Source organism: Periplaneta americana, chromosome 4 (assembly GCF_040183065.1).
Source record: "Periplaneta americana isolate PAMFEO1 chromosome 4, P.americana_PAMFEO1_priV1, whole genome shotgun sequence".
Classification (NCBI taxonomy): Eukaryota; Metazoa; Arthropoda; class Insecta; order Blattodea; family Blattidae; genus Periplaneta; species Periplaneta americana.
The window spans coordinates 138,391,665-138,535,843 of NC_091120.1; the positions used below are offsets into that span (position 1 = coordinate 138,391,665).

The 144,179-nt window shown below is 35.2% G+C and overlaps 1 protein-coding gene across 1 annotated transcript; it reads right to left on the bottom strand.

Moving 5' to 3' along the window:
* Positions 1-32,631: 32,631 nt before the first annotated feature.
* Delta (neurogenic locus protein delta) lies at positions 32,632-115,617 on the bottom strand. The gene is made up of 8 exons (XM_069824010.1): positions 115,356-115,617; positions 108,065-108,370; positions 87,943-88,006; positions 70,541-70,792; positions 56,812-56,872; positions 39,261-39,561; positions 35,838-37,216; positions 32,632-34,192 (listed from the first exon to the last, which is right to left on the bottom strand). Exons 1-8 carry the CDS (start codon positions 115,422-115,424, stop codon positions 34,048-34,050), a joined length of 2,577 nt encoding a protein of 858 aa, XP_069680111.1. The 5' UTR covers positions 115,425-115,617; the 3' UTR covers positions 32,632-34,047.
* Between the last annotated feature and the right edge of the window lie 28,562 nt (positions 115,618-144,179).

Genomic DNA, 144,179 nt, shown 5'->3' on the forward strand with positions numbered 1-144,179 from the left:
GAAAAGATCAACATTTATCTACCAACAGTTGATTACTTCAAAGCAAAATACCAGCTTGAAAACATTGAGGTGATTGGTCTTCTTATTGGAGCTCGTGGTGTGATTCCCAAGTTCTTTGAAAGCTTCAGGAAGAGTTTTGAACTACCACAGACACTTACTACTGACATCATAACTTCAGTTTTGAGACGCTCTTGCCAAATTCTGAGTCATCATATTCACTCTGTTTATTTTCTTTTTCTTCACTTTATAATTCATATAGGCTATGTTTATTTTAATTTTCTGTCAACAAATTTATGTAAACATTTAACATTGTAAAATTCATGTAGGAGAGTATACTGAGTCCTTCTGGGCTACCTCCAATGGGAGGCAGTTAACAATTTAAATTTTAAAAAATAAGAAAATGTTTGTATTTATGTAAGAAATGCTGAAATCTAGATCCCATATTTTACATATTTCATTGAAATTTGAACACATTTTTAACACTGGTGAATTTTGATGTGCTGAAGTGTTTGGTTTTTTATAATATAACAATTGACGACTTCTTAAATGTGATGTTCTAGCGTTAATCTGTATTTGTGTTAATATTTCGCTATTATCCAGTAAACCGTTGAATATTTTATAGGAAAAGTTGCTCAGCAAGTAATCTACGGCTTCCAAGAGACATTAAATTAAATTCAGCAAGTAGATTGTTGTACGAAATTTTGTTATGGAGGGCCAAATAATGATATTTTCTAAAATACAGATATCTTGAGCATGTTTTTTAATTTTTTCATTTTGATTACTATACTATTTGCAAATGGGGTATTATTTACAGCAAAACCATTGTGACTGTGACTTATAATATATAAGTGGGCCATTACTTTTTTCTGGTACTGTAGGCTACATGTATTCATTTAAAGAATCAAAGTACTTTAAAAAAATTAAATTATGTTTTATTTAACGACGCTTGCAACAGCCGAGGGTATATCAACGTTACCGGTGTACCGGAATTTTGTCCCGCAGAAGTTCCTTTACATGCCAATAAATCTACTGACATGAGCCTGTCGCATTCAAGCACACTTAAATGCCATCGACCTGGGCCGGAAACGAACCCGCAACCTTGGGCGCAGAAGGCCAGCACTATACCGACTGCACCACTCAGGCCGATTTCAAAGTATTTTTGTTTCTTTCATTATCTTCCGAGTTGTACCATTTAACAGACCTCTACCGATTCTTATGTTATTGTAATTGGTGCACTGAAATAGTGTTCTTTTTTACTCTCTCTCTCTTTCTTCACAACTGTATTTAATAAATTTGTTGCGACGAATTCCTCAGCTCGCCACGCTCCATTACTCTATTTAGTGTCCAGAGTCTCCTCGACTGAGACGGTTTGATCTCAGCTTTTTTACACTCACATGTAGCAGTTTTCATTACTAATGGTTCTGTGTTTTGTCGGTTGGTTTTTACATCTATATCGTCACCCGTGTTATCGGAATTAATCAACTGAGACTTTGCAAAGGAGCGAAGATTTATTAAGAAACCACAGGTGCTAAAGAGAATGAATAAACAGTCTAAGTTTTTACCTCGGTCTTTCTTTTGTGTCTTCATTATAGAGTACCGCTTTCGCTTGTTCCCACTGATACACTCTTTCTTATAACAGTATACAAACTAAACCAGTCTTCGTTAGGATTTAAAATTTCAGTTCGTACTTCTGTGTCTATATTCTAGTACAGTATTTTTGCTAAGAGAAGAGGCTAGTAGGTTATTTTACGACGCTTTATCAACATCTGAGGTTATTTAGCGTCTGAATGAGATGAAGGTGATAATGCCGGTGAAATGAGTCCGGGGTCCAACACCGAAAGTTACCCAGCATTTGCTCATATTGGCTAAGAGAAGATCTATATTTTGAAATAATTGAAAAGCTGAAACCAGCTAAGAGATATTACTTATTGATTTAGCTAATGTATATGACAACGTACTATGAAATAAATTATTGAATACTTCGATAAAGTCCAACATCAATACAAACTCAAAACAATGTAATCATTATTCAGGTTGAACAATGAGTGTGAAATATTAGCTACTAGTAACTTCTTAAATTTTAATTTTACAAAAACAGATAAGTTTTATAAAAAAAAACTGTTGGAGATAAACCATATAATATAATACCACAGTCTAGTATATACAGTCATGAAGCTTGAGTTGTGAGGGTGCTAGGAACAATAGACTGTGCAGGTACTATTTCGCATTATCTGTAATGAGGCGATATTAGCGATCCTAGTGGTAAGCAATTATCTACCGATGGATATTTACTACATATTAAGCTTCGTGAATGTATATACTAGACTGTGATAATACCATGTTTGAAAAAAGTTATTCAGGCATACAGAGTGTGACAGTAAACTTTATTTTTTTTAAATGACACCCTATATTAAAATTTACATATTCCGAATATCCATTACATTTTATATATGAATGTGTAGAAATTTTATCTATTCACCGGTTTTTTATGTCTTAGCCATTTATTAAGCATGTTTCGTGAACTTCAAACTTGAAATAAGTATGTAAAATCATGTTGAATAGCCCATAAAAGTAAACAAAACATTATGACTAACCAAACTTTACCACAGGTGCTAAAATGAGAACGATTCATAGCCAAACAATGTCCTAGTCTATCACGAAAACAGTCCATTGTAGATATAAGATAATAATAATAATAATAATAATAATAATAATAATAATAATAATAATAATAATAATAACAATAAAAATAATAATAATAATAATAATAATAATAATAATAATAATAATAATATTGTATTGCTAGAACAAAGATACATATTGCTTTTTTACATAAAAACACTTTAGCACCTCAGAAAGAGTATTTTACATACTCGTGCTCAGGGGACATTCCACATAATGTTAAGACATTTTATTAACTAACAGAGTAAAAAGTAAAGGAAAAAAAAAAGAAAAGAAAACAGAAGAAGAAAACACAGATAACACATTAACTAAACTTTAAATTTTCTCTCTAATCAGCAATTATTTAATTGATGATTTTTAAATAAGGAATATTAGCAAATTGTATGTTTGTGAATTTAGATATTATATTGTTATAAAGCCTTGGACCGAAGTTGCCACTATGATTATATGCTACAGTTGTGGTATATTTAGGTTCTGTGAAGCATATGTTGTTTGAACTTTTGGTTATATATTTATATGAATATAAATTAAATACATTTCGGTTTTTTGTACGAAATTCAATAGGACATTATTATAAATTTTATGGAAGTCAGATACTTTAAATTCTGAATACAATAGTTCTGAAGGATAATCAAGAGGTTTATTAAGACATTAGTATTATTTTTTTTCTGTAGCAGAGTTATTGGCATGAGGGAGGCACTAAAAGATACAATCCCATCCTATAATACCATATTGTAATATAGATGAAACAGATCAGTCATCTAACTCAGAGAAAGAAAATGGATTGTTTCCCTGATAGACTGGTACATTGTTTCGCTGTCAATGGTTCTCGTTTTGAGCATCTGTTGTAAAGTTCGGTTAGTGATAATGTTTTGTTTAGTTTTATGCCCCATTGAACATGATTTTACTTACTTATTTGTCTCAACTTTGAAGTCCATGTTAAATAAATAGTTAAAAGAAAATGAGTGAATGAGTAAAATTTCTACACATCCATACGTAAAATTTAATGGAGATTCGGAATAAGTAAATTTTACCTATAGGGTGCCGTTTAAAAAATGAAGTTTACTGTTACACCCTGTATGTCTGAATACTTTTTATTTTCGAATAGGTCCTACTAGTATCATATTGTATTGTTATCTCCAACAGCTTATGTATAAAACTTTTTTTTGTTGTAAAATTAACATTTTATACGTTATTCACAATATTCCATACTTATTGTTCACTTTGTGATCTTTTTTATTTTTTTATTTTATTGGGTTATTTTACGACGCTGTATCAACATCTAGGTCATTTAGCGTCTGATTAGTATGAAGGTGATAATGCCGGTGAAATGAGTCCGGGTTCCAGCACCGAAAGTTACCCAGCATTTGCTCGTATTGGGTTGAGGGAAAACCCCGGAAAAAACCTCAACCAGGTAACTTGCCCCAACCGGGATTCGAACCCGGGCCACCTGGTTTCGCAGCCAGACGCGCTGACCGTTACTCCACAGATGTGGACCTTTGTGATCTATTGCGAAAATAAATAGATAGTGTCATCAAAATGACACAATTTCTCATTATACATTCAGATCTTTATAAGAACACAGATATAAAAACTGACAATGATATGAGGTTAGGAAAGAAAACAATAAAAAAAATCAATAAGTTAAACAGCTACGTTCCTTATCGTCAGCAGTAAGACCAGGTGAATTACCTGCTACTTATTTATATGACATTATGCAATCCTGCACATTCACAATTTCTTAAACCCAGTAAAATGCAAAAGAGAGTACTGTTTCGGTCACAGTAGAACAGGGAATTGTGATGCGTAGGTATTAAAGTTGATTTCAGGTCATACATTATGTTACATAATGCTCTTCTTAACACAAAAAATTTTTGCTTTAATGTACAAATCGAATAATTATTTTACACGTCTCATTTCTCTTTATTTTTTGCAATTTTTAATTTCGGATCCCAGTGGTCAACCTCTCTTGAGGACGGATGATTTTAAATAAATCTTAGTAGTGTTGAAAATTCGAAATATTTCACAGCCAGCGTGTTGAGATTTACTGCAAAACTTGGGGCAAGGATTATAAAATTGTTAAGCTTTCAACACTAGTACCTTAAATACTTATAAATAAATAAACGTAACGCATTATATTCGCCTCTGATTGAGATTCTGGCTGATATGTACATTATTATCAGACAGTACATCTCACTTGACGATGTGTGTCAGAGGAAGAACAAATTATTGTTTGTATGCATCTGAAATCTGATTAGTGTAATATGTAGCTAATCGGCGATGTATGCAATGGGAGGGGAAAGGAATTAGCCACCTTACCCCATTATCTTACGGACTAGTTGCCTCATAAGTAGGGTGCCTTGTTGGTATCACTTGTGAGGTTCAGATCTGTCTTCGAACAGTTGACTAAACAACAACAATACATTATATAGCTCTGATTGAGGTTCTAGCTGATATTTACATCTATTTTCAGGCAGTACATCTCACTTGGCGATATGTATCAGAGGAAGAACAACTGTTTGTATACATCTGAAGTCTGATTATGAAATATGTTGTTAGTCAGCGATTTATAAAATGGAGGGGAAAAGGAACTGGTCAACCTACCCCATTATTTCCTGGCTTAGTTGCCTCATGAGTAATGCTTTATTGGTGCCATTTATGAGGTTCAAACTTGTCTTCGGGCAGTTGATTAAACAACAGTAAGTTATTAATTTGTTGAACTGGTGATAACTATCTTTAGTAACGAAATAAAACCGAAAGTTGGCCTATTTGGAATTACCCACCCTGAATGTATAGAAATATCATTCCTAATCTTGCGTTGAAATCTCCTAGAAACTGATATCGCAATTTCGTGGGCATTCCATAAAATACAGGATTGTATAAAACTCAATAGTAAGGGATAAGCGAATCACTCTGTGTAAGCGATCTATTACAAAAATAAATAAACAGTGACATTAAAATGACAATTGCTCATACTTAGGCCTACATTCAGAGCTTTTATAGAAACACAAAAATAGCAATTACAATGGAATGAGGGTCAGAAAGATAACAGAAAAAGAGGAATAGGTACGTTAATACTATTTTGTATATAGTGGCGAAACTACAAAGCAGTGGAAAAATTCTTGTATGGGAGAAATATTATTAAATAAATAGTTCGTGAAAATTTTGTGTTTGCTAATAATCAAGTTATTTTTAAAGAAACGGAAGATGGATTAGAGAGAGAAATTAATTAAATAACCTGAAATATATGAGGATATTAAATTTAATTATTTCAACTACTAAAACAAAGATCATAATATAATCTGTGTGCGTGGTAAGTGGAGGTTGTAGAAATGCTAGATGTGGTCTACATTAAGCCTAAATGTTAAAAAGAAATAGCAGTGAAACGTGTATTATTGTAGCTTCAAATAAAATTATTATAATGTAACTTACCCTTTTTAATACGCTGATTCTAAAAGTAAACAAATAGGTGAGGTTCAACTTTATACCGTCATTTATTAGGACGTGGCACAAGAGTTCTAAAACATAAATATTTACCTTTCAGAGACATTCGTTTTGTTGGCTTCATAAAAAATGAATTAAAACATTATTTTTATTATTATTATTATTTATTTAATCTGACAGGATTAAGGCCATAAGACCTTCTCTTCCATCCTACCAGATACTACACACAAATACAAAAAAGAAATGCAAACACTGATGAAAATAATACAAATTAAATTAAAGCCCTATAGAAGGTCAACAGGGTCAAAAGAACACTATAGAGCTCTCATGGAGCTAATACAAGAAAAAAAAGAAAGAAAAACAGAGATAGCAATGATGATAGTGATAAATAATAATAATAATAATAATAATAATAATAATAATAATAATAATAATAAATACATTACATATCAATTGTCAATTTTACAACAGCATAGTTACAATATTTATTATATGTCATGGGTTAAGCCGAAGTTGCGCAACCTGACAGGTGTGCAACAAGTAATTCCATGAACTAGAATGTGATTCTTTAATTTAAATTTGAATTTTGTTATTGTCCGACGTTCTCTGACATAGTCAGGGAGAGAATTCCAGAGGCGTGGAAACGATATGCTGAAAGATGATGAGTAGAAGGATGTTCTGTGCAGATGAATAGAGAGAAGGTACACGTTCCGGGTTCGAGGTAGTGAAAGGTAAACAAAACGAGATACTAGGTAAGAGGGTGTGGAAGTGTGAATGATTTTAAATAGTAATAAGAGGGAGTTGAAGAATCTTCTTTCTTTAAGTGAATTCCAAGACAACAATTTTAGTGACGGTGTTACATGACCGAATTTTCTAATGTTACGAACGAAACGAACACAGATATTGTGAACACGCTGTAGTCTGTGAGCAAGATCAGTATTTAGATTCGTGAATAGAGAATCGCAATAATCGAAGTGGGGCGTCACTAAGTTTGGATCAGGTTCTTTTTAAGGCTGAGAGGTGAAACGTTGGTTAAGTGTCTGAGGGAATAAATTACGGAAAAAGTTTCCTTACATATGTAGGTCACTTGAATTTGAAAATTTAAATTTGAATCTAAATATACTCCTAAATTTGTTACTATCTTATTACATGTAATTGTGGTATTATTTATTTTGTATTTGATACAGTGGCTAAATCTATTTAGTTTTATGCTCGTTAGTGGCCCATTATCATGGCTTGTGATCTGTCTGGATTTAGTCCGAGTCCAAATTTTTGCGCGCATTGAGCTACAGATGCTAGATCTTCATTAATTGTGATCACAGAGTCATTGATTGTACAAGTTCTGGAGTGACTGTAAAGTTATAAGTCATCAGTGTTTAGAATATTTTAAGATCTTTGTTACGTCATTTATGTAAAGCGTAAAAAGTAATAGCCCAAGAACCGAACCCCGAGGGATTTTAAGCTCGATATGGTTTTCCTGTACGCACCAGTAATAGATATCAATTAAACTTAAATTAAATCCATTTTAGTTCCCAGATCATGCTTCATCAGCTATGATTTCTACTTATTAATATATTACCTGTTACTGAATCATTGTCTCATTGAGTTTTTACTTCTCCCAAATATCATTTAATTTAATTCTTTCTTAATTTTAAGCAGAGAATCGTTTAACAGCGACACAACATTCGTTTCATTCAGTCCAACAAGATGTAGCAATTCCTCTGCACGAAGATGACAGTCGGAATTCTCTCTCGTACCATAAATCAGATAATATGAATTCTGAAATTGAAATTGCTGTCGCAGCTCCATGCCACTTCAAAGTAAAATAATTAACAAGCCATATTTCATTTCTGTACGAAGTAAAAGTGAGGGGATGATTATTGTTTATGCTGGAAATGCCATTACATTTTACAATTTACTCGTATATTGCACATAGCACATGTTTTATTTATTAAGAAAATAAATGTTAGCACATATAAATGTGACAGTAAATGAAGGTTTTAGAATTAATAGTTTGTAAAAACAATATGACTTTAAATATAAAACAACGATGCTTTTATCTCTGTTTGTTGATGGTATTTTCAACAGATATTTTTTATTGTTCTTTATACTTTCACGCCAGCTACACAATTTTATTCATAAAATCACAAAAAAAAAAAATATATATATATATATACAGGGTGTTAAAAAAAGTATCCAATATTTTAGGAGGTGCTAGTATGCATCAAAACATGAAAATAATGTCTAATAAACATGGGTCCTACAACACATACTTTCTGAGATCTGAACACTTGTTCATAGGAGGTGACGTCCATTCATGGCAATGCATTCCTCTGCCCTTCAGGGTAAGGAATCACGCACTCTTTGAAATTTGTTTTAATACGTTAATAAGAAAGTCCTGATAACGATCCCCAGTTAATCACTGTGGCAGCACGTATGGCCCTATTAATCTATCACCAAGAACGCCTGCCCATAAGATGATTGAGAATCGATGCTGATGCCTTGTTTCTTCAACTGTATGGGGATTTTCATTAGCCTACACATGCTGATTACCAAAATTCAGAATACCATCTCTGCTGAATCCCGCTCATATCCGCAACCAGACTTTTGTTTTCAGTATTCCTTGCGACGTATCAGTATTCCATGCTAGGGGTGTCAACTACGGTATGATTTTCTGATAGTCTACTGTATTGTAGGGCAGAGAAATGCATTGCCATGAATGGACGTCACATTGAGCACCTCCTATGAACACGTGTTCAGATCTCAGAAAGTAAGTGTTGTAGAACCCATGTTTATTAGTCATTATTTTCTTGTTTTTATTAATACTATCACCTCCTAAAATATTGGATACTTTTTTTCACACTCTGTATACAAAACTCTTAAAACCTCTACATATTTTCTTTTGTTGCTGTTTCTCCCAATAGATCCGTTTTATATTAACTCCATAAAATTCTCTCTTTCCGATTTTCTAACGATTTGCAGTGGATTGAACAGCAAATCTTCCTTATGAACATTCTGGTATAGAAATTATGCTCAGTACTGGCTTCCTTCTAGTTGCAGTTTCTGTAAGCAGTAGAGATTTTCGTCGACTCTTACTTTTATAGATTTTATGTGATTTTTTTTTCTAATTTGGTCTCTCAAGGATTAAGACTGATGACCGTTAGCCTACACACTCCAAAGTTATATCTACTGTATCTCCAGGATTAAAAAGTCACACATAAGGATTTCTCACACCAAACTTCTCGCATTGTAAACATAAAAACCTGCATAGGGTTTGTCACAACCACCTTCTAGTCTCAAGTGCAAGCGCGCTGGTCTTCCATCCAGGCGATCCAGGTTCGATCCCGGGCCAGGTCGTTACGAAATTTGTGGACAAATCAGACGTTACAGAGAGTTTCCTCGGTGTACTCCCGTTTTCTCTTACCATTCCACCAATACTCTCCACCTCCAGCTTATTTCATCTCTCACTTGAAAGATTAAAAAAGGCTGGGCTGAAATCTTAGGGATAGTAGGCCTATGGGAAAGGCTTGGGACTCCGGGCCCTGGGGATTATCAGGCTACTGTAAGGATGGAACTTGGCTCTATCAGGAGCTGAGGCTGAGGCCCTCACATAAGCCCGCCATCGGTCCCTATCCTGTGCAAGATTAATCCAGTCTCTGTCATCATTTCCCACCTCCCTCAAATCGATTTTAACATTATTCTCCCATCTCGGCCTCCCCAAAGGTCTTTTTCTCTCCGGCCTCCCAACTAACACTCTAAATGCATTTCTGAATTCGCTCATACGTGCTACATGCCCTGCCCATCTAAAACGTCTAGATTTAATGTTCCTAATTATGTCAGGTGAAGAATACAATGCGTGCAGTTTGCGTTGTGTAACTTTCTTCATTCTCCTGTAACTTCATCCCTTTTAGTCCCAAATTTTTTCCTAAGAACCTTATTCTCAAACACCCTTAATCACTGTTCCTCTCTCAAATCGAAAGTCCAAGTTTCACAACCATACAGAACAACCAGTAATTTATAATTGTTTTATAAATTCTAACTTCTAGATTTTTTGACAGCAGACTAGATGACAAAAGAGTCTCAACCGAATAATAACAGGCATTTCCCACATTCATTCTGCGTTTAATTTCCTCCCGAGTGTCATTTATATTTGTTACTGTTGCTCCAAGATATTTGAATTTTTCCATCTCTTCGAGAAATAAATCTCCAATTTTTATGTTTCCATTTCGTACAATATTCTGGTCACGAGACATAATCATAAGTTATACTATATCTTTCCGGGATTTACTTCCAAACCTATAGCTTTACTTGCTTCAAGTAAAATTTCTGTGTTTTCCCTAATAGTTTGTGCATTTTCTCTTAACATATTCCAATTCCTGTCTGTTACCCTGAACTTTCCTCATGGCAAATTCTAGAACAAAATTAGAAAGCAAAAGTGATAGTGCATCTCCTTGCTTTAGCCCACAGTAAATTGAAAAAAGCATCAACTGCCCTATACGGACTATGCTGTAAGTTTCACTAGGACACATTTTAATTAATCGAACTACTTTCTTGTGAACACCAAATTCAATAAGAATATTATATAAAACTTCTCTTTTAATCGAGTCACATGCCTTTTTGAAATCTATAAGAAACTGATATACTGTACCCTCATACTCCCATTTTTTCTTCATTATCTGTCGAATTAAGTAAAATAATTTTGGATTAAAAAAAAAAGACTACGAATATATGCTCCAACCTGTATAATGTCTAAATGAATGTCAATCTGAGAGACTATATGAGGATCAGAAGGAGGCGGAGGAGGAGGAGGAGGAGGATGATGATGATGATGGTGGTAATTGTGATGTAATAATGATTGTTCGATATATCCATCTCGTTGTTACCAAATAACAGACGTTCCGGAAACGAAACTTCCACGATATGGTGCAAACAGACAAAGGATTCGTACCGAACAGAAGTGATAGTCGGTTTATGGAGATGGCGGGCGCGATAGCAGCGAGAGGCGTTGCTGGGAAATCACGGAGATCGGTTGGAATGTCGCTCCAACCTGCTCGAGGTAAGAGCGCACATATTTGCACAGGACGACTCTCCGCCCGCCCGCCCGCCGTGTGAATCGCTCACATCGCCGAGTTTCGCCATCAGCGCCAATCGGTTCTCATCTCCTCTGTCAACGCGATGCCGATAGTAGGCATTAATACTGCAACAGTCAGCTGATGCATTCTCACCAAAGTATCCCAGTTTCGATTGCCAGCAAATACAAACAGATTTGTAAGAAATTTGTCTCCTGTGGCCAGGTTTTCTCCCGGGCCATTAATCTATCTTACTTCATTCTCGTTTCATTATTGTTCCATTGGCATCTTACAGTTATTAAAATCTTTTAATGATCTGTATCACCAAAAAAAATATGTTAAAAATTGTTTTTACTCATTGCTTGTTTACTTGCCTTTTTCAGACTGCCCTTTCCTTACCTATTCCTTGCCATATTTAACAGTTTTTTGTTATTTCTTGCCTTTCTATTCCAATTGCTCTACAGCGTAACTTTTCTGAAAGACATCTAGGATCTACTAGGTGATCATTTTGTATGTGGAACGTAAACAGAAGCCCTGCAATCTTATGTCGTTACTCTGTGGGAAAGAAAGAAAGAGCGATCGTGCTGCATAGGTGAAGTAACAGCGGCGCGCTATGTATTCGTACAAGCAACTGCCGTTCCAAAAAAAAAAAAAGTTATGTTTTATTTAACGACGCTCGCAACTGCCGAGGTTATATCAGCGTCGCCGGTGTGCCGGAATTTTGTCCCGCAGGAGTTCTTTTACATGCCAGTAAATCTACTGACATGTGTCTGATACATTTAAGCACACTTAAATGCCATCGACCTGGCCCGGGATCGAACTCGCAACCTTGGACATAGAAGGCCAGCGCTATACCAACCAGGCCGACTCCGTTCCATAAACAGGATGGTCGGATAATAAATAGGATGGCAGAAATTTTATTTCCACATTGCTTGTTTATTTCTTTATGTACATCGTCCCCTCTTTCCATGCCTATTCCTTTTCATCTTCATCTATTTCTTTATTATTTCTTTTGTTTCTTTTCCTTTCTACTTAAATTATTTCTTTCTACATTGCAATCATAATTTATTTTGTCTTTTTCTTCCTTTTTCTTCCTTCTTTTACCACTTTCATACTTCCTGCCATTCTCCATTTCTGTCATTCTTGTCTTTTCTTTTATTTTTCCTTTGATCCTACCCCTCTTATTGCTTTCATTTTCTCTTTACATATTTCTTCTTTTATTTAATCCTTAATTTCCTACCCCCTTCCTTTCTTCCATTTTTACTGATCATTCTCCTTAGATCTTTCACTCTTGCCTTTTTTTTCTCTCTATATACCTTTTCTCTTTTTCTTTGAACTTCTAATCAATCTATCTTTCTTGCTTTGTTCTACATTCCATAATTTCTTGCTTTAGTCCAACTTTCTTCCTTTCCTCTTTTTTACTCCATTTTACTTCCTTAATTTTCGTTTCTTTTTCTTTTTTCATCCTTCCTCCTTCCTATATTTTTATCATTTTGTTCATTACATTCATCCGTTAACAATAATAATAATAATAATAATAATAATAATAATAATAATAATAAAATACATGGCTCATATGCGGAGACCAGTACGAAGGAGAAAAATTGGAGAATGCTGGGTTTTCAGTGAAACACCTGCCCTTGGGCAAAGCATAATGAATGAATGAATGAATTAATTAATTAATTAATTAAAATCCGTTGCACTACAGCCCATTGAGGCGAAAGGTCTACAAGTCGAATGCTATGTCCATATGCCTCGGCAGAGGTTAACGATCATCCAATCAGTAAAGTGGTAACGTGTGGTTGGCACAATGATACCCTCCCCCCCCCCAAGTCATTATAGCAGACATTCTAAACCTGTTTTCGTTACTCACTCCTAGCTCTCAAAATTCCCAAAATTCATCACGATGCAGGTTGGGCACCGGTCCCATACAATGGCCAAATTTTCATGAGGAAGTTTCTCGTCCTACGAAGACTGAATAATTCTTCACTCCTCCAAAGCATGAGGCCACACTGCTTCGGTGCGGGACTTTTTCTTCCATTATCTCTTTTCCTTCTTTTCTTAGTGTCCTTTCATTTGTATTTCTTTTTCTGCCTCTCTTTTATATTTTTTTATAAATCTTCCTTTATTTATTTGTTACTTTCATGCTATCTCCTTTTCATTGATTTATTAGTTCAATCACTTTTCCTTTCTTTCTTCTGCCATTCCTTTATATTTTATTTTGTTTCTATAACTCTTCCTTTATTAATTTGTTGCTTTCATGCTTTCTCCTTTTCATTTATTTATTTGTTCAATCATTCTTCATTTATTTATTCTATCACTCCTTTATATTTTATTTTCTTTCTCTAATTCTTCTTTTATTTATTTGTTGCTTTCATGCTATCTCCTTTTGACTGATTTATTGATTAAATCATTCTTTCTTCCTTCGTCTGCCACACCTTTATATTTTCTTTTCTTTTCTTTATTTATTTGTTGCTTTCATGCCATCTCCTTTTAATTTATTTATTGTTTCAATCCATCTTTCTTTTTTTCTTTTTTCTTCTTCTGCCACTCCATATTTTCTTTCATTTCTATAACTCTTCCTTTATTTATTTGTTTTTATTATGCTATCTCCTTTTGACTGATTTATTGATTAAATCATTCTTTGTTTTTTCCTCTGCCACACCTTTATATTTTCTTTTCTTTCCTTTATTTATTTGTTGCTTTCATGCTATCTCCTTTTGATTGATTTATTGGTTCAATCATTCTCCCATTCTTTCTTCTGCCACTCCTTTATATTTTCTTTCCTTTATATAACACTTCCTTTAGATGGGACTAGCGTGGTGGAGGTTGGAAATTTGGAAGCTAAAAAATAGAAGAGGGGCCATTGGAAAAGACATATGTCTTTTATGTAATAAAAAAAGGTGCATTGCATATTCTTGCTATATTGTCCAGAAAGTGAAAGGACAAGACAAATTTTTATTCAGGAAGCATTACTAAAATTAAATGCAGAAATAGCGTATTATAGGAAATTGTATAGAACAGTAAATGAAAGAAAATTGAGGGAACTCGGAAAATTTTTGTATATAGTAAAGAAAAAAGGGAAGGGAAAACTAAAATATAAACATATGTATATAAGAAATATTAACCAAATGGAAATAGTTTTTGTTAATAAATAAATATAATGATTACATGTAGTATAGAATATATAGTATTAGTTATGAATAGTAAAATGTAGTTAAGGGTGGTTTCCTGGAAAACAGAAATGTAACAGAATCACCATTAACAAATGATACATAGATTGTACATGATTTTGATGACAAAAAACACACACATAACACTTCCTTTATTTATTTGTTGCTTTCGTGCCATCTCCTTCTGATTGACTTATTTGTTCAATCATTTTCCCTTTCTTCCTTCTGCCATTCCTTTATATTTTCTTTTATTTCTATAACACTTCCTTTATTTATTTGTTGCTTTCGTGCCATCTCCTTCTGATTGACTTATTTGTTCAATCATTTTCCCTTTCTTCCTTCTGCCATTCCTTTATATTTTCTTTTATTTCTATAACACTTCCTTTATTTGTTGCTTTCATGCCATCTCCTTCTGATTGACTTATTTGTTCAATCATTTTCCCTTTCTTCCTTCTGCCATTCCTTTATATTTTCTTTTATTTCTATAACACTTCCTTTATTTATTTGTTGCTTTCATGCCATCTCCTTCTGATTGACTTATTTGTTCAATCATTTTCCCTTTCTTCCTTCTGCCATTCCTTTATATTTTCTTTTATTTCTATAACTCTTCTTTATTTATTTGTTGCTTTCATGCTTTCTCTTTTGTTTGATTTGTTGATTCAATCATTCTTCCTTTCTTCATTCTGGCTTCTTTCCCTATCATTTGTTTTTCTTTCGTTTATGATTTCCAAATTCATCTGTTAATTCAGTCACCATATACTCCCTTTGCTTATAGACTTCCTTTTCTTCTTCTCTTCAATTTCTCTTTATATCCCCATTATTTATGTGTCTTCTAACCTTTCTCTCTTTCCAGTTTTCTTTTTTTCCTTCGGAGTCGTTGATTCATAATCAACTACATATGCCAGTAACCAGTCATTACAAGGCTGTCCCAACACCGTTATTCCAGTCACATCATCGTCTCTGAATAGACTTCTTAGCATAACAGAAATTTCGCTTCTTTCTTTGCTTTACCTTCCTTTCCTTATTACATATTGAGTGGAGGTTTCATATTTAATTTAACTTCATACATCGCAAAATGGAAATGTGAGACATCCGTGACATGGGTCAACATGGGTTCGGACATATACTAAAACACACATCTCAGCTATAGTGAACAAACATTCATGCTCGAGAAGGATTCTAGCCTTCAACGGTAATGTCAATGATACCTCAAAACAGCATAGGCCTATTATCATTAATTAGTAACAGCTGTATAAATAAAAAGTGACAGGGGATTCATCGAACGCCTATAATTGCGTAAAATGTATTCTGTTCGTGATTGTTATTGTGAGCACGGTTGGGACAATAAGGATGATAGGGATTTGAAATAAATCTTTAATATTTCTTTTAATTTCTGTCTTTATACTCCCCGCATTTAAATACAACAAGATGGAAACTTCTCGTTGACTACCTCATAATCAGTTCCTCATTTCATCAGGACTAGTCTCATTACAAAGCAATTGAGAGTCGAAACGATTCACACATGAATATGATGTCAATGAATTGTTTGAAATTATGTTAGCGGATACATAAGAATTTTTCTTGTTTTGATGCATACTATCACCCCCTAAAATATTGGATACTTTTTTAATACCCTATATACTTACTGAACGTTTCATATCTAGCTATCTTATTGCTCCTCTTATTTATGATTGAGGCGTTCTTTAAATAACAACTTAACATACATTACGTCGTTTTTCTGTTCCAGCATATATTGAATCCTTACTAACAAAACTCCCTCCTAACAAAATATTAATTCCCTTCAACAAACACAGCGACCTTTAGAAACATTTGGATGTCATTCTGCGCAAAGTTTGATGCTTTGTATCTCAAATTCAAGATTTTGTAGTTAAGTTCTAGTTCCAGAGAACGTCTCAGTTTTACATATTAAATTTACATAAATTGAACAGATTTCCTGCCTCACCCATTTTATGTCATATCTTCTAACACTGTATTGTAATTATTTTAGCCAATTAGATTTTACTTTTACTGCGAGCAAAAAGTGTATAAATTTTTCCTCAATATCACCTTTTCCTTTTTCTGTAGGCCTAATGTAACTTAAATACAGTATTTAATTTTCCTAACCAAACTCGTCCCCAAGTACTATCCATACCCAATTTCATATCTGGTTTTTTACTCCTTCAGGGAAGAACTAAGATTGCATTTCTGTCAATGTTATTTTATTAACAATAAACAATAAACAATATTAGCTGCAGATAATATTTCACAACAATTTCTCCAGAATTATATTACATTATAAGCTTACTGTACATATAAGGCAACTACTGTTTCAATCAAACCAGAAATAAACTCTTGAGGATCTTACGCTATCCACATACTGTATAATGGAGATGGGTGTTTAACAGTGGCGGCTGATTGACTGAGGCAAGTGAGGCCGGGCCTCAGTCACTTGGCTTAATTGAAATCAAATTTTGTGTTTTTATATAATGTATTAGTTATTTGAATGAAGCATATATCGCTGTAGAAGCATTTGAAAACTTTGTGATGTATATAGAGCTGTTTTGCAGTAAACTTTGCTCCTGATGCCAGGATCGCTCGTGCCGGGTCTGGCTTGTGATGTATACAGATCTGTTTTGCAGTAAAATTTGTTCCTGAGGCCAGGATCGTTCGTGCCGGGTCTGGTTTCTGCATTTCCTATATTTTCGCGGGCTTTGAGCTTGCGCTTAAAACGTTGTAGCTGAAGCACAATTCGTCTGGCCTCGTGGCCTGGTCAGCTTTCACTCATCACATCCATGGACCGGCCTCAACGGTAAAGTGTGGTGGGAATAGCAATGGTGACTTGTCTTCCTAAATAGACCATAAATAACAAAAATTCCAGCTCTTTGGCAGGCAAAGACTCACACTATTCTCTCCTCTTATGTCTAAGTTTATGACGTAAGCGAGGGTGTTGTACTATTGTACTTCGTAGTACAGTAGTGAATCTGGGCCAATGTTGTTATTTCGGGAAAATATAAACCGAAACAAATGCGAGAAATAATGCTGGTGTAGTTAATTCATTGTTACAATGTCCTTTTTCGAGAAGATATAATATTGAAAGAAAGGAAGTTTTAAATAAAGAGAGAGTCTATCGAAATACCTACGACATCGCTGACAATTTTTCTGACAGATAAGTTAATCTTAAAACGCGACTTTCTATTGCATTCTGATATAGGCAACATAAATGGTTAAGTGGTAATGTGGTGCAAAATAAACTTCTCTGTTGGCCTTGTTTGTTGCTGTCAAGGGAAAAAAATAAAAAGAAAAGAAAGAAAGGGGATTTTCAACACATAATATGGGTTGCTTCATCACACTGAAACAATCACTGAAACTCACAGCATAACAGTATTATTTTGTGAGTGAAATTATTTTTCAATAATGGCAATAATAATAGACTAATAATAATAATAATAATAATACAGTAATAATAATACAGTAATAATGATATTAATAACATAATAATAATAATTAATATCATAAATAAACATTTCCTATCGGAGGCACTTAAACTAGTTGCATCTGGCCTCACCGAGGATTTCTATCACCGGCCGCTACTGGTGTTTAATTTGATATAGATTATAGTCTGTAGATTATTTTCTAAATTTGTAAGGCATGAATCTTGAATAACTGAAACTTCCATAACCGTAATACGTAATGGAGTCAAATACTTAGAGTACTGTCTTATGGAGTTGCAAAATAGGGCAAAGGTTTCCGCTTGCCTCTGCCTAAAGATACTTCAGTCTTAAATTTGTGTTCCAAACCGCAAAAGAAATAGACCTATGTAATTATACTTGGAATTAATTGTACTTTACCTTTGTGTTTGAATTATGGGAAATGAACAGAAATATACTTCTGGCGTTAAAATTCTTCCATGATTTCTTGGCAATTACTAAAAGGATGGGGACTGCAATTATAAAGATTACAAACCCAAGATATCCTTACTGTCGATTGTGTGAAGAAATTAGTGATACGGTTACTTAAAAATATATATTATTTAGCTCTCAGCCGCGAGGTTAATTGTGCTTGCCCTAATTTTGTAATTCAGCGAAGTTGGTGATTTACCACACAGCGTCTCTGAAGGTACTACCCGCCCGATGCATGAGTGACGTCACACAAATTGCTGTTTAGAAATACTGGTGATTTAGTAGAGGATATTTGCATTATTAAGTGAACAGTCTAGTATGAGTTTTAACAGTTACGGCATTATTATGTGTAAGTAATCTAGATACTCTCTCATTGACGTCCAGAAAATCTAAGTTGTGCATTTTCTAGATCGCTGGAACCTATTGTTATAGCGGTGTATTCTTTTGGTTTTATTCACAAAGTCCAGGTTGTGCATTTTCTAGATCGCTGGAACCTACTGTTATAGCGATGTAATCTTTTGGTTTTTGATCTAGAAATTTCAGGTTGTCCATTTTGTAGATCGCTGGAATATATTGTTTTGGTTTCATCCAGAAAGTCCAAGTTCTGCATTTTTTAGTTCGCTGGAACATATTGTTAGGCTGTAGCAGTGTATTCTTTTGGTTTAATCCAGGAAATCCAAGTTGTACATTTTCTAGGTCGCTGGATTATATTGTTATAGCGGTGTATTCTTTTGCTTTGATCCAGAAAGTCCAGGTTGTGCATTTTCTAGATCGCTGGATTATATTGTTATAGCGGTGTATTCTTTTGCTTTAATCCAGGAAATCCAAGTTGTACATTTTCTAGATCGCTGGATTATATTGTTATAGCGGTGTATTCTTTTGCTTTGATCCAGGAAGTCCAGTTTGTGCATTTTCTAGATCGCTGGAACCTATTGTTATAGGCTAGCGGTGTATTCTTTGGTTTGACCTACGAAGTCCAGGTTGTGCATTTTATAGCTCGCTGGAGCCTACTGTTATAGCGGTGTAATCTTTTGGTTTGATCTAGAAATTCCAGGTTGTCCATTTTATAGATCGCTGAAACATATTGTTATAGCGGTGTATTCTTTTGGTTTGATCCAGACAGTCCAGGTTGTGCATTTTATAGATCGCTGGAACGTATTGTTATAGCGGTATAGCGGTATAGCGGTGTAGCGATGTATCCTTTTGCTTTGATTCACAAAGACCAGGTAGTACATTTTATAGATCGTTGAAACGCATTGTTATAGCGGTGTATTCTTTTGCTTTGATCCAGAAAGTCCAGGTTGTGCATTTTTTAGTTCGCTGGAACGTATTGTTAGGCTATAGCAGTGTATTCTTTCGGTATGATGTCTATTTTCGCTATAGCCTGGTTACTTATCAAATTTACGGGCTTTAGAAGATGTGGACGGTATTTAATATAGCCTACCCATTAATCATAAATAGGTCTATCTTAAAATTAAACTTTGTTTAATATTCAATTTAGTATTTTCAAACTACGTGTTATTTGTAATGGAGCGTTCGGACCAAATGATAAAGGCACTACTGTACTACACAATAGTACAGAAACAGCACCGGAACTTTGATCGAAGCCACTTCAATGTGAAAGTAATTTCATTTTAAAACAAAAATAGAATATCGAAATTATGTAGAAGAATAAGGTAAGAAAGGAAGAAAAGAAATAGTTATGAAAAAAATGGAAGTGGGCTAAAAATAAGAAAATAAGTTTTAGAAGAGAAAAGAAACAGAAGTTAATTAATCATTCGTTATGTTATCCATGACAAGAAATTTCTCACACAAAAGTGACGTTAGAGACGCTTTCTGGTAAATCCAAAATCCTGTATTTTGTAATGGATGATATAGAGCTGTGGTTGGAGTGCTAGTATAGACCTACCATTGTGGTTCTGTTGTAGCGTGGTAAGATAAATTCACAGACGAAATTTAATCACTCTGATTAGCTTTAATGCCAATAAGCTTACTTTGAGTTTCATTACAATAACATTTGAAAAGTGCCAGCCGAGTTGGCTCTGTTGTAGCACGTCTGCCTCCAGACTAGCCGCTCGGGGATCAATAGTAGTTTTAATTACAACCCTAGAGCAGTTATTTGTAATATTTCAAAAAACTATCTAGGTTAGTAACTCTGAATTTAGTAAAATCAACTTCCAATAGTGGCAGCCGTTTGCTGCAAGGTTTCTATACGTCGCTGTCAAACAGATGTTAGTCAGGTTCTTTCATCCCATTCCACCAATGTATAAGCACTTATCCGCCAATTTTCCAGAATAATATTAATAGATTGTAGTTGAAAATATGATGAATCTTCGAACCGCTAAGCACAACAAACGGGAGAATAAAACCACTTAAGTAATTAAAAATAATCTCAAAATTGTAGCACACTACCCTAAACCTTTCCAAATATCTTCGTTTCTTATATACCTAATCAATGATTTTCTCTAGCATTTTCACACGAAATCATCGTCTTCATTTAATTTAGGATGATTATTATTATTATTATTATTATTATTATTATTATTATTATTATGTAATTTCATAGAAGACGGGCACCTGGTTGGATATAGTATTACCAACTTAGAGTTAAATGTTAGTGATTTTATTATGTTTGGTGGCATTTGAACTTCATAGTTGGCAGAACGTTTTTGGTAGTTTTCGTCAGCCATGTTGGATTTTGCTCGTCTTCTAGGAAATTAAATTATTATTATTATTATTATTATTATTATTATTATTATTATTATTATTATTATTATTAATTATGTTTATTATTAATTGTCATTATTCAGTTTAATTAGTTACCACTGCCACCTGGTATTTACCCATTTGCAGTGTGAACCATCGTAACTCAAAGGTACCACCATTATATTGTACTATGCGGGAAAGCATTTCTTTCTTTGGTTCAGGGTAAATCTATTTTTGTACTTAATCTACCGAAAAGAATACATTAAGACCAAAAGGCACGAAACTTTTTTTTGTTTCATTTCAAATATTTGTTTTAAAATATAGTTGCCTAATTGTATGGTTACTTTAGTTATGAACAGGTATATATCTTGAATGAAAGGCATTGTTTGCGTTACTTTATTTTGAAGTTATTTTTCACAAGTTTCCTGAAAACCTAATAATTCGGCAACTATAACATTCTTTGGATTAAATGAGCTCTGTTAATATAAATAATACAATTTACTTTATGTTGCTTAACAACATTGCTATCCAATGTTATTAATAACTGCCTTAGAATAACGCTCTCAATTACTAAAGTTAATCACTAGGCTATATATTTGACTTTGCCGTTTGGGCCTCCTTTATTCCTATTTTTATATTTGTGTTGAAAGTATAGGCAACTCAATCCAAACTCCATGTGGGTCAGCACATCCAGGGATTTTGAAAACATCTTATGAAATATATAAATTTAAACACAAATTCCTTCCATAACCGAAACATAGCGCAATATAAACAAAGCGAACAGATGACGCAAATAGGGCGGCGTGCGAAGACCTGACTTATCGACGGATATTGGTTTGCTGTAACGACGAATAAACACACTATTATGCAAAAACGAATATTACCATAAGGGATTCAGTCCTCAATCTCTGTAAACAATGCAGAACTACTTGAAATCTCGCCCCTTTTTGAGAGCAACCGAAATTATATTTGCACAGTAATACAAAAAAATATTGACTCACCGCTACGTTTCAGAGGTTGTGCCAAGTTAGAGTCAGATTCGTCTTCTAAATGCTTGCTGTCTCTGTCACTTTACCCACTGCCGTCTTCTCCAACGTATATGATGAAACTGTCTAATATGTCGGGAAGAACACGGTGTGTTTCGTAGTATTGGTCCACATTTTTTACGCAACTCCACTTATTATGCCTCATCCTTCTGAATAAATTAATTTGTTCCTTTATGGAGCACCCATATTAATGAAATAATGCTACAACTGAATATGAAACGTATTTATGTAACAATTGATACACGAATGGTATAATTTCCTTGTACACCATGCTCTTTACATCAACATTGCAAACTAATACGTTTAATAAAATTCAAGAATCATTGACGACTTAAAGTATTACTCATTTGACAACCAATGGCGAACTTAACTCTGTTACCGGAAGTAAATATGACCCCTCTCAATTTATGTACTTTCAGAAACACTCCTAGTTAAAGTGTTGGTTAAAACATAATATTATAGCATGAATGACTAGCGCTCCTATGTCTTATTCATGGAACTACAATTTATCTGTATACACCAAAGAGTTTGTAATTACAAACACGAATACTGATATGTGGCTCCACTGCACCAAGTTACTGTTTCGGGAACTATAATAGATCTAACTGATAATAGGCCTATATTGTATAATACTGCACGCTATAATTCATTTCTTCAGTTGCATTTTCAAAACGTTTGCGTTTTCTTTATGTAAATTACGGTAAATATAATTATATATTACGTATTAGAATACTTGTGTCTAGAAACTAAATTTTAAATAATCATCATCATCATCATCATCATTTAAAGTTCTATGTAGTCTGACGAGAAATAGTTATTACCTATTTTGGGTGCTCTACCAATGTCAAGAGAGTTTCGGACTCCTAAAAGTCCTTTTCAGCGCTTAAAGGAAGTCAATCTTAGGACGGATATAAAGTCTACTTCCAGCAATATGGCTCCACAGTTGACTCCGGTTGCAGTTTCTGTACCGGAAGTTACATCTAGCCCTCTCTCTAGTGATATTATTTACCTCGATGATGACGCCAAATATAGTGAGGATCACATAAGAACAGTTCCTAAACAACAACTATTGCCGTCTTGTCAGTGTTGCCAACTGTTACCAGATATCACACGACCCTACGTACTAAATGACCTATTTACTTAACGTACTTTATGTTGGAAGGTTATTCTAAATAATTCAATAATTTGTAACATATTTTCGCATCAAACTATACGGGAAAGGGACCAACATGTTAAGTATTTTGTCTGGCAATACGAAATTCATTGGTTTGACTAAACAATCTCACGAGACCTAACCTAAAAATGTATTTTGTTTGACCACATGAAATTATTAGTACTAACTCCGAAAACTTACCTGACTATAGTCTTGAATTATAACCACAACGCAACTCATAAAATAATTATTATGTATTAATATTAATACTGATATTAATTAATTATTAGTATATTCAAATTTCACTAGCTTCCAGTAACCGGCTCAGAGATTTAGTACAATTTTAATTTCATGGAACTCCAGTAATTCTCGAATTTGTCTCAGCTGCCAACATACCAGTTACAAATCACTACCATTTGTAGTATTTGTCAGTATCCAAATTCGAAACGAAGTTGGGAAAAGAAAATTCAACCTGCAAACTATAAAATCACCACAATCCACTAGCATATGTAGTAATGGGGGAAAAATAGTTAGGTTTCACCCTTAGGGTATGAAGTAAGCTGACCCGGACTATACCGTCATTCTTTTTTTAATCATATTGTGATTGAGATGAATGTGCATGTAAAGTATGTACACCTATCGCAAGATTCCTTACTTGCAAAGCTTTGCACCTATCAGTCATGCTACTACATAAGAATATCTGCAAACAAACACAATTACAAGTATATTGACTAAAATAAACGCTAATATTATATTAATGGAGACGTCTACGAAGGACAAATTAGGCTACTGTTAAACATTCAGTTATCTGAACTGTTTTTACCTGTTTATTTAACGACGCTCTATCAACTACTGGATTATTTAGCGTCGATGGAATTGATGACAGCGAAATGGCATTTGGAGAGATGATGTCGAGGATTCGCATAGATTACCTCACATTCGCCTTATGGCTGGAGAAAACCCCTATTCACACATAAGCTATATCAGATTGGCCATTACCATGTTATGAACTGACAACATATAGGAAATAAATATTTTTAGTAACGACCGATAGATGGAAGTACTGCTGCAAGCTATTACTCTATGCAATTCCATCAGGGTTATAACGTGACATCTTCTTCAGTCGCTAGATGGCAGCATATTTGTCCAATGACACGATGTTTAACTGTGAGGTTCTTTTTTTTAATGTTTAATATTGGTCGACCAGCAAACTTGCTATACAGACCACTGTTAAATGATGGAATATCACATGCAGAATATCATGTTGAGGTTGGCTCTAAAGGCTCCTCTAATTAATTTAAATTAATTAATTAAACATTTCTGTGAATTATGTGAACAAAAATATGATGATTTTCTGTGTTAAATTTATGAAGAGTCGTCAGTATCACTAAGAAGGATGTCTTGAGGGAGTTTCCTTTTAAGTCGAGATGGCTGACAAGATCTTGCTCCAATGTTATATGTCACAGCTCCAGGAACACCAGGAAGTTTGTTGAAGAAAGATTTTGACATTGAATGGATGTACTGTTCTAGTGGAAGAATTCCCAATTCTTGATGCAGCTGTTGATTTCTTACAAACCAGGGGGCATTTGTTGCAGTACGCAGGAACTTGTTCTGGAGAACTTGCAGGCGATGCATGTGTGTCTTATTTGATGTCCCCCACACTGGCGCTGCATAAGTTAAAAGAGGTCGTACAAGCGAGGTGTAGAGTAGCATTGAACAATCCAATCCAATTTGTGAACGTCTATTAACCAAAGGGTATAATTTTCGAATTCTAGAAGAGGTTAGTGTAACAATGCGAGTTATATGGGCATTCCATGTAAGTTTCGTGTCTAATAATATTCCCAAATATTTGACAGCTTCTTGACTAGAGAGCCATGTAACTTGTTCATTTAGAAGAACCAAAGGAGATGGATTATGAATAGGCCTTAAAGAGAAGATTTTAGGTTCTGTCTTGGTAATGTTGAGTAGTAATCTCCAGTCAGAGAACCATTTAGACAGCTCCTGTAAGGATGTCTGAAGAGTGCTGATTGCAGTATTTAGGTTACTATGAGAATAAAAGAGAACTGTATCGTCAGCATACATAGCTATGTGTGACGGTTGTAAACATGGAATGTCATATGTGAAGATATTGAAGAGAAGTGATGACAGTATAGGTCCTTGTGGTACTCCGGCTAAAACTGGACGAAGCGTTGATTGTGAGGTTTTGTATTTATGATTCATATTCTGGGCTTTGTACAATATCATAGACTACGCTTCATATAAGTCTTATATCCTCAAAAATTCCAAAACATACTGTGTTGCTGTTTATAGAATTTGTATTAAAGATTATATAATACAATGTATGCATTAGTAAGTTATAGAGGTGCTCGTAATAGCTTCTGAATATGGAAAAAACCTTCATCAAGATGCGAGGGGAAGAAAGGAAATTATAGACCTAAACGTAGATTACAGGCAACACACAGAGACAAGTTGTTATTTTCCCATATTCATATTGGAAATTACAAGGCATAGCAGAAAATAAATGCATAGGAAACCAGATTAAAATATTTATTTGAAACGAAAAAGTAGGTTATCACAGAAAGTAAAGGATAAACCAAGTATAAAGACTAAATACGAAACAAAATAATTAATAACATTATTGACAATATCTCAGAGACAGAAAGTTGAATGCACAATGTAAAGATGCCTGGAATAGTTTTAGACGCAATGTATTTGAAAGGGTCGGATACTGGAAATAGTAATGATGATAATGTGATAACTATGATCGTAATGAATATTATGGCAATGAATGTGTATTGTATGATACAATTTAGATTATGAAAAAAACAACATATTCCAAGACGTATGAACATTTGCGAAACCTAATTGCTTGCATCAAGACTAAATATTTTTTGTGCATATCTTGTGGTATAATAATCTGAGTTGTCTTCGGTGGTCAAGCGGTTATCTGATCTAAGTTTCGCAGGTTCAAACTCTGCCGAGGACGACGAATTTTCAAGGCAGTAAATTATTTAGATTGGCTTCCTCGCGGAGGGAAATAAAGATGAAAGGCTTTTACCGTTTATTTTCCGCACATAAAAGCATCTTATCGCTGATAGAGAGCTCCTGGAAAAATTTAAAGACACTTTCTAGCGCACGTTGAATCTCGAATATCGTTATTCTCTACAATAAAAAGCGTCGCTGAAGATATAACTAATAATAGTAGTATTGTATTAATGATAATAATAAAGTAATAATAATACTGCAGTAATAGTAATAATATGGTACCAAAAGTGTAGTTGCACTATTGTAGTGGTAGCGTAATAATAGTGATCTACTGAAATATGTAAATGTAGTACTGTAGTGCAGTACTGTAAGTAACGGTAGTACTACCTTAGTAATAGTGTAGTAGCACTATTACTGTATTATTAGTACCGTACTAATGATAGTAGACTCCATTAACAGCAGTAGTACTGAGTAGAATAGTACTGCAGTAAGTTTCAATACTGTAGTAAAAGTGTAGTATTACTGTAATAGTAGTGGCGTAGTGTTAATAGTAGTGTAATATTCTGGTAAAAGTATAGTAGTAGTGCAGTAGCAGTAATAGCAGCACTGTAGTAAAAGTAAAGAAACTCTATTATTATTACAATAGTGTAGTAGTACTATGTTAATGGCAGTAGTATTAGTAGTAGTAGCGATAGTGTAGTATTGTAGTCATAGTGGTGGCAGTACTACTGTAGTAAAAGTGTAGAATCACTGTAGTAGTACCGTAGTAATAATAGTACTAATTTAGTGTAGTATTGAAATAATAATAATAATTTTCTTGTAAAAGTATTAGTAGTACCAGTAGTAGTAGTAGTAATATAGTAGTAGTATTGTAGTAAAAGTGTAGTGACTCCATTAGTATATCAGTAGTGTATAATACTGTGTTAATAACAGTAGTAGTAATAGCGGCAGTAGTACTGTATTGAAAGTGTAGAATAACTGTAGTAGTAATGTAGTAATAATAATACTGCTCTAGTAGTGTAGTACTGGAATAATAATAGTAATATACTGATGTGTAGTGTACTCCAGTAATAGTAATTGTAGTAGTAACAGTTCAGTTGTAATAGTAGTACTGTAGTAAAAATATAGTATCACTGTATTAGTTCTATAGTAGTAGTGGTGGTGGTGGTGGTGGTGGTAGTAGTAGTAGTAGTAGTAGTAGTAGGTCTACTATAGTAGTGTAGTACTGCTGTCGTAATAGTAGAAATAGTGTAATAGATCTTCAGTAATAGTAGTAGTGGTAGTAGTAATAGTTCAATTGTAATAGTAGTACTGTAGTAAAAATATAGTATCATTGTAGTAGTAGTAGTAGTAGTAGTAGTAGATCTATGATAGTAATGTAGTACTACCATGGTAATAGTAGTAGTGTAATAGTACTGCAGTAATAGTAGTAGTAGTAACAGTTCAATTGTAATAGTAGTACTGTAGTAAAAATATAGTATCACTGTATTAGTACTGCAGTAGTAGTGGTAATAGCAGTAGTAGGCTACTATAGTAGTGTAGTACTGTAAAATTGTAGCACTATAATAATATTAGCGGTACTGTAGTAAAAATATAGTATCACTGTATTAGTACTGCAGTAGTAGTGGTAATAGCAGTAGTAGGCTACTATAGTAGTGTAGTACTGTAAAATTGTAGCACTATAATAATATTAGTGGTACTGTAGTAAAAATATAGTATCACTGTATTAGTACTGCAGTAGTAGTGGTAATAGCAGTAGTAGGCTACTATAGTAGTGTAGTACTGTAAAATTGTAGCACTATAATAATATTAGCGGTACTGTAGTAAAAATATAGTATCACTGTATTAGTACTGCAGTAGTAGTGGTAATAGCAGTAGTAGGCTACTATAGTAGTGTAGTACTGTAAAATTGTAGCACTATAATAATATTAGCGGTACTGTAGTAAAAATATAGTATCACTGTATTAGTACTACAGTAGTAGTGGTAATAGCAGTAGTAGGCTACTATAGTAGTGTAGTACTGTAAAACTGTAGCACTGTAATAATATTAGTGGTACTGTAGTAAAAATATAGTATCACTGTATTAGTACTACAGTAGTAGTGGTAATAGCAGTAGTAGGCTACTATAGTAGTGTAGTACTGTAAAACTGTAGCACTATAATAATATTAGTGGTACTACAGTAAAAATATAGTATCACTGTATTAGTACTGCAGTAGTAGTGGTAATAGCAGTAGTAGGCTACTATAGTAGTGTAGTACTGTAAAATTGTAGCACTGTAATAATAGTACTGCAATGGTACTGTAGTAAAAATATAGTATCACTGTATTAGTACTGCAGTAGTAGTGGTAATAGCAGTAGTAGGCTACTATAGTAGTGTAGTACTGTAAAATTGTAGCACTGTAATAATATTAGTGGTACTGTAGTAACATTGTAGTATTAAAGCAGTGCAATAATAGTACTGTGGAAATAGTTGTAGTAGCACTGTAGTAATAGTAGTAGGTCCCCACTGTCGTAATAGTGCTGTAGTAGTTCTATAGTATAACAGTGTAGTAGCACTAGAAATACTGTTGCAGTGCAGTGATATGCTATATTAGTAGCAATACTTTAATAGTATAGTCGTGTAGTTGTAGGGCTGTAGTAAGAACAGTGGTAATATTGTTTTAAATGTTTGCAGATTTTTTTAGATAAATAAATATTTTCATATGAAACTTAGCCAATCGACTAAGTAAAGTAATTTTTTCTGACAATTGATATTTTACCTATGGTCTCAAAAATTAAAATTATTTACTTTAGTGTCAATTATCTTCCGTTCTATTAAAATGATCCAACCACTTTGTTCTGTATAGTTTTATTTTAGTCCATTTAACGACGCTGTATCAAGTACTACGTTACTTTTCATCGATAAAATTGGTGAAAGCAAGATTTTATTTGGCGAAATAAGAATATTAGCCATGGGATTACCTGACATTCGTCTTACTGTTGGAAAAACCTCGAAAAAGAATACAAACAGGTGATCGGCACAAGTAGAAGTCGATTGCAGTGCAGTTAGGGATCAGCAGGCGCGCTACCGCCTGATCTACGACGATGGCTTATATTGTTTTATATTCTGTATTAAATTTAATGTTTTTATATACGTGGCTGTCTCTCTGTCAACCTGCATCATTCAAACTTTACGGCAGAACTGAAAGACAAAGTAAAAGCTGAAAAAAATCAGAAGTGCTGCTGTTTAGGAGACTATTGTAATATAATTATCCTATTTGATTATCAGTGAAATCGAATTCTCTGCAACCATCTCAGATTTAATGGACTCCGTATCTACGAGAATACTTGGTAATAGTAGGGTAAAGGTGCCTAATTCCGTGATACCCCTAATCCCGTGATAAAATTTCAATTCACTCCCATGGAGTTGTGGTCTCTGACTTTTAAGTTTTTGAAATACCTAACAGATGCCAGGAGATATCTTCTTTTCAATTCTATTGACTACCCGCCTTTTGAATAGTAACAGTCGACTGCAGAAGCTTTTGTTCAGTGAAAGGTGGCTGACCAGTAAGTTTTTCTTTCTCTCATGAAGAAACATTTTATATTTGAGGTAAGAATTAATATAGCATTATAAAAATGATATATTACTGTAGATTATAGTCAGCTGAATCAATGTGTATGATTATTTAAACATTATGAGACAATAACAATGCTACAGGAGCTTTCCCATTTTCGGATTTATTTTCATATTTCTCCTTCCTGGCTCACTCGAACAATGATGCCAACGCTAAATTGTGAAAATTAATGTCTATGAAAGAAAACAGTACGTGGAAATAATAATAGAAATAAGTTGTAGAAAACATCAATTATAATTATAATAAAATAATAGGGCATATTTAACTTAATTACTGCTGTTGTTAGGAATATAAATAATGATAAATAACTGTGTTATAATTCAATTTATCCAAATTTAATTTTGTATTGAATTTAACTTTCAGTTTATCTTGTTTATAATATATTAATATGTAATATGTATTCCTGTAGTTACAGAAGTATTTTCTATTAAATTTGTCCCTTAGGTCCTTTTTCTATGTTGTAATTTCTTGCTTAATCCATATTAAAACAATATACCATGACTTTAATGTGTTTTTCCAAATCCACGTTTGTTTTCTGAGCAGTTAATGATAATTATTTTAGTGTCACGGAATTAAGAAACCACTATCACGGAATTTGGATCCCTGTCACGGATTTAGGAGCCACTGTATAACTATAAAGAATCATATATTATATACCAAACTTGTGAAGCTGTTGACACAATGTTGTAAAAACTGTAGCTAAACGTCCAAATAACGTCATTTAAGGTGTTATTTGAAAATATTTATTACAATTTTGGCATAAATATAGACTTTATTAAATATTTCATGGAATTAATCAACCTTACCCTACATCTTTCGAATGAGTGATAATCACATTTCATTCAAAGCAGTGGCGCACCAACCTCATGAAAGATGCAAGAGCATCATTCTTGACGAGATGAAAATATCAAATCAATGTGTAAACGAAACAAATATGATATCTCAAACCACATTACGATTATAAATTCGAATCAATTTGAAGTGAATGTCTGTTTGCTTTCGGAAAATAAATCGTTTTATGTTCTTGTGTAGGCTTTCAGCTAAATAAAGATCAAATTACAAATAAAATTGGTTACATTATAATATTTGAGCCAAGGGTTTCTAAATTATTTTCAGTAGTGTGTGTGTGTGTGTGTGTGTGTGTGTGTGTGTGTGTGCGTGCGTGACAGAGAGAGAGAGGAAGACACTGACTTAAAAATATGTCTTAGTGCCAATTATATACTTCTATTGAAAGTTCAACTCTTTTTTTTTTAAGCCACCTTCTTGCGTCCACCAGTAGCATGTGTTGAGGTTCTGTGAAAACCGGTTCTTCTTCTCTTGAACAATTGAAATTACGCACTTCCGCAGATCTGATGTCGTCACTCTTCTTGTTGTCTGGAAGCCGGAGGACCATTTTGATTCGATGTTTATCTCCAAATCTTTTATGAAAGGGTGGTTATTATCTCGTCATAAGCAGCTTTTGAATTAAATGGTTAAAGACAAGAATCTTTTCCGTCAAATTAAGTACCCATGAGTAATATGTAAATGTAGATAGAATAATTTATTTCTTGGCAATTCAGAATATGGTATAGTTTTCCTTTTCTTCAAAGACCTAAGATGCAATGAATATGTAATTATTTAATTCAAGGAGATGAAAGAAAATAACTGTTTCAGGATACAGCTTTTAATTATTTTTTTCTTTTTATTCTTCGTAATTTTTAAATAAATCTAGTTTATAAGCTGATGTTTACTTAACTGTCCGAAGACAGGTCTGAACCTCATAAGTGATACCAACAAGGCACCACTTATGAGGCAACTGGGCCAAGAGATAATGGGATTGGACGGCCAGTTCCTTTCCCTCTCCATCGCATACATTGCCGAGTAACTACATAATTTGTCAACTATAGGAAATAATTTCTGTTGAGAAGAGAAAATATAGATAAAAGGGACTCAATTTCATTTTTATGAAACTTGCAGATTGAATTCCTACTTCCGTTATAAAAAAGGCGACTTAAATTTTAGGTATATTTAATTTACGTGCATTAATAGGTTATTCAACGACGCTAGATTATCTAGTTGTGCTAAAACTCTCACCCATATGATATACAGAATTTTCAACGAATATTTTGATAAAATCTATCATCATCCAATTATTTTGTAGGTCTAGTTAAAAATATTAAGAAAGTATTTCTGAAAACATCATTATTTAATTTTTATACGAATCGTAGTCTATTATTTATCAACAATGCTACTTTCCCTACATCTTGGGATTTTATAGGCATTTTTCGTTTTAAAATATCATATCCCTCTCACTTTTAATCTTCATATAATAGCATCTATATTAAATATCGGATTTCAGGATTTGGTAAGGTAAATGGATAGGTAGATATTTAAATTGGAACCAGGCAAAGCAAGAAAATAATAGAAATTAATCTAAACAATACCAAATTTAAGAAGAAAGAACATAATTTTTCTAAATACATTTTGTTTATTTTCTCAAATTATTTTCTCCAAATTTTTACTATTTCTTTTATCACTGAAGTTACAATTTGTTAATTTTGTGTGCAATGCCTTTTCTTCCTTCTACGTCTTGTCTCCGTAAAAGGGAAATATTTTCTTGTTCTAATAACTTATGAAGAAAATATTTTCCTCCTAAGGACTCATAAAATATATTACTTTTAATGTTAAGAGTACAGGCATGAAAATGAGGGATGTTGTGTTTTATGAAGAAATATAAATAAATATTAATCCAACGAGAAGTAAAAGGAAACAGCAATTTCAAGTCGCTGAGAAGAATTCATTTTTACTATTAACGTGCCGAATTTTAACAACACAACAGACAAGAGTTGAAAATCTTGAGTACGAGGAACAATATCAGAATACTTGAAAAAATAGCCAAACAATGACATTTTATTACTGAAGTCGAACAATCATAATGACAGTTCATTCTTTTATGCTATGTACATATTACACTTTTAACTATAAATATACATTATTTTACAAAAAAAAGTCATTTGACATGTTTTAAAGTCTTTACAATTTTTAACTCGTCCGAGGAAAAAAAAAACAGTAAGTACAAATTACAACAAGTAGAATTATTTGAAGTGTAACAAGTGGTTCTGTGCGCATCAAAAGAACGCAGGTCCCCCTCTGAGAAAGACAGAGGGGGGTTCCTTCAACAACAAACTACTTGCCACTACTCCAAAACCTGGAAAAATGACTTAGCTTTCATAACAACAGGAACATGATAACGTTGTTCAAAAAAATAGTAAACAAACAGTTGTTTAATCCGAACATTTTTGTACCCCCTTTCACAAAATCTATCATGGCAAACACTTCATATCTAATCCATATAAAAACACAGAGCCCCCTCATTCACAAAAATTGCCTTTCATTTATATATATTATATATATATTTCTTTTTTTTTTTTTATTTCAGTCATCAGTCATTTACGAAACTGGAATACCGACAAAAAACACTGCATCAAAAAACCATCTTGTCCAGTATTTAGATTACATTCTGACTTAGTTTCATTTCGAATAGATCACAAAATTACGTACGTACAACCACGCGCACACAAATATTAATCAGATATTATTTAACATTATTAAATTCACCATTTGGATAGACTTACGGATTCTTCCGGTTTATTTTTATAAATTATTGTTATTACTTTTTTTTTTTCAGTTCTGAAACTATTGCTTACGGTTTAAAATATACCTAAACATACGGTACAAGTGAGATTTGTGATTTTTTTTTATTACTTAGGAGGCATCTATTAGCAAAATTGTCATTTCTGTATGCCCAACAGTTCATTAGAATTATTTATTTCTGCGCTTTTTTTTTTACTCTTTTAAATCTGTCTACAATTAACAACGATCATCCTACGTGGCAGCACATCTCAATTTTTTAATTCTTTTACCATGAATCTGAGATGAGTCATTTACTGAGTAACAGGAACAAGACACTGAAAAGCACATATTCCAGACAGGAGTTATCAATAAAAATAAATAAATGTACAGGTGCTTCTTTGTTTTTTTGTTTTTTGCTTTTTTTCTTCTTTTCTTCGTTCCGCACACCACCGTCCTCCAACAACCCTTGTATTTTTAATGTATTTGTTGTGCACGTTCAGTCATTTACTTGGCGAGCGGTGCGTACACACGTTCAGTCTTGGGGCGTTGAGAGGTTCTACGAAGGGGTGCGCGGCAGGGGTAGAGGAGGCGCGATCGTCACCAGTCACTCGGAGTTGCACACACACACACACATACAATCACACTCATTCACACAGTCCGACATCACACTTCGGTGGCGAGGAGTCCCTCTTGGTGGTGAAAATGTTCATCTATCACAAACACGCTGCTTGTCGGCCCAGAGCCAGCCGCTGCCGACAGAATGCTGTTACTGTCTTTGTCCACACATCGTTTGACTAATGTAGGATCACTGCAACACACAAACAGAAGCACCTTTGAGTCAAACAAATTCCTTAGTCACATTTAGCGTGCAGATTATGTTAATATTCTTGCATATACTGTAATATGAGCCTCACAACAACAATTTTTTAATTTATCTTAAGTACCTATTAAGACTTAATAGCTCGTGACGTTTCGAAACGACGGAGCGTCAGAAAACAAGTTAGGTTAGGTAAATACCATCGCCATTTTGCAGCTATGGATCGAAAGCGACTGCCGAGGAATAGTTCTCCTATATCGAGCGTAGGAAGGTTTCGTGTTGCTCCACACGTCACGGTTAGAGCATTAATATACAGCTGACTTCCATTCAGTGTTGTTCGGTTTAGTTCGTGGCAATGAAGTACACATTGAAACAGCGAATCTTCATTTATTATGCGCATATTATGTAGAAATAGTATAAGAAGTGTCGTAGTACGGAGATGTTCTAAAGTTTAGGAACAATGTGATTAAAAAGTCTACAATTCAGTGAAAAAAAAAAAATGGGAGAATTGGATAATTTTTAACTAACATAAGAACACACACGAATCGCATTCTAACTGAAGAAAAACTCGATAACATAAGCTATAAGCTAGAACAATCTTCCATGAAATCGTTTAGAAAGTTAGCTCAACAATAAAATGTCAGCTTGAAAAGCGACGAAATTATTAAAACTAAGGCCTTACAGAACAACAGTCAATCATTTGAATGAAACGGACCATGTCCCTAGGATTTGCATCTATAGATAAAGGTGAAATTCAGCGTGTCTATACAAATATTAAAAAAAAAAAAAAACGCAGAGTGAATTAGAGAGGATGGTCTACAGTTCCTATAAGCTGGCCAATAAATTACATCTGTCATTTTTAAGTCGAGAGATTTATTGCCGAAAGATAACGTGGTGGATCACCGATAGGTGGGCTGTTACTTGGCCATGTCACTTTTCGAACGGCGGCGTACTAACCGAAACCTGTTTTCAGGCGTACACCCGTTAGCTGCAGTTTTCATCAATACTGAAGTGTCGCCCGTTCTTTTCGGTCTGTTATGAATGACTAGCTTAAAAAAAAAAAAAAAAAAAAAAAAAAAAAAAGCTAGAAAGGCATAATGGAAACAACAGTTCCTTTAGGTCTTGGTTAATTATAACCTGATGACGAAACTTTCAATTAGTTCCGAATCGTCACGTGATATCCTCAACATATGTTTGGAAGGTCGTTAAGAGTCTGGCTATAGTTCTGGCATCTACAGCTTGAAAATGGAGCCATACACTTCCCTTGTTTCGATGATATAACTATTTTAACATATATGAAAAAGGGCGTCTAAACAATGGGAGATTTCTAGTAGGTGGATATACCGTGAGAGATGTTTTCCTGCCTCATTCATTTCACCATTGTTCCATTATGTCAATCTGTTATCAGAAGGTCTCTTTAATAAATTGATGTAGTTTGGAAAGACTACTGTTCCACTAACTTTAAAATGAAAGAAACAGACGTTACTACTTAAAAAACTACAAAATATGTTATACACTCAGTTTAAAATAAGATTTATATATTACAGCAAAATGTCTTGAGTTACACTCCTTCACGTTTGCATTAAGACAGCCAAAATGTGGTTTGCAAGCGAAAATCAACTGAACTCTAACTCACCTCGCATTGCAGAGTGACGAATCCACGGACAGGACGGATATCCTCTTGTCCGCAGCGTTGGACGACGGCGTCCTCTGCTGTTGCTGCGTATTGCTCGGACACAGATTATCAAAATCTTTGTCCAGCTTACTGGCTAGCAGCGCAGTCGATGTCCTGTTCGACTGGCTGCCGCGGTGGACGTCAGTGTTCAATTGTTTATGCGACCTCGTTCGCTGTAGCGTGTATACGGGGCCACTATTGTCCAAAACTTGTTGTGACTGTTGCTGTTGCTTGGGGTAACACAAGTCACTAGCATTACTGAGATCCCCACTAACACTCACAATGTTGGCAACACTTCCACCACCGCCACCACCGCCCCCGTCATCCCCTGCCGCCAGTACATTGTTAATACACTTTCCCCACGTGTTCTTTATCATATGCGTGTCTCCACCCACTGTACCACTGCCTCCTCTCTTCGCCATACTACTATGAACTGCGTTTCTCTCGTTTTGCATTCTAGCCTCCTCGTCCGCCCTCTGCTGCTCCCTTTTCCTTTTCCTCTTCATGCACATAACCACAACTGCCGCCACCAACACCACGATGGGCACTATCGTCGACAGTGTCGCTATGACGACCACTTGTTCGGTCGACAAGCCTGCGTCGTCATCCGACTGCTCCAGGACGTGTCTCGATATATTCCCAGGCGTGGCGAGGTACGCGCCGGCACTCGAGGCGTCTTGGTTAGGCACCACAACTGTGGCTTCGTCGCTGCAGGTCTTTCCGTGATATCCCTGAGGACACTGGCACTGGAAACTGTTCACTCTATTGGAGCAAGTCCCTCCATTTTTGCACGGCGAAGAACTGCATTCGTCAACATCGATGCTGCAGTCCTTCCCGGTAAATCCTGGTCTACAAGTGCATTTGTAGTCGTTGAGCAGATACGTGCATTCTCCGCCATTTGCACAGGGTTTTGTCTGGCAGTAGTCCACTTTGCTCTGGCACAGGGGTCCCACGTAGCCGGGCACGCACTGGCAACGGAACTGGTTAACCATGTCGACGCAGGTTCCCCCGTTCAGACACGGGTTGCCCTGACAGTCATCCACGTTGGTCTCGCAGCGGTCTCCGATGAATCCGGTGGGGCAGATGCACTCGAAGCCGTTGATGCGGTCCACGCAACTCGCGTTGTTCTTGCAAGGCGATGGCGCACACTCGTCAATCTGGTGTTCGCAGTCCGTGCCGTTGAAGCCTGGAGGGCACTTGCAAGTGTAGCCCTGGGCAGTGTCGCTGCATGTGCCGCCGTGTCTGCAAGGCTGATCCTCGCAGGTCTGCGCGGAGGTCTCGCAATGGGGGCCGTGCCAGCCTTTCGGACATTCGCAACGATAGCTGCTCGTTCCATTGTCCTGTAACCAAACCAAAAATCTCGTATCATGCATTGCACAAAACCGCATCTGCCTCAACTGAAGTGTAACAGAAAATTAACTTCACACAAAGCAAATAACACTACTGTATTTACATTTCGTAATCGATATATGACTCATTGTATCCGATGTTTACATGTTCGAACTCAATGACAAAAATAAAATAGAACTACTCTACCGAGAGATACAATGTTTTTAACATGAGATTTATTTTATCATTAATTTACGATTACACAAACTATCGACAAAGAAAGGAACAAAAGAGAAATATGAAAGCAGTAAAGTCGTTACTTTGTCCCACACGGTAATTCCATATTCTCAAACTTAGTGTTTCTATGATGTACCGAAGTGCACATGATATATCCGTGCAGGAATTCTGCATTACCACATGTTGAAGAATGGGTAGAACGGAGAAAAATTCTCTCCGGCACCGGGACTCGAACCCGGGCTTTCAGCTCTACGTGCTAACGCTTCATCCACTAAGTTTCACTCATAAACAAAATTCTTTAATATGTAGGGCTACTACAATATTACCCGATATAAAATTTAAATTTTAAAATCATACATTATATTCTTGTTTTAGTTTTTCTCAAGATGTTATATTTCACAGTCGACAGGTTACCACGTAAAACCCAATCGATGAAAATAAAATCTAAGGGAAAAAATAAATCCTTAAAGTGTTTTCCATTAGAAGAGAAGTTCATTATTTACAGCTGAGAGAGAAATAAACTCCCTCGGCTAAAGGGCTCAATGTGAGACATATTACTGTTTATTTCCTTCGACAATTTTATCTCTATTAACCTGTCATCCTGAGAAAAAAATAGGCTGATCCTTCAAGAAGTCTCGTGTATGTGTGTGTGTGTGTGTGTGTGTGTGTGTGTGTGAGAGAGAGAGAGAGAGAGAGTGTGTGTATTATGTGTGTGAGAGAGAACGAGTATGTGTATGTGAATGAGAGAGAAAGAGGGGGGGAGAAAGAGAGAGCGTGTGAGTGTGTACATGTGAGAGTGAAAGAGTAAATGTTATGTTTTATTTAACGACGCTCGCAACTGCAGAGGTTATATCAGCGTCGCCGGATGTGCCGGAATTTTGTCCCGCAGGAGTTCTTTACATGCCAGTAAATCTACTGACAAGAGCCTGTCGCATTTAAGCACACTTAAATGTCATCGACCTGACCCGGGATCGAACCCGCAACCTTGGGCATAGAAGGCCAGAGCTATACCAACTCGCCAACTCGTGAAAGAGTATGTGTATGGGAGAGAGAGAGAGAGAGAGAGAGAGAGAGAGAGAGAGAGAGAGAGAGAGAGAGAGAGAGAGAAAGTGTGTGTGTGTGTTTTTAGAAGCAGTAAAGACAGGGCAATTCATATCGTCTCTCATTCATAAGCTGGCATTGTGTCTTATGAAAAAATTAACAATAATTTAATCACATAAATAATCATGAATACATTAATTAAAAACCAAATGTATCAATTTTGTACATGAATTTACTCTCTTCTAACTCTTGGGGTTTAAGAAGCGGAATTTTCCGCAATGAATGGAGAACTGACTGATGTATTGCATCATCTTAAAACCTTAAGTACTGGTGCTGGAAGTTTAGGAGGATTATGCGAAAATACTTATATTACAAATATGAAAGATTTTTTGGATCGCGATCTATGAAGAAAGGAAACTACAGCGTTCATGGACAAAACTTTTATGCTTCACGGAAACATAATAATAATAATAATAATAATAATAATAATAATAATAATAATAATAATAATAATAGTCAAAAACAAATAAGAAAAGTAATTTTAAATAATTACTACATTTCTGTGTACAAATACGGTACAGATACACTAATTGTGTGATTAGAAACAATTATTCAATTTTAAAAGCAGTTCATTAACTTCTGAAAGCAAATTTCAGATTATGACCCCCACGCCTTCTTCCGCCAGTAGTCGTCTCTGGTATTATTCTCACAAGCGGCTTATAATTCTTCGTAGTAAACAATAATACAAGACTAACAATGCGGTACCGTTATGCTCACCTTGCATGTGCCACCGTTGAGACAAGGATGGTGGGCGCAGTCGTCCAACTCTCGTTCGCAATCTGTTCCCGTGTACCCAGGAGGACAGCTGCAAGTGTATGAGCCCTGTCCAGTGTTGAAGCACGTCCCTCCATGTCTGCAAGGCTTATGATTCGTGCAGTAATTGAGGTCCTGGTTACAGAATAACCCTCCCCATCCTTCGTCGCAGAGACAGTCCCAAGGCTTCTGGCAGGTCCCGTGAAGACAGCCAGGATACCTCTCGCACTCATCGCAAAGACGACCTTTCCACCCGCTGTGGCACCTGCGGAACCAAACATATGTTTCGGCTTTAGAAGGGTTGTGATAAAGGCTGCCAGGGTTTCCTTGTCTGGTCTTAGCAATCTGGAGAGCAGATGTTTCAACACTATTGGGAAAACGTGAGAATATTTTTGGGATGTCTGAAAAGCTGCTGATCCTACACACAGCAAATACATTTTAACAAGAGTAGTGCTTTTGTTGCCAATACTGATAACAATTTAGAGACTAGAATTTAGTGCACTATAAAATCCCAAAATATGCGTGCATTCATGCACTATCAAACTATGAAACATACATGATCAAGCGAAAAATACATTAAATATGCACTTTCATTTTTGTTCCAAATTTCTTATTTCACTTCCTTTTGTTTTCACAGTTAATAACTGACAGAATTTCTAAATTGGTTTCTGTGAGGTCCCCGCACTTGTCAGCGAATATGTTTTTGTAGGCAAAGAATGGCCTCTCTACATTGCCAGAAGTTATGGGCGCAAACTTGAATGAACCTTTTTCTGTTACTAATTTTTTTTTCTTTTCTTTTCTTTTTTCAATCCTGATTCCTGAAGGTAAAATGAGGGTCATAAAAATCGGGAAACTGAGATGTCCACTTAAAACAATCAAAACATAAATTTAAATTGAATTATGTATATTATATGCATTATTAAGCTAAAAATTGATTAAATATGCATTATTCATGTTTTTATCCCCAAAAAGGCCAAAACATTCAAATATGAACGGAAAAAGTACACATACAGTTGGAACCGGAAAGTAATGAAATGGATATCGGTACGTACTAAGTTCGAGCTATATCCTGTGTTCCTATAAAAACATGCATTTGCACGGAATTCTCATTTATAATAATAATAATAATAATAATAATAATAATAATAATAATAATAATAGATACATAAATATACCTTACGATTAGGGTACTGTATTATAAATGCAGAAATGCCATAAATGACAAATCTAAATCATCGAAACAGAAGCAATGATGCATTGATAAAGCGAAAAAAAGAATAATGTAGGAAAACCCAAGAATTATCCGTTTTATTTCAAACAGTTCCAATACCAACAATACTTCCCGTGTAAGAGTTAATATGAAAACACAAAAACTGCTATAAAAACGTTAAAATTATTAATAAATAATATGTTTAAAAAAAAAGACAAGCTTTATGAAAAAAAAAAGACACTGTCAGGTGAAGTTTCTGAATTTGGATTAAAAATGTTTGACGAAGACCGATTGTTTAGTGCGCCTAGTCATTAAAACTCTAATAACATATTTCGTAGTATCCTTTCCTAAATTTCCATGATTAATTCAAGTGTGCAGCAAAAATAATTAAAAAATAAACAAATACATTATATTGCCGTAAGACGATTTCCATAAAAAGTCAGCTCGACCGAAAGCTTCACCGAAGGCTTGCATAGTCTTATTCTTGGTCACGCATGGCTTCACAATTTATTACTATAAAGCGCTTCGGCTTAAATCTTTTCACTAGTTCTTGCATCATTTCAAGAGAGCAGTATGTATCAGTTTATGAAACGGAGCATAACCATTATCGCTTAATTTAACACAGTTACCCAACACCTAGGGTGTTTTCTTATAGAAGAAATTATGGACCGAGGCGATGAAACAAAGTCTGGTTTTCGTTAACATCTCAAGGACCGTCACGATCAGACATACAGCCCCGGTCTTTTTAGGCAACAGAAGACTGGATATATACTGCTAAATTCTTAATATTTATATAATTTTTAGAGACATAATAATACATCACTTCATTTATGTATTTGCAGCGGCTAATGCAATACCGTTTCCACCTGAAAATGCAGATATTGTTTAGAATTTGTTAATACGTTGTGTAATACCTAATGCGTAAAAAGTTATACCCAATTTTAACTCAAAAAGTATTATTTATTTATTTGAACACCATGGTTAAGAGAAACGAACTACAACAATAACAACCATGACACAATAATTATAGTTAGGCCTATAATCAACACCTTCACAAAATAATAATAATAATAATAATAATAATAATAATAATAATAATAATAATAATAATAATAATAACTCATAGACGCCGATTTAGGGAGACGAAGCACTTTCTGCCCTCTTAATTTAGAGCCTAGGCGTCGCCACCGCAAAATAAAATTAACAGGGGACCTCGCCCTTTCAAATAATTCGAAGAGATATTCCTGATAATTTAGAGAAAAAATTGTTCCGGGGCCTGTTATCGATCCCGAAACCCTTCGCTTAGCGCACGAATGCTCTACCGACTGAGCTACCCCAGCAACTATACACGACACCATATAGTTTCTGGGGTAGTTCAGACGGTAGAGCATTCGTGCGCTAAGCGAAGGGTCTTGGGATCCATACCCGGCCCAGAACAATTTTTCCTTGAAATTATTTAAACCTGCTTTACAGGGAGCTACTACCTGAAAGCCAGATTTGCAGAAGATATTCCTGATGTTGAAAAAATAGTCATTTCAAACTCATAGACAGGGCCAGCTTTCGTAATTAGTATATGAGTGCTGCAACTCATAATTTAACCTCCCTTTTTTTCTCCTGCATTTGAGATAGGTGAAACACAAAACACACGATGCAACCGTTTCTTGTGTGCTTAAGTTATCAGAGAAAGCGATGTAACTGTTGACAATGATAAATTATAACAGAAAAATGTTCAAAATAAAACTACAATGAATGGAAATAATGATAAATTTAATTGCCTTTCGATAAATAGTAGCAAACCGACCAAGCGACGATATCGTCTATTATAAATTATATTTAAATTGTCTTAATGTGTAGAATTATTAGTAACGATAAAACTGTTACCACCACTTCACTTTAAGTTTACGTATGAACTGTCAAAGTATCGTTGTTTTAGCTTAAAATAAAAATGCATGAAGGTTAATGGAGCGTTTGGCAACCCCGCAGCGGATGGACTGGCGCTGGGAATTCCTCTGCCATTAACAAGTGAGTACTGACTGCCCGGTTGGTCTCTCTCTCTCTCTGTTTCTCTTCACACGGTGACGCCGAATACATCTTCACCCATAAAACTGTAACCACGCACCTCTGTGTTTCATCCCGTGACTCTTCATTGTGTACCCCACCGCATGGACAGGTCACAGTTTCCGGTGCCCGACCTCCATACTTGAATATTTTATAGTCCGCGCCATGTATCCACAGGGGGTCCTCGGGAATCTCACTCCCCCACCCTTAATATAGGCCTAAGCGTGAAATTTTTAAAGATCTAACTTACAATAATAATTAAACCTAAATCACTCGTCTATGTTTTGTTGTAGGAGCATAGACGCATCTCAACATCCCACGTCCACGTCTGTGAGTAAGCTTAAATATGATTATCTAATAGGCCTATTATCGATCATTAGAACTGTAGACATATCATATTAACAATTCATTTTTTCCATCAATTTATATTTCATATTGCGACAGCACTTTAGAAAACCTATCTTAAGTTTTGTTCATGAATTCTATATTTTACTTTCCCCGGGATTTGAACTCGGTCTCAGGAAAGCGGACGTTCTGTCTTGTTCTAGCATCGTTGCATACCACAGTCTAGTATATACAGTCACGAAGCTCAATACGTAGTAAATATGCATCCACAGATAGTTGCTAACTACTAGGATCGCTAATATCGCCCCATTACAGACAACGCGAAATACAGTACCTGCACAATCAATTGTTCCTAGCACCCTCACAACTCAAGCTTCGTGACTGTATATAATAGACTGTGTGTATACTAAAAGCTGTGTTCTATTTTTGACCTAGTGTACTGAGCGATATATTTCAAATTAACGTAATCATAAAGGGCAAGCATTCTAAATATTCTAATATATCACAGAAACATTATACGTACTAATTTTTGTTTCAACTTTCTTCAGCTAAAATAATTATTTTTTGTCACATCTGAAGCCTCTATTATATACCAGAATAATTCAGTCACATTACTGGATGACGAGGCAAAATGTTGCTGCATTGCGTAAAGAGGAGATGTAGGGTACCCTGTGAAAGTCTATCGCAATAATGTATTTGTTCACGACAAATCTCACTTGTGCTCATCGGTATTTGAACCCGACATTAGGTAGTATAGGTATTAAGTATACCTATTGAATATAGCCTCATTTATAGTAACAATCTCAAATTGAAAATTAAACAACATAACAGGATTGCCAAGTATCATATACAAAGTGAGCAAAGCTTTGCTATACCGTCACGCAACATTCTTGCTATCGACTGGCGCGCTCGGAAAGGATAGCACTATTACAATCAAGGCATACGGTAATAAAAATGTGTGAAATAATAAAGAAAACATGCAATTGTTATGTTTTTGCGCCTGCCGATAGAAAATTGACATATATCTGTGTACCTATAGCACTCCTAATTGTAATTCCAACGAACTAGTGTTCCATTTTCGGCAAGTAAGTGAAGATATAATTTTCTTAATCATTGAATGTATCTTGTTTCATTCAGACAACATAACCGAAGTCCTCGTACCTACTTATAGAAATTTAGTGTAAGTTCGTAATATTTCAATGGTAAGAACAGTAAGAGGCAAAACGAACAATTGAAGGGTTCAGAGCCATAGTGGGCCAAGCGCCATTTATTAAAAACGGAGAAATCAAGGTTTAAAGTTAAGTAAATGTCATAGTTAATGAAGATTGACATTTCATTTAGTTTAATGTGCATATTTTATATTACTTGCTACACGTTTCATTAAAATATGGTAATCACTTACCCTAATTTTAACCCTTCTTCGTTTTTAATATATGGCACTTGGCCCACTATGGCTCTGAACCCTTCAATGATGGCGATAATTATGATCATAAGACCAGCTATTCCTGAAAATAGTGAAGATAGGGAAGAAGCAACATGGGTACGCAATTATTGTACGATTACGTTTGTGAAGGTGGTAATATGCATGGTATACCTCATCACTGACATAATTTAAAAACATGCACTATTATCGGCTTCTGTTTTTGTGTGATTCGTATTTGATTCTAACAACATTAATATGTATTTCATTATGTTTAGCCAATTTTTATTTTATGAGATAAATTTTTATGTAACTACCTCTTTTGATCTCATTATGTACCTAAATCGTATCAGTGTGTAATTAATTCCGATCCAGTTGTATGTTCAACTATGTAAGCAAGTTTTAATCCTGGCCGAGTGTAAGAGAAGGCCTTACGGCCTTAGCTCTGCCAGGTTAAATAAAGCCATTATTATTATTATTATTATTATTATTATTATTATTATATTTTATTTGTAAGTAATATCAGTTACATCACATAATCAAAATGAAGGTTTTTTTTTTCTTAAAAAAAGTTTTCATTTTTAGTTTTAGGCGTACTGTTAGCCAAACACCAAGAGAGAGTTCAAGCGGGTCCAAACGGAACCTGTGGTGGAAAAAAGCAATGCTTGGTGGTAGGTTTTCGAGGGACACTTCCGTTTCCCCTACCGGCACTCCAGCATTGCTCAATGATCTTACGGCGCTGTGGAGTTCACCTCCCATGGTGCGCCGAGAAAAACTGTATGGCACACAAAATGAACTACAGCTTCGGTACTTCATTCCCAGGTCGGAACGCTTAAGTAAATGATTGAGATAATGGAAAAAAACCGCACAATTTAATGTGAAAACTGTCAAGTTTCTTAATTGTGCGCGTTGAATAGGCTATTTTCAGTGCAGCCTGCGTCTTAAAAACGACACTGCAACTTCCGTACGTGTATCAAAAAGATGCTTGCGGAATCGCTGCAACTTTTTTATTATTTACATTGCAGTCTTGTTTGAGCCGGCAACACAAATCGTGGAAAAGTTTACAGAACCACGTTACCAGCAAGTATGATATCACATCGCTACTTATAACGTCACAGTGAAAGAAAAAGTACTAAATTATAATTGACCAAATAAAACAACAGACTAATAAACTATGTGGTTAGGGGGATAAACCCGTTAAAATACCGCATTCATTAATATGTAATGTTAAAGAGTTTTGGAGAATAAAAAAGAAAAGTCTTGTTTGTCAAGGTGCAGATCAGACCCCGTGTAAAACAAACATATGTTTTATACACACTTGAAAACTAGTTTCACATTATTACATCACAAGGTTCAAGTCTACTTCATTAAAAAAAAAAAGACCAAGACAAAGACCACACCTATAGGAAATGCAGTTAAAGGGAACCGTGGGAAAAGAAAAATATTTTTAACAAAAGTGCACACGATCGTAAAAGTTGTGACCCATTCAATATATCAACGTGTTGACGCCTTATGTAGACTAGACCCTGACTTAAGTACATTGTACTTTTGTGAGCTGCTTGCCAAAACAAGTGCTAGGCATTGCTTTGTAATATGCATGAGAAGAAGGCGAAGAATCAATGACTCTTTCCCACGAGTCGAGACTATAGTTCGCCAATACTATCAAGAGCCTTGCGAGGCAAATGCAACGCATATAATATGACCGAAACATCAAAGGTTAGATTTAGACTTTTGCTGTAGAACTGGTACGGCAGATGTCCAATGATCTTCTGAAAGTTTAACAGTTTTCTTTAACGATGTTTTCCATTTGCAGCGCTCTAGTTTATTATGAGATTTGTAGTGGATAAATAAAGTAATCGTGGGAAGTTTCTCTATGAATATTTCTGTTTCCATGTTCACAAACATTCAACGTTTTTCCATAATATTAATGTTATCATCTCAGAGGACTATCTTATGGGCTAGACGAATATAATAGACATAGATAGTAAAATAAAAAGCATTCGCATTAGACTGTCATACGAGCATACTGAGATAACTCTTGAATTAAATGTTTACACGTGACCAGTAATTTTTTCCTGGAGACCTATCATTCAGGATCAATGTTTTTTTTTTTTTTTACAAGATGAGCTTTCCATTTAGAAAGAAGCCATACCATACATTTTATAGGCCATTATGATAAATGCGTGCATAAATTTGAGTAAAACAAAGAACGAAACTATTCCGAATGAGTGAAATATATTTAAGGAGAGAAAGATTAAAGGCTGGTTGACAATAAACCGGGAACAGAAACGACAACGAGAACGAGAACGGAAACAATGTTAAAATAAATGTATTTAAATGTGAACATTCACAATTAACTATTGTGAATGCTCATATTTAAATACATTTATTTTAACATTGTTTCCGTTCTCGTTCTCGTCATTTTTGTTCCTGGTTTATTGTGAACCAGATTTAACAGAAGAATAAATCGTAAACACACATATAATGAAATATATACTAAAAAAAAAGGAGGGGAGAATATGTACTGGACGTCCGAAAAAGAGATGGAAAAGCCTGATCACGCACCAATCTGATATTATTATTATTATTATTATTATTATTATTATTATGTAACTTATTTTAAGAATTTAGCCGCACCCTTATAAACGATTTAAGATAAATAATTTTGTGTCTTTTCCATTAATTGACATTAAAGCTCCTTAGCATCATCGTACTAAAAAATTACGCTATACCTATCATTTGAACTTTCTCGACCTAATAAACACGCAATCACGCAGGCCTAAGACCCAAAATTCTGAAAGTTTACGGTCATGATCCCTAGGCAGTAACACCGTAAACTGTTACACCATATAGACAGTAGATTCATTTTGGTTGATATGTAGAGAACAGAAAACGCCCAAAGCTTGGCGATTAGAATGGGTGGAGGATCACGACAAGAATTTAGGTTACGTGGGCTCCTAGACTAGAGACTACTGCTCCCACTCACTTCTTTCATTTCTTAACCTCAGACCCTAAAAATTACAAACTATGTAACATCGTAAATAAATTGGAAATTATTTTAATTTATTATTTAAAACTATTTGGACTTACGGGCGAATTATAAAACTTAATTTCTTCAAGTCTTACGTATTACAAGTAACACTGTTTAATTTGTGAAAGGAAACTTTACGACTACATCCAAGATCAAATTATTACTAAGGAAGAGGATGTTAGGAGAGGAAGCAGAAGCAAAGTATAGAATGCGGTAGAATACTCAACCATTTCCTTAGACCATAGAAAATATGTACATTTCACTTTACGCGCTTTCGCCAGACATTCCTTCAGTTACGCAACGAAGATCTTCCTTGAATTTATTTTTAATGTTATGTTACATATCCGATATAAAATTCCTTTCTTTTAGACAGTCTCGCAGCTACCGTGCTTGCCTCTATACTTAAGCATTGCGTGTTCATAACCTATCGAGCACTATGGACGTAGAACAAAGAAAGAGCTCCCTTGGGATAAAATTAAACTCCGTTGCAATTTACGTTTGAATAATCAATTAACAATGCAACCACAATAAGAAAATTAAAGTAAAAACGAAAAATACATAAAATAGAAATACGAGTTGCAATATGACACTTCACGATCTTTATACTGTTCGCGTAGAATTCCTATTGTCAAACAGAGATGTCTCTGCCGGCTATTTTTCGAATGTGTCCTATAGTAGGCCTATCTACAAGCAGAAAGAGTGTGAAATCATCTCTTCCAGCCATCATCCTCGTATATCAACCTATCACCAAGGGTATGCCTAATAAATTTCACCTTACAGGCCTAATTGCCGAAATCAAATACCGATTTTAACTCCCAGAATAGCAACATTTCTGAAAATTTGTAAATTAAACGAAACAAATCCGTTGCGCGATAGCCCATAGAGAGCCCACGTGTACATGCCTCAGTAGAGGTGAACGATCATCCAACCAGTACGGGGATAATGTGAGGGTTAGCACGATATTTCTCCAGTCATAGGTTACATCGCTTTAAAAACCGGATTTCGTGACGTAGCTATCCCATTTTTCACGGTGCTGAGTGACTCTGGTCACATAAACTGGCTGCTAACTAATGAGAAATTGTTTTTCCTCATGAGGACTCGAACGCATTCCGTAACGCTAGTCTAAGACATGACGCCTTAAACCACACGGTTACGATACGGAACAATAACTTGACCATATCTGCAAACAAACTAGTCGATACGAAATACAATTAATATAGATCTATTACTACTGTCACTAAAACAAATACATATATTTTCATATAAAGCGGATATAACGATCAAATCAACTATTCGTTGCTAATGATCACCAGATTTTTCAATACTTTTGTTTGAATTGTTTTCCAAGTGTTACCCCTTTAAATAGTTCTTTTTTAAGGAGGCGGATCTTATACGTCACGATTGCTTTCGACTTGAGAAAGCGTGAAGACGAGAGAGATTCGCTGCTGCCATTAAGCGGAGAGAGAGAGAGAAAGAGAGGATCTGGTGGATTGCATGTAAATGCAGTACTACCTTCTTCATTATCAGATCTTCTCTCCAGGTACAGGTTTAACAAGCAAGACTCCTTTACTCGAACAAATATTCACACCGTCAGCATTCTTTTGTCAGCCTATGCACCTTCTGCAGAACTACGGATGCAAATCAATTTTATCGTAATGTTTCCTAATTATTTTGTATATTGTTATGTTTAATATTTTTACAAATGAAATTACTGAACTAACCATTACCTATGTACTATGTAAATAGTCATAGTAAATACATTGTTGAAGTAAATATTTCATTAGTTCCTGGGGATTAAGTACTCACAAAACCAGAGCGAAAATGAAAATTAGGAAAGTACCTACTTATTTTAAAATGACAATACTTATGGATGAAACAAAGACAATAATTCTAGATCCCGACCATTAACACACTAATTGCAAATAAGGAGAACAAACTGAATGTTTTTGTTATATATTTTTCTGAAACCGTACGTTAAGCCTCGGAGAAGCCCAGGTCGTAAAGAACTTTTAATGGAATTTTAAAAGTGATAACCTTTTCTACTTTATTTTGTTGTATCAAAATTTGTATACATATTAAGAAACTAAGACGACAGAAAAATTGTGGCTGCAAAAATTATGTTTCTTAATTTTTAGTGGCCTATTCGACGATAGAATAGAAAGTGAAGGGCCTAGGACAGGTTTAAAAATTCATAAAAGAAAAAAAGAAAAGACAAGTAGGCCTATTATAACTGTTAATAAATTACAATCCCTCGCAAGTATGTTTGAGTTCTAGAAGAGGCCGAAAAGTTACTGATATACGACATTTCTATTTCTACTTATATGAATATATATTCCGTATGCAATGTGATAATGGAATAGTGAAAGATTTTGAAGACGACGGGGAAATTTAAAGAACAGAAATTAGTCCCTACATCTAAATTTAGCCTACAGGGATTCGAACCCAGTTCTAGCACCTAAGTTAACGGAATATCTACTCTAAACATTTACATAAAATATTGCTAATAACAGTGAAACAGTCTTCTAGCATGTATTTCTTGTGATAACAGTAATATATCATAAATAATAGCATATACTGTCCTTCCATTCTTTCAGAACAATTTTATGACTACTCTTACAGCGTCAACGTACGAGGCATGGGAAAATAATTCAAGGGGACAAATGTGTGTAATGAATTCATAATCTCTCTTCCCTCTTTCTCTTTCTCTACTCTTTCTGTGTACTCCGTTACGTTTTTTAAGTCACCCCAGTAAAGGAATGTACACATCGTGATATCTATTGTCCCCTCTTCCCTCCTCTAAACTTCTTCCATAAAGGCTAGAAGCTCACGATTTTTGAAGTATAATAAAACGATTGTCAACTGTTCTCTTGTGTTATATTCTTTCCTTAAGAGGTTGATGACTCTATTCAAAAGAAAGAAAACAGTTGTAGAATACTTCCTTATAACGTGCTCCATTTTTTATTAATATTTATTATAAACTTCTTAAAAACAATTCTTTTTATAGCTCCGCTCTTATCTATTTAAAACAAAAGAATATCACTATGACGTAATACGCATATAAAGTTTCTTGTTATTGTAGCGATGGCAACTGCACACAATGGACAACTATAATGGTTAGAAAGTTGTACCAATAAGCTACGGGATGTGAAAGGGTTGTGGTATATAGATGTTACAGGAGTTGCCTAAACGAGAACATTGCAGGCGGAATCCATCAGTGAAACCAGCGCAATGCAGCAAAACACGCTTGCTAGCGAGGTTTCAGAATTCCCTAGCAACTCTTTGTTACGTCAGCATCTTTATTCCTTTACCAATATTATCTTTTCACCTGATAGTTTATATGCAAATCCAGAGTTCTACGTGCTTATATACAACCTTGGGGTTTTGTTTTTGTTTTTTTTTTTTTTTTAATCTCTAGGTACTCATGAATAAGTACACGCTGTTGAGATGTTCATAAATGCAAATCTGTGCAATATTTATGCAATTCCGTCCTCTCAAATAAAATTCGCCCGATTCAAGTAAACTAATTTTAGTCTATACTATCAATGATTAAATTATAATTTTAAAGTATTCTGTGATTTATACAGGTAACAAAGTTAAAATTGAATTAAACCCGAAATTCTGTTTATGTGAATAAAGTCATCAATTAATTCCCATAAATCTCCTTAGCAGTAGAGAAGTTTAGGTACTGAACCAAAAAGTTAAAAAGAACTGAAAACCAGTGACGTAGCTTGGGGACTGGGATCGAAACCCTCGGAAATTTTGATACAGAGTATTGTGGGAAATCCTCACATATTATAGGCCTATAAGCTGGTTATGTCCTATAAAGTTCATTTTTGCTTTATCACACATGTTTCTTCTTGTAAAGGTTATTTAATTTTAAAAAATGTTTCGTCTTTCATTATTCATGTAGAGACGTCATAACAGAACTTAAACAGAAGAGTTATGTTTAGTGATAATAATTCTGATCTTAAATTTAAAAATGACCTTCCAAGTGCCAAATATTTAAATGTCACTGCTACGACCGAAGTTTTGGACATACAAATTTCCTGAGACTTCGCTTCAGCAGTTCAGGTTCACAAGGGATAACATTAAATATTTGTGATTCCATCCTTATGTAGGTGAAGAACATTTCCTAATCATTTTCATTCTTGTGTTGAAATAAGACAGCAAAAGAACAATGCTGGTTCCGTTCCTCGTTTACTGTATGTGTCCACCAATACGTAGGCCTACATACATACATACATAAGATTCTGCAAACCCAGAATTCTCCAATCTTGCCTATTTCCTACCTCTGAATTATAAAATTACTAACATGAAACAATGCTACATTCTATATAATCATGTAGGCCTAGACCTATATATCACAAAAAAATAGTATTAAAAAAGGAATATTAGATTCAGATCACTAAAACTGATAGTTTTCCTGAACTTTTCAAGTTACTTTATGTAACGTCAAAGAATGACAAAATGTTTATTGGCTAAAAAGTTTCTCATTGTGTTAATTTCCAATAGTGATCATCGCTAAAGTAACAATAGTAAACCCTTTAAAATGAGAGGAAATACTAACCTTAGTGCTGGTTCTTCAGCAAGAGAAGCGCAAAGCAATAACAGCAGAAACAGAAAACCATATGTTGTGAAAATAATTTCTTATCGCCTTATCTAACTCAGATATTCAATGGAATCACTTTGGGCTTCGTGTGTATTACATGACTAGATTAAAATGAATTCACAGCCTAAGTACTTCATGTTATAAATTTTGAAGTTGGTTTACTCGTGTTTATGACGGCTGGCTTGCGTGCGAAAGAGAACGCCATTCAAATACACACAAATCAAAATCACATCGAAATACGCAATATCGACTTCAAATATTCTTATCAATACATATAGATTATATTATATTGTTGTTTACGTTCTCGATATACTGTGAATAAAAAAGCCGTAATGTTGACGTCCTTCGCTTCCCGTACTGACTCGTTCTCGTTCTGGTTGTCGTTCCCGGTTTATTGTGGACCAGGCTTGAGAATGCGTCAAGTAGAAATCCGCGAATTTCTGACGCTGTGAAGAAGTTTGGTATGTGATTCAGACAATGCAAGTGGGATGCAAATCGGCAGAGCTGGTAACAGTGAATCGGGAGGGGAGAGTGCTGGGTGTTGACACTGTACCGTCTGGTATGACTGCACTGTCTCCCCTCATTGAGTTGCAGGAGTTGTGATCGAGAAGGAGCGGCACCGGGAGGGGTGGAGAGGGGGGAAGCCACGCCCACCCGACTACGGGTTCCCACGGTTGCTGAGACTTGAGAGTATGCGGGTCAAGGCGATGGAGAAGAAGTAGCAGCGTTTTGTAGGAAAATTCAGATACACGGCCACGTGCTAAAGCAGAGATTCACCCACTGAATTGACCGATCGGCGGAGAAAGTGAGGGAGAGAGCAAAACGAAAATGCAGGAGAGAAGAAAATGTAGTAAATATTGATATTAAGAATGAAATGAAGTAAATAAAGAAATTTAAACGAAAGTTACATCGAGTTAAGGAAATGAAATTGAAGTCAGAGCAAAGCTTAGACTAATAATAATAATAATAATAATAATAATAATAATAATAATAATAATAATTAGAGTCCGGATTTTTATGTAATATTGATCCTAAAAATATGTACATAAATATGTAACTAAAAACCTTAAAATATGTACTAAGTATGTAATATCAAAGGGATTAAAAATAAATTTCTACTTATTTAAAAAAAGTTTTATTTTAACTAAATAAGATTAATTTCGCATAAATTACACATTTGTATGTCACGATATAATTTTTTATGTGATTTTAAAGTTAATCAAGGCATCAAGCACAATGTGCTACAAGGTATTTCTCCATATTTTTAAGAGCTGAAGTTCCGTCGGTGACTGGATAGTACGATGTTCTTATAAACTGAAAATGATCTCTCGACATCGCATGAGGTTACTGGTGCACATTTAAACAAATGAATGTGGCTGATAGCAATGTCTTCTGGAGGGTTTCGCGTTTTCCGATGAATATCTGGATAACAGTAAATAAACTGGCATAACCCCGATTTCTTTCAAGGACTGTTTCAAATTTTTTCACGACTACCTGAGTAGTTGTCTTGACCTGAATGCTGAAATATGTATCTCATTATGTACTGACAACATTGAGTTTAAAAGTGTATAAATATTTATATAATTTCGTTTTAGTTCATGCTGAAATATTTATTAATTTTCTTTATAAGGCATTTCATTTAACGACATTTGGCATCGATGCTAATTTTATGTACAAATATGTAATTATCTTAAAATATGTAAAAATATGTAGTACTGAAATTAATTATAATGGTTATAGCAGCCTAATTCGCCAACAGTTTGAGTTTTCAGTCAGATAAATACTAAGAAAAAAATAAGTAATTAAACAAATAATAATAATAATAATAATAATAATAATAATAATAATAATAATAATAATAATAATAATAATAATAATCAGGCAAACTGGGCACATGTTCAAGGCTGCAGGTTTTAGGCGACGGATAATTTCTGAAAACTAGTACAAAAACTTTGTTGAAAAGGAACGTATGGAAGGTGGTTAGAGTGACGGTAAAGTTAAGTATCGTCTCCAAAATAAAATTGTGTTTCAACAGGGAACAACTATCCCGTAATAAAATCAGGGTTGCTATCGGTGTAGAGACACGGAGAATTAAACAGTAACAATAAAATCTATCTAAAAGGGAACAGAGCCTGTTATATGTATGCTATTATCCTTCCTGTACTTAATTTCCCTTTTTTTGTTCGTTCCCCACATTTCTCTTTTGTGGTCTGTTTTTGTTTTCACTGTATGTGTTATGCTTTGTCCAATGAGGCAGTCCCGTTATTGGGAAAGCTGAAAGAGTGTCTTTCTTATTATTGCTACTTACATGAAAGTGCATACAACTCATATTTCTGAAATGTGACTTGCCCTATTGTCATTCTTACGTCTTCATTTAGGTATGTAAAAATTTGTTTATAACTTCAGTTATACAAAAAATTGCATTTTTTTTTTGGCAAATAGGACCTACACCAGGCTAAAATTAAATTAAAACCTGTGTATGTTTTATTTGGAGAGGTCGATTTTTTTGCCCAGGGGCGTAAGAATCTCTAAATACGACCCTGCAGTAGAAATATTTCAAGAGATAGTGAAAGAAGAAGCAAGAAGTCAGAAATCGATCTTTTTAAGTCACGTATCTGTTTTGCTAAGGAACAGAAAATGCCAAAACATTTTCCTCGGTCGAAACATTTCAAAATTTCCGTCTTTTTTTTTTGTTGTAAAGCAGGGCCTAATAGCAGAAGTCTAAAAACCCGTCAATTAAATGGAACCTTCCATATGCTACTGCGTGGGGTTTCCTTGTTCATTGACCTTAAAACTTTCGAGAGTGACAGACGTTAATACCTTGAAATCCAAACAAGGAATCCGTCAACAATGGCTACCTTGCAGGTTCGAGGACAAGAGCTGCCTGCCTGCCGGGAAAACACGTGGTAGTTCCTGCAAGTGTCAACATGTGTCCTACACATTTTCAACACAGGCGGTTGTCAACCTGTCTCTCGTTAGCCACCGGTTTTCAGTGTTGCAATTTCAAATAAAAATTAAATGCAAGGTGAAAAACGAGAGAAGAAAGTCCAAGAACACTTTAGATAAAACAATTTTTTGAACAATTTAACCCAGTTTTTAAAAATGTATATATATATATACTATGTAGACTGTTTACAATGATTGGCGACAGTCAAAATTCGTGACTCGCGAAATAGCGAAAAACCTAAAAACCAAATAAATATACTTTAAAACATGGTTCACATAAAAAATACCGTATAATTACACGTTTCCACAGTCTCGAAACACTCGCGAAAAATCGAAAAAATCCTAAGACTCGCGAATTTAGCCATATTTTCTGTCGTTTTTCGCGAAAAGATGCAATTTTTCAGCAATTAATAAATACATTATCTAAATTGGAAATTTTAGAAGTTCTGTTTGAAAAATGCACATAGTTAAAAATAGTCCTGGACTTTCAGTGCGAAAAGGTTTGCTGTCGTTACGTGAAGATCACAGTGATTTTGTTGACGGAGCACTTCTAGGTATATGGGTTCCAATTTCTAATGTTGACTGTGAACGTTTTTTTTCACAGTTCTCGTGTGTGCTAATAAATAGAAGAAGAAACCTTACAATGACAAACTTAGAACTTGCCTGCGTACAACTTTGAAGGTTAAATAAAGTTATCTCAGAATTGTTGTCAACGTAAAACTTTGAATATATAATTATGATTGTCAATTATCTTAAGCAACATAATAATTTAATAGAACAGGTTGAAATTTTCAGGTTTGTTCATGAAATTTTCGTTTTCATCAAGAATTTTTCGTTTTCATTCAAGGATTTTTATCCTTTTTAATCAAGAATTTTAGCCCCTTTTAATCAAAAATTTTGACTGTCTCTAACAATGATTTAGTAATACAACAACAGGAGCCAGAATGTGTTTAAATGGATCAGTCTTGTGTGAGGAAGTAGACGAATTAACAAATGTAGAAGTGTAATATTAAATGTTATCATATAATATTACAATATCTGCAATACTTTATAACCTTAATAAATGACATTTCTTTATTTTGTAGTGAAGCCTATATATGTCATTTAATAGCCGCCACGTTGGTTTAGTGGCTAGAGCGCTGGACTTATACTCCTGTGGATCAAGGTTCGATTCTCGGGATATCTCCGATTTATAATTTGTCTTGGACAAGTCCATGGTCCAGGTAACACACGGGTTTTCTCTGGGAGCTACGGTTCCCCTGTGGCATCCCAACAAATTGTTATCATCATCATCGCCTCCTATGGCGTACACTGGGCAATGACTCTGTCGGCAAAATAATCTACACATGTGGGTGAATGACGAACAGTCAAGTACCAGCTATTAGTGTAGCCTATAATTTAATTGGAATTCTCTAATGACAGGAATGACCTAAGAGCGCCAAGGAAACCTATGCCAAATTCACCTTCTTCAGAACAATTCTCCCAGTATCCATCGGGAATCGATTTCTAACCCATTTGTTAGAATCCGTCAGCAGACTCTCTAAATTTTATAAGTTAGCCTACGAAACGGGCCAAAATTCAATAAATTGTGGTCTTCATACAGCTTTCGTATCAAGCACTTCCTTCAAGTCTTTAGTCTATAAATAACTTACGTGATCTGATGGGTTTTGTGTGACTTTACTCCATCGCAGTAAAATTTAAGTTTCGTGGAGTTGAAAATAAAAGAATAATAAAAATGTCATTTTTAGATTCGACCTTTTTCCTCTACATAAGCACCAAAATAAAATGAATTACCACTTTAAATAACTGCACGCAATGAACAAAACTGCTTTGTGAAGTGTCTCAACACCAATCCCATCAGTTCTATAACTGAATCACATAGTTTTTAAAACTTACAGGCATTCGTTGGGCTGGTTACAATGTCCATGCTGTTCGTCACACCCGGGTAGGCACCGCGCTGTAAACAAAAGAACAAAATTGTTACAATAAAAAAAACATAATCAACACTGAAAATAGGTTTGATTCATAGATATAAATACCTACAGTTTATTATAAGTGCTTGTAACAATAAATCTGTCTCTTAATAACCTTGAAAAACGCGAAGATGAAGAACAAGTTATATCCAAGACACGTGGGGAGAAAGTCCATTACAACAATACAATAAAAAAGAAATAATCTACAAGGAGCAAGGTATTTCTGAGAGTTAATATATACGTACTTGGGCCTTTATTAAAGAAGAAAGAGAATAAAATACTAAAATATGAGGATAGTATATTGCGAGAGAACACGGACTTGAGTTGCAGTCGGCAAATGTAAACCATTTACCTAAACCAAAAAGATGGGGGGGGGGGGGAAGGCCATCAACAGTAAAGATTTATGATTCCGTGCTTACTTGAGAATCTTTTTTCTTTCACCTTGAATTAGAAAATTGATTGTTTGAGGGAGATCGTAGTAATTTTAGGTTACTGAATTATTATTCTGGAGACTTAAAAAAATCCAGACAGAAAAAAAATCCACGGCAGTCGTCCTTGGAAAGAATCGACCTCAGACCCGTGAAAGAAAAATTGTTCAATACGTGTCTAAAGCAGATGTTACAGATCATTAATCACATCCATCCGAGCGTCACGGTCCATTGGTTGTATATTCGTTTCGCATTCTCAAAGTTCCTGAATTAAATTCCCAGATATATTCAATCTCAAGTTTTCTTCAATACTATGGTTTGAATTTGAAGACTGCTATTCATCTGTCAACTAAAAACGAGTCTAGATTTCAATGAATTTGGAAAGGTCTTTGTGTGATGGCAATCAGTACCGTAATATTGCCAGCATTGTCATTCAAATTATTATTATTATTATTATTATTATTATTATTATTAATCTATACAAATACTGGGGTGAAAAACCTCAAGAGTTGGAATGAGAATGTACTCAATGTTAAATGTAAACAAGTATGAATGAAATGTCCATATTAAAGTAATGTACGGAAACATAGTTCGTAAATCAAGAGAAATAAGAGAAGTTGGACGTTAAAGAAAGAGATGAAGTGGGATACGGGTTTTTCTAGCTTAAACTATAGTGTGAAAACAACGGTCAAATAACTCTGGTAGAGGAAACGGATGACCAGAATATTGTAAGAAATGGAAGTATAAAAATTGGAGATTTATCCTTCGAAGAGGTGGAAAAATTCAAATATCTTGGAGCAACAGTAACAAATATAAATGACACTCGGGAAGAAATTAAACGCAGAATAAATATGGGAAATGCGTGTTATTATTCTGTTGAGAAGCTTTTGTCATCTAGTCTGCTGTAAAAAAATCTTAAAGTTAGAATTTATTAAACAGTTATATTACCGGTTGTTCTGTATGGTTGTGAAACTTGGACTCTCACTTTGAGAAAGGAAAGAGATTAAGTGTGTTTGAGAATAAGGTTCTCAGGAAAATATTTGGGGCTAAGAGGGATGAAGTTACAGGAGAATGGAGAAAGTTACCCAACGCAGAACTGCACGCATTGTATTCTTCATCTGACATAATTAGGAACATTAAATCCAGACTTTGAGATGGGCAGGGCATGTAGCACGTACGGGCGAATCCAGAAATGCATATAGTGTTAGTTGGAGACCTGAGGGAAATAGACCTTTGGGAAGGCCGAGACGTAGATGGGAGGATAGTATTAAAATGGATTTGAGGGAGGTAGGATATTATGATAGAGAATGGATTAATCTTGCACAGGATAGGTATCGATGGCGGGGTTATGTGAGGGCGGTAATGAACCTGCGGGTTCCTTAAAAGCCATTTGTAAGTAAGTTGTAAGACTAAACGGATACAATTTGAAAAACCTACAGCAAAACTTTTGTCCAACATTGTCTCAAATATCTTCCCGGAATCGAAAACTAGAGCTACTTCGGATGAGAATAATTAACAATAACTAACATTTCCAATTTTCATTTAGTCTGAAGCCCTGTGCCTCCATTCGCCAACCCCTCAGAAAGCTAAAAATGTACCTCCGCACGCGAACAGAAAATAAGACTGACACGAAATGTAACGTAATGGAATGTTCAGTCTGAATTCTAACTGTAGCTGGGACCTGGATATAAAGGCTTTGATCATTATAACAGAGTTTAATCAGTGAAATGGGCAGGAGGGGACCTGTGTCCTTGACCCCGAAATGTGAAATAAGCAGTCCGTGACGTCATCACCATTCATCTGTTTTCGTCGGGTCAGTCATGCTGCCGACAGGAAATGGACAGGAAGCCGACGACAGATCGGGTGGGTGCATAAAGTGTTTCAATGAACAGCCCCTCTGGACATGTTGAGTCAATGACCAGGTGCTCGTCGACCAGGGTCTGTTTCACAAAAGTACGGACTAGTATTTCACAAGTTATGGGAGACTGAACTCGTAAGACGTGGTTTTTATCTGTTTTAAAGGAAAATATTACTAAAATATTTGTAAATTGTTATAAGTTACCGTCATAAAAATTACAAGCAATATCACGGAGATTTCTGAAAATAAACAAAAAATTCCAAGATTTAAAAAGACTTTACATGCAACAGTAAACTATGTCTTTCAAAATTGATGTTCAATAATTGTTTATTTTAATACACTGTTCATAGCTATCGCACTAAAAATGACTAACAATGAAATTTCGCTAACTTTTTTTTTAGAAAGTGAAATAAGGAGCGACAAAAATCTGGAAAAAAATTGCGTGACTAGAACAAAACCACTAGCAACTGAATTTTGCGCCTTGCTTCTCTTTGTAGAATTTGGACAATATAATTTTAAAATAATATTTTCCACTACAGTAGTATTTAATATAAATCTTTCATTATATCGAAATTCTAAAGTAATACACAAAATACTTTCTTATTATCAACATTTTGAATATGACAATATAACTGTCACCGCTTGTTATCTATTACAAAGGAGTCTATAAAAATTCTTCTCAGATTTCTTTACACATATGAAAATCCTATTACACTGCAAATTGTCAACACAAACTCATAATATCGCACAATACTTACAAAATTTTTGAAAGAACTGCGTGATAAAAATGTCAAATACTTGTAGTATAATATTTTGTGTCACACTATTTTTTTATTTGGAATGGACAAGAGGATTTTCACGTATTCATATAAGGGTGCACTTTTCTGAAGAGAGCGTGTTTCTACGGCGACCAAATGCTGTCATATAGGATGGTGGGTTAGTTCCAGAATCATCCGTCGGCACAAATGTACCAAATGAATATTCAATTAATAGTCTATACCTTTGTGAAACATGCTCATTAACACTCTCTGACAAATACCCAATTGACAATAAGGAACGAAATGGGATCCAACATATTTCCCAGCTGACTACATCTCGCCAATGAAAAACCAGAGTTCAATAGAATTTCTTCAAATTGTTACTTCAGTTTCTCTCGCTCCTTTAATTGTTTCACTTTTTCAATACTATCGTAAAAAAAAGGGTGTACTGAAGTACATTTCTTTTTCAGAGGAAAGGAGAGTGGTTGATCCTTATGTAATATGTGTAATGTTTTATCTCGTGTTATATTCTTACACAATGCTGACTGGATTTTATTAGGTTGTTTTACGACGTCTTATCAACATCATAGGTTAATTAGCGACTGAATGAGATGAAGGTGATAATGCCGGTGAAACAAGTCCGGGGTCCAGCACCGAAAGTTACCCAGCATTTGCTCATATTGGGTTGAGGGGAAAACCCCGGAAAAACCTCAACCAGGTAACTTTCCCCCACCGGGAATCGAACCCGGGCCACCTGGTTTCGCAGCCAGACGCGCTAGCCGTTACTCCACAGGTGTGGACTGACTGGAGTCTAACTATCCCTGTGAATGTGTAAAGTTGGTTAGGAATCATGTTTCAGAATATTTTAAGATTCAATTGTTTGCAAAACAGTAGTAGTAGTAGTAGTAGTAGTAGTAGTAGTAGTAGTAGTAGTAGTAGTAGTAGTAGTAGTAGTAGTAGTAGTAGTAGTAGTAGTAGTAGTAATAATAATAATAATAATAATAATAATAAAGTATGAATATTACATTGAACAGCATATACTTAGTTCACCTATGAATGCTCACGTCCCACAGTTTGTGAACCCAGGATTAAAACAACAAACACGTAAAGAACAGACAAAATTAGCAACATATGGTCACGTAAGTCTAAACACGTACATTCATTCACCCCTGAGGGTAGGGAAACATGTCAATTATATATGGTCAACCCTTAGGGGTCAGAAAAAAAAGAATATCCAGCCAGAAAAGATCATTAATATGATCATCTCGTGATCTGTAGTCCATCTAGTATGATCATAGGTGCCTAACAGGAAAAGGGGAGCGTTTTGACTGAAGACTTTTTTGTGCGTATAAATGGATACACGCGAACAGATAGCACCCGTTAGCAACTGGCGAAGACAAAAAAAGCATCTGGAGATGTTACGCGTTTCCATGGAGAGAACTGGACCCTGTAGGCTGTTTTAGCTGCTCATTGGTGCTAATGCTTTGGGGACGTAATTGCGGGCACCAATTTAATTGAGGTCAAAATTGACACTTCAATGATCAAATAGGATAATAAGACTGTCTGCTGGAACCTTGTTGAATGTTTCGCTTTTTATAAGGTACAGATGTAGCCTATTCTACGCCGGAAGTTATTACGTGTTAAGACAGGTCCAGATTCAGTCACACGGAGAATTTCATAAAGAAAAATTTTACACATGAGCAACTATACATGTTACGTGAATTGACACATCTCGGACTGGACTTCGATAGCCGATAAGAATAAAATAATATAATGATAAGGATGGTACAAACCATTGTATACGAGATAGCAAAGGCACAGTTCAAAAATGCGTAGATACCAGAATATGAGTTCGAATTCCGCCTGTAACATGCATGTTTATCCAAAGTAACTGTAGTATTCTGAGTTATCTAACGACCGTCGTCGTGTTTTCCCTATGTCAAAGCAGATCCACCATATATTTGTTTAGTTGAAGTCAGAGATGTTAACTTACGATAATTTATTTTCACAAAGGAAACAAGAAAAAAGAAATAGAAACGAAAAACAATACTGATGATAATTACGAATATTTGTAATATTAGACTAGTTTGCGTTCGCTATACCAATTCCGTTTACAGGCAAGAGAACCTCTCATATATTTGGTTTAAGACAGGCAATGAAAGGTGACTGAGAAATTGGAGACGAAAACACTTGCGACTTACGCAATAGCTTCTACATAGCGTTACCAGAACGCAGAAAACGAACAAGCATTATCTATTCTGAAACAACAATATCACTGAGAGGTAAAATATAAGAATGTAAAATTAAATATTTGGTGGAAAATTAAAACAAATTTTTATTCTATCATAGCATTAATTCCACACTCGTGGGTTTTAATTCGAACTTAGGGTTAAGATACAAATTAGATTTACTTTAAATGTTATTTTAAGTGATCGTGCTTCATTTAATTTAGGATGTTCATCATCATCATCATCATCATTATTATTATAATTATTATTATTATTATTATTAATTGTATTTTTTATAAAATGTGTTTATTATTAATTGTCATATTGAGTGTAATTAATTACCACTGCCACCGGGCATTTATCCATTTGAAGTGTGAATACATACATACACACACATATACATACATACATACATACATACATAACACACAGTTCAATAACAGTGTATAAAATAATGAAATCCACCGAAACAACTTTTCAAATGATGCAAAATGAAGACTTTTTTTTTTAGCTCTTCTAGTTTTCTTTAGTTACAGTGCCTTTTTTACATGCTATAATATCGGATAATTACACTCCTTGGACGAAAGAGAAATGAAATCTACACTCGAATTTATACTCAGAACTACGAAAACGATTTCAGCAACATATACGAATTTATTCTGACAATTTACTTACGTGAATTATATATACTCGTATATATTTATATTCATCCCTTAACATTTGTATTCCACCCCTTTCTGTATAGGCTTTAGGGCTTTCTAATATCACGCCACCTGAAAACCGGATGTGGAAGAGAAGACTTTCCATTTTACTAAGAAACAAAATATTTTTTATACCTTCGCCAGGTGTACCACTTGCCATATGAACGCGTTCTTATGATATTCCTCCTACCTTACATATGCATCTTTCCGATTCTGAATGAAAGACAAAATCCCCTCCAGTTATTTCTCCTTCGTATCCGAACAACAGATTTAAAAGCCCAAAATACGAATTAGGGAATGTTGGTGGGGAGGGGTTGTAGAGTGGTGGGGCACAGACGCCTCTCACACAATAGTATGCTCCTAACTTTTTACTTTGGCGTCTCTAGAGCACGTGGTGGCAGATGTGATGCATGACAATGGTTGCTAGGTGACGCTACATAAGCGTCGCTTGCCTCTAGTACATCTGTCCCCTGCTTCCCCTAAACTTGTAGCGTCTCATATCACTGTTCGTCTGACTGGTGTTTTTAAATAGGGAGGGAAGGGAAGTCGAAAATATTTTGTAGTGGAGGGGGGTTAAAGCGTGCTTATATAAATGCAGCTGCGTTTATATGACTCGTGCTCAATTCCCAACCCTCACGTGACAACCCCTTCAATAGTTTTGGGCTGTGTCGCCTCATATTAGAGTATGTAAACTGATACTAGGGGGAGTATTTAATGTAGCTTTATGAAAATATTGTGTCATAACCTAAATGTGTTGTCTATATTTCAGAACATTATACTACACTATGCGGGAAGCCTCGACAAATATTTCAAACGAAAACAAATGACAGACGGTATAAAAAGTGTGGATTTACATAATATATCTGGATCATGATGCTCATTTCTTACAGAGCATGGAGTGAATTTAAGTATTAAGTCATTATATTCATATCTATCATAATATAAAATAAAGGGGTTTTATTTTCGTTAATTGTTTGATGTGACTGAAAATATATTACCGCGACCTCTGTATACAGATTTTTTTAACCAGTTATGATGAGAGTGAAGACGTTGAGTAATGCTTCATATAAGCAAATGGCAAGCAATACATAAATGCGCATTTATACATCTGAATCATGTTACGTTCTCTTTTATGGATACATAACGACAAAATAATTTTATAAATAATTATCACCTAATATACAGTATCATTGTGCGACATTTAATTCATGTAGAAGAATATAAACGACTAAAAATGTATACATTGTTAATTTGTATATAAAAATACACTACGTAATTCATGAATGGGACTCAAAGAAAATAGTCTCGATTCTATTGTTTCAGAATTGAAAGTAGTTATAGAAACAGCAGTAGATGGTGCTTATAGTTAAGATCCTGATCTTCGTGTTACTAATTGCGTGAGAAACTTAACCAGACTTCTAATTTTTTGTTCTTATTCTTCTGTGTTCCCTGTTAAAAAGTTAAAAAAAAGAAAAGATAATAGTCCGGAGCATGCTATAAAAAGCCATATACACAATTGGAAACTAAGGAGGTACCTAATATGTTAATATAAGAATAGATGCTTTCTTTTATAAAGCCGAAATGTGGATCTATCACTGAAGGTTATTGGGAATGGATAATATCATGCAACTGGGCGGTGATATTGAGAGAGACAGAGAGAGAGGGAGAAGGGGAAATAAAAAAGTTCAAAACTTGGCAACACTGGATGCATCGCATCGATGTTCCCACAGATCTGAATTAATATTGCGATGACGGACTCAGAAACAAAGTTGGAGCACGTTAAGTTGCGGTCTCCTAGACACCGCAGCAGACAATATAGCAACAAAGGAAAGCAACCAACACCTCTGCTAAAGCTTTATGGGGACCAGGGCTTAGGCCTAATAGTGGAAATCATGCCGGAATTGCTTTGTTTTGTTTAGCTGTTTTATTTTCTCAGTTCTGATGGTGGAAGTTGGTTAAGTAAGTGTCGTTATAATACTATGGAATTGACCGTGAGTTGGAAAAATAAAACAGAATGTTTCTTATACTGCAGAAACAAACGGAGAAAAGTATTCTTTTAAAAATATGCATTTCTTACATGCGTTTCAGAAAGATAAAATTTAACTTTGTTAACAATAAGTATTACGTCATGGCCGAGAAGTTAAGATTATGTACAGAAAAACAATTTGAACCATCCGAATTTTCCAAGTTCCAGTTATAACATACCGCGCACGCTCAATGCTTACTGGCATGCGCAGTACGTTTATAACTGGAACTGAAAATTCAGGTGGCCCAAATTTTGTTTCTGGGTCTGTAGTACATCGTGATAGGCAAATGCAAATTTTGCAATTGGTACTGTATTATAATTTATACATATTTAAATTATTGTTCTATATTTCTATAAAAATGATTTATATGTACCATAAATTCTCACGAAATTGTTCAGTTGTAAATTCAAGTCAGATACTGAGAAATGCAATTGCTTGACATGACAAATTATGATGTTTATATTAGAAATCGAATGAGACTAAAGCATTCATTTATTAACGGTTTTACAACAATTTTGTTGTTTTACTAAAAATGGAATTCGACCTCATGACTGGAGACAAGACCAAGAATGACAAAAAAAAAAAAAAAAGCAAATAATCATTATATCTATTATTGGAGAAAAATTCGTTCAAGCACCGCGTATCGAACCCAGGACCTCTCAGCTTTGCGCGCGAGTGCTCTTTCCATCTGAGCTATGCCAAGATCCGATTCACAGTTCCGGCCGAACTCTCCTTCTTTGTATCATCAATGGCCTACTACCTGCATTTTATACATATAACTTAAGTTATATATTCAGGAGCGCATATTTCAATGGCTTTATGGCCATTTTCGACAACAGTTTTTGTATCACTGTTAACATTTTTCTCCAATAATAGATATCTACAGATATGACTACATATAGTCATTGATTATTCAATGAAGAAGGCGAGATGCTCACATATGAATATAAAGTAAGCTATACAAATAATCATTCTCGGAATGCTTAAGATATTACGATTTTTTAAATGTAGGCACTTTCACCATTTCTGAAATTAGTGAAAGACGTCATTAAATATATTTTTAAAAGATAGCTTCTTTCTTTAACTGTGTGAAAATTAACATTATATTTATTAACAAATGTATTTCCTACTGAAAACAATGTTTCACTGCAGTATATTTTCAAATGCGGATTAGGAAAAAAAATTGAAATTAAGAATAGTGTTCTTCATTATTGTGAATTTCATTCCAGAGGATTAAGTCAAGATAATCTCACGTGGGTAACTAATTGTTGCGTCTGGTTCTATCAGAATGCTTGGAATACTTTCATTTTCAGTATCATATTGTCCATCACCTCCATTTCATGAATAAGAATATTTCAGCATTTATAAATGAACTGTCTCGAGAAAATAATCAGTCTTTGTCAGTCACAAATTCAGAAGCTGAATGCAATAAGAGAGCCTGTTAACGCTGTAATTGCATAGCTGTTCTTAAATATTTTATAATCTTTAATTTTATGAATATAACCCCTTAACAAAAATATTAATTATAGTGAAATGTAAACACTTTGTTCCTAACAATTAAAAAAATCTAATTATTCTCAAAAGCGATTTTTTGGATTTGAATTCTGATCTGCAGAGCGAATGATCGATACTCTGTCCGTTCAACTAACATTATTTTCGTATTTAAGAAATTAAAGGTCTATTTTCAGCTAACAATGACGGTTTATGTTTCTGACATTATTTACAGTTGTACTGCAGTATGTTATTCTGCAGTGGAACATCCTCCTCTTTCCCCGCAGAGGAAATCTGTTGCTGGAGGCTGCAGAAGCCGCGTGCTTGAGACCTGCGGGCTACCTGCGAGGCGCACCAAGGAACAACTTTACCTGACCAAGCAATGTCTTATGCTCACCACCAGGCCACCAGCTGTAACTACCGCGGCCACCAACCAAGGATTACAGTCGAGTAACACCAACGACTAGCGTGGGAAGGTTTTCAAAGGAAGGACGAAACCCCGACGGATGGATGGAGCCTGGGAAACGTGGAGGAGACGATGTTGCCAGCCTGTCCGCGCAGCAAGAAGAAGGGAAACTTGAAATGAAAGATTCCAGGAGGCAATCAGGGAAGTTAAGAAACACATGAAGCATCAGTTAACACCAAGAGACTGGTTCTAAAAAGAACTTCCAAGACTAGATAAACGCCAGGATTCCATCACACGCTGTAGTATGGCATTCTTTAATATTCATGCGAAGAATGTTATATTGGACCTGCAAAACAGATGACAGCGCTCCCATACCGCAATGTGATATTCTTTTGTTTCAGTTGAACTCTTATAACCGCAGAGCGCTACAAAATGAGACATGAGTGCTAGGATTGTAAATTTGTTATAATATGAAAAAATGGCGCTGTTACGTTCCAAGTTTGTACAAATCAAAACTCGTTAACTTCTGAGGTCGTTTATAAGTACTAAAATTTATGTGACATCATCCTTTACAGTATTTTGTAGGTAATCTAAAATTAACTTCTGCAGAACTGACCGTGTACCACTAATTCACTTTCAACTACATCGATATGCGCGACATCCAAGTAGTCTGTACTAGCTATATTTAAAATGTCTTCCATGACATAATTAATAACATAAAATTAATTACTAATTATTAACTTCTATCAGTATTATACTTTAAGAATCATAATTACCATTAAGTAAAAAAGGTAAACTAACGATGGCAACTACAATTTCTTTCCTCGGGTAAATGTTAGCGAATTCTCGAAGACGATAAAACTTGTCTCTTGCCTTTTCATCGATTATAAACGAAACTAAAAGTGAACAAATACGACCTGGTTATGACCTTGTAGACTGCGACCAGTTTTTCTATCTCCTACGTTCAACTCGTCGTCACACTGTCTACTTGGATCGCCACATGTACGATGTCACACCTTTCCCCTCTGGCTATGTCATCAATTAGCGAATAACTAACAAATATTTTAAGAATCTTCTTATTTAAAAGACACGCACTGTTGAGGCTATGTTGTGATTCATACTCTGAAAGAGTTGTGAACTTAATTTTCGTCTTGTACAAAGTTTCCTAACCTCAATACCTTAACAATGATTCATTCAAGATAACATTTTAGCCTGCAGGCCTAACTAGCGTAAATATGTTATGATAAGTTCAGATTTACTCAGATTAATAACTTGTTTTGTCTAGAAATCCAGATAAGTTTAATTCATGTCTAAATTCTGGCATTTATTTTTACATACACAAAACAGACATGCAGTGCAGCTAAGTGACGTTATGGTTACTTCATTAAGACAACACAGAATATTGCATCTGATTCCCCAAACGAGATTCGAAGTAAGACCGTGGATTTCACGTAATGTCAAACCCGTGTGCCTTAGTCGTTTCAGAGAGTACTTCGACCATGTGTAGTAGTAGTAGTAGTAGTAGTAGTAGTAGTAGTAGTAGTAGTAGTAGTAGTAGTAGTAGTAGTAGTAGTAGTAGTAGTTCGAGATAGTGAGCCTTTCGACTGTGCTCTCATATTAACATGTTTTTACTTAACTATGTATTGGTTCTTGAACCACTCATATTTTACTATTCTTCCTGATTATGATTTAACAGTCACTTATGAATATGATAAATTTAAGAGCCTGTGTTGGTAACTTAATTCGAGTGTTATAAAAGCTTCCTAACTTCAAAATCGAAGCACGGATTCATTCAGATCAACAATTTATCCTACAGGCCTATATAGCCAAAAAAAACCGTAATACTTTCAGACCGACCGGGAGAAATGATTAACTTGTTTTATTTTCAGCATAAATTTAAGAGGTTATATCCTATTTTATATCCTATTTTTAACGCTGTAACAAGACTGAAAATTATACTTGATCTCTATTACATGATAAAAATGAAAATTTTGGGAGTCTTACATACAATATAAGCGACACCCAAAGGCTATTAAAATGGTGGGAACTCAACATATTTTTCCATATAACTGGATATTCTAGCTCTATTACGATAGGAATGAACCTGTTCTCATTAGATGACAGACCACCCTGCATTATATAACACGGAAAACCTGTCCAATAATTACAAGTAACTCTTCCATATATGCAAACTTGATTATACAGCAAATGAAGATGTATGGGTAATTTGAACTCGAATGCAGTTGATATCTTCTTTTAACGTTACTGATGTAATGGGGCAGTGCTCTGTTATTTAAGTGCCTTTGAAGCAGGACAGAAGGTCGGATTTTCCCTGAGCATTCCTGGTTCACAGGCTTTTGGATAAGTTATTATTATTCATACCTAACATAGTATTTAATATGCAGATTTAAGACGTTCTTACAGAGGACTCTGTTTGAGAATATGAAGAAACTTCTTTCATATGGTTCCAAAACACCACTTCAAAAAGGACCATTTAAAGAGCTCTGTGGGGAGCCACTTCAAATGTTCTTGACTCGACACAGTGCATAAAGGACGCATTTCAAGGTTTACAAGAAATCACTTGTATTAAAAGGGGAATTCTATCCATTTTACAGAGAATGTCAAGCAAATGTGAAAGTTTCCGTTAAATTTGGGGGGGGGGATAATTTGCATTAGATTCTTACAATGCATGAACTGTTATAATATTCAATTTAGGAACTTTTTCAACTAAGAATATATTGTGCGTCTATAACAATAAGAAACTGTGGTGATCAAAAACCAATTTTTACTAGCTTCTTATAGTTTCTGTTTCTATATATTCTTCAAATTTTCTACAAACACACCTTTATGTGTTACAGTCTTTGAGGGGAGAATTTGAGAAGATAGCTTAACATTGGAACAAATCTAAAATTCAGACCTTCAGAGAAATAAATAAAGAATAAGAGGATGAAATCAAAGATGAAGCTGAGAGCAAATAAAATGAGAAGGAAACGAATGAAAAGAGTAAAACAAAGGGGAGAAGCGCTGAAGAGCGGAAGAGGTAAAAAATGAGGAAATACGAAACAATAAAAAGAGAAAGAAAATGACTGGAGTAACGGTTAGCATGTCTCACCATGAAACAAGCGGGTCCGGGTTTAAATCCTGGTTACAAGTTTTTCCAGAGTTTTTCCTGAATCCATTAAGAGCAAATGTTGAGTAACTTTCGGCGCTGGATCATGGACTCATTTTACTGGAGTTATCATCTTCATTTCACTCAGAGACCATATAACCATTGCAGTTGATTAAATTATAAGTTAAAAAGACGAGAAGAGAGAAGAAAAGAGGAAAGGTGAAAATAGAGAAGAAAAGAGATAAAGTAAAAAGAGAGAAAAAAGAAAAGTGAAAAGAGAGAAGAAAAGAGGTAAAGTGAAAAGAGAGAAGAAAAGAGGTAAAGTGAAAAGAGAGAAGAAAAGAGAAGTGAAAAGAGAGAAGAAAAGAGATAAAGTAAAAAGAGAGAAAAAGAGAAGTGAAAAGAGAGAAGAAAAGAGGAAAGCTGAAAATAGAGAAGAAAAGAGGAAACGTGAAAATAGAGAAGAGAAAGAATCAAAAGAGAGAAGAAAAGAGGAAATAGAGAAGAAAAAGGAAAAGAAAGAAGGTGTAGAATAAAAGAGGAAAAAGAGAGAAGAGAAGAGAAGAGAAGAGAAGAGAAGAGAAGAGAAGAGAAGAGAAGAGAAGAGAAGAGAAGAGAAGAGAAGAGAAGCAAAATTAGTACTCACGTTTGGTGCAATAGTCTCCCTGCCAGCCAGAGAGACAGACGCGGTCGCCGGTGGCCGAGCACTTGTAATGGCCGAAGTTGTCATCGCGGGGCCGGCACAGGTTGGCACAGCCGGCGCCGTAGTAGTGTGCGTCGCACGTGACGCGGTACTCGTAGCGCATCACGGAGTGCGACGAGCGATGCTCGTCCTCCGTCCAGTCCTCCCCCACGTCCAGCCACCGCTGCGTCGTCAGGCGCGTGATAAGCGTCTCCCCTGCAACAATGGAACACCGTCACTTCCGACTGACACGCGACCGTATTAACACGGCTTTTAGCAAACAAATCAAAACAAAAACAGTGCACATAATACTGAAGGAAAACAAATATAAAATTGTAGTGTTTTTATTTGTTGTTACCATGGAAACAAAATAAGCACTACTCGTATCTCGTGACTTTCGTAACCATGCAATATAAATTAAAATATTCCACTGACAATCCAACTATGGACAAATTATACCGACCTATTTCGTCACTTATACTGTATCTATGAAAAAATGGGTATGGATTCATTTACCATCCTTAAAACTTCCTTTATTATTGTCGACTAGGGATAGTAATGTGGTGGTTTCAAATTGTCTCTACATTTTAGCTTTACTGCCATTATAATCGTTCCGACCATGTCAGTAATACCTCTGATTGAGGTTCTGGCTGGTATGTATTATACAGTAGTGGCAAAAAAAAACCGGACCGGCCTTTGTAGCTGATTTCAGAGCCTTGTTCACTCCAGAGCACGATAGAGTGGTAACTAAGACTTTCGTGGTTCGAATCCTGCCTGGGAAGGAACTTTTTTTTTTGTTCCTTATTAAAATTTATTCCCAGAACATGAATTTTACCAACAATCGAAAAGTATTGGGAATAAATGTGAATAAGGAACAAAAAAAAGTTTCCTTCCCAGGCAGGATTCGAACCACGAAAGTCTTAGTTACCAGCCTACGTGCTCTGAAATCAGCTACAAGGGTCGGTCCGGTTTTTTTGCCACTACTGTACATCTATCATAAGGCAGTACGTCTCACTCGACGATGTGTTAGAGGAAAAACAATTGTTTATATGCATCTGAAATCTGATTAATGTAATATGTTACTAGTCAGCGATGTATGGAATGGAGGGAGAAAGAAACTGGTCACAACTCCTGGCTTAGTTGCCTCATGAGTGATGCCGTATTGGTGTCACTTATGGGGTTCAAACCTGTCTTCGGGCAGTTGACTTAACAACATGTGAGTAAATATAGTCCATTTTAGTGACTTGTATTTCTGCACTATAAATTATACGATTTTCTTTTAGTTCTCGGATAAACAGCTTTCAATTATTAAAACAGACGCAATATTTCTTTTATTCGTGAAATAAAACAGCTACAACAAATCTATATCACTATCAAATAAATCGTTGCCCGTCTGGATTCGGATCAGAAAGCCTCAGAACATTCGAGTTAAATTTTAAATTAATATATTTCGTATTGCTGTCTGTACAGTATAAATTCTTGAACCAATACTCTTAACACAGATGTTACCCTTTACTTCAATTAAGTAAATAGATCAGGTATATCGGGTAAAGTTTTCTTCTGTAAGGGAATCATTACACTTTCCATGCAATAATGTGTATTTAATCAAGTAAAGTTACAGAATGGATCAGAAAAGCAATACAAGTTATGGTTTGAGATGTGCTATCTATTGGACATTTACAATAACCCATAGGCTAAGCTATAGAAACACTCACCTAAGTCAATGATACAATGTACTGCATTACATCAAAATATAGAAGACCCTCATGTTTGCTACTTTGTTATTGTTTCTGATGGCAATTACCGGAAGAAAATAGTTCCTCACTCAAGACACCCGCACCATATGTGACGTCACATTTCCGGTGTGACGTAAGGTTAAAGTCATGGCAGGTGTTGAATAGAATAGCGACAATTTAGCGAACAAGGTAGTAAAAAAAATAAACCAATATTTCTTTTATCTTCAGTCTTAAGTTTGTAACGACTGGTAAGAGACGGTAAGTATGAGAAAGACTAAAATAAATTATTTTCATTATTTTATGGATACTGTACAGAATTCAGAGAAATTCTAAGAATAGGCGTTTAAATATCTTTAAGATTCACGAAATCTCTTGCGTAAGTCAGGTTTCTCTTCAGTTAACATTTTATAGTCCTCAGACAACTTTAAACAACCTTCCACGACTTTTAATAATCAATCACACGTTTAGTAATTCTAGTAGCTTTCTGCTTTTCGCCCGAGGTCACTTTAAATTACCAAATTTCCCCTCAAGTCCATTGAAACTGGGAACTTAGTTATTCTATGCTACTGCTAAACCATCCTAATAGTGATATTTGAGAATAGAACTTTATGGATGGGGCAATGCTATTATTTTAATAGACCTGATGTATACCTGTTCAGAAGGTTCTAAAAGTAGATATCACGGTATATCACATTTTCTTTAGCAGCAGTTTGGGAACGAGAGATTGTAAATCGCTTGTAATAGAGGTACGGTTCAAGAAGTGAAGTTAAGTATATGGGAGAGAGCCATAGTATCTTCTTGTTTTTATTTCCTGGAAGGTGCTTCATACTCTGGTAGTTTTTTTCGCAGAATTCCTTTACCAGTTAACGCCCATCCTATGTGCATACGCTTGGGTTAATTCACGAGGCCTTCAACCTTTTCCTGGAAAAATTACATCGTATTTATAAGTCTTTCTGGAGAATTTTCAACTATTTTCATGCTTGTAGAGATTCAAGAGATGTATTGTTACATCATGTTCATGAGATTGCAATCTTATGTTTTTAAGATTACCTGTTTCTAGCGATTTAAAGTACAGGACCATATGCCAAGCCGCATAACCGGCCACTTATATTGAAGAAACAATTTTTAAAGCTATTTGAATCACAGTATAATGCTACCAACATTTGACTTGTGATCATGTGATCGAGAGGTAAATTTAATGCGTAGTATTGTTAAAAACATAAGTGAAGTTTATTTATCCACCGTTGGCCAGTCTTTGCATATCAAAGATCCCAGAGAGAACCCCAAGAGGGGGTTAAATTAACTATCACAGTAGTTTTGCTACAAACTTGCTTATTTTTGGTGGACAAGCCTATGCTGGAGCAGAATTTCTCGGGTTACTCCCATTTTTCCTGTCATTATTTACAAATTTATCCTTAACTCAGAATAGTTTGTATTATCAACACAGAAATGGAGAAACTGTTGAGCTGTGTATTATTCTCAAGCGATCCCAAGTGTTTCATACAGTATTGCAGTCTATCTCATGGAACAATTGAAGGGTTCAGAGCCACATTGGGCCAAGCGCCATTTATTAAAAACGGAGAAAGCAAGGGTTAAAGTTAAGTAAATACCATAGTTTAATGAAGATTGACATATCACTTAGTTTTAATGTGTATACTTTATATTACTTGCTATATGTTTTCATTGAATTATGGAAATAACTTCATTTTAACCCTTGTTTTCTAGTGTTTTAGTAAATGGCGCTTGGACCACTATGGTTCTGAACCCTTCAATTAATCCTTGAAATCTCTATAGTTGGTACTTTAGCAATAAATAATCCCTCTTGAACAACAAGAGAAGAGATTCGTAAAATAAAACTATTCCACATTAAATTTTTATGTGTATTTTATGAGAAGTCTACACCATTCCAAAGTAATACCAATGTTAAAAAATTTCATTGCAAAACTCATTTGATTTTCATAAGCCATATTAAATAAAATATTCCAAGTCAAAACTCAGCGACACTAATTAAGATAGGAGAAGATTTCTGGGACATTTTCTCATTTCACCTGACGCCATCATTATAAATCCTAAAATGCAGTCCTTAGCCATGTCAGTTAAGAGAACTGTATAATATAACTCAAACATTGGCTACGAATGCCATATATGAACTAAACCATTACGGTAGAGAAGAAATTTGAAGAACCATCTCATATCATTCAATATTAGCTAGTTACAAAAGTCAAGCAGTTTGAAATTAATTTTCTCCCTCCACAATTTTCTTTAAGAACACTACTTGTCAATTACAAGGAGTAGTCTGCAAACATCTGAACATCACTTAGCCTTTCTTTTGTCGGTTTTCAAGTCTTTATGTAACCGTTTAGAAGATCCTTTTATTAACACAAGACTTCAAAGGCAATTAATCTTCGCAGTGTACAAAGAGGTTAACAAAATATATACGTGAAAAACTTTAGAGGAGGAGTTGTTACTGGCACGGTAAATAATGAAAAATGGGCATTCGAAAAGTACTGGCGGTTTATTTTCCTGTTATATAACCATGATTAAACTTCCCTACGTAAAAACCACTTCATAATTTACAAGAACCTAAGTATTAATATATTTTATAATGCCAGAGGAAGGGGAAAAGAGAGAAACAGAAAATTCTATGAGTGAAATGGCCTCTTCACATCTTAAAATGCACAAACTAAATGAGTAGTAAATAAAATACAAACCACAAACCCTTTCTCAGTTAATAACAGGCCTTCTGTTGTACGAGTATTAGTCTTAATAGTAAAGAATGGAAATTAATTACCTTTCAACTGAAAAACCGAAACACATTTTATATTCCGAAGATTTCATTTATTTTTGTTCCGTAATAATAGGCCTATCTATATTCACCTGAAGTATCTGACATAAGATGGGCAATAGTTAAGGTGATATTAATATGTTTGTTCATTGTCAAAAAACTTTTCTGCTGTCAGAAGTGGAAATTTGTAGTTTTGATGATGTTTCTGTTCTGTGTTAGATCTAAAATGATAAATGATGTTAGTACAATATTTTCGCGGAACAAGTTTAGTAGGTAAAATGTAAGTAGGACTATTCGAAAGAACTTCTCCAATCTTTCTTTACTACTGCAAATCTCAGATGATGTTCAAAATTGAACATTGTCTCTCCTTTTACGAGAAGCCCTCAGTCGATTGGGCTACAGCTGGACACAGGAACGCATGAAGTTCAGAACGCACGGACGATAGTGTTCTGTTGGTCGAATGGAGTGGGAGATGGAGCGCGCCGTTACTTCGTGTTTCAACATGTAAACAGTCCGTCATAGTACGGCACAAAATATATTTCATCCTGTACAGATGCAGCATAAACAGTACATTCCTAGTGTAGACAATAAAAATGTCTACCATTAAAGTATTAACGCGAGTTGTAACCTTCAATCAGGTGTCTCTACGCCGAAGCCTGTTACACGTACCGCAGCCAAGCAGCAATAGGCCTACACCCAACGGTAATGCACATTATGGACCCACCTGTGCTGTTGCAGTCGAGTGACTGCATACCGGTCATGACGTCATTTACTCTAAACCTCATACTGGTTACTCTGTGTCCCTAGGCCGAAGCCTGGTTATAACTAAAGAAACGTCAAAATAAGATACCTACTTCTATTGAATAGAGGTTGAAAATGGTCACAACAGATTTTTTAAAACCATTTCCTATTCGGAGACAAATACACTGCAAATTATACTTCATTTTTCACACCGCATTCATATTTTCTACATTGTTTCTTACTTTTGCACTCCGAGACCTTACCCTACAGACACACCTGCAGTTTCAATCCATACATCGACCTATAGACAACTGCTAGGAAAGCAGGGTAGTCGGTGGCACGAGAAACAGCTGGCCTCGAATTATGCCTGGAGCATTTTCCATCACGAGCAGAGTTCTTTCACATGCAGCAACGTTAGAGGTTTACTTCAGTTTCGAAAAAAAAATCATACGAACTTTTCACCGTCAATTAGGGTTCGAACCCGTGAACTACTGAGTTAGTAACCCTGATGAATAGACAGACCACCGAAGACGACTTTTCTCAGTAGAAAGTTCAACGTTTTTGTTTGAATATCATTTCGTTAGATTAAATTGATTTTTCTAAGCCTCCAGCGATAGGTGGTACTGACGGTCACTACCACTCCAAGAGTATCCGGTAAGTTCACTCCCTCCTCAGGACCCCAGGGTGAGCTCCGGACCTTTTCATGTTATTGTTTTGGGTTCCAGCATTAGCGTGAGCTTTCCAATTAAGATATTCGACCTGTATGTTGCTTCTCTCCGCCCTTCCACTTTCCTTTTGTAGCCGATAGCTTGACGGACTTGCATACATTTGTAATCCACATCACGGAAGAAGTTTATGAGTGTCTTAGAAAACAACTTTTTGTTTTTTTACTAGAACTCGTCTTTAAAAATCATTCAAAGATTTTTCTCATGGGCCTTTCCTAGAACAACAAGGATTCACGTCGGTAATATTAATGACCTCCAAATCTATACACTTCCTACATAAAAAAAATATTTCCACCATGAAATGAATTGAAATATTTCATGCTATTTGACTCTTCTTCTCTGCTTACTTACATATGAATTACTGTTGTTTAGTCAACTGTTCGAAGACAGTGATACCAAGAAGGCACCACTTATGGGGCAACTAGGCCAGGGAATAATGGGGTAGGATGGCCAATTTCTTTCCCCCCTCCATTGCATACCTCGCCGACTAGCTACATATTACATTAGTGACACTTCAGATGTACACAAACAATTGTTCTTCCTCTGACACATATCAAGTGAGATGTACTGCCTAATAATAGATGTAATCAGTCAGAACTTCAATCAGAGGATGAATGTTCTGTACATACTATTAAAACTAATCTAAAGTAGCGACAAGGTCTTTATTGTAAAAATAATATCCAATATCTATAATTCTTTAAGAATACCATCACAGCGGTTTAGTGCTAAAGCGTTGGGCTTGTAAAACAGGGGACCCGGGTTCAAATCCTGATTTACCCTGAATTTATAATACATTGTCGGATAAGCCCTTGGTCCAAGTAACACAGGTTTTTTTTCGGGATACTCTGGGTCCCAACAAATTATCCACCATCACCATCACCATCACTCATTACGAGCGTAATATAAATCCACCACCTGTAGTGCACTCTGGATAATCTCTGACGAACTAAGTGGTCCACACTTTTCGACACTAGCGACATCTATGGGCACGTTGGTAGAGTCAGGGCGAATAACGGCAAGTGAAGAGCTCTAACATTGGAGAGAAAAAATAATTTCTTTAAGAATTTTTGCTACAAAACAATTGAGACATCAAATACATTTTTTTTCTGGTGTGAAGTTATAACTACAGAACTGTGATTTTGGGTTCCAGCAATAAAATTTAATGTCTACATAACCTACATATTGATTAGATGCGTCCCCTCTCTTTACTTTTATCTATTTTATTTAACGCTGCTGTATCAACTACTAGGTTATATACCGTCGATAGAATTTGTTGTAGCGAGATGGTATTTGGAGACAGGCCGAAGATTCATGTGGTTACCTAACATTCGCCTTAGAGTTGGAAAAACCTCTCGGGGGAGAGGAACTTAACGATGTAACCAGACCAAGCGGAAATCAAACTCAAATCCGAGCGCAACTCCGGAACAGTAAGCAAACGCGCCTACCGCCTGAGCTGTGCCGGTAGCTAGATAATTCTGCTATTTGTGAAATGTCTATAAGCTACTCTGTCCGGCAAAAGAATGAAGTGATGCAAGCCAGAACACCAATAGGTCTGTTCATATGGCAAAAAAAAAAAAAATAATAAAAATAAAAAATAACCTGTCACTGTCAAATCAGAGATCTGAAGGCCACGTACATGTGTTTACATCACTTTATTCTTTTCTTGGACCGACTTTAGTGTTGGTTGAAAAAAATGCTAGTTCCCCGAAAGAAAATGCTATATATTATATTCATTACGAAATGAGCTGTAAGATTTTCACTATGCATAGATTGTAAAGATTCTTCAAACAATAATTATATTATGACAATTTTTACGACGTTACGGAGTAACTTACAAATTCCACCCGCATCGCTGACTTGTAACTCGACATTTAACTCCACCGCTGTGGAGTAACGGTTAGCATACCTGACCGTGAAACGAGCGGGCCCGTATTCAAATTCTGGTTGAACTAGTTTAGGTTTATTCCGGGGTTTTCCCTCAACCCGTCAAGATCAAATGCTAGCTAACTTTCGGCGCTGCACCTCGGACTCATTTCGCTAGCATTATCACCTTCATCTCATTCATGCGTTAGATAACCATACCAATTGATTAAACGACGTAAAATAATGCATTAAAAAATTAACAGCTACTCTACCGCGCAATCTATTAAATTGAAAGTAGTTAAAAAAAACATTGGGGACGTCGAATCTCAAAGGGTTTAAAAAACTAAAATCGTCACACATGAAAACGAAGAGAGATGCAATTCAATTACTTATAAATCGGAAACCCGCTTCTTATTATGATTATTTTAGAAGACTTGACCGCTTGTTTACGTATTATCCTGACACTGCTGGTGCAGCATCATCATTATGAACCACGTCATAATGTTCATGAGGTTAGTGCCTCTCTGCTGTACTCTTTTAAAGTACCGGTTTTTTCAGTGTATCGGATTTCTTGTAACTTACAAGACAACATTCGACTAAATCGTGTTGGATATGTTCTGCAAACAAAAAGAAAGTAAACGAGAGGGAGGAACTGTGTGGGAAAGTAAAGTTGGAACACTTGCTCCTAGACGGCCCGGTAGCCTTCTGCCGCAGGTAATACTAGCGACTATATCATTATTGGTTTTTGCGTTTACTGTACTCTTGCCGTGTTTTACGGTCATTTTATAAAAAGAAATAATCGACACCTCTGCCTTTTTTGCTGAACAGGTGTCTTCCGTAGCGTCACTGGATTATAATAAAACTTCCTTCACATCGCTAACTAAAAGGATAGTTGTTACAGTAAGAAGATTCAGCACCTTAATCGTGTTTAACACAAAAAAATCTTCAGAGAAAAAATTGCAGAAGTAAAAATATTTGACTGCTCTTTTTCTCGCAAAAGCATGTAAACATTTTGTACTTATAAGCTTGTATGTCTTTTGGAAAGAGATTTTTAAAATCAATAAGCATACATAAGACTTTAAAAAGATATTATATAGGCCTACCGAACTAGATATAATTTAATAGGAAAGAAATTTAAAAAAAAAATATGAAGGATCGGTGAAGAGGAGAAAAATTCTCTCCGGCACCGGGATTCGAACCCGGGTTTTAGCTCTACGTGCTGACGCTCTATTCTCTAAGCCATATCGGATTCCAATTCCGATCAAATTCAGGCCCATCAATTTCAATAAGTGGTATCAACTGAAAGTCTATATTCGATTATATAGCTAGTGTAATATCGTGATTTTTTAAAATCTCTGAACTATGGAGTTTTTAAGAGGAAAAAATCGGGAAACTCAGTAAAAGCAACTTCAGGAATGAATAATGAAATTGCATTTCCTTGGACGGAAGAGAGAAATTCCCAAAATTAATAACAATAATAATGCATTATTATTATTATTATTATTATTATTATTATTATTATTATTATTATCATCATCATCATCATCATCATTATAGTGGTAATTGTGGCGGCATGACCACAGTCTACTATATACAGTCACGAAACTTGAGTTGTTGAGGGTACTAGGAACAATAGCTGTGCCGGTACTATTTCGCAATGTCTGTGATGAGGCTATAGTAGCGATCCTAGTGGTTAGCAACAACATATGGATGCATATTCCGTACGTATTGAGCTTCATGACTGTATATACTAAGACTGTGATACTACTACGTAAAGGTGGATTTATTGTTGGTGTGATAATGGTAGGAGTAATTTAGGATTCTGTAAGAACAAACAAATTGCTTATTGGTGTAACACAACATAAGAAAACCAATTTAGAAAGAACTAGATGTAAATTCATTTTTCGAATAATGAGAACAATAATGAAAAATAGGACAAGAAAAGAGAAAATTTTTACATTTTTATAAGGTTATGATGACTCTGAAGCAATGAAGTTAAGACACTTTAACAAGAAGAGAAAGGACTGTACAAATATTTTTTTAGGTTTGTAAGGAATACATCAGAACGCAACCCATTTCTTATCAAACAAAGCAAGCACATGATGTCTAACATCAAGTGACTTTTAAGAATGTAATAAGAAAACAGAATTCAAAGTCGTCCACAATTTTCACGTTAGAGGCACGTACACACTATGACTAATAAATAAATATTTTAAAGTCTATCTCTCGGTGAAGAATTATGAAATCTGGAGTAATTCAAGCAGATGATTATGTGGATGTTTATTTTAAGACATCAAGAGGCTGATACCGTCAAAAATATCTTTGCTTCTACAGCTTAATGACCCTCGTAAGATAGATGAGAAGATGGATTGTTTATACGATATAAAGATTCTTCCAAGACATACAAACTCATATTCGTAAATACATCTCTCTTTTGAAATGTGTTTATTCTATTAGCTAATCCTCTTTTGTGCTGTTGATCACAGGACCCTTATTTTGAATAACTTAAAAGAGATGACTTCATACTTTTTTGAAGAGTACTTATCGAAAACTTCTTTTCATTGAAAGGAGAATATGGAATGAAAATTATCTTTTTTTTAGGAGGACCTCCGCCATTAACGTTCGTATACTTGTGTGTGGTAGTGCGATATATATATATACACACAAATATATATACGAAGCTATAAATTCTTCCATGGTCGAGTCTATGTACAGCAAACAGGTGTTGTAAGAGAAGAAGACACATAAACCTCGATACACTGGTCTCCCAGCAACCAGTTCTGAAATATCTTTTAGGAGCTATAGGCATTTGTTTTTTTCTTCTTCTTTTACTCCCCCTTAAACACGACTTATGGGCAAAAAGGAACGCATACTACATATAGCCTACGTAAGTCGTTTTATTATTTTTAGTTTTTATGTTTATTTGTATATCATAGCATCACAGTTGAAGGTGGAAATATCAAGAAAATAGCTTCAATTTCCCATGACACTGCCGGTTATGGTAATGTTTCAATAAAAACTACTTAGACTTCCAATCTCTGCTTCATTTGGAAAAATGTTTGAGTTCTCTTACCAGACTTACAATATGTTTCGAAGGAAAAAAAAGAGGGTTCTTTTAAGGAATGGAATTTAGTTTCATCAAGTTTAAAACCTTACAAAGATAATAGGTTAATATATATTAGAAGTGTTGTTTCCTACCAATTACATAAAAAGTAAAGCGTATGTTTCGATAGCCTTATTTGTAATCTTGAAGTGTACAAGTTGGTATTACTGCAAACTCAATAATATATTATACTATGAATTCTGTGCACACAATGTACTTTTTTTTTATCTACAGTTGTAAAATTTCCCGTATTTTTATCGTGGAAATGTCCAAAATATTTTGATTAGATTTCCAATATGGGAGTTGAGAATCAACTGCCATTCATAGTACACCTAACCAATCAAGGGTCCTGTTGTATGTTAATCTTGCATTGTCTTTAAACAGACTATATACCTAGAGACTTGGGCTGTATATTGACTTATCTAGTGTTAACGAAAATACTTATCAGAATAAGACTAAAGATACAATCCTTGAATTAGATTATCATTATTACTGTTCTCACTATTGCAAAAACTACGTAAAAGTAAGTAAATCCAAGTTGAATATATTGCAATAAACAAGTTTTAAAAGTTTAAAACAACCATCAATTAAAAAAATAATTAAAAATGATTGATAAGGTTATATGTAAAATTTATTGGAAATTATGCGTGTTTTAAACTTTTTAAACTCGTTTATTGCAATATGTTTGACATGGACTTGCTTACTTTTACATGGACATCTACTTATTAGTCTGATGATGCCCATAATAAGGGCGAAAACGTTCACTAATATGTATTAGTAAAATAACTTTTGATATTTTGCTTCAATAAATAAGTCAAATACTGAACAATAAAGACTTCACATTTTCGTATTATCATTACATGACTTATTGGAGTACACATAAAATGAACTCAAAATTCAAATTTAATTTGATTTGGTAATTTATTCTTGAACAGTTTGTTGGATATATCAACAATTTACCAAACTTCAATTTAATATAAATTATTAATATAAGCCTATGTAACCATAGGCTCGTGCAAAGCTGCATATAATGTAACCTATTACCTCAAAGTGCTAACAATGATTTAAGTTCACCGATCTAGATTCAGAAATGGCATTAAATCTATACCTAATAACAGTGTGCAACATCAAAACTTCTTGCTACAATTCTGTGTTTTTAAAATAATTAATACTGCCAAGGATAAAAAATCCCATGGTTATAGACTACTAACCGCCAGGTAGAGAGAGAGAGAAACACTCAATAACAAAAATATTTAACAAGGTAATAATTAATATTATACGAGACAAGATCAAGTCTACAATTGCGGTCGGAATCGTTTTCAAATATAAGAATTCATAATAGTCAATCATAAACTTCGAAACGCGAACAATAAATACTTTCCTAAGAACCGTAACACAAAATTAAGCAACAGTGTAACAATTATAGACCAATTTAAACGGATGGCCTGAATTCTTCGCATTTTATTTTTGCTTCGTTTATTTCTATATTACTTCTTTGTTCTAACTTTCCCCTGTAGTCAATATAAAAAAATGTTACCTACTTTATTTTACGAGAGATGTTACGCGAATTCTGACATGTTATATAAAACCAGAAGAAGGAACGGTAGTTATGGAACCAGACTACAAATTATCTCCATGACAACTTAAGTGCAAAACGATTGAGGTTTTCTTGGGATGAATGACAGTTGACTGTTCTTAATAACTCCCTAAAGAAAACATATACCACTCATAACAGAGATAAATTAAAACTCCACCTAATTCTTTCTCTCGTATCTTTTTTTTGTCTACGCTCCTACCTGTTTCTTTTAAGGGTCAAATTGTTTTATTATTTCTCATGTTTTCTCGTTCCCATGTTGAGAGGTGTGTTTCCCTCGCAGACATGCACGATAAAGAAGTAGCTGACCGCATCCAAGGATACCGAGTACAGGGAGGATACTATTAGGATTATACAACGTCCAGAAAAAGATGACCCTTAAAAACCATCCTGGTTTCCAATAACCCTCTGACTGCATATATTTCAGGAAGGTAGTTTTATAAAAAAATCCTCCCCTTCTACTTCAGTTGATACTGATTACCTACTCATTCAAGACTCCCCGCTCTTTTTTCGTATATGTTCTTCAGAAAACGGTTAGCTACCTACCAGATTGAGGCAAGGGGGAGGGTTTCCTCACCTGGTATATTCTAGGGGCTGGATAGTGGCAAAGGGAAGCAAATTCAGCCCCCTTGTATCCTACTATTACTTTTTCTCTGAAGAAAATATAAGGTTATGATACATTTTGGATATGTGGGTTGTACTGCGGTTTGATGAGGTTGGAGAGGTACCTTTGTAATTTTAAGTCTATGCATTAGCGGCATATGTAACTTCGCAAGCTTAGCACATAAACGCACAAAATCCTTCACTTTTCGGAATATCTCTCAATCAGCTTTCACATTACGTAAACGTCTGGTATGTTAATTCTAACACACGAGCCTGAGATTGCATCGTTGCGGGATGATAGGGGGATGGATAGATAAGTGATGGTAAAGGTAATGGTAGTACCTCAAGAAAATGTCCTAACACTGCCATGAAAGTAAGTTTGCTTTGAATGTCTGAAGGGGTGTTTTTCTCATCTTATTTGAAATCTTATTACAATACAATTAACACAAGCTATGCAAGACATATTGTTATGATCAACCTGTTCTTAAAAAAATAGAAATAACTGTTATTGCGTAACTAATATTTCGTAAGCGAATAACCAAATAATTTATCTTGTTATTTAGTCAACTGTCCAAAGACAGGTTTGAACCTCGTAAGTAACACCGATAAGACATCACTCATTAGGCAACTAGGCCAGGAGATAACGGGGTAGGGTGACCAGTTCCTTTCCCCCTCAAATGCATACATCACCGATTAGCTACATATTCCACTAATCAGACTACAGATGTATACAAACATCTTCTTCCTCTGACACACATCGTCAAGTGAGATATACTGCCTGATAATAGATATAGGCCCTACATATCAGCCAGAACCTCAATCAGAGGTATAATTTATGTTATAGCTAAAAATTAACGTACATTCTATTTATAAAAAACTCGTAAAACAGTAAATGAATTTGATACCCCCTTCTTAATCCTCGTATTTCTTTCGTTCTTTATATATATATATATACATATAACATTTTTTTAAGAAATCAAAATGACGTATTGCATTTACCAGGTGTTTGGTAGTAAGAAAGGAAGAAGGAAACTTCCGCACTTTACGTTGTTCGAAATTCGAATGTTCATAGCAAAGTGGTTCCTTAAAGCAGACTAGAGGGGCAGCACTGTATTATGCAAAGGAAGACTCAGGTATACGATAGGAAGGTATATATAACTTTTTTCTCTCTCTCTCCTTTTCTCCCGGATGTGTGATCACAGCACATCCTTTCCAGTGGAACCAGATTTCCTTCATAATAGGCTCAAACTTCATCACCTGTTTCTATATGGGAGCTACTCTACTCCCAGCCCTTAGGGGGACTGCTTCCGAAGCGGCAGACAATGAGAGAGGCATTGAACCTCAATCATTAAGTCCTTGGTTTGAATACAGACTCGGGGAAGATACCAAAAATATATTTCATCGATATAATAAAGTAATTCAGAGGTAAGATGATGACATTTTAGTTAAAAAGAATTGGATATCCCCTATGTACACAAGTAAACGTAAAATACCATTAAAAAATACAAAAGACAATACGGTAAGTTTCAAACTCTACATCTCTGTTCGAGAAGAGATGGCATAAACCACAACCTAGAAGGGACTGCTACTTTTTTTTTTCATGAAAGGCTGACAGATTGAACTGAAGTCATTTTTGAATTACGGCGAAACTTCGCTTCTATCTGAGACTGAACCCAGGCTCCTCTAGTCCTTAGTCTACTGCTTTACTGAAAGAGCTAATTCCACTCAAAATACTTTTGCTTTTCGCACTGTAAATAAAGAAAAAACCTGGTCAGCTTCGATAACTGTACAGTAATAGCTGCAAGCTAATCCTTAATTATTCCTGACTCCAAAATCAGGAATTATTTCGATTAGTTTCAATATCTTAATGGACATATTACGACATAAAACATTAAAATCTAGAGGGAAAAAAAAAGTAAACTGGGAATGAGGAATTTGTTTTTGCATATTTTCTCGTCCTATATATGGTTACTTTCGACCTATAGTAACAATGCCAAACAAGCAGGTAAGTATAATAACAAAGACCACATAGGCAATTACATTAACAAAGGACAAACATCCATACTCATCCAGGATCGAACCCATGATCGCGGCTTCACGCAGCGCTAGAACATGTTGCAAACATGGTCCGCAGAAACTGTGGCAATTTAACAAGGTGTGGTGTATTAGAACGTACAATAATGACCAAGATTAACTAAAATTCTTATGAGAACTCTATTTCGGATTCCAGCAGAGCAATGTAGAAAGGTATTTCTGTTGAAAGAATGAAACGGGTACACTTGAAATAAAAGTCAGGCGTGTCCGATAATGATTACGTGAGAAATAGGAAATTGTTTCGAGTGTGGGAACTCTATTCAACCGCTTTGAAGAGACATGTTACAAATCGGAAACAACTCGCAAGATAAATGCATACGTAGTAAGTGGTCCGAGACGGCATGAAGTGGCATGACCACCCTTGTTTTCATGGTGCTCTGGAGACATTCCCTCCTCTCACCGGAAGACGGATCTTCCCTGTCAAGCCGAGATGAAATCCAAACCAACCCTCTTAAAAAATAGAGAGAGAGAAATAAAAGGACAAGGGAAAATGTCAACAGCTGTCACCCTTATGTTCTATCTAGTGCTTGATCCTTTTAAAAATATTGCATCGGCAGTTTCCTTTAAACATTGTATAACACGAAAAACCTTTCCAATTTCTTACTACGACAGATTGATCTTTGATGCTTAGAAATGTGAAACTGTTCAGCCAACTAGCATTTGGTGGGAATTTATTTTTCAAGAACGGCGTGTCTATTAGAAATTTAAGTCCGAAGGCATCCACAATTATTCATAACAAATGCCAGCTATGTTAATATAAAAGTTTCAATCATTAGATAGACAAAGTCCTTCGTGTGTACAGGGAATGAAATACCTACGACCAAAAACGGGGCTAAACTAGCAAGAGCAGTGATGTTTTTGAAGTCTAATGAAGGAAAATTTTAACAGGAAAATACTCGAAAAAAAAATGTTAGTGTAAATCTAGACGTACAAAAGACGCAGGCACATAACTAGACTTTATCTAAGGAGAATTCTTTCTTTCAAAAATTTAGACAAAGGCATTTCAAAGTCAAAACAAGTTTTTAAGATTTCCTTGCAGCAACAGCAGAAGGAGTGACCATTCCACAGACATATCTAAGTGGATGTTACAAAATGTTCAGTTTAGAACAATATTTCTTACGTACAGAAATACACATGAAACATGTTCAAAAGCATAGAACATTTTAGCAAGAAATGATATTAAGTCAGCCGTTTAAGAAAGAGATAAAAGGAGACATTACTGTGTAAATATATATTGAGGAGAAAAATACGATATTTATTATCCACTACCTAAATCTCTTTTCCATTAAGTCTGCTTCATCTGAAAGATTGGAATTATTATCCATTTTATTTTTGGGTGTGGGACAGCTCTATTTTGAACTGAAGACAGATACAGACCATATAATAATATCACAGTCTAGTAGGCCTATATACAGTTACGAAGCTCAATACGTAGTAAACATGCATCCATAGATAGTTGCTAACCACTAGGATCGCTAATATCGCCTCATTACAGACAATGCGAAATAGTATCGGCACAGTCTATTGTTCCTAGCACCCTCACAACTCAAGCTTCGTGACTGTATATACTAGACTGTGGTAATATGCTATGTTGATAATCCTCACATTTTAACATGCTTATTAGTTATTTTAAACATGACGTAGTAATTTATAGATAAAAAGATTACATTCGTGGTTCTACTTTATACTTTTCTGCTTAAAGATAAAGCCAAGTAAAATGTTATATAGACTATTTCATTTTTTTAATTCCAGAACATATTACATGTCTACCATAACTATGCATGATGACAGGGAATTTCTATACAACAGAGACAACGCTGATAAAAAATCAAAACAAAAAAAAAACACATTCATGAGGATAGCTAGCTTTTGTTTTGAGAACGCGTTTCCATGGTAGTGAATACTGAATACCGAAAGAGCTTGGTTGTATTGCTCCCAGGTTGCAGCCACTCGACCGCCATGAAGAACGTGAGCCTTTAACAAAAAAATCTTAAAACAATAAAAACAAATGAAGAGGAGAGCGAGAGAAGAGGAGAGAGATGCGAGGGTGGTAGTGAGGAGAAAGACAGAGATAGACAGGGAAGAAAGGAGTGGGGAGGTTAAAAAATGAAGTACAACTTACCGCCGGATCGTGATGTTGCATTGTTGTTATCATGCAAAGCTTCCACGATCAACGAGAATGTCCCCTGAAAACAAAAGAGAATCGCCAGATTACAATTCCGAATACATACAGAATATAAACTAGATTATTATTATTCTTTTTAACTTCCTTTTAAGAGAATATGAAATTATTTTATTTGCATAATGTTCTTCGGAATGAATTCCAATGTAGAATTAAGACACAATAGCTACGCAAAACATAAAAGCGCAACGTTACTTTGGATAAAATAATATAACAACACAATCCTTTATATTATATGAAACACCTGCATATTGAATTCATAAAAATAATTCGCCAATGTCAGAGACTTAATACATATGGGTACCCTATAGATCATGATCGACAATTCTATCAGCTGATTACAAAATTAAACTCCATTTTGTGCGAGATCTCCGGAAATATTTTGTGAATAAATTATCAATGGGGGCAGATATTCTCGGAGGATTCCTGTTTTTCATTGAATTTGATTTCATCATTAGTTAAAGTTAATACGTTAATTAGTAAATGTTCATAATTAATTTATATTAATAATTTATCGAAGTATTTTAGAAAACTTAAACATGGAGAATCTGAATACACGCATATTTTCTCTCTTAATTACTGGGATATAGGTTGAATGTCTTGTGAATTCTTGATAGATAAGCCGTTCTCGGTGATGTACTGGTTACCGTATTTATCGCATTAGAAACTTGCTGTTTCAGACCCGATAGGAGGCAATGGGTTTTTATGGACGGTAAAAATCCCTAGCATGAATTTCTTTGAAACGGAAATGAAGCTGAAAAACCAGTGTTTTAGATTTACAGAGAAAATTTAATGGTTGTTTCTCTAAGTTCTGTTAAGTATTATTCTCGCCTATAAACCTATCGTCGGAGTAATGAATTCAGTATTGTGGGTGCCTCAACTTCAGATATGGCTCCTCACACAGACTAAGAATCCAGGATGTTTGTCCTTGTCTCTAAGCATTGGAAAATCGTCCAAAACCGACAAATATTGACATAACTGAAAAATATACACATATACAGTGAAGAAGAAAGAAGGAAAAACCGTGAACAAATTTTATAACAAACAGCCAAATTTCCTTCTTTTCTTATACTTGAAACGAACCTACATGAACTGAACACGATTCTGTCTATTCTTAAGAACAGGTATTGAAAATTCGCCTCTAAAATTATACATGTAACAGTTGAGGGCAAAAAAAAAAAAAGTCGTAAATATTTTACAACTAAAGGAACAAAGAGTAGATTTAAATAATACGTAGATAAGTTATGTAACTCTAGTTTACAAGGGAAGCTTTTACAGAAAAAGAACATGTACATAGCGTAATTTCAGACAGTAAATTAAATACCATCCTAATGAGCATTTTTCCCAGTCCCTGTTCGCTCCCACAACGGTTTCTAACCATTCATTACAGCGCTCAAGATTTATGAATGATGACTGTAGAGTGACACTGAAAAGCTACACTACCGCCTTCTGGACGCCACAACAAAGAACTAAAAGAACGTTCGGAAAACAACTGACAGGCATTGAAGCTTCATACAGAGAAATAACAGATTTACAACGAATTCGTAGAACTAAATCTTATTCTATGTTGTGCAAGAAGCAGAGCCAAACCATTACGGTTACAACTTTAATCCACTTCATACAAACATCAGAGAGGATAGGACTGTATGTATGAGACATACTAACATCGAAAAAGCTAGACGTAATGTTGAAATCTATGTATGGACGTGACATTATTTTTAAAATTGGTCATGCTTCATGGATTTCACAACCGGTTTCATCTACATTCAATTTTTTCTTGCTTTTAAATATAAAACGAGGGTCTTCGACGGTATCTTAATTCTTTTTAATTTTATTATGGTAAAAAATGGTCACATGGTTTTACCTCGATTTCCGGGCGTAGACTGGATTTAGCTCCAGGGACGGATCTGGGAGACGCTTAGTCTCTAAGTCCTATAAACATTCCGGTCAAACAACTTTGGACAACCAGCACAAGACAGCTACTAAAACTGTGCCTGGAGCAAATAGGCGCGGGAGGGGAGATACTCAGATATTTTAAGAGGTCCTTACTTCTAAATTTCATCCATTAAACACGGTAATAATTGTAGTAGAACTACAAGATCACAATCGGCTATTTTCATCACTAAAGACACTATATTAATAACACTGGGTGTCTCATAAACATGTACACAACGTGCTCAGTGTTGTATTCATTCTTGAAGTATATAGATTATATTTTATATACTGAGAGTTGAAGGTATAACGGCAGTGAAGCAATTATATACAGTAAAGTCGTTGGAAAAACTTAATTAATCTAAGAAAACCAGCTTGGAGATGCTGTTCGCAAAACATAATGTTAAGGAGAAAGAAGCTCTCAAAGAATTCGTTCCACTGCCTTTTTGGTCATGAAATCTAACAATCTGTCTGAATTCGAAACCAGGATTATGTCTGAAACCGTCAGTTGACTGGACAGCCATTTTTTGTGTAATTTATAGGTACACTGCATAAATTATGAAAGAAAAAACTGGTAACAATACTGCAACTGAAGAATTAAATTGATTGGGGTAACAGAAATAGTCGAAGAATATCTCTTTAACCAATAAAAATCTCACAGAATCTACTTGAAGTTAAAATAGTTTTCTTCTACTAAGAAACTGTCAGTTAAGTTACTAATTCACAGTTAGGATTCGATAAATCGATACAAAGCAAATGTGAATTGAGAATAGAAATGGAAGTTTAAGTACTTTTAAGAAACCTGCCTATAATTGTTCTATCCACCACAAATACAATGTTTATGTCTGGTATCTTGTACTGATAAATTATCAATTTCGCTCGATTACTTTATGTCACTCCATTACAGTAATTTAATTTAATTGCTATTTTGGTCTTCGACAGTCAAAACGTATTCACAGATAAATGTACAGGATTCAACGACACTAATCAAAGCATTAAATACATTCGAAAACTGCTTCTTAAACCCGAGTTTTGTAAACGTTTTTTACTTCTAGCACTGATTAAGGACCGAATTTGTTTTCCACCAGATATTAATGAAATTGTTACAATTCCTAAACATGACTAAAATTTAAATAAACTGTATGCTGCCCTGGTTTTTTTATTTTCTTTTACAGGTCTACAATTTTTTCTCTGAGTCCAACAAAAGCTAAAAGCAAGGTTGCTGCATGAAAGATCAATGTAATAAATATTCATGATACGTTATTTATTTTTTTATTGTGAGAAAACTGCTGTCTTTAAAGAACAACATCTATCGACAGCATACGCTAAAAACTACTCAAAGATTGGGTCAACGTTTATGGAACAGCGTGTACTGAACAACAGCAGCACAATATTCTATGTTAAAGTTTTTTTAGACTGAACTTCTTTTTTCTTTACCCATCTTCATTTTTGTTATATTTTTATTACCAGTGCAACTTAATTAAAATTAATTTCCTTTTTCTGGATCTTCGGTATAAAGAGTCTCTCGTTTCCCACGCTTCTATATCATCCCCATGGCAACGTTTCAAGTAGCTGTAACTCATCAGTCAGTTGTTACCTGCAACTCGTTGGCATGCCAACACATCCATCGGAACTACTCAACGGAAACGATCATACGTAACGTGACAATACTCCGTCCTTCTCCGTCTTACTAATACATACAAACAAAACAATAGCTGAATGAATGAGTGCTCGATAATTCCGATATATTTCTATTCAAGTAACTCGAAGTCTGATCAATAACAATGTATTTATCAGACCGTTTTCAGTTGCAAATATTACTTGGTTCTCATTTTGTGCTAACACTGATTTTTACGAAACCTACAAAGGCTGTAAAAGGTCGATGAAGCTTATATTCCAATATAACTTTCAGTACAAATAGTTTCATGTTACACACAATCTATTATCACACGCAACATGATTCGCTTTAATTACATATTTATAAGGCGATTATAATATTTCAAACGTATGCAGTCCTACTAAATTAACTATTATTTTTACATACAGTCGTTAAAAGGAAATGATGGAAATTGTCATATAATTTGATTTTTACGTGTTGAAAACCTCATTAACGTAGGTATAATGGAATCATTGCAATGCATATTCATTTTTTTGCCAACAAAGTCAAGTAATTTTCTTCCATTTTTTAAATATAAATCGTCATAATTGACAATAGTCTAAACGTTTATCTACATTTTGATGCATGGTATATAGTCTGAATAATAATAATAATAATAATAATAATAATAATAATAATAATCCGTGGCGCTACAGCCCGTGAAGGGCCTAGACCGACCAGCCGGCTGCTGGCCTCACGCCCACATGTCGAAGCATAGGTGGACGATCACCCAACCAGAATGGAGGTATTGTGTGGTTAGCACTATGATACCTCCAGCCGTTATAGCTGGCATTCGTAACCGGATCTCGCTAAATATCGTAGCTCCCCAAGATGGTATATAGTCTTACAATAAGGATATTACTGTGCAAAAACGTAAGCATGAAAAACATGTCTTCAAATGTTAATTACACATGAAGTAACCTGTAATTTATTATTTGATGTCCGTTTTAAACTACAGAGTCTAGCAATACATGACGATATAGAAGCAATACTTGAATCCATATGAAGGCTGAAACCGGATTACTTAGAGGAACCTATAGTTTCACCTTAATTCTTATACAAGAAACCCGGAACTGCTCCAGGTTCTCTTTGACAAGAAATTATCAGACGATAAAACTAAGACTTGGCCAGTAGACATATATCATTTCATATAAAATTCTCATGTAGCATTCGTGAATTAAATCTTTTCAGACTACTGAAATTGTATCACTATTTGTAGATGGTATAGCTTAAACTTCTTATGATTTTTATACAGCTCTAAACTATAGTTAAACATTTGAGAACTAGTAATAAAATATACAGTATGCAAGAACAAAGTTTCTAAGCGATTTTACTAAAATTAAAGAATATAATATGCTAGTCTGGCAGATATCTCGACTAGAGTGAGAACAAAGCTAAACTTGATTTCGTATTTGGTTATATTCTAAGTAAACGTTTCAACATAGGCCGATTAGGAATGAATGTAGTGAGAAGTATGACCGCTTTATTTTCTCAGAATTTAAACCAGAATATACGTCATGTGATTACTTCTCATGCTGTAATACTTTCACCACAACGATAAACTGTGATGATTGTTTCACAATACATATGTCAAAAATCCATTCCAATTACAGAAAAAGAACGTGTGACCAATCAAAGTGAGGAATTTGATACTCTTCCAGCTTTCGCATTAATTGAAATAAAATAGTACAGAAAATTAAACAAATAACAGATATAGATATTTTCAGAAAATCCTTTAAATCTATTTCGTTCGTACAGAAACTGTTTAAATAAGTTCAACAATTCTTATAGTAATAAAGTAAAAATATAAAATCAATTCCAATATCGGATAGTGAGGATAAGGTTCTCATTGTTACAGACAATCGATATTAATGGTAGTAGGGATGTCAGTTCTACGTGCCTGTCGCCTTTACCCCCAAGGGAATGCCACTGGAACTTGTTTCTGTTACACGCTGAATACCCCCGGGCCCAAAGTGCGCCAGAAGGATTAGTGGAGAATGTAATTCTGTAACCCCGTCGGGAATCGAACCCACGACGCTTCCGCGCACCCCTATGTTAGCAAGTAGATGTAAAATAGCTTTATGTTCTTCAACATTTTATTAATACCCAACACCGGTAATCATAAATATGATTTTGGAATGCGTAGCTTACTTTGATATAATCTCCTAAACAATGATTTAAGCTTTAATTTATGGGTAATCAAAAATACAAGATGAGACCTTTAAAGTTGCTGTAACAACAACAAAGCCTATGAAGAAAACTAGACAAACTTTACGATCAAAGATAACGTTGTTTTATGTCTAAAGTCGTAATAAAGATGTTCCTACAGCCTAGCATCTAGTCTAAACTGACATCGGGAATAATCACCGTAAGATTCAGCATTAAAATAGATATTAATTAAGAAACGAGATGAATAAAATGCTACATTAATCAGACTGCCATTAAAAGAAAACCATTTATTAAGATTAATTGACGCCTTTTATGGTCTAGATTTATCGAGCTTAAATGTTATACTGTTTTATCTTGTATAGGCCTATTAAAACAAAAGTAGAACGCCTTATCATATCGGCAACTTCTCCGCCTCATTTGTGATGCGGATAGTCTATACATAATACGACAGGATATTACAGAAGTGGAGGGTGGGAAAGGGGTGATTGAGGAGTTGACTTAGTCATGTAAAACATATTTTCTCAGATTTCTCAATATAATGACCGTATTATTCTAGACTGCCAATTCTCGATGAAGGGAACAGATTTGAAGATCCAATAGAAGGCTTTTAGATCAATAATTTTGAGACACGGAAGAGACTATAAACAGGCAATGTCTTTATATATTTTTAGTAGGTTATTTTACGACGCTTTATCAACATCTTAGGTTATTTAGCGTCTGAATGAGATGAAGGTGATAATGCCGGTGAAATAAGTCCGGGGTCCAGCACCGAAAGTTACCCAGCATTTGCTCATATTGGGTTGAGGGAAAACTCCGGAAAAAACCTCAACCAGGTAACTTGCCCCGACCGGGAATCGAACCCAGGCCACCTGGTTTCGCGGCCACACGCACTAAACGTTACTCCACAGGTGTGGTGTGTGTGTGTATGTGATACCTTTTCTGTTTTGGTGCAAACTCGCGATACGAAAATAAAATATGTCCCGAACAAGATGATGAAAATTCTGATCCTTTTATAATCAAATTGCAATTTACTGAATAGCTGAAAATATAAACTGTATCAATTGCTTTTATAAACAGGAAAGATGACATTAATATCGACCCTGTAAAAAAAGTTTTTCCTATAAATATATTCCGCTCACGTTCATACAAGAAATGAATCATTAGTTAGTAAAACTAAAATAGAACAAGAAATATATTGCTATTAACTTACACAAATAATTACTTTAATCACCACAGAGTCTGGCATTTTACTTAATGTTTAATATGATATATTCCAACAGCATATTTTTTTAATTAATTGTAAAAAAGCGCCTTTAATTGGATAGTGTAATGAAATCTTATCTCCTTCTCTTTAGTTTTCATTTCTGAGAATGTAGGTGTATACAGCAACTTGAAGTTTCCATGGTGATGAGGTTATAAAGACTAGAGTCAATAAAATATTTCACGTCAGAGCGTTATAAAATTGAGATTTTTTGTGTTATTCCTCCCTTAGATCTGGAGAGGAATCAGGTTTTCACGTTATTTCTCCGCAGATAAAAACCTGAAGCAGCAGACGCAAATCATCATAAGGGAATTGCCGCATCGCAGCAGAACTATCGATTTCATTTCGCCCGCCCCGCAATCCTCTATGTTTCCTTTTTGTAATGCCCCAAACTAACCCCATTTTATCCTCTTCCCACAACTAGGCCGATGTCTGATATTGTAATAGACTACGTACACTCACCATGGGTGTGAAGAATTTCGTTTATTACTAAAAGAAGTATTCGTGTCGTAATGACAAGCCACGAATCCAGAGTATCTGGGTTCGATTTCAGACAACAAAGTGAAAATTTATATCCTTGGTTCGGCTTCTGTGTATTATGGTTTATCTTGTTAAGATATGGCCTTCTATCATGCTGACGATCAGCAGGCAGTAATGAAATATTTTAACTTGTTGGTTTCCTCAAAAGCGAAAACGGAATGGAATAAAAACAATGCCTGATTAAAAAAAAAAAACAAACCGCTCTTTTTAGAATTATACACGGCATTGAGATGAAACAGTATTTCCAAATATGGCAGCTTTATGTAAACTCTACAAGTTTGTCACTTCTGATCTAAACTGTCCCTGAGTTCGTTTCTACAAATTCCACTCCACCAGAATAAATAGGCTAAATAATAAATATTATAAGGTATACGAATAGTCTATGGAAGTAGGGTAATCTCACAGTTTACTTTAATTAAAAAAAACAGTAGCTGTAATAAAGTTTTATGGTTTAAGTACCTTGTATTGAACCTCGCTATAATAAATGTAAGTATCCATACGTTTGTTCTTTCCTAATTTTAATAAGCTTTCAGTGGAAGACCTACCTTTGGGCAGAATTAATTTCTGTTATATGGTTTTAATTCTGTTATGTTGAACCACGATCAGAGTTGCCAATTTTGACTAGAGTAATGTTATCACTTTCACATATCATTACAACACACTTATTCTTACTACCATCTATATACACGTAATGAAATGATGATATGATAATACAGCCAACTGATTAAATGTGACAGCTATAGCTAGGAAACTATTCTTAGTATTTCCAAATAAATATATTTAAATTTAACTAATTTTTATACATTTAATAACAGGTGGAAAAAATAAGATAATATATATTAATTGCTAATCATAAATAAATTTGAAGGGAATTCTAAGAGAGGAGTATATTTGCTTTCACCAAATTATGTCCAACATCTGTTTTACACCAAAGACAAATATCTTAACGAAGTATTAAATCCAAACTGAGTATCGGTCTTAATGTCAACAGTTTACAACACGAGAATACTTATTAGTAGCAAGTTGACACGTTTATTGTTACTTATTGCAACACTTAACTCAATACGAGTTACTAAAAGAACTCCAATAATGAAAGAGAATAGCTGAACTTAGCAATAATTTATACTTTATTACTCTACCATAGAAGCGTTCAAAGTTGTTTTCATTGTTACAAAATCGGAATGCGTATCAAATCATGAACGTTCGGAACAAGGAGATAATAGGGGTACAATTCTGGGAGCAGTTACGTGCAGAATACTAAGACCTAGTAGACGTGGAAGATGTCCCCAGGGAATCATAAATCGCTCAAGAAGTCAGGTAGCGAAATCAACATTTCAAGTGCACAAGCATTTTCTTTGAAGATAAATGTATTTCGTTGCTTTTGTACTAGAGAGCCAAGACTATGTACATTACACAGTCCAAAAATCAGAGTGACATCTTTATAGTTTCAAATACAATAGGATTCTCTTCACCTTAGCTTAGAAACATGTCAAACGAGAATCATTTCTGTGCTGGGAATCTTTCATGAAACCAGGTGACGACTGGACCCATGCTGGGTCTACCTGTGCCCAGAAGCAACTTCGAGACGAAGAAAAGGGGGCAGTTTGAAGAGAGCGGGGCGTTTACAGTGTCCATAATGTCTCCTTTACAACTCCCGAGGACTCCCCACGGATTTTATGACCCATCATATACCACCGGAGAAAGAATTTTTAGTAAAGATGCTCAAGGGGAGGTTCAGTCAGTCATGTAATTTGTATTCTGTGTCACTTCGACTGTCCCACGAGATATAATGACGCTCAGACGTGAAGTTTTAAACCTGCAAAGGCCCGCTTGTAGTTATGATGAGGTGATAATGAGAGATGTTAGGGGACATATCGTAATGAAGTACAGATTAATGCAAATTACACAGATTACCTTATAGGAATATTAACAGAGGACACATTTCGGCATATGAAAGCCAATTGTAGTGTTGTAACCGGGAAGAAAAAAAGTACAAAGATTAAAAAGCACTTATAACTGTGTGCAATACGGCAACATGGCTTATATAGGGATGTCCCTCGTTAAATGTCTGATGATTGGAATGAAGTAGGGAGAGACTATTGTAGAAAGAGGGGAGGGGGGACAGTCTGTATGACAGGAAGCCTAAATCACAGGCGGCTACTGTGTATGGCGCCCAGTAACTTAACAACAGACGGATAGGATGGCAGGAGGGGGAGATGGTTTGTAACAGTGACATAGTCTGGACCGGACAGGATGGGGCGGTATGCCTGTAACATCCTGCGGGAACTGTCAAGATACCCTGGGAAACTACCGCCTCTTTCCAAGCAAGGCAGAAGTAGTGTGTTCGTGATCTGTAACTTCTGTACCGGACAGGATTTCTAATTCCCTGGGGAGCAATCTCAAGAGGGCTTGGGAAAAAGTCCAGGAGACAGAAATAGTCACTTCGACTTGTATAAGAAGGGTACAGAAGTTTACCAGCAGAAAAGTATCACTTTTAAATTAATACTTAAGCAATATGAATGTTTCCATCAATCGTATGTCATCATCATCATCATCATCATCATCATCAGTATTATTGACACCATAAACATAGTCTACATAAGTATACTGTATTATATTTAGTGGATTTTCCCATTTACATATCATAATAATAGCAACTTTCTATTTTTGCTCTGAGAAAAATTTATTTTACAGTTAAATAATTAATAAAGAATATCTTATTTATAGTAATAACATATTTAAATTAATTTAATGTCGTATAATACGCTAAAAATGCACTTATTATAAAAATCTTTATCTTGAGTCGTATAAACTTCAATTTAAACTTTCCCGAAATTAATTTTCTCTCCTCCATAATCTCATTCCATCAAGAGTGAGTAAACGGTCACATACGAAACCCCTATTATGTAACAGAAAGTACAGTACATTATCGATCCGAGTTGAAAGGATGATCACTTTCTTGTAAGGCGTGATGTTCTTTTATTTTCGGGATATAATTTTTCTTTCTCTAAGTTTGTTCCTGGTTCAAGCGACTGGTTGTATAGAGATTCTCTATTTGTATGGTAAGGGTAAAGGACGAAGATATTGAAACGAAAGAATGAGAAAACAAAAGTACCTACAGAAAACCTGACTAACACAGCTTTTGACTAACATAAATTCCATTTCGACTCGCTGAAATTTCAAATCGGATTTCTCGTGTAGACAGCCAAGACTATATCGTCGTTCCTGCAATAACTCCTATGTGCAAAATATATAATTTTTCAGTAGGAAGAAAAAAAAATTATTCATCCTATGGCAGCCATACATAGGAGACTGTGAATTCATACATTTTCGAAACAAAGAAATATAATTACATATAGGAGATTTTATTATTTGCTGTATCACTAAGTTATTTCATAGAGAAAAAATTTGAAAATCGATAAATATGTCAAATAGGCGTTATTGCAGGAACAACGAGGATATACTCGTACATAGCTGACACAAATTCAAAAGTACTCTTACACTAATACTCACAAAGCAGTAGAAGAAAAGATCTATAAGGGGACCGAAAAAACAAAAGAAAGAATACAAAAATGAAGAATAGGTGAAGAAAAAGACAACAGGGACAGAGAGAGAGAGAGAGAGAAGACAGAATGTCAAAAACATTCTTCCTTTATTACAGATGCTAGTAACTTTTATTTATTTACAAATCTCGAAATAGCTTTTTTACAGTACCAAAATATTTTTTCTGTACTTCATATAAACACCAAGTAGGCTAATCTATGAAGCACAGTATGACAACGAAGTTTTCGTAACTCCTGAAAAATAAACGACGTTCCAACAGCTTGTGAAACTTCCTATAGCACAAAGTAGTTTGGTAGCTATCTTCGTCGCCCGTGTAGTCCTTTTTAAAACCTTGGGAACATAGGGTGTTCTGCAATTTCCAGTCACCTCGATGTACAGTTACCCTTAAAAGGAATGAGACGACTCTTGGTCGTCGGAAGTTAAAGTTCTACAGCGCGGTTCACTCGATATCGACGTAACGATAGTTTCATGACAATACAACAAGAATTGTTACAAGGACCACAACAAGAACAAGGACCAGAATAAGAATCACGAAGAAGACAGCCATTTAAGGCCACGATTTCACAACATAGCTCGGGTAACAAAATATCATTGCTTCTCTGTACCGAATGGCAAATGCCTGCTAAGGGATCTACATTCTAGACTGCTGCTGTCACTGTCTTGTTTCGGTAGCTCATATAGTAGCGTGTCGGTTCCACTGCTTAAACGAAATGTCTCGTGTTCGATCCCAGGGAAAACTTTTTTTTTATTGAGGTGTAATTTATTTCTTCAGAGTTCCTCGACTATCTAATTTGTCGAAAAATATGAATAATTTATGCCCAATTTCTGGGTCTTACAAGTGGGCTGAACCTCGTCAAAAAAAAATAAATCTTACTTGGAAGTTAAAAGTATTCTTCCTCAAACAAAAATTATACGAAACAAAAAGAGACCTGTTAACTTAAAATCTTGTCCACATGCCATCAGCTTCTATTACAGCTCTAAGTCAGTCCGGCATGGATGTCACGAGATTGTGGAATAAGTTCTAATCCCCGGCGAGATCTTCCCAGGTGTCAACAAGTTGATCCCACAATTCGTCTCGATTTCGATGGCGTCGGTGGGCATAGGTGGCTATCCTTTTCTTTTTCAATTATGAAAGAGGGAAATAGGATACATTTGAATAGAAAAGTATAAAATTCAGATAATGCAATTAAAGCTATTCGGAATATTATTAAAGTTGAACTTGTAGATATCCTAAGAAAGAAAATATTTTTTCATTAAAACCAGTGATTATAAAGTAGAGGGTCCCAAATCTATTGAAAATTCTTTTAACGTCTTATAGTATATAGTACAGAAATATTATTGACAACTTAAACATTCAAGATTTTGCAAAAGATACTGCAATTAGTTACTTAACAGATACATTTAATAATTAGTATTAATATATGTAATCAGTCAATAACTGCAACAGTCCTTTTTCATTCAACCATAATACGAATAAAGTTGAAAGCACATTAAATTAAACACTATTGCAAACACATAGATAAAATAGTTAAAATCAACTGAAGGGGTGAGAATAAAATAATCCAAAGCCACACTTTTAACAAAAATTGTTTCGTGCGAGTGCATTTATTACACATTTGGAAAAGCTACTAATAAAATATTGTAATAATTACTCAACAAATGACATAGCCTAAGGACTCTAAACCTTTGTAAAAGTTTGTCTGTGTGGCTTAGGAATATTTTTTAGTTTCATTTTAATTGTTAGTTTTTAATATATGTGCATTTACATTGTATATGTGTGTATATAAATGCATTCATTAAATTAACGTTTATAATATTATAACTTGTAATTTTGTATTGTCTGTGATCATCAACACTTAATCTGAGGACTTTGTAAAACTCTATTTCAACGTTACTTAGTTATTTCAACAAAAAAAATCGTTGATGTAGACTAAGAATCGAACTCGCTCTCTTCTACACAACACGCGGAAGTCTTAGCGTCTGAGCTATTGCAACGACACGAAAGCTTTCCTTTCTGTGCGGAGTATCGATCTAGTCATGAAGGTCCATTGTCGATTTAACTACACGATTTATGTATATATTTATCTTTTATTTACGTAATATTATCATATTTTTTGCAGTTTTTTAATTGAATTTCGGAACGATGCTAGTAACAAACCAAATAGCCTGAATCTAAGTAATTCACTATTCGTTATCTTGTGTATCAGTGCTCTGGTCTCTGATCATGCGCAGTGTTTTACATCTGAGACTTAGGAATATTCAATCGTCTCATTATTTTCCAGGGAAACTGTACATAACGGGTGTGTTGTCAACCTGTTTTATATAGTACCCAAGTCTTGAGAAAGCTTTAAACAAGGAAGTTCTCTACAATTCAGGTCTTCAAACTGTTCCTTGGGAAAAGAAACAGGCTCGTGTAAGAAAACAGAGAATTACATTTTTTCACAGTTTATTAAACTATAATAGTGACAATGGGCAGAGAGCTATCCACTAATCTTGCGGGTATCTTTAAAGTTCTCTGGCTTAATGAAATAATTAATGGCGTACAAGTTACATGAGAATTCCATGGCTATAACAAAGAATGGGCAAATATTAAACACGGGCGAGAAAACTGTGGCAAACCCAACAAATTAAAATCATCTGAATCTATAACAAAACCAAGAAGAATTTAGCAATATTCATGGGATGTACATGTACTAATATTACACATTTACATCCTTTAATTGAATTCTGTTCTAAATGGAAAGAATTTCGGCACACCAAAATAAACCCTACAGAATCCGCTTTCCACGCTAGAGTCCCGGCTTCAAATTTTGACGAGTTTAAGTGGAATCTATAGTTTACAAAGATATTGGTGACTTTTTTTTAAGGATACTCCTGTTTCACATCCCATCACTACCTTATTTTTTTTACCTTCGACCTGTGAAGAAAGTCCATTCTCTTCAGTCAGTACTGCAACATATTCTTTGTTAGATATATAATAAGTTTCATATTATCTGACCAGCCATTTCAGATGAAGATAGATTACGACGGTCCTCAAGGAGTATCTGGGAGGAGGAGGGAGGGAGGGAGGGAGGAAGGGAGGTAGGAAGAAAGATTGAGAAATACAGAGTAGCTACGAAAACCTTTTCATAAACTATATTTTTCTTTGAACATGAAACGTAAGAATTATAAAAAAGAAATGAAATAAAAAATTAGATCAGTCGTTAAATGGGCGTGAATGAGTTCTCGGCACAGAATTACAACAGAGAATCGACAACTAAAACAAGATACATACATCTACTTATTCAAATGAACTTATATTAATAGTATGTCAAAGGATGCAACTAAGGAAGAAAACTTTGTAGTTTTTAAGGATGAAAGGCAGAGACAAAAAAATTTACTTTCCCACACATCATCTCTGTTTATTTTTACCTCACCCTTCTTCATTGATTGAAGACGAAACTAAAGGAAAGAATGACCAGCATGATCTCAACCCATCCATAAAAAAAAAAAACAAAAGAGGCGAGAGATAAAAAAAGGGAACAACGAACCTTTTAAACAAAAGACAGATGAAAAGAAGGAGCATACATTAGATCTAACTTTCCGATACGACAAATCAATGGGCCATCACTCCATGAGAAGAAAGACCTAACAGAAAGGGAACCCTGAGGCAAAAAAAAAAAAAAAAAAAAAAAAAAAAAAAAAAAAAAAAAAAAAAAAAAAAAAAGGAAATAAGGAATATATTCCTAAAATTAATTACTTGAGCCCTCATAAAATTAAAACTACAGTATGCCATATCTCAGGCATGAATAATGAAATGTCATGTTCAGAAAGTCAGACTCCTGAAAACTACGGGGTGGTTGATGCTCACAAGGGGGTGGGAAGGGATTAGAAAGGGTTGTAAAGCAAAGTAGCTAAATGTCGGATGATTGATGAAAAGTCGCATAGACTCTGTGGTCGACTAAGGGGGTGAGAGAGGGTTAAAGATGGTTAGAAAGGGGGAAAAGATTTAGAAGGAACAGGAGGGGAAGTCCCTTACCTTGTCCTTCATCGTACCTAGTACGCTTCAACCCCATCTCTATCACTCCCCAGAACTTCCCCTTACTACAGTTATACCTGTCTCAGTTTTTTATATGTCTACAGTTCTAAACTACAAAGATGTACTAAATCTTCTTCTTCCCCCTACCTTATTGCATAGAGAAACTGGCCGTTCTACTCTGTGCTACTATCGGTTAGCTTCAACTGTTTGTGAAGAAACGATTCAAAATTCGTCACAAAACCATCGAACAAACTACAAACAGTTTAGAACAAAAGTGACACACGTCCTCAAACGTTTAGATGTCTATATTTTACTTCGAAATCTTAAAGTTTCTGTTTGTGTTTAAAGTTTACAATGATCAATATCGCTATTATTAATCTTTGGGTTTCGGCGAACAGATGAATACTGTAACATTCAGACCTTCCTAGTTTTCTTTTTATTCTCGACTGATAGTCTAAAATTTATAGATTTTGTTTGTTTCAATTTATTTTAATGCGTTAGACTACATTACATTTTTATGTATTAATGATTTCGAAAATTCACTTGTTTCATAGTTCTTGTAAGATTTCACAATTTCTTTTTTGCTGTTTTATTCTCGGTTAAGTTTTAACCCAAAGATAGGTACAGATTTTGTATCATCGTATACCAAGAGATTTAATTTTCTCAGGAATAGTTTTAAAATTAAAATTTTAATTCAACATTTCTAATCTTCATTAGTTAATATTTAATTATTTTTATAAACTCTGCAGTTTCATAAGATAGCCGACGTCTCTGATAAATGGATCTATTCATTCGTAATGTTTTATTATCTTGCAAAGCATACAAATAAAGTTCATTAAATTAATCAATAATGTACACATAAGCACATAAAATTTATATTTTAGCCGCCCAGAAAATGTTTTTTTCCTTTATTCTAATTTAAAAGAGGAAAATGTTCTCTATATCCTTTTTACTCGAAGCATTAACGATATAATCAATTAAGCTAGATGCAGAACATTTTGAACTGCTGCCCTAATGATTTGAATATTCAGGTTTAGTTTCGACCACATCTGGTTTTTTGTCGCCTCTTCCAGCGACTCTAAAGAAAGAGATAGGGAATTTGTTTTTCGGCTTGACAAATACTTTAAGTATTTGAAATAATTATAGTAGTCTAGCGACTGTCGAAAACCGACAGTGAGTTGTTTTCCTGTCTCCTTTTTTTGGGCGACATCCGAAGCTAAATTTATCTAAAAAAAGTATTTGACTATGCAACATGCTGCCAACCACAACCACATTAAATAATGAAATTAGCTGGTATCGATGTTAATTAAATTAAGTAATATCTACTTTCAGCTCAAATGGCTGATCAGATACAAAGTTTCTACCATATGAAAGTACATATATAGCACAGGTTGGCAAGGCCGAGAATTTTCTCATGGGGCGGTGATATGCAAGAAGACGGGTACGCTCTGGAAGCACAATATTTCTCCACAATAAATTTTATTCTACTTGTCAGAGTTTTAATCCATGTGTGAACATGAAACACGACAATAAAATCATTCATCTAACGGTTACCCCTGATTCTCATGAACATTTAACCAACACTGTATTACCTCCATAACAACAAGAAAGAAATTACTACTGTCCATTAGAATAGAACCCGGATCTCATGGCTTTGTACCCAGAGACGATAACGTTTAAGAAATAACGAAACAGGATCACATAAATCAGAATTATCTTAATTGAATCACAAAAAAATGTACGAAACTGATTAACATATAATTAGGGTTCACAGACATATTGGAAAAAAATACGGAACACATATCAGCTATCACTGAGTAAGTTTAGTGTGCGCACCCATCAAATATGCCAATCTTTCAAACACTTTACTAAGGGTAAGTAAACAAAATTGTTAGGGAGCATATTTGTATTAAGTTTAAGCTTCTTTATGTATGTTGCCTTCAAATTGTTTTTACTAAGTTATTACAGAAATAGCTTAGCTACAAAATACACTAAGTTACTCACTTGACAATATTCTCATAAATCAATCCGCCTTCGCCTTACAATATTTCTCTAAAGAATGAATTTCACTTAACAATTGTTTATTTTAAAGAATCATGTATGAAAAGCAACAGAACCCTCACCGAAGAATGATTTTACAAGCATTGATTTTACTGTTTTTAGACATCATCAGTCCATAGAACGTTCATGCGAGAAAATAATCTTTCGACACACGCATTTGTCCCAGAGATACATGTAATGAACTGCACTACTCTCTTCAAAATTTGAGAGTTCTCTTTCAGTACTTTTAACAAGATCCACCCAGAGAAATTAATAACTCACAATAATATTGTTTCATAACAGTCCATCTACAGTTACCTGCAATGATGGAGTGAGATGTTTGTAATTTGTAATATAGAACAAAAACATAGTAACTTTTCCGTTCTTTTCTCAGTTTAGAACGGATGGAAAGCTGTCCCAAAGACTTTTCTCGGGACAACGGTACGCGTTAGCGAAAAAACGGGACGATCCCGTATTTTACGGGATGTCTGGGAAACATACATGTAATTAACACCGAACTATTACCGATTTGTTTTACCGTTATCTGCATGGAAATTTTACATTTCCTCCGGGTTATCTATGAAACCAACCCTTCCTCTTTGTACAACTAACCCCGTAAAACCTAAACCAATAACAACCATCGCATACCATATGTGCCAACAAGTCAGTTAAAAAAAATCAAATGGAATGAAACTTCCAAGCCATACGTACGTATAACAAAAGAGCCGTCCTGCCTGCCATCTGTTGTCAAAATATAGCATTAGCAGCATACAAGTGTTATATGCCTATGTGGCGACTTTTAAAAATCGAATTCGGAGACACGGTGGTATAAACACGATATTGACACCCTCCTCAATCCAGCATCACGCATTATTATGGGCAGCAGTCACGCTTTTCGTTTTTTAATTCATTTTTTATGTCTAAACGGGTCATGCGGAATAATTAAAATTTTAATGCATATGCCATCCAAGTCAATACGTTTGTTCTATTCACAACAGTGCCCAAGAGTCATGAACGGTTCTAACCAGATTAAGCAGCTATGTAATTTAATAGAAAATGGATCATAGTCCTAATAAATTTAATATATTTGACATTGTTCAATTTATAAAATTTGAGAACTGATAAATAATGTAAGGATTTTTTAAATCAAAATTTTCAACGAGTACTTAATACTTAAAATAAAAATTAATCCGTAATTAAAATTTATATCCTATCTATTCACCCAACTGTTGTTACAATTGTTTAAACCTTTTTAAGCTTAATAAAATATGTCTATCTGCTATGAAGTTCATCTTATTTAACGAAACACTTGCTAGAGGTAACGTTTAAATGGTCTGTAGTATATCGTGCTGCTGCTGGAGATTGAACTGAGAAGGAAAAATATTAGTAAACTAGAAGTTCTAGTCATAACGCTATTCTTCAACATTTAGGAAACCTCCCAGGATAATAAATTGCATGGGACTAATTGTAAAATTTAAGTTACATGTATTCAAACACTTGTCATTTGTTTTATGTGCATGCTGTTGTTTCAAAATGTTGTTGCCGGTTTCCTCACTACGTGGCGCTCTGAGCGGTCCTTGTAAAGGGAACTTTTTCCACGTTGTGTAGAAGTCGAGAAAACAGGTCGTGAATATATCTTTTCTGCTCTACACTTCCAATCCTTTGCCATCACCTGTCTTTCTTTATTTTACACAAAAGGAAGGCACACAATTACTAACACGATGTGCAAACAGATTAAATTCCTTAAGACGAAAAGGAATAAAAATACTTGAAAACACACAAGTAAGCCCGAAGACTACGAAATGGTTTCACTCGTTCAAATAAAAACCTTGTCTAACATCTTTTTTTCTTGTTATTCCAAGAAAGGATTCTAAAGTGATAAAAAAAAGATTTTGTAATTTTTTGTTATTCTTTTTTTAATAATAGTTACGTTGATCCTTAAGAATAGAAGAGTTACATGCCTGTCAATCAATGTTAAAATTCCCTTTCTCTCCTTCCTTCAGACCTAGCGTTTGTAGTAGGCGATCATGTAGAAGATATAAGATTGCTTTCATACAAAGCAAAAGGGAGTTACAAATCTGTCAACACTAATCTAGCTCTATTAGAAATATCACAAGAAAGTTAAAAATAATCCTTTAGGCATTATATTTAAATTGTTTTCACTATCATATGAATTATTAGTACTAACCTCAAACTGAAAACCATAAAACGCGATTCACTGAGCAGTAAAAACACGTTCTTCAACTTATCTGTCGTCTGGTAAACATTACAGATTATTCTCTTATTATTTAAGGCGCAAGAGCATACTTTAATAACGTCTATGATAATTTATTATGATATGAAAGTTCATTATGTAACTGAAGTTTAAGTCTTATTTCTTTAGACTCATACTAAACAAATTGTTTAAGTTGGTACATTCTGAAGATATGTTACAATGGGAGAATATCTCAGCCTTTACAGTAGGTTTTCGGAACAGTACTTTTGAAGAAAGTCGTTTCAAGACATTCCGCATTCACCAATAACATTAATTCTGTCAACTGATCGACTAACTAATTTAATGCAAGCTCTTACATAACTCAGAAAGTAGTTAAGAAAATAGTGATATGAGGTGAATCAAGTGAACGTAAACAAAATGTAGAAAAAGGTTTAAATCTCCTGGCATCTTGCCTAATTTCCAAGTATATTACAGAGTCCTTGACACTGACTTGTATTCTAGGTTGTTATACACACTTAAGACTTTCAGAAATAAGCAACATTATATATTTATCTTAACTGGAAGCATTCTAACCTACAAAGTAACACACACACACTAACCTGATGATCTATATTCGGTCTCTACAGAAGCTACTGGTTATAAAATAAACATTTTTTTTCTACTTACCGGCCACGTGAAGTCGAAGGGAAATCTGATGGGGTTCGCGAACCCGTCATGCTGCGCGGACCCAACCAGATGAACGCTGTTTTCACCAAGAACGGGTGTGATGACATCTCCGAACGTGCAAGGCGAGGTTGTATCGATCTTTGCTTGGTAGTGCTTCAGACAAACCCGGAATCTTGTTCTGCAGGGGCCGGAACACGCTTTTGTGCCCGGAGATGGAGTCCCACTACAGCACTGACCGACACTGTCCTTTCCATAGTCGTTGATGAACGACTTTAATCTCAGCTCAAACACTCCGGAGCAACAGACCTGCAGCAAAAGACTGACATTAGGAACTCATTCCATAATGTCTTAATGTTACGTAGACATATTATCTCACACATGCGATAACTGAATAGTTATCCATAGTTCACACCACGGATAATAATAAAAGATGGAAGAACGCATTTTAAGAATGGATGACTCGACTTCCTTGAAACGGCCTTGTGATGCATTTCCAATAGTAAAACGTCCGAGAAAAAGATGGATGGATGGAACGGGTCTAAAAAATAATTCTTAACTGTTAGATGTTGGTGTTATTGGTTTGCAGAATTAGATTTCGGAAATTAAACCCATTTGTCTGTTTCGGCTCCAAAACAAAAATATTTTGTGCCATATGTCAGTGTCTTTCATCTTAACTTATAGTAGAATCAGAGTCTAGTATATACAGTCTCGAAGTTTGAGTTTTGAGGTTACTAGGAACAATAGATTGTGCCCGTACTATTTCGCATTGTCTGTAATGAGGCGATAGTAGCGATCCTAGTGTTTAGCAACTATCTATGGGTGCATATTTGCTACGTATTGAGCTTCGTGACTGTGGTAGAACATTAAAAATTAAATCACTAAAGATCAATCTTCTGGTGATCTCTCAAAAAGGAACTCTGGCTTGATTCTCGGTAGACCTCTAGAATAAATAAGATAAGTAAATCGTTGTTTTATTCTAATATAATGCTATTTTTATTAGCGGTAATGATTATCATCAGAAATTAGCTGTATTTAGGATATAATTTATAAACTGAAATGCTGCAATGCAATAAATGAAACATTAACGATGCAGAGCCACCGTAAAGACTTCACAGGACACATATCCAAATCCCATGGAATGGAAATAAATTTCGTATCGGGAATCGAACCACGAATCGTTTGGTTTTGAAGCTCACGTCCTATCCACTGAACCACTACGGCGGACATTGCTAATTTTGATGTCATAACAGTAGTTTGATTTTCGTAGGACACTAGCAAATTGTTTTCTTGTAGAAAGTGTCAAAAATTACAATGGAAATTGGATATATCATAGTCTAAGAATGGATGAGAACAGAATCTCTATACAAATTCTGAAGTACTGTACCAGGGGGGAAAATAGAATGAAGACCTTTAAAACATTGATAATTTTGTGTCCGAGGACCACCTGGTCTAAAATAATAAAGGATGATTATGATGTTATACGTTTGTTAAAGTGTTTATAGGCGTTTATATTTTACTAAATATTTTTCCTAGCAAAGCGAATTTTTTGTCATGGTGACTAATAAGACAAACTGCACTATACATCATGGATAATATATCCCACGTAAATGTTACACGAGTTTGAAAATCACATCTTAACTTTTGAAAATTATTACAATCCACATGTGATATACTGGGTATAAATACATTACATCATGTCATACTCATGCCATTGAGAAGGATAAGATAAAAAACAAAACAAAAATAAGTATTTCGAACTTTAATACCATTACTGAAGCTATTATACCTGTAAATGGAACATTTGTATATGAAAGTTCGATACCTATCTAAACTTGAATAAATATTTTAGAGAAATTACTTTATAAATATTAAAAAGTTTCGATTGACACACGCAAGTGAAATAGTTCGATTATTGCAAATTTACAACAAAAAATGCACTACAAAGAAAATATTTTCTCACCGAAAATTTACGTTATCATACTACCACTTCATAAAATGAAATACTGCATTAATATGACAAATAATGCAAACTCAACTAAAAGACAATCCGTCCACTTTTTACTTTAAGTTTAATTTACTTACTTCAGTATATAAAAAGTAATAAATTCGAAATATTTACATCTAACATGCTTATTAACTTAAGTATAACTAACCTAAAATACATTTGTAGTCCGGCCACAGTTTACAAACCTCCGATTTAAACTCTTGACGGGATAAAATAATTTTATATCGATGTACGCACATGTTTTTCAAAAGGGGATAATGTTTTCAATACGAATGTTGTCTGGATTCATAAAAAACACATCGAAGTTACGTTGATACGGGCGTATGTAGGTTCCAGCTGCCAACATTTTTCTAAACGTAACAGTGTTCAATAGGAAATACCATCATGAAACTAACGCACGTGGCCAAATACGAATGCCTTTCCAATTTGGAGCTCACCACTATTTTCATACTATTGTTTCTTCTGTTAGCAAAGGCACATTGAAATAACATTAATTTTTATATGTTAAATGTTATGAAAAAAGACACGACTTCCGTCGAATCCTGGATTTTTATTGAATGAATATTGATAGCTGAAAGATATCTGTAAATATTTGCAAGATTCCGCAACGAAAATATTCAGTATGAATAAGTACTGTAAACATTTTCTAAGCATACACATGTGAATGAAAATGCTTATCTATAGCGCAACCATGTAGCCTAGATAAAATTTCTTACAATGCAAAAACATTGTCATTAAGTAGACAAATAAGGATAAAAGCGCAATATTTAAGCGTAATAAAGTAAAAAAAAAAAAAATGTAAGGATACTTGTTTTTACGATGTACCGGTAGGCGTATATAGGCTATTGCTTCGAAAATATTTCTCTTTCTCAAATTTATACCGTACTGCAGAGAATTTCCATTACGTTTACCGTAACACAAACATAAACACTCATATTCCGTAGAAAAGATTTTAAAACCGAAGTCCAATACTAATTTCTTAATGGGATATAGGCCTATATGTATGTATGTTTTTGCAAACAACGGTTACACTTGAACAGCTGGTATGTTGTAAGTTCACCGACTATTAAGACAGGATTCCAGTAAATACCATAAATGTAGTCTGTGAAGCTAAATTGATGAAGATATAGAAGAAGGAAATAGGGAAAGACTACGAATAAAAGCTGGTTATGTCCTTATCTGGATATGAACCTAAGATTGCTAGCTTTGTGTCTTATTCTAACAAATCAATACACATAAAGTACTTGTTCGACCTGTCTTGTAATGACACAGATACATAAACATCCAAATCAAAACATGTGACGACCCTAGTTCTGATGTTACTAACCTACCACAACAATACTTGAAACGATTTGCTGCCCACGTATCACTGAGATCCGGTTTTGCTATTAGAATCTTCGCTTATATGGTACACTATTTTCAAAACTAAGGTGACAACGTATCAATTGAAGATATATCTTGTAATTATAAAATACATGCCGAATTTGTTATAGGCTAAGTTTATATTAATAATAAATTTATACTTTTATTCCACTATAAAATACAGAAAAAATTAAGGGACTTAAATGTTTCGAAATTCTTACGAAAAGCAGATATGATCATTATTATTTAAAAATACAAAATACCGGTACGAATGCTATTTTTATTCTAATATGAGCTAACATATGAGTGCGATAAAAAAAAGAACATTTGAAAAAGGGAACATTGCAGTTTAATAAGAACAAGATTAAGATGCAGGTGTATTTAGAACGATACGGTATTTAAGTTATTATTGATGACTATATGAAAACTGTGTTTAATGAGTCAAACACCGTGTTTGGTCTTCTTGTGTTAGTGTTAAAATTTATTCGGAATTTCCATCAAATTAACTCTCGAAATAAAAGAACAAATAAGATCATGATTCAATAAAACAAAAAATCAAGAAATCAAAAAATAGCGTAAAGTATAGATTAGGAGAATAAAGAAAGACGTAAAGAGGAAGACTCCTATGCAGAACAAACATATCTTAAGGTGACATCGAGTAGTGTTCTGTGAATAACAATAATCGTACTAGAAAACGAAATTCAGGTAAACTAAAGTCAGTACTTGATTAAGGACTGGCAGAACTAAAGCCTAAATAGGATGAGAAGAAGCTCTCGGAAAATGTCGCTATTATTTCACATTAAGCCCTATTAATAGGCGTTTACTATATCATAAATCTAAATTTTTATGATTACATGTTGTTGTAATAAGATAAAACTAACTCTGCACTTAAGAATGGTTTATTTTCGATAATGTACTAAGTACTCCCGAATGTACGAAAAGGGATCTCAAAGTCGCAACATACTCTCATGCGAAAAGCACAATTATTTGTAAAATGTAGCAAGCAGCATCACCATTTTGCCTTCTAAGCTTTTCTGACTAATTAAAACAGAAAATAAAAAAAACTTGAGAGTTAAAAAATTTGGAACATCTTGTACTGTGTAACAATGATGCCTACTGTGTACTGCTTGGAATGAATACCGGCGTCTCTGCGGTAAGGACCAGCCTAGACACACGTAACATAACTGAAAACATTGTACATGCCGACACCGCCACAAAGTACGGGAGAAAAAAAGAGTTGCACTCTAAACATTTAACGCACGCTATTGCAGAGAAATACAGCAACATTTCACCTGACGACTAGATTAATCAATTAATAAAGTTTGCGTGTGTTTTCTGTTACAAAAGTTGGGTTATTTATCATGTTTTACGATAAACGTACCTAAAATATTGTGTGAAATACTTTGCAAGGAATCTACGTACTTCGTTATAGTCTACTGTGAAATGTTTTCAAAATTTCATATTTTTTTCTTAATAGAAATGAAGCCTACAAAAAATAGCTCTACGTGATTAAACTTCACTAAAAAAACTGTGATAAACGTCTTCAGCTACAGAAAAAAAAAAACTGCGAGAGTCAAACTTCTGCAACACGCAAGAACCATTTATAACATGAAAATATAAGTAAACATTCGAATAAAAACGAAAGAAAATAACAGAAAACTTAAGATAAAATACTGACCGGTAAGAAGAGTAGCATTCTCTTTAGCCTAACGATATAGTGGTAATTTCAATGTTATACGGTTCTATTTCTTAAATATGGTACGATTAATATTAGATAATTTTTCGCTATTATTATTAAGTAGCACTTAATGTAACGACACTTACGTAACACTCCAGTAAGTATCATTTTCACGGTTAAAAATATTTACTCATGATAGTTGTTAGGTACCGGAAAATATATTACTTTACTCTTCTTATTTACGAGGCTAACATTTTTAATGTGCATATTTAATTGTCTTGTAAATATAAAATCAATATCTTTGAATGTATTCAAATGTTAGTTTTACATAGCTAGTTACAACATCAAAATAACACAAGAGTTAAGGAATCTAAGTAGAAAACGAAATAAATCTGCGACTTGTCTGACCATGGCAGAGAATGGAGTTATGAGAGACTAGGAGTAGGTAATTCAAAAAGTCTGACGCTATCCATGTCTTATTTCTAACATCCTTTGTAAAGAAAATTAATTTCAGAAGTAGACATGACGTATCACCGTATACATGTGATCAATGGTTATTACTCAAAACACGTACGTTTTAATGATAATAGTAAGGTATAACAGACGAAGAGAGAGAGAGAGAGAGAGAGAGAGATAGATAGACCTGGAGGGAGAGGAGGAGAACGAACATCCGAAAACAGTTTACAGGATGAGTCCAAGAACAAAAACTAGTCTTAGTTTCCTTTCAAACAAAAGTCAGACTTCCTACTACAAAGCATAACATAATATTAGCGGACGTGGATTCTGTTATAAAAGTCTAACAGACAGAAAAAACATTCCCAGTGTCTTGAAAAATGAACATATTAATTCGCAAGATACCTCATTTTTAACTTTTCATTTCATTGTAAATTTTATTTTAGGCCTATGAACTGCTTGCGACTTGTTTAATATATCCTATAATGGGCATCGAAAATGATAGGAAAACTTAAGTACTCGCGCAAAATATGCCTCATCGTCACTTTGTCCCATCACAAAATCTCACGACATACCTCGTAGGCCTTAATTGAATCACGGTTCGTTTACCGAATAGTTAAAATGACCTGCATCTAAATCTAGAATACAATAATTTAATTCCAACTTTAAGATTTTTTCGAAGGAAACTTATCTAAACTTCCATAGCACTTACACAGAAATGTAACTTGTATCTTGTCATTAATGCATTTCGTCGTAAATTTAAAAAAAAAATTGTCAACACGACTGTTTTCGAGTACAGCACACTATAAATCTACGTTTAAAATCTCTCAAATTACAAATTGGTAGTTTTACACTTATCTATCCAGATAATAAACTGGGGTTAGATATATAAAATTTTTTGAACGATATACCTAATATACTTGTGCATCAGACTGAAATGTAAGTACGATCGTATTCGCTGAGACAAGTTGACTCGTATAATGGGGCTAGGTTAACCCGGTGAAAGAAAGGTTGTAATTTATTTCCTTTTGAATATATTATAATAATTGCGATGAATGAGTGTACCCACTTCCGTTACTAGCTTGTAATGGTCAGTCAGTACTTTGTATTGTTAAGACATCAAGCAAACATTTACATAAAGTTTACTACGACAAAACATGTTGCCAATAACACCGATGTCAACTAAAAGGATCTTACCGGTCACTTCAGAAATCATCTTCACTATATCGTAAACAGGTCAAAGTCGACAGTGTAAATACGGTTTTCCTGTGCTGATTATTAATATAAATAACGTGAACCATCTTTCTATTGTTGTGTATACAGGTTCATATTCTTGAAATAGACACAACAATGAATGCAATATTCGTGCCGTGTGAAACTGTAACATCCGTTGATACGCAACAATCAAATTATCTGTTCTAAATTCTTTACAACGAAGGTCCGCAAATGTTATCGCGAACTAAAATTGTAAACGTTCCACGTTCATACGACAAAAACTAACTCATTTTGTAGGTTATGTATTACTTCCATCCACTAGTCGCAGAGTTGATATCTTAAAATGTTTTCACTGTAACGCAGATAATGTTGTCACCTTTGTGAAGTCGCGTAACCAGCATCGTAGATTTCTCTGTCTACACTCAAATCGAATGGTAAAATCGCTTTCATGCTAGGATATATTTGTCACACGGATGGCACATTTTTTCAAACGTTTTTCTGTTATTGTTGTGTTGAGATCTGGAGGTTCGCAAACTGAGGTTCGGAGTAACATAACAATAAGTGAAGAAGAGTCTTACCTGTTGTAGGGCAGCGAGGATAACCACGACGACAGCGCCCTGTACGCGAGTTTGCTGTATCCACCTCATGATTAATTGTTGATGTAATTGTTGATGTTCTTGTCGTCGTTGTGTTGTATTATCAAGTTGCCTCTCCAGGGCCGCCTGCTTGGGGAAGCAGCAGCCTTCAGAGGCGACGAGGATGTGCGCCAAGGGGTTACCTCAGGGCGAACCTGAAAAGAGGGGCCCCCATGACCCAACTCCAATCAGGGTTCTAATACCGTCCTCACACAAACACAACAAAACACTTCCGGAGTATGCCTTGATAACAAATTAACCAGGCCTTTAAATTTTAATATCACACTTGGTTATAATTCCTCCTTTCAAATATGAAATATGACGGAAACACAAAAGATCACAACACGTCAAAAACACTTAAAAACACTTAATCCAAATGGTAACGAAGACATATAAATAACACACAAACGATGGTGACGGAAGATGAATATTAATACGTACTTGTTTGTACTTTTATCCCATATTTATATCTTCCACACACTTATGATTCTCTTTCCAGCACAAAATCCCGAAAGAAATTTAATCCTTGTTTCATTTTGTTTGACGAATATAGGATGGAAGAAGTGGCAAAAGCGGTTGCAAACGCGATGCAAATAGATATTAATTAAATAGTAAAGTGATCCTAGCTACTTCACTATATATATTTTTTCCCGTCAAGAGAATTGTTTTTTCTCGCGCGCACTCTTTTCTCCAAAAACAGAATCCACCGCTCTGCGCTCTCTAGCTGCAACAACTGCACCATACACGGGTTACCAGCAGACTGCACAAGTTCTCTCTCTCCGCAGAGCCACAACACAAATCAACAAAAAACGTTCACCTAACACGAGCACTATCTGGCGGCGACTACCTATCAACACTCTCCGCTTCTGACAGCACTGTTAGTTAGGCGGCTACCGACAGATGGAAGCACGCTCCTCAATGACGTCGAGATCTAGCACAACTGGATCGCTCCGTCTCTCCGCCTCGACATGTTACCTCGAAGGTGTCTAGTCTTCTACTGAACGCCGGCAGCGACGAGCGCCTGATACTTATAACATCTAGGAGACCAGCTGCATTATTGAGGGGACAGATGGCAGAGGGTCAGAAATAGGAAAGGGGGAGGGGCAAGGCCGGCTGCAATATGCACTTCACTTGCACTGGGACTCACTACGTCACAAACACCGATCCACTCACCCACCACGAACACAAATACATTTCATCATTAATATAGAAACAGGAGGGGTGAGAGATTTGAGTGGTGAGGGATGTGTTTGGTTTTGACATAATACTAAGTACACGTCATCACTGTGACGTCATAGAGACGCTTAAAGGACGCCTCGTCTCGTCATAGTAATAGGTCAGTGTTCGCCCAGGTGCTACTGGTGGAGCACGGTGCTCTGTCGCCCCAGGCATCATTACGATATCGCAACACTAATAAAATTACTACTACTACTACTATTATATTATTTATTACTATTATTATTATTATATTATTATTATTATTATTATTATTATTACACACAGAAAAAATGGAGACCATGTAACTTAAATCACAAGCACAGAGAATGCAATATCAAATTTAAAGGGCATTTTATGGGACAACGATATAGGAAATATCATTATAAAAATTCACATATAAAACACTATTGTAAAAGATACTGTAACATACACTTCTGTAACATGGAAATTAAGGAAAACGGTAAGTACTATGTTAATGACAACTGGAATGGATTCTTACGTCGGTCAGCCAGAATATCAAGGGACAAAGAAGTTAGAAATTTTGTCATCCGAGGAAAGATAAACACAAATTGATACATAATCTACTATCATTGGCTATATTGAAACAACATAATTATGGTGATACGATCACGTACAAAGACTGGAAGATCATAGATTACCGAAAAATGTTTTCAATTCGTTCACGAATGGAATAAAGAAGAAAGCAAAAACAAGAAAATCGTAAGACAAAAGAGGAATCAATGAAGCAATTCAAGAAAGAGGACTTCAGAAGGGTCGTTGGATAGACTGGGCTGCTTGGTTATTGGGAAGCACAAGACGTCAACGACGTTAATCAAACCAATATAGGGTGAAAAGTTAATTAAACCCACAAACTCTGGGAAGTTGTATGGGACACCAAAGGAAACAGTTTTCTCTAAGTAATATTGTGTTGTGAGGCACTATTTCGCGAGGAAACCAGATCTTAATGTAACACAAACCGTTGTCATGCTTTATTGCTTGAGTCTCTTATAACTTTTACACATAAAAAAAACTCCAAAAGACATTAAAAAACATTTACACACCAAAATCATTGCAAAAGATGATCAAAAATACCTCCATTGACCTGTACACAAAGATTACATCTAATGTGGTGAAAGATTTCAGGATTATCGTTTATTTTCCCTGCTGCAGCAAATATCTCGGCCACCAGATCATCATCTGATTCAACTGGGGTTGCGTAAACAAGACAACGCAACTGTCCCCACAAAAAAAAAAAAAAACAGAGGAGTCAAATCAGGAAATTGGGGAGGTCAAGGTACAGGACCACCTCTGCCAATCCACTTCCCTGGAAATTGTTCAAGTAGTCACGCACACGATGCGGATTTGCAGAGCAGTCATGAACTGAAGAACGCATACGGCCTCTGCCGGTTTATTAAAGCCTCTGAAGAAAATATGATATTAGAGAAAACAGGCCTACGTAGGCCTGCCTACAGACAGACTGATTAGGCAGGGTTTTAAGACAATAATCATACTTCAGCGGCAGTTAGATAGATCATTTTAATAAACTGATGTATATTTTAAGACTCTATTTTCATGTTTTTAGTTTTAACTAGTTGTAGGTCTAGAGACCATGTCACTGCAAATCTTATTTGCTAAATGACAATAATCAAATATCAATATCAACACATAATTATATACTTTGCATACATGAAGTATATACACGAATAATATTAGTAATAATAATAATAATAGTAATAATAATAATAATAATAATAATAATAATAATAATAATAATCTAATTCTTATATTTGCCATGTAATAAGTCTGTCCGCTCTTAGTTTAGACCCTAATGTAAATATTAACCATGTGCCAGTGACCGCAAGATATTCTACTCACAGAGAAATATAACTACAAAAATGTGTTAAACAGTTTCTTGGTCTGGTGTGTATGGGAACTCAGGCAAATATGAGCAGTTCGATACTATGAGTAGGCCTACAGTATTCTTCCGTCTCTCCCTACGAAAAGAATTCAAGCCATCACAGAGCATTTTCAATTAATAGTGAACAGTTTTTCGAACTAGTTGCAAGTATGTACATAGTTGTTCACTGTAACGCTAACGCCTTCAACGTCACCGAGGGACATGAAAACGTGAGGTATGTCTCCTACTTCATTTTCCACAGTCACTAGATTGTACTATTAACAGTAGATTGTAACGCAGTACATTGACTTCGTTGTTTACATTCACAGTATGTCTGTCTACTACGTTCAAGGAACTCTATAGTCAAGTTGTGCGTACATTGGTTGCTAAAGTGTCCCGGATCCTAAGCCTGCTCATAAGTGACACTAATAAGGCACCAATAATTTCATTTGCAAAAAAAAAAAAAATCGTCAATTTTATTGAAAACCTGCATCATTACTTATCACTTTTGTCTAATGATAATAGTAGATAGAAATCAGAATCGTACGGATAGTAATTACTTATTGAGTAAAACAGTGTTAACATTTACGAAAAAATGCATGCACATATGTACACGTGCACATGTACAGTAGTGGCAAAAAAAACCGGACCGACCCTTTTAGCTGATACAAAAGAATCCTGTGCTGTGTATTGTGTAAAACTGTGGTAATTGAAATATGGATAGTGAAGCAAGAGGTATGTACTGCTATTTAATGTAAAAATACGCAGTTATCTTTGCCGAATAGAGGTAGAAATGTAATATTGATGCCAGATGAAAATAAAACTCTCCAAGTTTTTTCGTCTGTAAGTTTGAGGCACTGAAGGAAACAAAAGACGGTAAGAATCGAACAAATGCATTGTTAAAATCAATTATACAAGATGGATGTGTTTTGTGACAAGCAAAATTTGAATCTGTGACTCTGAAATCAGCTACAAGGGTCGGTCCGGTTTTTTTGCCAATACTGTACATACATACATACATACATAAAGTGATGGATTATAAATAATCTTTAATGACAGGCAAAATTTAAGTACATGGACGTCAAATCGTTGTTGTTCCTGCAATAACTCCTATGTGACATATTTATCGATTTTCAGATTTTTGCTCTATTGAATAACTTAAATAGTGATAGAGCAAATAATAAAATCTCCTATATGTAATTATATTTCTTTCCTTCGAAAATGTAAGAATTCACAATCCTCTATGTATGGCTGCCATAGGATGAACAAATGTGTTGTTTCTTCCTACTGAAAAATTGTATATTTTGCACATAGGAGTTATTGCAGGAACAACGACGAAATGTTACGTCAACTGACTGCAATGTACGCAATAACTATGGCACAGCTTTCATGAAGTATAAAGGTCACGGTCCTGAATTCAAGCCCTCGACAAGCATGGATATTATATTAAGTTGGACTGACTACATTTCCGATCTCACGCATATCCCATGTCACTGAGTCCTACTCAGTGTCCGTACAAAAATGTCGAGACAAACATAAAAAGGTATGACCTTAGACTGTATCGCTAGGAAATGGAATTGTTTAATACGAACGAGGAAAATATACCTTGACACAAGACCGGGAGGACGGCCAGTTGGCGCGCCGTGTCATTAGACTACTTGCTAAACAGAGGCTGGATGGTATAGGTGACTAAGATTTCCAAATAAAGCAGGGGTCGTGATCGTAAATAAACTATTACTAGGACGCTTCGCGAAAAATTTATAATAATAATAATAATAATAATAATAATAATAATAATAATAATACTTACAAATGGCTTTAAAAAACCCCGGAGGTTCACTGCCGCCCTCACATATGCCTGCCATCGGTCCCTATCCTGAGAAAGTTTAATCCAGTCCCTATCAACATATTCCACCTCCCTAAAATCCATTTTAATATTAATTCTCCTATCTACGTCTCGGACTCCCCAAAGTCTTTTTCCCCTCAAGTCTTCCAACTAGCACTCTATATGCATTTCTGGATTCATTCATACGTGCTACGTGCCCTGCCCATCGCAAACGTTTGGGTATAATAATAATAATAATAATAATAATAATAATAATAATAATAATACTTACAAATGGCTTTAAAAAACCCCGGAGGTTCACTGCCGCCCTCACATATGCCTGCCATCGGTCCCTATCATGAGCAAGTTTAATCCAGTCCCTATCATCATATTCCACCTCCCTAAAATCAATTTTAATATTATTCTTCTATCTACGTCTCGGACTCCCCGATAGTAATATACGTTACAAGAGCGGTATGTTGACGTTTTCATGGTCGAGGAAAAGATTGAAAAAGCGAAACGTAGTTGAGCTTTTTTAATTTCCGAGAACATGAAAACAAACATACCGCTCGTGTATCGTACATTATTTTGTGCGAAGATCGTTTATTACATACCTGAAAGACGAATTTCTAATTAGTTGCAATGAAATCTCCATGTTGGTTTCTGTTTAATGACGGCAACTTCGGAACACCAAAATATCTTTCTTCAACATTGTTACTATAAAATGTTTTCTGTATTTACTATACTCCAGCAGGCCGTGATATACATCTGTCTTTCCCCCCCCCCCCAGTCTATAAATGCGAACTTAAAACAAACGGTAAGGTTATGTAATGATTTATTTTTCATTTTATTATTTTAACAATATTACTTATATAACATATTGCAGTAATAACATCGGCATCTGTAATCTTGTTGATTTTTTCACGGCTTCCTTAATGTTACTTGTATCAGGAATGCAATAAGTTTCGTGGAGTAGTAGACTTTACTTAATTTTTGCAAATATTTAAAAACAATAATTAACATTGGAATTTAGGTGAAATTGCAGTGGTAAGTTTCCAATTTATAATTATTACTATGTTAAACGTCTCTAAAAATAATATGTTAAAAGCCTAAAGCAGTAAAATGAATGTCGCGCTTAAGCGGTAAGAAGAGGGAAATTGTTGTGTGTGTTACGTTGGGAATACTGAATGTGGTATTTCACACTTACCGCGTATTGGTTCTGTGCGGAAAACAAGCAAATACGCACGATCTAATAATAATAATAATAATAATAATAATAATAATATTTTTGCTCGTTTGCATCGAACCCTGAAACTTCTGATAGATAACTGTGTAACATATGAATTTAACACTTTCTGAAATAATTAATAGAATTGCATTGAATGGATACATATTTTATTACTTTTATTATTATTATTATTATTATTATTATTATTATTATTATTATTATTATTATTATTATTATTAGGGTAAAATCTCGACAAGACGCTCTTGAAGGAACCGCGTGTAAACCGCGTATTTACAGGGACTACGTATTATGCGGGTATTCCAATTATTAATGGGAAATATTAGGATACGGTTCCCTCACTGCCAACATTTTATCTTAAAGAGAGAGAGAAAGAGAGCTAGAGAGAGAGAGAGAGAGAGAGAGAGAGAGAGCAGATTTATCAGTTGTCGAAAGAGCAACATCATGCTTTGTGAAAGGCTGGAATTTTGAGGGAAGAGGAGAAGTAAGGTAACCGTGTTCTGAAGTTTATTATTATTATTATTATTATTATTATTATTATTATTACTATGATTAGAGTACTTCTTAGTAATGCCGCTGCTATTATACATACTAGTCTACTAATCTAAACTTTTGCAATACAACGTTGAATAAGAAGCAAGTAAGACTATTAAAATGATAAAAAGTAAAAATAAAGAAGCAGGGCGCCCCCAGGTTGCAAAAAAAAAATACCGGGGCAGCGCCTCGGCATGACTACACCCCTGAAATAAAGTATACTTATCTACATGGTTATAGCAACGATTGCGATAGTGACAATGATGGTAAAGGTGATAGTAACAATTTTGATGAGGATGATTATGATGATAATGACAAAAATATAATGATAATTAATTACGGTCAATGTTACTATTATTATGAGAGTTCCAAATCAAGTTAAAATACTCCGAGTCTTGATGTTGATATGTAAGCGTTGGTGAATGCCTTGTTGTGATGCATCTTTCTGAGAAATTTTAAATTTAGAGTGAACCATGTGACAACACGTGTGTCTGACGCCGACAGCGTCGATCGGAAATCGCACTTGATCTGTAAAACTACCAAAGCTTCATTTTGAATGAGATGTGCCGGCTTCCCTTCTATTCGCACCCCATTCTTCTGTCTGTGTCATCCGTCTCCGAAGAATAACAAGTTGGAGGCTTAGGTCTAGATGTTATTTACATATAAACGGGTTAATCGGGTTTTATGAAGCCGAGAGGCTCATGTATTCATAACTGCAGTACAAGACAGGTAAAATTACTTGGGACTCGAAGTGTTGTAGGTCTATAATGCTTAAAAAGTACAATTGAAGACGTTATACCTATGTAATATAATATAATATAATATAACATAATATAATATAATATAATATAATATAATATAATATAATATAATATAATGTAACTGTCCGAAGACAGGTCTGAATATCACAAGTGATGCCAACATGGCACCACTTATGAGGCAAGTAGACCAAGAGATAATGGGTAAGATGGCCACTTTCTCTCCCCTTCCATTGCATACATCGCCGATCTGCTACATAATTATTACACTACTCAGACTTCAGATGTATACAAACAATATTGTTCTTCCTCTGACACATATCGTCAAGTGAGATAATAGAAGTACATATCAGCCATAACCTCAATCATTATATAATATGATATATAATATAATAAAATATAATATAATATAATATAATATAATATAATATAATATAATATACATGCATACATGCATACATACATACATACATACATACATACATACATACATACATACATACATACATTCAACTTTTATACAATTATCAATTTGTTAAAAAAAACCAATTGCAATATATTCCAATCATGTATATATATACTTTCTTTTCTTTTTATTTAGGTTAAGCCATATATATGTATTTGTATTAACTCTCTATCTTCCTTAGGTAATATCAATGTATCCAAATGTATATTTATCGTAGGAAACGGAAAATCTAAAACATGTAGTATTACTCTGTAATGGAGCATGTTGTTCAAAAAAAAAAATACATACATACATACATACATACATACATACATACATACATACATACATACATACATACATAAGTGTTCTGCCCATGGGCAGGTCTGTCACTGCAAACTCAGCATTCTATTTTCTACCTTTCTCTTAGCCTCCTATTATGATATCTTAATGTCGTCTATCATCTGATATCTTCTTCTGCCCCGAACTCTTCTCCCGTTCACCATTACTTTCAGTGCATCCTTCAGTAGACAGTTACTTCTCAGCCAGTGACCCAATCAATTACTTTTTTCTTTTGGATCAGTTTCAGCATCATTCTTTCTTCACCCTCTCTTTCCAACACAACATTTCTTATTCTGTCTGTCCACTTCGCAAGCTCCATTCTTCTCCATATCTACATTTCAAGCGCTTCTATTGTTTTCTCATCATTTTGTCGTAATGTCCATGTTTCTGCCCCATACAATGGCATACTCCACACAAAGCACTTCACCTTTAGCAATATGACAACAGTCTTTGACAAATCTTTTTCAATATTGATCAATCTTTGACAAGTTTTCTTGTAAGTAGCGACTTGAAAGAAAAATTTGATTCTTTTTCTCTTGTATGGAGGAGGACTCCGAAGATTTACACTGCAGGCTGAGGTTTATTGTGTTTACCACTCGTATTCTGTGAACTATTTGGTAGCCGAACGGCCGCGCTCAGCACCCCGCATCACGAACTTAACCCGGGTTATGGTATGGATGATACTGATATGTGAATTACTGATCGCGAAATGAGTCCGAGGTCCAACGGCGAAAGTTACCCAGCAATTCTGCTTCAATTGATTGAGGGAAAACCTCGGAAAAACCCCAACCAGATAACCGCTTAAGCAGCTTTACACATCATTTTCAGATGAGCGTGTACAGGGGATGAAAACAAAATAACATAACGTATCTCCGAAATCAAAACGGAAGAGTGGAGGAAGATTGGGAAGGGAAACAAATAAAACATAAAAAGGGAAAAGAATGCAGAGTAAAAGAAATTGATAGAGGACAATAACTAATGAATGATATATAAGACGGGAGAGGAAGGATGAAGGAACGAAAAGAAGAGAAAACTAAACTAAAATGAAGAAGTTATTGAATAGAGAGGGGGAGAGAAAAAAGAAAAAGAACAGGAAGAAATGATTAATGGTAGAAAAGAATACTTATATTTAACGAAGGAATGACATACGATGCAGGCCTATCAGAAAATAAAGAAAACGATCTTTCCAGTTTCGCTGTCGAAATGCATGATACGATTCTTGGACCATTAAGAAGAGATAAAGAATTCTTTTTAACCACACGTGTTGAACAGCGAATCATAGCGGAATTACCTCAAAGAGGCCCCTCCGTAATTCTGACTCGGGTACGGCATTTTGTTTTTAGACAGACGGAGCTGGAGTAGGGGTCGCTTTCACGTGACAGGGGATCCCGACTCAATTAAAAGAAGTGCCTCGCAGTCGCATGCCGCCGCGACGGGGTAGGAGCCGCGGTCTTTAACCACGGTACATGATTGACAGGTGGCGTCTACCTGTTACGGAAGGAGACAAACACATCAAAGGCCAACGAAGACCCGTGCATTCTAGGAGGGGTATTTCTTTGTTATTATTTCCCTTGATTTTATGCCGTCGTAATAAGGGTACAAAGGTTTCCTTGTAAGCGAAAGAGAATGATCTGCTTGTGCAATAGCGTGTCATACTGATATTGGTAATAGTGGTACTCTAGTTTGACACAAGCCGCTAACGTGGTTCATTACCACTGTCACCGCCGCCGCCGCCACCAGCACCACCGTAGTCGCCGCCACCACCACCACCACCGCCGCCGCCACCGCCACCACCACCACCACCACCATCACCACCATAGGAGTTTTCATTTAGTGAAACCTAATTTTAATTGCTCGTATTTTCTTAATTTTTTACACAGTCTTAAAAATTCTGGCACCGCCTTATTGCACAAGAAGTGGATTTTTTACATCACCTTGACAAGGAGTTTGTTTGCTATCATATCATATCATATCATATATCATATCATATCATATCATATCATATCATATCATATCATATCATATCATATCATATCATATCATATCATATCATATCATATCATATCATATCATATCATATCATATCATATATCATATCATATCGTATCATATCATATCATATCATGTCATGTCCTATCCTATCATATCATAATATTTGATCTCAGAGGTTATGTCCAGCTACATGTCTAAGAAATTTCATCTCTGACGATTATATTCTACTACTTTCACTTTTGTTTAGTGCCCATGTCCCTGCTTCATAAACCAATGCTGAAACTGCCATAATTCTGTAACATTTTAAAATGGTGTTGCTCTTGCTCTTTCGTGTGGAGATACACCTGTTTGAATAACAAGCATTAGAATAAGCAAGATGGAAAGATAAATTATTTAATGATTTCATTTCTTACTTATTTAGATGATATTAATATATTTCAGCAGTTCAATGCACTTTTCCGCTCTGTTGATAGTCCTAACAGTAAGTGTTATATTAGGAGAAAATTTCTCGCTCCGGCACTGAGGATAGAAGTCAGGTCTTCAAGCTCTACGCGTTGAATGCTCTTACCAACTCAGCTATGCCGGGGACCGTGCACAGTACCAAATCGAACTCTCCTTTGTTCCACTTTGGCGATATTCTGTTTGGCGACATAATGTTACAGTACATAGGCCTACAGTATTTTAGACGTCACTCCACAGGAGCGCATTTATATTAGTAAATAACACTGATGTCGAGTATCGCAACACTTTACTATTTAGCAGCCTATACTACCGTACGACTGAATAATTTATTAGTTATATGATATATTTATTCCTGAAGATTTTTATCTGTAACCTTAACATAAGTTATTTTTGGAGCAAATTTTCGCTCTGGCACTGAAAATCGAACCCAGGTCTTCAGCTCTACGTCCTGAAAGCTCTTTACAACTGAGCTATGCCGTGAACCCTGCCCAAACTATCAAAGTCATTTAACATATAAATTCGCTCCTGTATAGTGACGTCTAAAAGAAGTACTACGACAATGTCATAAAAATACGGAGTAAGGTCGAAGGAAAACACAGGAGAGTTCGAACTGGTATTGTGGACGGGTCCCCTTTGGCAATATTATTCAGCGCGTAGAGATGAAGACCTGGTTTCGATCACCAGTGTCAGAGCTACAATTTTCTTCTAAAACAACATATAAGATGAAAATCTGTAGGAATACAAATTTCCATGTAACTAATAAAAACACTAGGTGTTGTTCTACTGAGGTTGTCTTCTCATTCTTTTATTAGGGCAGCACTATTCATAACGCGAGTGACCAATTCGCACCTTGTGTGTATTTTGTTTTTGTGCATTTCGCCTTTCATCCAACCCACAGGCAAAAATCAACAGGAATAAGGTCTGGGGACCTTGGTGGCAAATACATATGATCACCACGGCCGATCCATCGTTCAAGGAATGTGATATTTACATGATGTGTCACCTCACAGCTGAAATCTACAGGGGCTCCGTCATGCAGGAAGAACACCCATCTTTGGAGCAAAGGGAGCTACAAACAGCTATTTCTCTACATCAATTATGAAGAGTGCTGCATTCAGAAAAGCGACACGTACTATTGCTTTGTAAATAGTATGTAGTTATTTGTCGTTCGATCGTTTCACTTCTAAGGGAACAGTTTACTTATTGCTGGAGAGGCTACATGCAAATTAAATTTAGATATCACTTCATATAGTCTAATAATTTCTGAGCAGCTGTTTGTAACAAATCTGTTCTGCCCCAAAGTAATGTTATGAGTAGACCTCGGATTTTAGGTTAAGCTTAAATGCCTAATTCTTTCTGTAGGGATAAGCTAAATTAAATATTTTCACATTTTATATAAAATATTAACGTTTCAAAGCGGTTTTATGGTGTCTAAAAATGTCTATTTTGCCCATTGAGACCTATTTTTAAGGTTTTAGAACCTAAAATTGCCTATTTACTCGTATATTTGTTACTATATATTTTTAAATTTTCGAGTAGTAGTGAAAGAGAAAGTTTTGAATGTCTTGGGGTATGTATGGTTCAAATATCCTGTAATAGTTTGGTTGTAGGAATGAAGAAATTCCTGGAAGGTGTCTGGTTTTGTTGACTCTTGAGCGGACCTTAGGAATGTGATGAATCTGGAGGATGTAGTTCTCTCTAAAGAAATCAGCATGGCAAATATTTCTAGATTTAAATATGCATCCATTGCTTCGGTATCATTGCGAATAATTTTTTCGCTTGTAAAAAGGGTTTTGGCTAAGAAGAGACAACGTTTTACAATAAAAAATAGAGAAAAACGTTATGTATTGCAATGCTATTTATTATGAATAATGTGTTAATTGTAAATGCATTGGTAAATTAATTAATTTAATTGTAATATGAGCACTTGTGTATTAGCAGCCTTAAAGCATTAAGGCCAATGAATTCATTAAAAATTACATACCGGTATTCATAATTTAAGACTTAACAAGAATAAAGTTTCTAACCGCAATATTTTTACTGTTTTTGTCACTGTATGCCGTAATGCTTAATTTTCACTAATCAATTGCAGCTTTATAGTTGCTGTAGTTTGCGTAGTTAGAAATTACATTTTAACCGCATAAAATAATACTTTTACGCTACTTGAAATTGTATTTTTAGGTGCCCAAATCTATGTTTTTAGTGCCTATTTTAATAAATTCAGAGCCTATTTTAGGTGCCTAAAAGTTAGTTTTAAGTGTCTAAAAGTCCGAGGTCTAGTAATAAGTCTGGTGGAATTTTGAAGGTGTGATTCACTGGGAGTTTATTCCAAACAGACGTACAGTCGATGCGGATCTTTAGGCCTATTCTCAACAGCTAGAACGAGTTCACGACGTTTTGATGGAGAGATACCCGGATGGACTTCAGACTTAGGTATAACTTTCATAAAACGTCATGAGAAAATGTATCCCCACATGAAGATTCGAACCAACGCTCATTCCATAACGCCAGTCCAAAGCATGACGCCTTACATCACGCGATTACGGCGCGAGACTTTTAATATTATCACTATTACTAATAATGTTTGTCTTAAAACTCCTGTAACTCCAAATACCATAAAAGGGGACATTGAATAAAGACTTATCCTATCCTCATCAGCGGTGGAGCAATATATCAATCCAGTTGTACAAATTTATCCCTCTAGCTTCCCGGTATCAGCGAGGGTTAACGCCGGGTGCCGAACGGGGATTGCTGATGTCTATAATCGATTCATCCACGCATCCGGTGCAGTATGTTTGTTCTACATATACAGGCGCCATTGTTACAGTCTCTCCATATATTTTTTATTTCCTTTTCTCTGTTGCATTATCTCGTTGGAGCTTCCGTCCTGACGCAGGGTGCACAGGAACGAAGTTCACATCGTTCGCACAGCCCAGATTTACGCAATCTAACATCATTATTTACCTGAATATATTAGGAGAAAACCCACAAAAGATTAGGGAAAACATGGGAATTTTACTTGAAGCAAGTAGAGAGATAGGTTTGGAACTAAATCCCGAAAAGACAACGTATATGATTATGTCTCGTGACGAGAATATTGTACGAAATGGAAATATAAAAATTGGAAATTTATCTTTTGAAAAGGTGGAAAAATTCAAATACCTATGAGCAACAGTAACAAATATAAATGATACTCGGGAGGAAATTAAACACAGATTAAATAAGGGAAATGCCTATTATTATTCGGCTAAGAATATTTTATCATCCAGTCTGCTGTCAAAAAATCTGAAAGTTAGAATTTATAAAACAGTTATATTACCGGTTTTTTTTTTTATGGTTGTGAAACTTGTACTCTCACTTTGAGAGAGGAATATACGTTAAGGGTGTTTGAGAATAAGGTGCTTTAAATCCAGACGTTTGAGATGGGCAGGGCATGTAGCACGTATGGGCGAATCCAGAAATGCACATGGAGTGCTAGTTGGGAGGCTGGAAGGAAAAATACCTTTAGAGAGGCCGAGACGTAGATGGGAAGATAATATTAAAATGGATTTGAGGGAGGTGGGATATGATGATAGAGACTGGATTAATCTTGCTCAGGATAGGGACCAATGGCGGGCTTATATGAGGGTTCCTTAAAAAACCAGTACGTAAGTAAGTAGGCCTAAGTAAGTAGTAGTAATAATAATAATAATAATAATGATAATAATAATAATAATAATAATGATAATAATAATAATAATAATAGGCCCCTAATAATAATAATAATAATAATAATAATAATAATAATAATAATAATCTTTGGCATACAGCCCGTGAAGGGCCGAGACCTACCAGCCGGCTGCTGGCCTCACATGGCGAAGCAGAGGTGGACGATCATTCAACCAGAATGGAGGTATCATGTGATTAGCACGGTGATTCCGCCAGTCGTTATAGCTGGCTTTCGCAACCGGATTTCGCTACCTACTGTAGCTCCCCAAGTGCATAATGATACTGGGTGGGCACCGGTCCCATACACTGGCCGAATTTTCATGAGAAAATTTCTTCCCCCATGAGGACTCGAACCAGCGCGCATTCTGTAACGCGCATCCTAGCCAGGATGCCTTAGGCCACAACGTTACGCCGCGGGACTCCTTTCCTGCATGTCATGTCAAAATAATTTATTTGGTATTATTGTCTCTTTTGTAATGTTCTCTCCTGCTTCGTCCTTTCCCAATCCTCTTTTATTTTTTATTCTCATATTTTTTCATTTTTCTCACCTTTCATCTTCTTTTTCCTCTTCCATTGTTTTCACTATTCATTTTTCTTCTCTCCTTCCCTGCCACATATTCCTTTTTCTCCTTTATTTTTCCATCATCTCTTTTTTTCTCTTTTCTCTTGTTTCTACTTTTCTTCTCTTAAATCATATTTATTTTCCTTTTTTCCTTTTACTTTACTCTGTTCTCTCTTCTTTCTTTCTTGTCCCAAATAATTTTCTTTCTATGCTCTTTTCCTTCTCTCTATCGTCTTCACTTCTCTCTCGCTCTCGTCTTCACTCTTCTCTCTCCCTCTCGCCCGTCTTCACTCTTCCCTCTTCCTCGCTCCCGTCTTCACTCCTCTTTCTCTCGTCCTCACTCTCATCTCTCTCGTCCTCACACTCATCTCTCTCGTCCTCACTCTTACCTCTCTCTCTCGTCTTCACTCTCATCTCTCTCTTTTCCCTCTTATCTCTCCCTCTCGTCTTCACTTCTCTCATGTCTCTCGTCCTCACTCTTATCTATCCCTCTCGTCCTCATTCTCTCTCTCTCTGGTCTTCACTTCTCTCTGTCGTCCTCACTCTCATCTCTCTCTCGTCCTCACTCATCTCTCTGGTCTTCACTTCTCTCTGTCGTCCTCACTCTCATCTCTCTCGTCCTCACACTCATCTCTCTCTTGTCCTCACTCTCATCTCTCTGGTCTTCACTTCTCTCTCTCGTCCTCACTCTCATCTCTCTCGTCCTCACTCTCATCTCTCTGGTCTTCACTCCTCTCTGTCGTCCTCACTCTCATCTCTCTCGTCTTCACTCTTATCTCTCTCGTCTTCACTCTTATCTCTCTCGTCTTCCTTCTCGTTTTCACTTCTCTCTCGTCTTCACTTTTCTTTCCCCCCTCTCTCGTCTTTATTCTCTCTCTCTCTCATCTTCATTCTTCTGTCTCCTTCTCGTTTTCACTCTCTCCTCTCCCTCTTTCGTCTTCACTCTTCTCTCTCTTGTTTTTATTCTCTCTCTCTCTCATCTTCACTTTCGTCTCCTCTCCTTTGCTGTCCTCTCCTCTACTAAATAATAATGGAATATTAATGACAAGAGAAATCCAAATATTATTCTAGTTAAACTATATCTGATTTTTAAAGGATAAGTATGCTAATGTACTCATACTTCGTTGAAACAGATACCAGCAGCTGACTAACCTGGCGCTTAGTTTTTAGAACAAGTTGCATTCCACTTTAGAACCAATTTTTCTTACGATTCCAGGCGCTTTATAGAACTTACTAAATAGCCTATGCTTTGTAAAAGTACTACGATGATAGATCTACCTATTTTGTAAGTACTTTCAGTCTGGAATAAAAGTGAGATATTCAGCTCTTTATCGCCGTAGGAACTCAGCTGTTACGCCTATAATCTATTATAATTTGCTTGAAATGTATCAGGAAATATTAATAAAATTACTCTTCTTTCATAACCTCAGCATTATGCAAAGTAGAAAGTCCGCCCGTCACACACTGTAGTTATAATGTATCTGGGAAAGAATGTAACAGTCACGTATTTGTAATATTATCATGTGCGTTTGATTCTGCATATGTGAAGAGATACTCAATAATGAATGCTTTAACAACTGCTTTTAAAAATCTCATATAGAAACCACATTTCAATTACATAAAACATCGTGTAGTGGTTATCATGGCAATGGATTTCAGGTTCGTTGATTCAAACCAGGCTGGATATGATGCAGTTTTAAGGGAAACGGAAGTAGTCAGCACTATTTCATAAAAAATGAAATAAATAATGAAAAACTGTACGAAAGATTTACAAAATGTATTTACTGTAGTAAATTTACCATTGAATAAAGGAAGTGAAGGAAAAATGTACCACTTACTACTCACACGCACTTTCCATCCTATCATTAGGTGTCGACCTGGTTGGCGAGTTGGTATAGCTCTGGCCTCCTGTGCCCAAGGTTGCGGGTTCGATCCCGGGCCAGGTCGATGGGATTTAAGTGTGCTTAAATGCGACAGGCTTATGTCAGTAGATTTACTGTCATGTAAAAGAACTCCTGCGGGACAAAATTCCAGCACATCCGGCGACGCTGATATAACCTTTGCAGTTGCGAGCGTCGTTAAATAAAACATAACATTTAACATCATTAGGTAACTTATGCCTACCAGTTGTCCTCACCTCAGAATTAGAGTTCTTTGCTTTATTAGACGAATAGAGTCCAAAAACGTTTTGTTCTATTGTATCTGTAGATGGTAGCAATCAATTGAAGGGTTCTCTGAAGAAAAAAAAAAAAGACAACCATAGTCCAAAAACATACATTTTCCGGAGAAACAAGAAAAACTATTTGGGATGGGTGTTGTTGACACTTCAAATATGAAATTCATCATGTCGTTTCTTAAGATATTATAGAAACGTGAGACAACTGAATCACATTTATAACTTAAATTTTCTCACAGAAATACATGTGTAAATGTAGGTAACTGTGGACAATAGAATAGAATGTTTTATTTTCGCTGGGAGAGTTAAGGCCATCAGGCTTCTCTTCCACTCAACCAGCCTTAATCAATACAATAGAGACATACATATTTAAATTATGAACACTTACAATACAATAAAGATTCTCCAGCTCTATTCTTCAGTTAAGTTTTAACGACGAGTAGGCCTACATTTTTTTTGTAATTTGAGATAAAGTCTATACGAAAAAAAAATAACTTAATTTATGAGCAAATGTAATTCAATTCAGTCTATATGCAATATGTAAAGAATTATAATTGGGTTGAGATAACTATGGTGGTTTTAAGAAAAAATATTCAGTTGTGGCTGCAGTGTGCCTCTCCTTTAAGCTTCTTTTTCTTTATTATATCCTGTTTCTTCCCCTCCCGTTGCTTACGTTTCTTCCATGGGGGTTACTTCTGCACCTAAAGATGACTTCGTAAGTACAATAATTCACGTGCCAAAGTATTTTTCTCTGAGGTGGTTTTTGCCGCGTACTTAAGAAGCAGCAATCTAATACAGTTTAAAATTGTATGGATAAATGTTTCAAGATTGTATGAATGGGATATTTGTAAATGCTACCATCGTCCTGATGGACAATGACTGTTTTCGCAAAAAAATTCTTTGGACTATGGTTGTTTTATGAAAACCACTGAAAATTTCCACTCCTATAACATAGACCTATGGTTTTTTTTCCCTAACAAATAATTCAGTAGATGGCCGCTACAATACGCTCACCATAAGTTTAATATCTCAAAATTGTATTGTTTGGACTATGGTTCTTTTTTTTTTTTTTTTTTTTTTTTTTTCAAAAAACCCTCCAATTTATTACCGGGTACACACCCGTACTCTTTTATTCAGCTGATTCTTTACGAAATAAATATCTAATCTGAAAAACGGTCACGTGAACAGCTAAGGCTTACGTGTAAACTGATCGTTGCATCATTATTCAAGTGACAGCCTATGTGTTCGGTTTCTGGAAAATAAGCGAAGTGTATAGCGAGTTTCATGTTTGTCCATCCTGTCTTGCTCGGAGGTATTACATCATGTTTATTATTAGGCCTATATGCCCAAAAACTTGCCTATTTTTGGATAGTCCTATCTATGAGAGTATGCCTATTTTCATCTCTCTCATACATGGGCTGTAAATAAAGTAGTGGTAACATTGCCGAGAATGGGTCATGCGTATTCGCATGCGATACCAGACAACTGGTGATCGTAGTTGGAGATATTGTTGATGTATTGAATGATAAAACCGGTTGCTATGACAACATATGTTGTTACTGTGCGTGGCTAAATGTAGAGCACTATTTTTTAACTGCTCTAAAGCATGTTTACTAAACTTGAGCAGCGATTGTGGATAAAAATCGAGGTAGTCCGTGGTAGAAATGCACGCCAATGTCATCAAGGGTTACTTGAAGCTTGTGGCAACGATGCACTACCATATCAGACCGTTGCAAGATGGATCTCTGCATTTCGTACGGGTCGGAATAAGACGGCACATGTGGCTCGCACAGGTCGCCCATCCATTTGTCACTAACAAATGGAGTTACTGCGAGGTCTTCCTGCTGTTATTTCAGCCAGAATTCAAAATCTTCCACCATCCTCACTGCAGTTTTTTAGAAATGAATTCGTGAAAATATTGTATATTTTCCACAACAGCCTATCATCTAGGTAGTCGAAGATCGATCCCAGGCAATGTCAGTACAAAGCAGTTTTGTGGCAGATTTTCTCAAAGTATCCGGGATTTAGGGTGTTTGAGAATAAGGTGCTTAGGAAAATATTTGGGGCTAAGATGGATGAAGTTACAGAAGAATGGAGAAAGTTACACAACTCAGAACTACACGCATTGTATTCTTCACCCGACATAATTAGGAACATTAAATCCAGACGTTTGAGATGGGCAGGGCATGTAGCACGTATGGGCGAATCCAGAAATGCATATAGAGTGTTAGTTGGGAGGCCGGAGCGAAAAAGACCTTTAGGGAGGCCGAGACGTAGATGGGAAGATAATATTAAAATGGATTTGAGGGAGGTGGGATATTATGATAGAGAATGGATTAATTTTGCTCAGTTTAGGGACCAATGGCGGGCTTATATGAGGTCGGCAATGAACCTCCGGGTTCCTTAAAAGCCAGTAAGTAAGTAAGTAAGTAAGTAAGTAAGTAAGTAAGTAAGTAAATAAGTAAGTAAATAAGTAAGTAAGTAAGTAAGTAAGTAAGTAAGTATCCGGTTTCTCTAGCTAATGAAATTTCGTCCAGACTGTCTGGGACCGGTTTCCATCCAGCATCGTCATGAATTGGGTGCGCTACGGTACGAATAAGTAACAAAATCTGACTTCCAACGCCGAAAGTTAAGGTTGGTTCACAATAAACTGCGAACGGAAACGAGAACGAGAACGGAAATAATGTTAAAATAAATTTATTTAAATATGAGCATTCACAATTAACGAGAAGCTTGCCGGAGCCCGGAAACGGGAACATTAAACTTAATTGTGAATGTTCATATTTAAATACATTTATTTTAACAATATTTACGTTCTAGTTCTCGTTTCCGTTCAGGTTTATTGTGGACCAGCCTTTAATCAGCAATTCCACTTCAACAGGTTAAGGGAAAACCTCGAAGAAACCTCAATCATGTTACTTGCCCCAACCAGAATTTGAACCCGAGCTCGCTCGTTTCACGGTCAGATATGTCAGCCGTACTTCACAGTGGTGGACTAGAGGTGGATCACAAGCCTCATTTCTTGATAACTAACGTAATAATAATGCAAGCGAAGTCATAATAATTCCGAATAAGTAAAAATATGACAAAATTAAATTACTGCGAAAAGAGAGAAACCTATTATTAGAAAATTTGTACCATCATCTTCATGAAATTCACTTATTCTTTCAGAAGTAACGATAATAAATGAATAATTCCCCCAATGATACACTACCTTTCCGCTCACCCTGTGACATGACATAGGTCGTTTCTACTGCAGCAACACAAGGAACACCTTATCTGCACCAGGAAGCATCTTCCCCCACCTACGCACCGCAATCTCCTTCCCTTGTGGATTTTTATCTACTATAAGAACATACCCATCATTCACAGAGAAATTCACGCATGACTATTGGTAAGGTCATAACTAAAGGTCAAACTTGTTTATTTCTTATTGTTTACTACGCTTGAAGTCGAAATTAAGAACTGAACATGACAAAGAAAATAACTACGATTCTTAACTTGAAACGTTTACACTCATGGCTCTAATAATAAAAGGTTACGAAAATTTCAACACCTGACGTCACTTACTTAGCAACGGCAATGAGTTAGTATGTCACAATATTCTGACGTCACTTGCTAAGGGCTTAGATTCTTACATTGCATTGATATGACGTTAGTTAGAAGGATGGACATAACTTTCTTACATAAACTGTATTTATTTCTCTTAACACAGACCCATAGGCCTACTAACGGCAGTCCAACAAATCAATTCAGATGAAATACATTATTAAAATTTTAATCACTAGATCTGTAAATAATTTATTGATTACAATTTCATGCATCTGTATTTCCTATATATCTTCTTTGTCAAATCTTGCCTTCCTTATGCGTTACTGGTATATTAATTAACAAAATATTACTTTGTATTATTAATTTGAATCGTTACATAATTACATTCACTAATTTCTTGCATAATCCTTATGTTCTTACAGAGTGACTAAGTGACATTTTTTTGGCAAAGTGAGTTATACATGTGTGTATGTATCTAATGCCTACCCACTTCACTTGCATAATTCGGCTTCCGCATATTGCCGATAGATGGCAGGACTGTGACCCATTTTCAAGTTCCGGCGGGCCACGTTATACATGATGTGTATCTCTGAAGAGTTATGTCGTGTACTAGAGTGAGTGTATGTGTAAGTGTTCATATAAGTGTTGTGTAGGGGGTGGGTGAGGATATAATAAATGTGAGGAAGGGAGAAGGGGAAACTCGGTGCCAACACGTAACCTACTCCTGTCGAATAGCACCAAGGAGTGTCGCCAGGCTTAACGTCCCCATCCGACGGACGACATATACCTTTTCTTCATATGCACTCCGGAGAGATTTGGCATTTAACCCAGGCATATTGGTGCACAATTTAGTGATTAGAAGTTGTGTACGAAAATGCCTTTCTTTATTATATTTTAAAGATAGCCCTATCGATTTGTTAATAAAAGGAGCTACCTACAACAACTGTGTAGGGGTGTAGATTACAACTTATTCCATAGAGTTGGTGAAGAAAGGAACTAACTGTTGAATATGAATCTGTATGGAGTAAACCTTTGTACTCTTTCAAACTTTAATAAGTTTCTAAACGGTTTGAGTCTTACATTTACCAAGAAAGTCTTAGGTTTTTACTTGTCCAAGCTACTATTTTCCTACACAATTCCAAACAAATCTTGAAAATCTAACTTTCCGACACTTTTTTAAATTTACCGAAAAGCACACAAACTGTAATTAGTTCCTTTCACGACTCACCAATTCAAATATAGGAATAGAAACAGAAAAAAAAAATATTAACACGAAACTAAATAAATTTCAAATTATTTGTGGTACAATATGTAGAAAACTGGAAAACAAAACATGAACGGTAACAAGAATTATATTGTGTAGGTCAAAGGTTTTATTATATGGGAGTGAAATATGAGTGAAGACAAAAAGAAAGGAAACAAGAATACAGAACAGAGAAATGACAGTTTTAAGAAGAGCAAAGGGTTGCACATGAATGGATAATTTGAAAAATAAAGATATAAAACCATTGCTAAGAAAATAGTTATTCAATAAGTAGAAAAAGTCAAGATTATCGCAATGATTGGCTAATACATATAAATAGAATGAATTTCCACAAGACTGTCCAAGATAACTCATATGAATAAAGACCATCAGGAAGACCAAATTAGATCAGGCAAATACCTAAACCCTGAAGTAGAGATGATGATAATTATTATTGTTATTATTATTTTTTAGTTCCTACCTACAGTATGATATATTTTCTATTTTACTTTACATATTCCTTTCATTATTTGTTTCTACTTTCGTTCCATTCTTCCATTTATCTAATTAATTTGTTTTTCCTTCAAATATCATCCTTTCTTCGTTACCTTCTATATTTTGTTTTATTTTCATATGCTACTCACCCACACACATAAAGTCCTTTCTTTTCTTTTTTCCCCATCATTTATTTGGCATTTGCTTTGCATGAAATCAAAACAATATTAAGGAAATGAATAGTATTCAGATACTGTATAAGAGAGATCTATGTTTTTGTGAACACTGTTACATCGACGAAGTGTGGTCCAGATGTCATCCACGTACGTAGGAGTTTCTGTGCAATATTCCTCACGCCCATTGTTGTCATTCACAGACCCTTTTCTTTGGTTCTGAAGATGATCCCTGGCTTAGGATACATAAAAGCTCAGGAGTCCACCCCCACACTCTGTATTCTTGTACGATACACTATGACATTGAAATATTTTTTAGTACGGCGAAAATACTCTGACTGTTGGTTTCACGAAGGGTGCGATCAGAATGGGTGTACAGTGCAAGATTACATGTAGACCAACGAGTGTTGTTCACCAATTATTTATTTATTTTATTATTTACTTATTTTTGTATGTATTTATTATGCTGTAGTTCAGGCAAGAGGACTTCTCTTCTACGCCATCATAAACAAATACAAGTAAAATATACGCAAAAGTGAAAAAATAATGTACAATTGTAATGACAAAATTTAACAGTGACTCAATCTACAAAAGAAGCGAGGTGTGAGAATTAAGAAATCTTGGGTCACAGGGAAATGGAGAAGATAGAGGAAAAGAGAAAATGAGAAACATCAACACAGAAGAAGGAAGAAATTAAACAATGAACTAAGGAGAAAAGCTGATAAAACGAAGGAAGATGGGATGAAAGAGTAATGTAAAGAAATAGGGGATCTAGAGAGAATTGGAAGATATGATTTAATGTACCGCAAAGTAAAATGTTTGGACTTCACAAAGAAGAACAAGAAATCCATGTGGTCGATGGACGATGAAATCGGAAATGAAATAATAGACTCTCAGAGAATATTTAACACATGGGAGAAATATGTACAAGAGTTATATGTGACAGGGGATCTTACAGATGACTTAGCTATTTAAGACGAAGCTACCGTATCAGAAGAAGGAAAAAGATTTTCTATTTAAGGGAAGACGGTAAACTAGCGCTTAGGAAAATGAAGGATAGGAAAGCAACAGGAGTGGATGGAATTCCCATTGAATTAGTGAAATGTTTGGGTGAAGATAAGAAAGAGCCACCGGCGTAGCTCAGTCGGTTAAGGCGCTCTCCTGCCGGTCTGAAGTTGCGTTCGGGCGCTGGTTCGATTCCCGCTTGGGCTGATTACCTAGTTGGTTTTTTCCGAGGTTTTCCCCAACCGTAATGTGAATGCAAGGTAATCTATGGCGAATCCTAGGCTTCATCTCGCCAAATATCATCTCGCTATCATCAATCTCATCGACGTTAAATAACCTAGTAGTTGATACAGCGTCGTTAAATAACCAACTAAAATAAAAAAGATAAGATAAAAATTATATCATTATGCAAACGAAATATATGAGAAAGGAGAATGGCCTGAAGATTTTACGAAGACAGTGTTGATTCTAATACCGAAGAAAAATAATGACAATAAATGTAACGAGTTCAGGACTATCAGTTTAATATTACACTCTGCGAAGATTCTCTTGCGAATACTGAATCGACGTTTATATTCTAAGTTGGAAGAAGAGCAGTTTGGCTTCAGGAAGGGAAAAGGTACAAGAGATGCAATTGGACTGCTACGGACAATCGACGAAAGGTACCTAGAGAAGAATAAAGCACTGTGTGTAGTATTTATGGACCTATAAAAGGCTTTTGACAGAGTGGATTGGAATAAACTTATGGGGATCTAAAGAAAATTGATGTGGATTGGAAAGAGAAAAGACTGTTCAGTAATCTTTACTTATATGAAACAACGAGTGAAAGTAAGAATAGGAGAAGAAATGCCAGAAGGAAGTGAAATATGGAGAGGAGTACGACAAGGATGTCTTTTATCACCTACCTTGTTCAACATCTACTGGAGGATTTAGTGAAGAACTGTTTTTAGAACATGGGAGGAGTGATATTAGGAGGAAGAAGAATAAACTATGCTAGATTTGCTGTTGATAAGTAGTTGTTAGCTGAAGAGGAAATGATACTAAGGGATATGCCACTGGAGTTAAATAACAGCTGTGAGCAATATGGAATGAAGATAAATTCCAACAAAACGAAGAGCATGGTCATAGGAAAAAAAGTAAAGAAGGTAAACTTAAGAATTCTAAATGAGGCAGTAGAGGAAGTAAACAGCTTAAAATATTTGGGGTAAACTATAAGCAGTAACATTATCTGCTGCCAGGAAGACGAAAGGAGGATAGCAATGGTAAAGGTAGCTTTTAATAGAAAAAGAAGCATCTTCTGCGGATCTCTGGAAAAAGAACTAAGGAAGAGACTACTGAAGTGCTCTGTGTGCAGTGTGGCATTGTACGGGGCAGAAACATGGATATTACGACGAAGTGAAGAGAAGAAAATAGAAGCATTTGAATTGTGGATATGGAGAAGAATGAAGCGTGTGAAATGGAAGACAGAATAAGAAATGAAGCTGTGTTGGAAAGAGTGGGTGAAGAAAGAATGACGCTGAAAGTGATTAGAAAGAGAAAAAGCAATTGGTTGGGTCACTGGCTGAGAAGAAACTGCCTACTGAAGGATGCACCGGAAGGAATGGTGAACGGGAGAAGAGTTTGAGGCAGAAGAAGATATCAGATGACAGACGACATTAATATATATGGATATTATGCGGAGACAAAGAGGAAGGCAGAAAATAGGAAAAACTGGAGATTGCTGGGTTTGCAGTGAAAGACCTCCCCTTGGGCAGAACACTATGAATGAATGAATGAATGAATGAATGAATGAATGAATGAATGAATGAATGAATGAATGAGGCAACACTGTTACAAGCTGTAGAGGCCCATAAGGTGATAGGTTAATGGTGTCATTTTTTGGACAATCGGTATTCTTAGAGGAAGAAATGTCACAGCCGCGACTGTGTGTTAGTGCTAGCACGCTGGTCTCCTATCCAGACGGTTGTTGAAATCTTTTCCGATTTAGATAAGGTGTTTTACGAGTATATTACATTTTATTATATTCTCTTCCTTTGTACCTTAATGTTGTATACTCGTATTCCTGTTTGACACGTAGGCTACCTCGTATAATTCTTACGAAAGAAAATAAGTATTAGTGTAGTTCAATTAGTTTTCATAGCTTCTGCAACGCAAGGACTGAGATAGGTCTACAAAGGTCACATGGCAACGTAAAACGTAACCGCTGAAGTAGACAAAACAGAAACATCAGTTGGGACAGAATTTTAAACAACTCGTGACTTTTCGAATTTCAACAATCACAAGACGTCTGGTTTTCGTCCATACGGCAGTTGGCGGAATAGTGACGACATCAGCCACGCTGTTCTGCGGACATGCAAAAGTGGCTCAACGGATGACAGAAATTAGAATAAAATATTTTCCATTCAATCAGTTTAACATTTCACAGTAACAAAGTAATGATGGACAAATATTATGGGGCAACTCATGTTAAGCTAAACATATGTTTGTTCTATTATTATGATGTACCGAAGTACATATGATATTTCCGTGAGGAATTCTGCGTTATCATATGATGAAGGATGGATAGAACAGAGAAAAATTCTCTCTGGCACCGGGACTCGAACCAGGGTTTTCAGCTCTACATGCTTTATCCACTAAGTCACACCGGATTCCAGTTTCGATGCCGGATCGAATCCCCTCAGTTAAAGTTCTACCTCTCAGTTTTACCTTTGGTGGCCTACCCTCATGTACTGTGTCACAGAATATGTGACAGTGGTACAATGTCCAACGCACTATGTACAGAGGTGCACTCATTATGAGTGATTAAGTGGCTGAGATCCGATTGGATGAGCGCCGTCTTGATTCACTGAAAGTGTTCACTTAGCGTATCATATTATTATGATGTACCGAAGTATAAGTTATATGATATTTCTGTGCAGGAATTCTTCATTACCCTATGATGAAGTATGGGTAGAACAGAGATCCCGATTAGAATCACTCCTCTCTACCTTTCGAAACATCGATGAAGGAATTCTTCAAGAGTCGGTTCTCGTGCCTGTTCTTTATCTACGCTGCAATGCCGAACTGCCTACATAGTCCCTATGTTGACAACACTGTCTTATTCACTAGATATTTTATTATTCCTGGAGCTTCCGTTAACAAGCAAAATTACATAAACTTATTAACATAATTTTCAAGCAAATGGAGATTAAAAATCAACAATGAAATATCTGAATTGGTGGATTTTACCAAATAATTCCCCAGGATTGTAGATCAACTGAGTATTTAAGACCAAATAATAACTTCACCACACCAGTTGAATATCATGAAGCACGTCTAGACAAACGTGTATACTACATCCATAAACGACAAGGTTTTGTATCCACATTTCAGAAGCTCACCTTTGCGGAAAATAAAACTTTTGCTGTAAAAATCATTCATCAGATTGCACATCCACTACTGTTGTGAGAGATGGGGTTAGGTTTGTACACCTCCTCTCAAGAGCTTGCAAGGAATTCAAAGAGTTGTTTGCCGAACAAACATAGGTGTTCTCCACCAATGTTCAACTCTACAATGAACTTCATATGGATTTCCTGCCTGCTCATATTCAAAATCTACAGATTACTTACAGGGATAAGATAGGCTACTTCGTAATGCTAATCCTTTAATGTGATGGATGAATAATACATAACAGAACTTTAAATTACTACTCTGTCTTCTGGAGTTTTTAATCGATTTTTATATTATGTATTTGTGTTTCAATTTGTGTTTATTTATTTTTTTTTTAATTTTCATTTCATTTAATTTATTGTGTTCCACAGAACTTATATTGGCATTGAAGCTTTAAAATGGTAGAAAAAGTGAGGAGTTATACAATTTTTTGTTGAGATGAAGTGAGATCAAGGATTTACCATAGATTACCTGGCACTTGCATAATGGTTGGGGAAAATCTCTGAAAAAACCCAACCAGGTAATGAACCCAAACGGGAATAACCCAAAGCCGAGCGCAGCTCCGGATCAGCAGGCAAGTGAATCTGCCGACTGAGCTACGTTGGTGGCTCTTCAAAAAATATACAGCACATAGCAAGCAGATAATTAAATTTACCAAACCTAAACAAACATTCATTAGTTGAGCTAAAAAAAAATATAATGCATAGCAAGTAAGCTAATTTAAAAGCATAAACAATTTGACCAGTCTTTGGATAAGTAAGTAAGAAAGAGTCTGGTTAAGTGCTTTGTGTGGAGTGTGGCATTGTATGGGGCAGAAATATAGACATTACGACGAAGAGAAGACAAGCGAATAGAAGCATTTGAAATGTGGATATAGAAAGGAATTGTATGTGTGAAGGGACAGACAGAATAAGAAATGAATCCATGTTCGAAAGAATGGGTGAAGAAAGAATGATGCTGAAACTGATCAGGAGGAGGAAAAGGAACTGCCTACTGAAGGACGCACTGGAAGGAATGGTGAATGGAATAAGAGTTTGAGGCAGAAGAAGATATCAGATGATAGACGACATTAATATAATATATGGTTCATATGAGGAGACTGGGAGGAAGGCAGAAAATAGGAAAGATTGGAGAAAGCTGGGCTTGCAGTGAAAGACCTGCCCCTGGGGAGAACACTACGAATGAATTAATGAATATACAAAATAGATAATACATGTCATACAGATTATTTCAATTTGGAAGCATAAACAATTCATCAGTTGAGATATACAATAATATGCAATAACTTACATTGCAGGCAGATTAATATCGTCGTTGTTCCTGCAATAACTCCTATGTGCAAAATATAAAATTTTTGAGTAGGAGGAAAAAACACATTTATTCATCCCATGACAGCCGCATATAGGAGACTGTGAATTCTTGCATTTTCGAAACAAAGAAATATAATTAGTTACATACAGGAGATTTTATTATTTGCTGTACCACTATTTAAATTATTTAATAGAGCAAAAATCTGAAAATCGATAAATATGTCACAGAGGAGTTATTGCAGGAACAATGACGATATTGAAGTTACAGCATTTACAATTCATCAGTTGAGCTATGCAAAAGAGATTGTTGTTTATTGTTAGTAAAATAACATGTACAAAAATACAGTCTTAATTCTTCCCTGAAGGAGTAAAAACTCGTGCTCAGGGAGTTATCT

Bases quoted from the DNA above. Each gene is read 5' to 3' on its own strand.
- Delta (XM_069824010.1), bottom strand. From the start codon at position 115,424: ATGAGGTGGATACAGCAAACTCGCGTACAGGGCGCTGTCGTCGTGGTT. The intron at 108,371-115,355 runs GTAAGACTCTTC...CTTTTGCTGCAG, and splicing joins TCCTCGCTGCCCTACAACAG to GTCTGTTGCTCCGGAGTGTT. The intron at 56,873-70,540 runs GTGAGTACTAAT...TTTTGTTTACAG, and splicing joins GGGAGACTATTGCACCAAAC to CGCGGTGCCTACCCGGGTGT.